Source organism: Trachurus trachurus (assembly GCF_905171665.1).
Source record: "Trachurus trachurus genome assembly, chromosome: 13".
Lineage (NCBI taxonomy): Eukaryota > Metazoa > Chordata > Actinopteri > Carangiformes > Carangidae > Trachurus > Trachurus trachurus.
Window position 1 is genome coordinate 30,818,150 of NC_139892.1, and position 144,179 is coordinate 30,962,328.

Genomic DNA, 144,179 nt, shown 5'->3' on the forward strand with positions numbered 1-144,179 from the left:
TAATCATAGCCTCCACAGTATAGTTGCTTTAGATGCGCGTTGCAGGGAATCAGGAGATCTTGAATGTCCTGGTGAAACCTGATGAATTCACCTCATGATTGTGTGCTTTATGTTTCACGTTTTGAGAACTATCCAAATGTTCTAATTGCCCTACTTAACTTATTCTGTACATTATGTCTGAGTGAGGTTGATGACTCAGGCTACATCCATCCACAATACTACTGTATGTTTTCTTTTTCAAATGCATCTCATAACTCAGTCTTACTTGATCTGAGCAAGATATTTTGAGTTGTGGCAGCAAAATTACAATATAACATTTTGAAAATATTCTTGTAAATTATTCTCTTCAGCCCTAACCTCACTTAATTCATCATTTCGGACTTTTTCTGCTGCCTGTAAGGATCCGATAGAGACAGTGGAACTTTTTAGAGAAGTGACTGTATCTGCAAATGTGTTTGAAACTGGACTTATAATGTAATACTAGTTGAAACAAGCCAAACTCACAGACATCCACTGTCTTTTCTCTCTCTTTCCCCATCTTTGAAGCAGCAGATGTGAATGGCACATGCATCGCATTGGCAGGAGGACTCGGGGCCTCAAAGTCGCTTTCATTCTCCGCACTGCTGCTCAGATGAGAATCACTTGTCATGTTCAGTGGTCATCAGCGGAGTCTGTGAACAACCCACCCAAACAGTGGATCTGTGGGGGAAAGTGAGTGAAGTGCACTGAATTACAACAGGATCCTACATGTCAGCACACTGTGTCACCTCAGGAAGTTTAATAATTGGCTGTTAAGTAATATGATGTCCTTCCATTAAGTCTTCACCTGGAGTGATTCTGCCAAAGCTTTACTTTTGGATTATTTTCACACAATATTAGCGGTAAGGCACTCTGCATATAATCTCATACATCATATAACCATTGGTTGCATTTAAAACATGTTGTTGAACCCATTTCATATGTATGTGCATATGCATGTACAGTATGTATACACTACTCACAAAAAGTTAAGGATGTTTGGCTTTCGGATTAAATTTCAGAATGCACCTAAAATGCACTATAACCTTTACAGGTGAACTTAATTTAACCTTCTCTAAACTTTTGAATGCACATGTGTCCAATTGTTATTAAAGGAACACTTTTTCATCAGAGTATAATGTAGCATCAAGTCAATTCAAGATCTGAGATGTTGATATATTGTCAGTTAAGTAACAGAGGACTTTGTTCATCAGTTTCAGCAGCTGTGATGTGCACTAGGTGCAATAATGAGACAACCCCCAAAACAGGAATGGTATTACAGACGGAGACCACTGACATTTTTTCCCTCCTCATCTTTCTTGACTGATTTTTCACTAGTTCTGCATTCAGTGTCAGCATGGTGTGGTACCTGGACCGACAGAGGTTGCACAGGTAGTCCAACTCCTCCAGGATGGCACATCAATACGTGCCGTTGCCAGAAGGTTTGCTGTGTCTCCCAGCACATGTTGTCTTAAGAGCATTGGCGGGCAGGTCTACCACTGGCGCCCCCTGTTCACAGATGAGAAAATGCAGGTTCAACCTGAGCACATGTGAGTGACAGACATGAAAGGTTCTGCAGACGCCGTGGAGAACGTTGTGCTGCCTGCAGCACCATTCAGCGTGACCGGTTTGGTGGTGGGTCAGTGATGGTCTGTGGAGGTTTATCCCAGGAAGGACGCACAGACAACAGCACCCTGATTGCTATTAGGTATCGGGATGAAATACTGCTGGGTCCCTCATTGTGTAGGACATTTCCCAGCCTCATGTGGCTAATTCAGGCAGTTCCAGTAGAGTACCATTTTGAGTTGCTGCAAACACTTTTTGGCAAAATGAACTAGCCTGCTGCAGAATTTTTTCGCTTTGATTTCCAGGGTGTCTTTGCATTCAGCCCTCTGTAGGTTGATCATTTTCATTTCCATCAAACAATGTGGCATCCTTTCATTACTAACACATCACCCAGTCCATATCAGGAAAAATATCCATGGTGTTTTCCCCCCCCATTGTTTTCAAAGTGCTCCCTTAATTGTTTTGAGCAGTGTAGTATATATACTGTACATATGGTTGCCGTGGTTTCACATAATCTCTCTACAGGTGGTTTTGTTAGTGCCAGAAATAGTCTTCCTTATTGCTTAGTGTTATTAAAATACACCCTGACATTCACAGGGTGAAAATTAAACACAAAAAAGTATCTCTCCCTCACATTTCTCTCCTGTGCATCCTGCTGCCTTCCAGCTTGCTTGTGAAATCTATTAATACCACAGTGTTAATTAAGCTGAGTTTGCTAATTCCTGACTCCTGATATGCAACATAGAGCATATATTACAGTATTTAGCTTTTTCACTGTGGGCGAAACACTGTTGACAGCATCTCTTTAGTGAGAAACAAGCCGCTGTGTTCGAGGGGAGAGAATGTTCATGAGAAAGAAAGAGGAAGAACATATTCACAGTCAGTTATTGTTTTTCAACTTGTGATGACTTTCAGGAAGTTAATCCCAGCGTGACCAAGAAACTTTCTGCAGTGCTTGGCAAAGCAAACTGATTCAGCCTGCCAGCCAGCTGATTGGTACAGTCTATTCCCAAATGATTAATACAACTGTAGCCAAGAAGGTTAGACTGTTTCTCAGTGGTGGAAAATAAATAAGTTCATTTATTCAAGTACTGCAAGTACGGCAATACATTTCAGGGGGGCTTTTTTTTTTACTTTTTAAATTGCACTACATTTATCTCGCAGCCTTTGTTACTTCACTGATAAATATTTTAATATAAACATTTGAAGACATTAAACTCAACCTGCACTCCACTGCTAGACAGCTACTAATGCTTTTATATAATGATAACAACAATTAAAACAGTACACCATATAACCACTGAATTTTCATTTAATGATAATCTACAGTTACTCAGCCAAAAAGAATAATCGTGCATGAATACAAATGTACATACATAGGACACAGTGCACTGTATGTTTAAGAAATCCAAGGTTTAGGGGCACTTGTTGTTGATGACTGCTCAACAGCCATCGGCAAAATGACTTGTTGGCACATCATCATCTTATTCTCAAGGATGACTGCTTGAAATATAATATCACTAAGCTTATTTTGTATCAAAACTAACAAAAATACAAAGAAATGTAGGCTCATTAAAAAAAACAACAACATTGTGGTGTTTGGTAAATTGGCAGTTTCATTTATTTTAATATTACTTTAATGTTGACATTAAAGCACACCAACACAGCTATTTTGCACACACCAAATATTACCAGCACAGTGTTTACTGAATATAGCTGCTACTCATGAACAGCTAACACAGGTCCTGGTGACCATCCTTGGTGTTAATTAGAGGGGCCATATAAAACACTAAACCACATGAACCATCGGTAACTTCAGTAAAGCCTCTGTATTAGGCAGTGATGTCATATAAATCAGCTAAAAACTGCTGGTTCCTGATCACTGGAAGCTCGTCTATGCAGGTAATTTAGGATCAGAATGTTTGAAAGCAAAAAATAGACTATAAATGTAAAAAAACAAAACCCATAAATGAGACAACCAGAAATGTAAACCAAGAACAAGGATGCTGAGATCAGTGACAGATCACCTCATTTACCGTTTGGTTTCTACAGATTTGATTTTACATATAGGCTACAGTTTGATATAATCATTTATGGGCTTAGTTTAACATGAATTGTTCTTCATTGTGCTTTCAGACATTCTGGCTCTAAGCAGCTGTCACAGTTATCAAGCCTATCAAACAGCACACACATCTAGCCTGACTGAAGCAGAGGAACTCAAGTGAAACTTACAGGCTGCATGTCAATAAATGACCTGTAGGGCTCCTCGGTGGTGGGTCTGAAGATCTCTCCTCCTCTCTTGTAGAAGGATGTGGGAGGCAGGGCTGGCAGGACCTTCAGAGCTCCCTCATCTTCAGCTACTAAACAATTTCAGGAGAACACAGAGTGTTGCATTAACATTTAATTTGTATGCAATACAGAACAAATGATATTTCTAAAGCTCTATTTCTCACTTTTACGTCAAGATTTTACATAGTCGGTTTGATGTTATAGGTTTGTAACAGCTGCAGAAATAAGAGTGGACAAATTAAGGAGAGAAAAACAGAGAGGGGTGAGGAAACAGCAATGACATGACCTGCAACAAGAATGGACATTGTGAATCCAGAAACTGACATAACACGGGATTGTTAGAGCTGCTTAAAGGGAAATCTAAATGCTGTTAACTACTAGTTGCTCAGTATTAAGCAAGACAGCAAACAGGATTTACCAACATACCATGTTGGAAACATTTGATATGTATAGCCTAATGATTTCTGAATGGTCTTCTTTTTAAAAGAGAGAGGGAGAGGGAGAGAGAGAGATCATGAGATGTCACTGTAAGATCTCACCTGGCACCATGCCATCCAGCACTAAGCGTAGTTTCCTTCTCACTGGACATAGTGTGTGTGGATTCTGTCAGTTTTCCCTGCTAAAGTCCTGTGATACCTGGTGTGACGTGTGAAGAAATTCTATGTGTTTGCACCAACTAACCAACCTGTTAGTTACGAGCACCAAGAGATGTCCGTATGCCCAATCAATTTTTTGAAAGATGTTTCCATTTAGTGAATTTAGACTCACAAATACAGCGGGGAAAATAAGTATTGAATGCGTCAATATTTTTCTCAGAAAATATATTTCTAATAGAGTTATTGACATGAATTTTTCACCAGATGTCGACAACAACCCAAGTAATGCACACATACGAAGAAATCCAAACATTTATGTCCATAAATTAAGTAGCCTAATGTGTAATAAAGTGAAATGGCACAGGGAATAAGTATTGAACACATGAAGAAAAGGAGGTACAAAAAGGTATGGAAAGCCAAGAAAGCAGCTGGAGTCTGTCAGTAGCCTATTTGTAGGCTGATCCTGTCCCCTATCAGTGCAAAGTAATATCAGCTGGTTTAGTCCAAATTGACGCCTATAAAAAGGTTTCTCATCACCAAGGTGTCACACAAGAGGCATTTCATGATGGGGAAAAGCAAAGAACTCTCTCAAGACCTTCAGAAACTGTTGCAGAACATACTGATGGCATCGGTTACAGACGTGTCTGAATGCACCGTTTTATCCGTTAGTGCTGTTATCTGGAACTAAAAATAACAACATTTTACCATTTTTACCATAAACTCCTCACAAGATTTCTGACAGAGTCAAAAGAAAACTAAGAAGAGTTGTCCAAGAGCCAAGGATCACTGACAAGAGAGCTTTAGAGAGACCTGCAATCAGCAGGTAGCCTACAGTTATAAAAAAACAAACAAAAAACAAACAAAACAATGAGTAATGCATTTAACCGCCATGGCCTCTATGTCTGAAAACTTATCAAACCAACACATGAGCCATTAAAAGCTGCTGTTGCTCAAACCGATCTGATACACCCCTGCACTGTTATACAAGGGAACATGCAACATAGCCTATGAATTTAACTCGAATGATCACCACTAAGTTTAGATTTATTCTGATTAATCTCAGAATGTTTTTTTTTTTTTTTTTTTTTACATACAAGGGTTATTTTGACTTGAGATATTAATGGTTAGTTTCCACCCTCATGAAAACATGCAGGATAATAGCTAGTAGGCTACATTTACAAAGTAAAAAAAAAAAATTAAAGCAGATGTAACTATGGAAACACTGTTTGTTGGCTCATTAGATGTCAGTGTCTGAGCTGTAGGCTAACTTTAAACGAATCTTTGCCATGTCGGAGGATGTCATAGACAATAATCGTATCTGTGCATTAAAACTCCAAGGCATCAAAGCTCTTAACCCCTGCAGACCAACACCTGATCCAACTGTTCTCCAGTTGTGCTGTCATAGAAAAGTACGTTGCTGTTCATATGCAGGACCGACTGAGAAATGGGGACAGGAAATGGGGAAACGATGGAAAGGATCTATCAATCATGATCCGCTATGGCACGGTAATTAACAAAACGACTCAATTAAATGCATTCATCTATTGTGAGTGATTAGATGTATGCAAACTGTTAACTCGGTTAGTTTATGTAATAGGTTATAAACTCACCGGTGACCGCGCCCCCCTTAAGGATTTTTTCTCCTTGGAGTGAATACAAAAGATGAGACAAAACAACAAACAAAAGTTAGAAATAAAGATGTCAAAAGCCACCTGCATCATGGGGGGCGCCATCTTTATGAGTCTGCGCAGAGCAGAGCAAGGGCTTCTGGGTGTTGTATTTCTTGAAGCTTCGAGGCACAGAGACAGGCTTACAACCAGATAGCTACAACTGTGACCGACAGTGACAAGGTAAAATCAATATCAATATCAATATCAATATCAATATAGGCTATACCTATATACCTATATATATATATATTTTTTTTTTTTTTTTGCAATAATGTGAAATAAATTTACAAGAAACATGGACTTACTTTTCCCCTCCTGTTAGGTTTAGCTACAGTTTCAAAAATCAGAGATGTTTGACAAAACAAAAGGTGAAAATACCATAAATGGCCAAAACAGAGACTTACAGGTCCAGAAGTTAGCAGCTCTGTTGCCACTTTTACCCTTTTTGAAAGCAGCAGCTAACGCTACCCTCACCACTTTCTTGCTAGCCTTGTGTCTTGTTAAACCAACACACCACGCTGCTAACTGCTTTTTTTTTTTATTCACCACTTCAGGAACAACAGTCTAGCTACATCTCTGGCAGCTGAAGGTAGCAAACCTATCACAGTAGGTAGCCTAGAAATCTAGACGCACCCTAGCGGCAGCAAATATATTAATGATATAGTCTGGCTGTAGACAGTAGGGCCTATGATGTTACATAGCCTATTGTATGTAGCCTATGTTAAAATGTCTGTTTTAATGTTTTACGGGGATGGACTGCATGTGAAAACAAATTTTCCTGCGGGATAGAATGAATTGGAAAATCAAAATATTATAAAGATCTTCTCATTTTAGTTTTCTATTACATTTATGAACAAACTGCAACTGTAAGAGGTCAGATCACATGCTTTACTTAGCAACTAATATTTCAGCAGTAAAAACACTTTTGATTTGTTTGAATGCAGCATGATATTTTTTCCAGTTCCAATGACTCATCTATGATTTACTTTACTATTTGGGTTTAATCTGAGCATTTCTAGTCTCTCAGCCACCCTGATGTGAAACTTTGTCCTCTCTTGCTCTGCTCTTTGCTGTTTCCTTCCGATCGTCATGTCTAGGAATTTGAGCCGTCTTCCTATCTGTACCTCAAGCTGTTTCTTAAAGTCCCATTCCTGTCCTTAGGAGCCCTGCTGACACTTTTGGCTGCAGTTTTTTAATGAAATCCAAAGCCGAATGTGTGTCAGCTTCAATCTTCAGTATGGAATCTGTTAACTCTTAAAAGCAGAGAGCAGAAATAGCATGCATATCCCGAGGAATCTTTACAGTTTTAAGTTAAAGTGTCAACATAGGCTATATCTTAAATATACTTAAATTACAGAGTTAGTGGAAGAACAATAAGTAGCAAAAAAATATTAGGAGACAAAATGTCTTTGCTTCTCAAGCATACTGATAATAGCTGCAGGAAGGGGGTTGGGAGGTCTGTGGGAATCTTCAAAGAGCAGGTTTTTGACACTCACAGAAGGTTACTTGGAGATAAGAATATCCATCAAGGAAACTGTGACAGTTATGACCAATATACAGCCATATATAGTATACATTAGCATTTCTTGAAATCACTTAAGACTTGGAGTGCCATTATCCACCCAACTTACCTTGAGTAGTAAGTGTTGAGATCACGTGTCACATTAGCTCACATCAGCATCCCCTAATATAGGCCAGATTTGTATAATACTTTGCCCTCAATCATACATCTTAAATAATGGTTATTATTGCACTGGACGCTCATGAAGCATTCGACAGAATTTAGATTTGCTTTCGGCCATCAAAAATTTTTGGATTCGGACCTTTGTTTTGTTCTTGGGTGAATGGTGTTGTACAGCTGCCATGTAGTCAGAACGAACAATGATATGTCGAAAATATTTCTCTTTATTTAGAGGGACTAGACAGGTGTGCCCCCTATCCCCTGTGCTCTTTGATGTTGCCATTGGGCCCTTGGCTGTTTCACTGAGATGCAATGGCACTTTTACAGTAATTAGCAGAAGAGGACACATACACAAACTTTTGTTGTATGCCGATGACCTTTTTTTGTCTGACCCCAGAAACTCCATCCCAACTGCTCTGCAAACCATCACCAATTTCGAATTGATTTCAGGATACAAAATATGGCAAAAAGCTTAATCTTCAACGATGAAGCTAGTCAAATATTGGAGACTTATCCATTTAAGATATTGCAAAGACAAATCACCTATTTGGGAATGTCCATGACCTGTTTAAACATAATTTCAAACCAGCTTACAGGCCAAAAGAAAAAAGACATGAAACGAAACGATGGTTAATACTTCCTCAGAATGCATAAATTCAGTATGGTAAAATAATGCCAAAATTCTTATTTCTTTTCCAAACCATTCCACTATTCATAGCAAAGTCTGGCTACTTTGTTGTATTGGAATAAGAAGATACCACATATCAGAAAGGAGTGCTTGGAAAGACGGAAGGAGGGTTGGCAATGCCAAACATGCATTACTGTACTACTGGGCAACTAGCACTTCTAAGTTGAACATTTTGATGCGGCCTCCTGAGGGGGCACAAATGCCCCTTAGGGCACTTATGGAACAGCGTTCTTACAGCCTCATAGCACTGAGCTCCTTAATCTGTGCTCCACTGCCAATGAGTAAGTACCCGTTAAGGCACATCCCGTACATGAATGAGTTTTTGGGTCTTTAGGTCTTTAGCTCCCATCTCGGCAAATGCCCTCTTCCCACCACCGTACTGTAACTCAACTCAACTTATTTTATTTTATTTATTTTCATTATTATTATTACTTTTATTGATGTGTGTGTCTGCAAAACATTGAAGTTCTTAAATGTTTTCATACTGTGTGTGTGTATGAAATATGTTAAAATCCAATAAAAACATTCAAATATAGGCTATATCTTAAATAATAGATATCAATAACGGATAATGTTTGGCCATTTTTGTAATTTTATTTTCTCAACTTGCACTGACAGTGTTATCAAATAGCCTTTATTGTCATTGCAACAGACAAGTGCAACAAAATTTGTGAATAGGTGTATAATGATGCATTATAGGTCTGCTTGTTTGTTCTTTAGAGACTGTCCTGTAAAAAACTAGCCCATGGATCATTCGTGCAGCAGGCTATTACGACCTCATGATCCAGTCGCATCGTGGCCCTTATTGTGACAGAAGCAAAGGAAAGGGTGGGTGGGTGCGGTGGCATAGACAGCAAGAGAATCCCTGTCAGGAGGAGTTTGACGTGGATTTAGTTCTCATGTTGAACAAAAAGTTAATTCTATCCATGACCATCAAACAAAAAGAACCGTGTATTATTTTAGCCATGACAATGAAGATCATCAAATGTTGAGTAAGTTATTATTTTCTATAGCAATATTTTCCTAAACCTAACCAGGAAGACAGGAAATTGGTCCATGATTAGTGGGTTGAAAACATTGAAAAAAAACAACCTATACATGATTGTATATGATGGAGGACTTGAACTTTGAACTGCTTCAAGTAAAACTCAAAATGATACCCCAGCAATTAAGATAATGACTTTTGCGTGTAACAAACTCAGGTGTGTACTAAGAGTGGAAAATGTATAGGGTATATTAAGTTTAAAATTGTATTTTGGGTTTATTTAACAAAACTTTTGTGAGTCTTTTAATGGATTTTTAAAAAAGTGTATACAAAACAGTATATAGTACTGTGTGTAAAATGAGAACAGTGTCTGAATATCCAAACTTCTTTATGAGGCTTTTGTCTGCATCTTGAACTAATAAAACCCAACAAGACTTGTTTTATAGATAATGCAATACAAAGTGTGGTAATCTCTGCATTATGTTTCTTGATATACTGTAGATGTCAACCCTCATACAAATGAATATAAAACATAAAGTTATTTTGTTTATTCAACCTGTTATAATCTTTTTTTCTCCATATAGCAGAAATGTGCAGTTTAATTTAGTTTTCATTTTTTATAATACTGGAGGCTGACGTGCTTTAATATCCTGTACTTGTTTCAACACCTTAAATAGCTTGGTTAGGTGTTAGACCCTGTCTGTCAAGCTTGCAGGAAAAGAGCTCATGAATTTGAGACTGAATAAACGAGTGGAACGAGTGGAAAACTTACACAATAGTGCATTATTCATATTGTGAAAGATACATTCACAGAGCAAATGATGCATTGAGGTAAAGATGCTTTATGTGCAACAGCCACATTCCACAGGAAATGAAGGTGCCAATAAGCAACACCTCTACTATGACTTACTGTAATGGTTTCAATAAGATTCACCTCAGTTGACTGAAGCATGATGAATATAATTATTTCCTGCATACGTGGATGGATTAAGAGACAATGGGCCCCATGGACAAGGGGCAAGACACATAGAGACACACAAGACACAAACTTAATATGATGAGCCTCTGCATTGCAGTTCTGCATGACGTTGTCTTCATTTTACGTATCTGTATTTTGCATTTCTTTGAGTCCTTATCTATTTCTTGTTGTCATTCGGATCTTTATGTATTTTGTGGGTTGTTTTCTGGTACTTCTTGTGTTTGCTCTTGCTTTGTAGTCACTTGACTGAGTTTCTGATAAGACTTTTTAACACTCACTTCAGACAAAGGCTCTTTGACCTCTTGTTGCCATTGGGCTTATGCCCAGTCAGCCTGTTCAGTAATCCTTCCATGCCTGCCCAAACCTTTTTTCAACTGTATTGCATACATATGTAATGTTCTTGAAGGCAAATCTACAAAAAATGAAACTCTTTTTCTATTATCAAGGAAGAAACATTACAAAACTACTTTCTAATTTTTCTTATTTCTTATGTCTAACAAATGTAGCAAGACTGATCATTGCAATGCAGGAATGATTGCCTAGCAACCTATGTCTCTTTTCTATGTTTTAGTGAGTGGGTTAGAGGGTTGCATTCAGAGGACAACATCAATATGGGAGTTAAGGAGTTTTTAAATGAATTCAGTTCATGTTTTCTATGATTAAGAATAGAAAGTGTGCAAAAACACTTCCTGTAACACAACAGATTTACTGAAAACCCATGAAATGAGTTATGTATATTGCATTAAAACATAATTACATAGCATACATTAACATAAGATGGTGCTGTTATCTGGATATCTGTGTTTGTCAGGTGTTATAATTTCTGGTTTTACACTGCCACCTGCTGTTTATTAGCAGGAATACAAGCAGCTGTGCACAGTAGCCAGTATAATCAAAATAATAATACAAGTGAAAAATAAATCAAGTCAGTCTCTGAAGGGTCCATTTGTTGCCAGCTGTACAGATCTGTCTACAGATGACACTGCTGTTTTCGAGCAGAATTTCGATATAGCAAATTATTCATTTAATTTTACACATTGTAGGCTACAATACTGATTTTATTGGGATTATTTATTGTAACTATTATTTTCAGTTTGTTTCTTTATTTGGCACATGATTGGGAATGAGTAGCCCGCTAGAAATAATAATAATAATAATGATAATTTAAAAAAACCACAAACGGTTGTTGACCTTATAGATCAAAAAACACAATGATGTACAGGCATTTCCTGTCTGTGAGCGGTCCATCTTCCGCCCTGATGCCCTTGTAGCGATTATTAATGCTGTTTACACCCTGATTGTTGTCTTACAGGCAACAGACAACCGTGGTTTATTTGTGAACAGTTAATCATCTGCTTTTGAAAACGACTGAATCATCTGTTGATGATATAAATGCATTAACCAAATGATGTAACGTGCTTACATCATTTGTTAGGGGTCACAAACAAAAGTCATTGGTTTAATCTTCAACGTGTGTTCTATTTTATAAGATTAGCATCTGTTCATAATATCTTATTATGCAAAGCAGAGTAGTGGAAGATCCAAAAAAGAAGTATTGAATAAATAAAAGTAGCCGAAAATATAAATAGCCTACAGTACTTATAAAGTAGGCTACAAGCACCTCAAATTTGTGATGTCACCACAGTATCTGTAGAATGTAAGTTAGTAACAATGTAATAATCATGTGTCAGTCATCATTTTTCTGAAGAATAACTATCACCTTTACCTTTTACACATAATGGGGTAATTTAAAAAAATTAACATATCAAGCAGAGATACGACTGTAAAAAATGAGCTGTTTTTAAATATTATTCCTCTGCTACTTTTTGTCATTTACTTAGAAAAATGGAAAACTAAACATACTAAATTGAACAGTAGTAGCCTATGTTCTGTTCTGTTCTGTTATGTGTGTATGCACATGCATGCCCATCAGGGTCAGTACTCACGACGGCTATGGCTATGTCTTTTCAAATTGACTATGTCGCTTTGCACATATTGATTTCTATCTATCTATCTATCTATCTGTCTGTCTGTCTGTCTGTCTGTCTGTCTGTCTGTCTGTCCGTCCGTCCGTCCGTCCGTCCGTCCGTCCGTCCGTCCGTCCGTCCATCCATCCATCCATCCATCCATCCATCCATCCATCCATCCATCCATCTATCTGCCTGCCTGCCTGCCTGCCTGCCTGCCTGCCTGCCTGTCTGTCTGTCTGTCTGTCTGTCTGACAGATATAACCACAAGAGGGTGTATGTCAACACTTTCCCACGACGACACACGCTCACTGTTGTGTGCGTGTGTTCAGTGGGAGGTCCAGCACATCTTTGGCGCCACCTCCTCCTGTCAGACAGCGCTGAGGGCCGCCCCCTCCCCCTCGTGCTGTAGCTATGGAAACTCGTCGATGGCAACATCCACCAGTCGGTTTCTGCTCTGCCCCCCATCCTCATACCTCTCTGAGGTGCTGCTGAGTGTGTGCAACTGTAGCCGATAAATGAGACGCTGCAAGATGGCGATTGCGCGACTCATGGCATGTTTTGTTCTTTACGCCAGCTTCGGTAAGTTTTTCTTTCTTTCTTTCCTTTTCACATCGCTGTCAGTCGCGGTTGCCGCTTCGTCTCTGGAGTGAAGGAGGCGCGGCTGTCGTTAAGTTGGTTAATTAAAGCTGTGACGGAGCCGTCGGTGCTGCCGTCTGACCGTACGTTAGCTTGATATTACCAGGCTGGTGCTTGTCCAGAGAGCTCAGCCGCTGTGCACTGCTTTGTAGTAGTGGGCAGCTGTTTAATGTCAGTGAGGTATTTTTCCACTAACGCTAAGGCTGCGTTGCTGCTGTTCACATATAATCTGATAATGTCGTTTATTAAGTTTACAGAGCATCCTTTACGTTTGCTCGTTCACGTGAGCGTTTGCTAAGAGCCGCTGACAATAGCAGCGTAGACAGAGCAGGCGATAAATGTCGCTTTATTTCTTCACCACAGGGACCTTGAACACGTTGCCTTGACATTATAATACGTTGATTTGTTATTGGCGAGTTATTCTGAGTAAATGTCCAAAATGAAAATAAAGCTAACGTTACACGGGGTGAGAGAAAGGGCAACCACACCAGACTGAGGGGAGACCTGGCTTTACGGTCCTGACATGAAGGGTTAAAAAAAAAAAAAAAAAAAAAATCATAGGCCAGAAAAAGCTTCTTAGATAACATGCATCCAACTTAACAGGCCCCATACATTGTAAAATACCGTGTTAATTTTGACGTACAACTTTATTAATTGGCACCGTTTAAAGGTTTTATGACCTGTAACTAATGGTTTTTTATTAGTGGTAAATAAAGCAAATGCTTTACACATGATTTACAAGCCATTAACAACAACTAATTTTTGGAAGGATGGCTCTTATTAACCTCCAGAGTAAGCATTGCTCCATCTGACCCTTAAATATCCCTGGCATTCATCAGTTCATCAATTAGATGATCAATGGGGGAAGGGTGATAATTTTCTGTTATGTGTAGTGGTAAGATGAATCTCTTTGGGACTTGGACTACATTTGTAAATTCTTCGTTTAAAGAAATTACTCACTGGAATTTCAGAAATTACATTTAATTGATGAGAAAGAATCAAAGGCTGGAATCACAGAATATTTGGCATTGTTTCACTATTTTTGCTTAAAAAACTAACAGCTATTCCATATCAAAATGAATGAACCGCATGTGCAAGACTGTTTTTCAGTTGGCTAAGTGGTTTCAGTTCATCTGGTAGAAGCAGTGAACCTGAGGCTTTTGTGATCCGTGCAGCCTTGGATGACAGGTTGTGCAAAATCTTCCTTCAGCATGACATTTTCTTTGTGGTTGAATTAATTAAGAAGACCCCTCCAAGGCGGTTACAATTAAGTGAACAGTTAGAAAATTTAGCAAGCCATTAATATAAGTTTAATGGGCATCAAAACGTTAAATGTTATTCAATTTGCAAAAGGTAGTCAGCCCACTGTAAATGTTGTAGAGTATTAGAAGTGTGTTTTCTTTTATTTTTGTCAAAGTGTTTTATGAGGTCACTGTGACCTTGACCTTTGATTACCAGAGTCTTATCAGTTCCTTCTTGTGTCCAAGTGGACGGTGTGACTGAGGTATTGTGTTCACAAGACCAAAACTGTGTTTTTTGAAGCCTTGATCTTTTTACCTTTGAGCCCTAAAATCAGTTCGTCCTTTATTTCTTGTGAATGTGTGAACCTAATTCGAAGACATTCCATCAATGTGTTACTGAGACATTTTGTCAATGAAAATGTGACATATGGACAGATGTATGGACGTGCGGTACGGACAACATAAAAACAGTATGCCTCTGGTTCATGCTGTTACAGGGGCATACAAATTGTCATTCTGGAGGAGGATTCTGAATCACAAAAGTTGTTGCCTTATATCAAGCTTTAGAAAAGGATTACTTAACCAGTAAATCCTCTGGAACTGATGCCTCACAAAGTCATATTACTTTCCTGGTTTGGGCTGCAACTAGGGATTGTTTCCATTATTGATTAATTGGCCAGCTATTGCGTTGATTTACTGAATATTTGTTTAGTCTTTTCAATACCAGAAAGTACCATAAGGTTAGTTAGATTTAAAAGTGACATATCATGCCTTGTTTTATTCACAGTCTAATATTCAAACATATTTAAAGTAAACAATATGAAATATGTCTCATTTTGGAAAAGCTGAAGTTTTACTCAAGTGATTAATCACTTATCAAATCAGTTTGGCCAATCGAAACTGATCGTTCAGTGCTACTATCAGTCATTGAACAAGATAAATCCAGTGGTGTAATTCCATTCTAGGCAGCTTGAGTCCTGACCATGTGGTGGATTTGATAAAACCGTGTCTGTTTTGACCTTTGGTGATCATGTGGTGATTGATGCTCGGTGGATGAGAGGCTATCAGTGCTGCAGGTCGAGGGCATCGGCTGAAAACCCACCCGTCACAGCGAGGTCGCGTGGCGGAGGTGACATCGTGCCTGCCCCTAAAACAGCTGGAGCTTTGGGTTGATCAATGCAGCTGATGTTGAGTGATATGTTGTATCCACCCTGGTGTGCATTAGCTGTGAGGTCACCCCGCTGCTGCTGAGGGAAAATTGGCTGTGGAGTGGGTCAGTTCCAAATGGTAGAATACATCAGGAAGTGTTGAACTTTTGACCCAGCACTTCTACAAGTGTTAATCAAATGACTAAGGCCCAATCCCGTTTCTCTTTTTTACCCCTACCCCCTTGCCCCTTGAAATGGAGCTACAAGGGGTAGGGGGTGAAAGTCAACCCCTACGAATTGGGACACCCCTCCAACAATCACATACGTCATCAGTAGTCTCCGCTGGCTTTTACGTTTAGCAAGCTTTTGCCAGAAATCAAACATGCCAGCTGTATTCGAAACCACATACTATACTGCTAGTACGTACTGATTTGGCCAAAATGCAGTATGTAGTGTACAGTATGCAAACATTAACTCAGGTGAAAGAATAACAACAGTCTCAGTACAGCGCGCTGCCGCCGGTGTGTCACCGGCTCTGTCCCTTCCTATTACAGAGGCAGTGCTGCTCTTCTGTCCAATACACACATGAAGCTTCACTTTTACTTCAAACAAAAGTAATGTGACTGTCACAGTTGTTAGATTTCATCAATGAGACCAACATTTTTCTCCTAAAAAGAATTTAACCAGCTGGCGGTAAACCTCTAAAAACCTGTGGGTAAGTTAATTAGCGATCGTTTTCTCCCCCGGGATGACGACGCAGGTTGACCGGCCGAGCACTTCAGGAGACGGGGCTATTGCCTCTGTGATGACCCGCTGGTCCAGGTCGCTGCTCACACAGGTGGAGCTTCACTTCTCCGAAAACATCGGAGCAAATTTCTAACCAGCCGTCATTTGGATAAACTAACCGCACATTGGGGATCTAAACAGTTACTTTCTCGCATGAACAAATATTGAAACTTAATAAAGTGACATAATAACAGTGCTACAGCAAGAAATAAAACAGCTTTTACAGCTACCGCTGCCGGTTGCTGCAAGGTGAATTCTGGGAAACTTGTCATACCCCTCCGTTTGAAGTGTGCCTCTGAAAAATCTAGTTTGAAGGGGTAGCCTATATAGCCCTACCACTTCCACCTACCCCTCTGTCCTGGCGGGAATTGGGACACCCCTACCCCTACACGCGGATGCGCAAAACGGAGGGGTAGGGCTAAGTGGTAGGGCCAAGGGGTGAAATGGGATTGTGGCTGACAGACATTTATTAGATTGTTGACACCTCTGTGGTTCTGAAACAGGTCTGACCTTGCAGCTAATGAGCATGGTAGCATTCGTATTTAGACTAATATTTGATATTCTAAAATTCTACCCTTAAGTTTTTTAGACTTGCCTTTAGGTTTGAATAATGAACATGAAGCAAAATTACCCTTGTTTAATTCATGCTTCATATAACTGGGACATGTCGGTGCATAAAGTGAATTAGATGATTTGAATTAAAACAAATTGAATCACTTTGCCTTCTTCCTCCAATTTTGACTGTGAAGTAAGATGGTGTTAATCCTTTTATACCTTTAATTATTATTCCAGACTGACAGTATACAGCATGTTCCTGCTGTTAATTAAAGCTGTTTATTCAACAGTGTATCTGGTTTAAAATGCTGAATGTTTTATTGCTTTAGTATTTACGTGACTTGAGAGGTACAAATATTGAGTGTTTTTGTCATTTGTTAACCTACAGATAATTTTCTTGATTAATTGATCAACATCAGAATATACTTCGAACAGTCGTGTAAAAAATGACATAGAGAGCAATTTATATTTGAGGTGTTGGCACCAGAAAAGCATTAGGAGTATTTGACTAATTGTTGCAGCTCCAGTTTACGCTGAATGAAATATTAAAATCCTCAACATCTTTTTTTTTTTATGGCTACACCATTCTATCAAATGTATATTGATGATGTTTTATGCACATCCATATATTTGGATTTTGTATCTTTGTGCAGGGCATCGATGGGAGCAAAGGAGTTAATCCTATATTGTAGCTTTTATATTATTGCTATAGCACTATTAGAAAACACAAGAGCAAAGAACAGTCACGTGTCCCTTTCTTACATTTCCCTCAAGTATTTATGACAACACGAGTGTCTTCCTCTAATCTACTGGAGTGATTAATTGTTATTACACAGTCACTCCACTGTGCTATAAATCCCAGTGGTCCTTGGTCCTCACTCTGCTCCATGTTGCTCGCAGCTCACTCTGCCTTCAGCATATTCACAGCGACAACACTGGAATGTCTGGGAAAAGGGCTTTTTATAGATGCACTGGATCAACAACTTTTTGTTGCAGGGATGGGGATGGGGATGGGTGGTTGTTTTCACATTTAGCACATAAGAGGATTGCAGAATGTGGCTATTTAAGAGCGTATTTCTCTCAGAACAGGCTATAGACCTACTTTGTCTATGCATTACAATGACAGAGGGATTAAAATGAGCCTCTGTTTGCTTTCCACGGTACACTGAGATTATTTTTATAATTCAAAAATATTGTCTTCTCAGCCTACATTGTGTCACCGAGGGACAGAGCATTGTTGTATGAATGCTTTTATTTTAAGATTGCATTAGTAATTAGTCACACATTGTTATGTTAATTGACTGTGGTTATTCTTTCCCACGGCCTACTTCTTGTTTGTTTGGACCTTTAACAAAATCATGTTACCACAGCATCCAGTTGTCCAGCTGGTATACTAATTTTGGATTTTGGTTACCCTAGTATCTGCTCAGCCTTCTGTAAGTCACAACCACAGTTTTTCACTCAGTTTTTATGTACCTACTGCCAAAAATAGAGACCGAAAAGTTTTTTGTATATTCTTTTGGACATTTTTGGCCAGAGGGATGTGGGGAGGGTGACATGCAACAAAGGTTGCCTCCAAGGACTTTTTATCAGCGTTCCAGAGCGCTTTACAAAAACAAAAGCTTTCTAAAGCATTACACATCATCATGTTGTAACCCCCCAAAAGGATGAGTTTTTAACGCATGCTTGTTGTTTTTTTCGTAAAGTGATACTTTGCAGTGTGATTGTAGCAGATTCAATTAAATGTTAAAATTTGAAAGCGCTGTAGTTTTTAATTTGTTCCTGAAAATGAGCGCTGTGGACTTTAGCTGTCAATTCCACACTGTTTTAGCCATAGACAAAGCACATCAAAACATTGAAGTCAGCAGTTCAAAGCAAAGTTTTTAAAGCTGAGGACGCAGTATGCATATGGCCAGGGAGTGTTTGTTGGATGAGCTCTCCCTGTGTCTCTCAGGATGTCCAGTCACTCACAGCTGGGGTAAAAATAGCTCTTGATGCACAGGGTGGGAAAGTCAGCAACAGAGACGGAAGCTGAGACCTGGGAGTCAGATCTCATCAGTGTTTGCAGCTGTGCTTATATGACCGGATGCTTTGGCAGAACCCATGTTTTCATCAATTACAAGGCTGAGCATCAGCTATATGCTAGCTGACCCCAAGTCACACCGTACGACTGAGACTCAGGGTGACCCGTGTGCTAGCAAGGCCGCATCGACTCAGTACTTCAGAGTTAGTCAGGATGCCACGAGGGGAAACAGGAGCCAGCGCCACGCTGCTGTGACGACTATTATTGTCTAGTTCATTTGAAACCCTTCATGATGCCCCCACAGAGAGCGAACGCCTTCATTACTCAGCATGGGTGCTGTTAGCTGCATTTGCACCCAGCAATTATAACATTTGGAAGTGGCACAGAGACAATAGTTAGAGTGTAGGGTACCAGTGGATGGTAGAAACGTGCTTATTAACCCACAGCATTTTAAATCTTCTCAGCACATCCTTGAATTACGTGTACTTATGAAATTGTAATTTTCACATTTTCCTAATTCGTTGTTGCACATCCACCCACATATGCAGTCACTCATTTTCCGTTTAAGTTGGCACTCAAATGGCCCATTTTTTATTTATTTATTCATTTTTTTTATTAAACTTGTGAATTATGCCTCTTGCCATTAAAGTCTGACATTTACAAAATAACACTAATTGCTTTAAGGAGTTCACTCAACCGAGGAACTTGAAGTAAGTCTATCTCGTGTTGTTTGTGCCAGAGGGAAACAATGACGTTGATTAAATATGTTTCAAATAAAAACACATTCCCACTGTTCTGCTATTTTTGTGCTTCTGAATGTGTTTTGTTTGGGGATTTTGATAAATTATTTATTCAGTGAACCTCAGTCTAAATTAGTGTCACAGTTTAGAAAAGAGGCTCTTGTATCTTTTAATGTTTTAAGGGTGTGGCTTCTAAGCAGTTTAATGCAAAGTCATTATTTGTAACTAAAAGTATAAAATGTGTACCCCTTAATAAACCTTTTTGGGAGCATTGACAGTACTAGCTGGGCACATCGGCCCAAATACTGAAATCATTTAGAGAAAAGAAACAAGAACACTTTGCTGTAATGGGTCACACATCACTGACCAATTTCAGCCACAGGCCTTTCATCTTCATCACCCAAACACTAGTGAGATCTAATGACCTAATGATGCAGATGCTCTATTAATGTCGAATGTGTTATTCACAAAACAATGAAGCATCTTCACCCACATTACACTGGATACATCATCCTTTCTTTTCATCTTTTGCTTTCTGTATTACCACTACTTTTTAGCCTAAGTGAGTAGTTAAGGAAACTGAAAACTCTTGTGTATGTGCATCACATCAGGTTATGCGGAACTAAAATAGCCAACACAATTAAAATGAAATCATCATGAATAAATCAGCAAATCCCTCGTTTATAAATTTACTTTGTATCATTCCTTGTGAAATGTTGCCATATGAGGCTGTACAACGGTGCTGAGCACAAAGACTCCGGTCTTATTTTAAGATAAGACTTGTTTGGTAGATTTTAAATGCTTCATAGAATCAAAATATGCACAAACAATGTGAAATACAATGCTGGTTATTTGTTTTTGTTCCTTGTGTATGTATAATTCCATGAAAAACAGATGTGATGTGCGTGTTTATTGTCTACTGAGAATTCGATGAGAAATTGATGCGACTTTGTCCTTTAAATACAGAGCTAAGAGCCAGCAGCTGGTTAGTTCACTGTATCTTAGCACAAAGAGCAGAAAATGAGTCGTCTTTTGATATTTGACCTTTTCAGGAGCTTTTTGCTTTTCTTGGTCTTCAGAAAATTGAAACAAATCGACTGTGGCGTGTAAGAAAGAAAAAAAGCGGTTGGTTTCCTTGTTTGTATGTTTATCTGTATTTGTCCTGCAGCAATGTCCTAAAACTGAAGGGACTATGTATAGAAAGCTTCCTACAGTGGCTCTTCAGTATGCATGGAAACACGGTTGAACAAAAAAGCTGAAAAGCCAAAAGTCAGCACTTTAACCTCACTTGGGGTTTCATTCTAAATGCAGTATGCTGGAGCAAAGACACAACAATACAATTCACTGTCTAAACATTTACAGATGCCACTGTATTCATATTTTTATTGCAGCATTTTAAAATTTTACAATTATTCCTTATTGAAGATACATCACCTGCCAAATTATTGTTCACCAAAACAATGTAACCAAAACCATGCTGAAAACAGACATTTCTGCTAGGAGTCAGTTTACCAACAAGCTTTAATGCACAGTGCACATGTTGATTAAAAATGTACAACTTACACACTTTGCCCTAGGTGTTAATCTTCTTAAACAGAAACAGGAATTAATTAATAAGATATGTTTACCCTAAATCAAATCCCAAGCCTCTCACACTCTCTTAGTTTCTATATTTATCTCTCTAATCCACTGTTTATTAGGCAACATGCCCAGTAGATAATGTCTGCTAATGAAAAAGCTTGTGTGTGCCATCAGGGTTACTCAGCATTTAGTGTCTTTCTTCCTTTTTTTCCCCCACAGGCCACATTCCATCATCGTTTGGAGTAACTCTTCGAACCACAGACAAGATTGTTTGGGCAAATGAGTTTGAGTGTAAGTTGCTGGAAAATCACTTTAACATATTTAGACTAAAGTAGCTTTTCTCTTTGTGATTTAAGTTCCCTTTCTCCTGCACTCACGCAATCTGTTTCCTTCACAGCGATCGAGCTGACCTGCTTAATAGAGTCCATCACAACAAACAACCCGAGGATTGAATGGAAAAAGATTAAAAACGGTGTCCCCAGTTATGTGTACTTTCAAAACAAGATATCAGGTAAACGGCTTGGAAACTCTCCCTGTTTGAAAAACCTCATCAGCCAGCACACCACAGCATTTCAAAGCAATGCCTCAGAGCTTGGAGCTTAGCTGAATGAATGGTACCTTAAAAGAAGTTGGCACCGAGTTGTGTTTTTGAACTGTGAAGTCACAATGTGTATTTGAATGGGCCATTGTAAAGGGTTTCTTTTCTCTCTGTAAAGGGGACTTGGAGCACAGAGCTCAGCTCAGAGAGCCCGCCAACATCCTGATCTTCAACACCACCCGGTCAGACACGGCAGAGTACCGCTGCGAGGTGGCCGCCATCGATGATCAAAGGGACTTTGATGAGATACTCATCAGTCTTGCAGTGAGAGGTACAGTGGATGAACATTGTTGGGATACCACACCAGTGATGACTGGCTGTAGCACATCTATTTACATTCTGTAACAGGGGGTGAGACTAATTTTTAAACACCAGGCTAGATTTTAGTATTCAATATTATATCTTATCACCTATCAAGATCTACATGACACATGTGTTCATTGTTGTGCCCAAAGAATAGCTTGAAAACTCAGCCACTCAATGTCAACTGGATGTTCCTGAAGCTCCAACATTTAATGGGTTTTTGTTTACTTCTGAGCAAAATGTAAAATACACGTAATTATTTGTTATATTCTGCTGCTGTTGTTGTTTTTGTCTGGTTTCTGTCCTTCTTTGGGGTTTTTTGTAAAGCATTTTTTACATTTTGTTTTTAAAATGTGCCATATAAGTTAACCTTAAGATGAATGGTGTCACATTTGGATATTTAATCCCCAAAAAAAAGATTAATCTATCAAAACCAAAAACAGTCAGTGGCTGTTTTGTCTTGTAAATGTGATAAATCCAAGTTGATTGAGGTGCCCGTGTGTGTGTGTGTGTCTGTCTGTGTGTGTGTGTGTGTGTGCGCGCAGTGAAACCTGTTGTGCCACGGTGCAGTGTGCCGGAGGCAGTCACAGTGGGAACTTCAACAGAGCTGCGATGTCTGGAGAACGAAGGCTTCCCTGCTCCTCTGTACCGCTGGTTCCACAACAACGAAGAGCTTCCTCAGGATCCCAAGAACAGCCTCAAGTTTGTCAACTCCACCTACACCATCAACCCTGACACTGGAAGCCTGGTAAGGAAGACAGGGACATAGTATCTTAGTATCTGCCTCAGTCAAATAGGAGGTGTACTGTATTCTCTATCCAATTAGGGCTGTTGAATTTTCCCATAACATTTAATAAAAGAAACTTCAAAACTCAAAATGAAACGCTGGAAAAGATGAATCTGAAGTAGAGTGGTCTTTATTCACTTCGATGGAGAGCAAACAAGATCAACCTGAGTCACTTACAAAACAAAAGATAAGAAAAATAAAAGTAAGGAACTTCATGCATGTTAGCGATGGACTGCAACAAACCAGAGTGACTGAATCAAACTGTTAAGGCAGGGGTTTATATAGCTAGTAAGGAGCACAAAACAGTAGAAATGAATAAACAAGTACACACTAAAAATGTCCATTACACCTGCAACACACATACATTGAAAGATAGTTAATCAAGGGCTCCCATGTTGGTGAATACGTTTTTAGCTTGTTGTTTTCCCCCAGACTGTGTTTTCCTTTGCTCCATTTGTACTTTCTTTGAGCCTCTGCAAAGTAAGCAACACCACTATAAAATTTAAGTGTATGCGCTTACCATGCTGAGGCCCCACACCCATCTAAAAGTCAGATTGACAGAAAAGGACTTTATTACTTTGAGGGGTAAGCAGGAATCCACCTGCAAGAGGCGCCGACTGCTGATGGCGTACATGCGGATTCACTCGTTTCCCCCTTATGCGGCCTTACTAAGAGAATCACCGTTTTAAAGCATTACCCCTTTAAACAAGTGAAACAAACAATACAATATTAAAGTAATGAACATCAAACAAACAATTGTACTTTGATTGTTGGAATAATAAAACAATCCACATGTGATTTTTAAAGGTGGCATAACATTCTTCTACAGGTCTAGTTGTTCTTCAACCTTTATGTCATTTCTCATAAAAAATGCCACCACAGGGGAAGTAGTGTGTTGACAGTTGTGTTAGTGGATGGAACTTAGCATGAAGAATTTAAAATGACAGCTTATCTGCTGTAAATGTAAAACAGCTTAATCTAAATGAACCCTTAACCATTACTGTATATGAGTAAAAGCAGGATTAAGCCATGCTAGCCAGTGAGGAAGCTAAACCAAAAACTGGCACACAGCGTTACAGGAGGATAATGTTACATCCAAAGCCAGGACGGTGTGTTTAAGATTTACTTTCAAAACGTAATAAATGAATGAGTTAAAGCCTTACATATGGTCAGAATTCATATAATAAAATGTTACCGATCAGTTAAAGGCAGTCAGTGATAGACATCCTTTTGTTGACAATGTAGCTGTGTGTCTCTGCACTGAACATTTTCTAAAAAAATGTCTCCTCAGAAATTTCGAAGGGTGAGGAAGGAGGACGCAGGGGAGTACTACTGCCAGGCAAAGAACGATGCGGGGCATGCACAGTGTAACGCACAAATGATGGAAGTCTGTGAGTGACATAAGTATATGTGCACAGACCTGACATATATCTGCAAAGTTATTTTCCTATTTCTATCTGGTTTCTGTAATTCAACTTTTTCTGTAACTCAAACTCAAAAGCAGGCTCAGTGAATGTCGGTGAGGTTTATATGAAGACGTGAGACTCTGAAAGTTTGGCAAATCAAATTCATCCTTTCTGGGTGCACCTTAGGCTACTCTGTTCATGGTTGTAGTGAGTGGAACTGTTTCCCAGCATTCACTGAGACAGGGCACGAGCCGTACAGGTTGATAGACTGTCACAGAGGTGCCTGGTGCCTTCAAGTGGGGTCAGGTTTATCTTGTTACAATAAAAAGAAATTCCACCGATGTCCTCTTTATGACTATGTTAAGTCAGAGACATATTTCTCTTTCTCATTCCTAAACATGAATTTGAGATACAAAACGCACAAAACCATTCAACATTTTTGAAAGGCAAACAAGGCAAGAATCCATTTTTAGAGTAACTCCCAAGGCAACATTGTTCACATGACTTAAACCACTTGAAGGCCAAGGGTATTGTGCACTCATCTTCTCATGTCAAAAATAACCTCCAGTTGAAAGGAGACGACTAATTCAACTAACCAGCATACCTTTCCAAGTAAGGTCCACACAGCCAGTCAGGCCAGTCAGAACAGATCAGAGCAACTGTGTCAGGTTATTTACTGCAATATAGTTCAGATTTGTTGATCTAAACAGATACAGTACTGTCTGTCAACAACAATATATTGAATGAAACTGCATTCAGTACAGTACATGTCATAGGAAGTCTTTTAAGTGTTGTTGTCAGACATTCCAGTCATATCATAGTATATGAAACTTTTCCATCCATCACAAGCCATTAGAGCCTCTTGTATCTACGGATGTCTTATTTGATATGGTGAGGTGAAAACAGGTATTTGTTCATGATGATTTAGAGTTTCCAAGCTTTCAGCATGTCAGCACCACATAAAATGAATGTAACAATTTAGCTTGATGGAGTTCAGTATATCTGCAAATTTCAATAGCTAGGTTTTCTTATGTATCAGACAACAAGAGGTTGTTCTTTTCATACCTTTCCATGTTTCGAACATGTGAAGGTATGAAAAGAACAACCTCTTCTTGTCTAAGAAAACCTTGCTATCGAATGTAAAAAAAAACAAAAAAAAAAAACTTAAATGTATGTCAAAATGATAGGTACCAGTGTTTCTCACTGATATTTATTAGCTCACATTACTCTGTTAATATAACATCTGCATTCTTTCACAGATGATGTTGACATACTTGGGATTTTCCTTAAGTGCTTTGGTGGAGTGATTGCATTCATCTGTTTGGCTGTTTCCATCTGTAACTGCCTTAGACGGGGATGCTTCCACAAAAAAGGCCACAATGAAAATAAGTGAGTATAAACTACACATCTAAAGAGAGGGAGAAGAAATACTACTGTTTTTCTGCACTTCTTTTCTACACTACATCATTATTACGCATTATTTTTGATTATGCATCACTTCATTTAATTCAGCTTCAACTGGCCAGCACAGAGTGATGCTGTTGACTATGGAGATGCAGATGAGGTAAATAAAAATGTGTAAAACATAAACAGCGTTTATTGTGTATCTTCTTTGCTAAATGAAATTGTTGAAGGAAGAGTGCTGTGTATACTAATTTTCTAATTATTTTTTCTCACAGGGCCATTTTCGCCACAAGTCGTCATTCGTCATTTGAATGCTGAGGCAGAGTATAAGCTGGAAATAAAACTAAATCTGTTAACTTGCAACAATGATGCTCCAGATGGTAAGGTCTGAGGTGTGAAATGGCACATTTTTCTCTGATGCACATCAAAATCTAATCAACCAACTTGCCAAAGTAATTTTAATATCATTTTATGGCACTATTTCATTGTTTTTTATACAATGTGTTTTTTTATTCTCTTCTGTTAGCATTAAAATTATGAAATGTTGGGTTTTTACACTTTAGTTTAGTTTTTTAATTTATTTTTATTTTTATCATGTCCCAACAATTTTTGTTAACATACGGTATAACCATTTCAAAGCTGTGAAAATGATATTTGGCCCACAGTGTCACTGCAAAAGCTGCTGGAAGTATGTATTCCTTCCTCTTTGTTTTTTGGACAAATCCTCTTTTATAATTCTTGAACTTTTTACTGTGTACACTGATATTCAACCTTTACGTTGTCTTTGTTCATGAGATAAACATGTTCTTATTTTGTTCCATGTGGGGAAGAGCTGAAACTTGTTTTTGTATATACTGTAGTTATACATGCAATAAGTAGCAGACTGCAAAAGGCTGTTGAGCTCAGAGTGATATGGCACAATTTATTAGCCTTTATTATATTTACAGATAATAGCAAGTATGTACAAGTACAGAATTTGAATACCATATATCCCACTATGCTGCAAAATCAATATGTACTATAAAGATGGTGAAGTATGATTTTTTAGAGTGCTGTTTCTGTGTACAAGTGACCTTCTGTACTTTACTAATTATTTTGTGAGTATTGGACATATTGTCCAGTTTTGACTCAGTATTTGATGTACATAATATACATTTTTGATCTTTTAATTTTCATACATGGCACTCCATACCTTATTGTAAATATGGCAATACAACTGTTTGTTTGAAGTAAATTTACAGTATTTACTGTTCAGTGTGTTTCTGCAGTGTTGAGCCTGTCAGTTCTAACAGTATATCATTTAAACATTAGTGTCAATGATTTGTGTAACAACTCAGGAACTGTTGTAAAATGTCCACTGTTCATTTGATATTATTGCTATATGTTCATGTTATTTTGTTACAATAAAATACAATTGACCTGTTAATGTTTGTGGAGACTCAAATATTTTTCCTGCATTGTGCTGAGGAAAAGTATTGCCAGATTTCTTCTATGTAATTTGAATTTGATAAAGGAATACTATGAAGATTGAGGCAACAAAAGAAAAAGCTTTTACATAATAGGATATACCAAGGAGTGTCTTCATTGCAGGCAGTGCACAGATTTAACTGCAACTGCTTAGTATGCCACTGTAAAAATTAGGTAATGTGTAAACTCTCTCACATTTTGCTATCAATGCATCTTACTCAGTTGATAGGTGAACTCTGATTGATGCTTGACATTCAGATCCTTTACTTAGGTTATAAATCAACAACTACAACGAAATTTAGTCATATACTTTACTTTTGATACTTAGTATGTTATTATTATTATCATTATTATCATTATTATTATTATTATTATTAGTAGTAGTAGTAGTACAAAAAATAATAACACATAAAATAAAAACATGGTATAGCATTTTTCGTAACCAAACTGATTTTTTTTTTTTTTGCCTTTGTTTCGGTATTTAATTATCTATTTCAGTATCTGTGTTTCTGTATTATTTATTCCTACTAAAATCATTTTTTGTCCTTCATTGGAAAAGTAGAAAGCATTTACTTCCGGTGTGGAACGCAAACCCTCTCGATTTTATTCTGAAAAGCTCCACCCGGAAGTAGTCGTGTCGACGCAAGTGTCGTACATCCTGGTCGTTTGACAACATTCACCGTTTCCTCTTCCAGAAAACAAACATGTAAAATTTATCCTCTCTGTCAGGATTGTGTCCGTCTGAGGTTGATTTGTAGCCGTTGCACACCGTACAGTGGTGACACTGAAGTGAACAGAAGAAAAAAAAAGAAGGGGCTAATTTGCTAATGGACGTATTATTGCGCGTTTCCCCTGTGCCATCGTTTTGCTATTTAGCTTCGGTGGAAATGAGTGTGGACATGTAGCTAATGTGGAGTTTTCTGTGAAATATCTTCGTAATTGCGTGTTGTGTGTGTGCTCCGAGCGTAAACTACAGGCCTTTCTTGTGTGTCTGTTTCTTTACTTGAGATAAAAATTAGCGCAGGGGCATCGGTTGGATCAGTTTGCTAACGAGTCAGGGAGATAAGAGCGACGTTACAATGAGTTTCTTTAGTTTTGGACAAAGTGCAGAAATCGACGTGGTCCTGAATGATGCTGAAACGAGAAAGAAGGCTGAACACAAGACTGAAGATGGAAAGAAAGACAAATACTTTCTTTTCTATGACGGCGAGACAGTCAGTGGGAAGGTGAATGTGACGCTGAAGAACCCAGGGAAGAGGCTCGAGCACCAAGGGATCAAAATTGAATTTGTTGGCCAAATAGGTATGACAGTAAACTCAAACATGTTTACATGTACACTACACTGTGTAGCTGCTGTCGTTAACTTCTCCAATGTAACAACATCCACAGGTGGAAGGAGTATTTAGTAGAAATACAGTGCCATAACATCAGAACTCCAACCACTAACGTTAGTCAATTAGTAGGAAAAGTATTAGCAGCTGTTTTGATAATCAATTAATTGATTTTGACTGATTTTATTCTTTGCTGTCAACTTCTGGAAAGTTAATCATTTCTGGTGTCTTTTGTCCTGTGTCAACTCAGGATTTATGTAATAAACAAAAAGCCCAAGATTGTTTGGACACTTGGCTTCATTTAGAGAAAAAATACCACAACTGTGACCACAGCACCAACAATTGATATAGCACTTCTTATTAGTTTAATTTCCTTTTGCAAACTAAAAGTGTATAAGTTAGTGTAATAACAATACACCACTGTGATCATTTTCAAAATTAAATTAAAAATTTGAAACTGTTGCCTAAAGTTGATTAAATTTACCTATTAAGAGTATGAGGTTCTTAAAAAAGCATTTCTTCACACAACAGAATGAAAACAAATGTGTCCAAAATGTACTGTATTTAATGAGGAGCAATCTAAAAATGAAAGCAGAACTGACTGTGGCTGCATGTTATAAAAATCTGTGTATTCTCAACTTGTCTTATTATGAGGGTTATTGTTGTACAAAAGTTAGTTTCCTGGATTTGCCTTACGTTGCTTTTGTCTGTTACATCCTTTTCCTCCAGAGCTGTATTATGACAGAGGAAACCATCATGAGTTTGTTTCCCTGGTGAAAGATCTTGCGCGACCTGGTGAAATAACTCAGTCACAGACCTTCGACTTTGAGTTCACTCACGTTGAGAAACCTTACGAGTCCTACACAGGCCAGAATGTGAAGCTACGGTGAGTTTGATGATTCACTCTTCTTTATTGGCTGTGAAATGTGTAACAGTGTCACTCGTTAACCTGCCTGGGCTAATACTTTCTTAGCACTCGATGTAGGTCGGAGCTGTTTACAGTTTCTGTTTTGTTCCAATTTCAGATATTTTCTTCGTGCCACAGTGATCAGAAGACTCAATGACATCAGTAAAGAGATGGACATTGTGGTCCACACACTGAGCACTTACCCCGAACTCAACTCCTCCATTAAAATGGAAGTTGGAATTGAGGATTGTCTCCACATCGAATTTGAGTACAACAAATCCAAGTAAGACCTGTAGAGCTGCAGCTAACCATCATTTTCCATTATCAATCAATCTATCAAATTAACTATGAAAGTTGTAAACTGATTCATACAGTAATTGCTCCAACACATAAGGCAACATCACTATTTCATCCAATAAACACACAAGTCATAAAGATTATAATGGTGCCTGTTTTTGAACTGGATGTTAATAAGTGCCTCTGAAGAGAGAAAATCATTAGATGAACAGATTAAAATGGTTGAAGTTCATTTACAGAAATGAAGTATGGTGTCTAGCAAATTAAACACAACTGCTTCAGTACTAAATAGACACTTCATGAAAAGAGACTCAGACAGCATCAGTCATGAGTTGGACTCTAAATGACAGCAAGCTCACAGAGCCCAAGGTGTCTTGTTATGTATAACAACCAAAAAAAAAAAAAAAAAGATGTTCAGTTAAAGGGATAGTTCACCCAAAATTCAAATTTCACTCATTATCTACTCACCCTCATGTCGACTAAGGGCTGGGAGAATCCTCCGTGCCTTCTCTGAGTTACAGCGGGGCTCCGTGCAGCACTGCACTGCCATATGACGGTTGCGAACGGAGCTCACTTTTCTTCGTCCAAAAAGACACACCAGAAAACATCCAAATACCTCCACACAGCTCGTCTGTAATGTCCGCCTTAGCCCCAACATGAGAAATGTTCCGAAAAAAATTAAATAAGTCTATATTTTAAGATTGTTTGTAGCGGAAGCTCCTCTTCCTGGTCCGTCCACATCTCGCACGATTTGCGCCGGCGTCAGTGCGATTAACTGACGCCAGCGCAAATCGCGCGAGATTTGGAATGAAAATACATTTTTCATCAGAACAGTGACAGATTAATAATGTCGATCTGATGAATAAAGCAGCCAGATGTTCATACGATCTAATCTTGTTCTGAATAAGAAAGAGAGCACTCACTCAGTCACTCAGCTATTTATTATTTACCTCACTCTCATTTTGTGCATGTGTTTCGAATCATTTCTTGACAGATACCATCTGAAAGATGTGATTGTGGGAAAAATCTATTTCTTGCTGGTGAGGATTAAGATAAAGCACATGGAGATCGACATCATCAAACGCGAGACAACGGGCACAGGTCCCAGTGTATACCACGAAAATGACACTATTGCTAAGTACGAGATCATGGACGGAGCTCCAGTCAGGGGTAAACAGCACTCATTCAAGTTATTTCAAGCAAAAAACTTCCTCTTCCATTAAGATGGATGTCATCCAGTATGTAACATTATTTGTCATATTTCAGGAGAATCCATTCCCATCCGGTTATTTCTTGCTGGCTATGATCTGACTCCCACCATGCGAGACATCAACAAGAAGTTCTCTGTGCGCTACTACCTGAACCTGGTGCTGATCGATGAGGAGGAGAGACGCTACTTCAAACAGCAGGTAAGATAATGATGGAAGGAAACAGGCCACTCTAATGCTCAGCGAATCTGTTAACATGACTCGTATTGATCTGAATATTCCTTATTAATGACAGTCATCTGAGTTTACACACATCCATGTGAATATACAGTAGTTTCTGGTTTCTTTAACATTGTAAATATAGATACTAATACATCTCTGTTGGAGGAATCTTGTCTCATTGGTCATGTATAATACTGGATGGGTTGAAAATTGAATTTCTGCTTGAAATACAAACAACCACTGAGGAAAAAAAAATAGCCTGGTCCACTTCTATGCTGCACACAAACTGTAACTGTCACTAATGCTGTTTTTTAAGTGGTGTTAAAGCAACACAATGTAGTTTCTCGGCCTTAAAATAGTGTTTCTAAACTCGGTGCCGGTCAGAGAGGGTTTTGTGTGTCGCCGGAGCTCTGGAGCTCTGGAGGGGAGGCTGGGTGTGTGTGGGTGAGAGGAGCAGGGAGAGCGGGATTGAGCTGCGTCCCTGGAGCTCAGTGGAAACAGGACTGCGTTGGCGCTGTGTTCCCACCTGAACAGGAAAGTGCAGTGGCAGACCACGCGACCCCGCTCAGGCTGCAGTGGCAGCACGATTCATCCTATTAACTGTTTTTGTACCACTTCAGTGAGTTTAGAAACATTATGTTAAAGTCAAAAAACTACATACTGTAGTGTTGCTTTAATATACATACTTGGAAATCTTTGAAAACACCTTTAGGTTTTTCTTTGTGAAATGTAATTGGCAGAAACGTTCAGAGCTTCACTTGTTTTGCAAACATGAATATTCTCTGTTGTTCTATCTTCATGAATTAAATGTTTTGATTTGGATTGAGCAGTAAAATGATAAGATATAATTTTGCTGCCGGGAAGAAGGTTCAGTCTGTGGGTCTTTTATCATCTTTATCAAAATGTAAAGACTTCACCTTGAATACTGCCTTATTAACAAGTACAATGAGGGAACTTTGTGTTGTGCTCCTCCACAAATTCTGTCCAGCATGCTGCTTTGATCAATACAGAAGCAGATGAGTCTGTGCTGTACGTTCAGTGTTGAATGCTGATGTCACACAGCAATGTGGTCTGATATCAACAAGTTGGTTTCTGATTACATACAGTATATACTGATTTCATAATGTACAATAAAATAAAGCAATTATTTTCCCACAAAGATTCATAAAAACAAAGCCACTGTACGTAGAGAGCAGCCACTAACAATTATATTTGTTGATTATACTGATAATTATTTTGTGGTTTGGTGTCAGGAAATTGTGAAATTGTCCATCCCAACATCCTTAAGCCCAACTTGACATCTTCAAATGTGTTCAAATCCAAAACCCAAATGTCCTCAGTTTGCTATGCTAATTAGGAAATTATTCACATCTGAGAAGCAGACACCAGAGAAATGTGTCATAATTTCCTCAAAAAATGACCAAAAAACAAACATTATTTGGCTCTTTGTTGCGCTAGTAGATAAAGTGTAATTAGGACTTCCAGTTAATCAAAAATGGCAAAAACCTAATCAGTTTTTTCTAACATATTCCTCAGCATTCATTTATTTATTCATTTTTCTTTTTCAATGCACCTAACTTGTATTTGATGGACTCAGTATTATTTTTAGAATGAGACCACTGATAAACAAATGAAGGTTACTGACATCACCTTGTTTTTTTTTTTTTTACATATCAAGATCAATATCATTAACACAACTACAGAGCAGAATTGTCGAAAAACCTCTATGCACTTTGTTTTCTCCCTCTACAGGAAATCACATTGTGGAGGAAAGGTGACGTGGTGAGGAAGAGCATGTCTCACCAGGCCGCCATCGCCTCCCAGAGGTTCGAGGGCTCGGCCGCCTCGGAGAGCGCACTGGAACAAGCTGCCAAGGAGGAGAGCGGGTAGAGCCGCCTCCCTCCAGGCTCCTCACACAAGACTCATCGGCGTGTGCGTCTGAGTGGTGGAGGCACCTGTCAACTGTACATCTGGTCAAGCAGCTGTTTTATTTGCTTGTAAAGGGAGGAAGAACGGAGACCGACATACAGTAATGCAGTATGTGACCAATGAAACAGTTTGCATGAGGCATTCATAGTGGCTTCAGGCTGCTGGTCTTGACCTTCCTCATTAACACTTTTTTTTTCTTTATGGGAATCAAACTAATCACGTGTCACAATGTCCACTGTGTAAAATCTTTCATGTGAAAATCTTGGATTTTTAAGCATTTTCCTTGTTACATTCTCACGCTTTTGGGGGGATAAATTGATTTCTAATCTTTTAATTAATGCAACAGAATTGTCATAAATGTTCAACAAAATGTATCTCCTACATTCCACCTTTAATGAATGCATTCCTAACATTGTTAGAGGGTCAAGAAATCTGAGATAACTTTGCACTGCTATATCTTGCTGAACACATTATTCTCTGTGTCTGTGTGTCTTTGCACAAAAAAATGGTGGAAGTGGAAACTGGAATCTTTTTTTTTTTTCCTTTTTGGCCTTTTAAGTATTATCCCACTTTTTTTTTAAATCTGTAAATAAGACCAGCTAAATCCTGTTCTCCTGTTTCCTGGTCCAGCTTGTGTACACCGATTATACAGTACACAGTGCCACAAAAATGACCTGTCATGTCCATTATGTTTTACCTCAGCATTCCAGTGGTGATAGGAAAGAGTGTTCAAGTGTTTGTATTAAGGTCTGATAGTATGAAGTCTTCTGTATCCTCTTTCTTAGAGACTTGAAAGTTGTGCCTAAGTGTATCAAGCAAACAAAATCCTCCTGCCTCTAACATAATTTTAGTCTTTTAACCAGAGAAAAGTTACAGTAGAACTATCTATCTTTTGCAAAATGCTAATCACTTACTCCTTGTCCCCAAAAGTCAAATAAATTGATGCCAAATGGAAAAACCTCAGATTTGTGGGAATGGATGATTTGATGTGACTAATCTGAGTCGACCAGAAAACTTAAAATGAAGCCACATATCAAAGTGACTACAACTCACTAACGCTGTACACTCATTAGTTGTGTTGTCACTAGAGCCACACAGCACGTCTTCTGAACTTTCATTTTCTATTCAAGAGGCCAAGTGGTTGATCCCTGAACTGCTCACACACCACTTACAGAACCGCAAATCCACATTGACATAATTAACAGAGAAATATAAGCAAATCATCTCAGTAGTTTTTTTTTTTTATAAGATAAAATGGCGTTATTTGATTTTGGATTAGCAACATGTGATTTTCAATTCATATCTTAATGAAGAAAACAGAAATGGAAATGAAAAGATGCAGTCTGTCTGAAAACTGCCCCAAAAAGCAGCTGTTTAAAACAAGGAAACCAAACACTTTATTCATACAACTTAACCTTAATACCACTAACTGGATGGTTTCCAGGAAAACCTGTTATTACCACTAAAGCATAATTACATTGTCACAAAACAGTAGACCAGCAGTTCTTTCTTCCTGTCATGTCACTAATAATAATATCCTCAGCTCTGGTTTAGGTGATCAGTCTGTATACAGTCAGCAATGGAAACAGGGTGGGGAAAGATTCAGTCGTGATCCTTATTTTCCACAACGACCAAAGAATGAGGCTGTTTCAAATGACGTTATACTGTAGGGTTATCACATGATTTCCCTCCCTTCAACATATATAATACATCCAGACACAGAGCTGAAAAAAAATGTAAGAGCAGAGCTAATGGTAGAAAATTACAGACAAGATATGAGTTGAACAACAGCAATAAACCAGGCCTAAAGCTATTGTGAGGGCAAAGAGCAACATTAATCAACATCACATACTGCTGCTGTGTTGTATCCAAACTACAACCATATTATAGTGCTACAGTAACACTTTGACTTTACCTACCTTTAATAGATACTTTATATCTTTATGCAGGAATATTTGTTATCTAATGCACAGTTTTTCAGCAATTATACGTTCCCCAGCAGAGATATATCATAAAGTAACAAATAAACAAATACATATTCTATCTACATTTTACTCCTGTAACTTGGATCCCTCATCTGACGGAGATGAGAAATGCATGGGAGTCATCATTTGACAAAAACATATTTAATCATCTTTATAAACAAGAAAACACGCTACAATACATTATATTGGTTACACTTTACATAAACACTGGTGTACTATAGATGACAATTAACTGATTTCACGTGCTCACAGTGGCTCTTTGTCCTCCAAACTCAAGACAAAGTCAAACTCATCTGCAGAGAGAAACAGATTGAGTCAGGACGAGTCTGTGATTGTGTAATTAAATAAAACAATAAAATAGAATTGCAGTGTGTCCTCCTTTACATACCGGCGGTGAGGAGCTGCACAGAAAGCCTGGCCCGCGTAAAAAGGGCCATATCCTTCAGAGGCCCCCCCTTGGCCCGGTGCTGCAGGTGATACTTTTTAAGCTCGGACAGAGGAAGAAAACGCTTCAACATTCTTTGATACTGGACGTCCACCTGAGGAAAAAGGCAACAAGTTTAGCACTCATGCTCGTTTCCTGCCCGTTTAACTGTACATGATGATCATATTCATGTGATTGCATTAGCTGTAGTTTTTTTTGTTTGTTTGTTTTTACCATGCTCCACTTTGGGTTGTCTGGTTTGCTGCTTGCATCATAATGGACATCTTTCTTGTCAAACTGAGTGTGGTCCACATAAGATTCCTTCACAATCTGGAAAAGGAAATACAGTTGAATATTGTGCTTAATTTGTAGTTTAAAATATTGGCAGTGGTTCAGTAGGGAGAGACGAACTTTCATGACTCCTGCTATCCCCGGGTCCTTGCAGTTGCTGTGGTAAAAGAAAGCCGTCTGTCCTTCTTTCATCTGCCTCATAAAATTGCGTGCCTGCAAATGATAGATAATTTTGAGGGACATTCCCACACAAGAAAGAAAGGTTACGCACAATTAAGTTAGTTAAGTACAAAGGCTCTTTTCTTGAGAAAAAGGATATACTCAAAGCTGGGGAGAGTACAATGACAGAAAACCTTTTCAGACTGGGGTTGTGCTGGTCCCTTATTTCAAGCAAACATCTTTTCATTACACCAGTCAGTGTTTTTGTGGCTCTACCTGATAATTGCGGACTCCATCCCAGCAGCCAGTCTGATTAGGCAAAGCCTTCAGATCCTCGATCCCAAACTGCAGAATGAACCAGAGGCATCAGAAGTGTGCGGACCACGCACTGTTTGCAACAAAAACAACTAACAACAACAGACTGTGTGCAGATGAAGCCGTCACTGTTACGTACCTTCACGTCGATCCCGTTCTCGAAGCGGCTCTCGGGCTCAGACTTCATCAGCCAGTAGCAGTGCTGTGGTGACTCGGAGCTCTCCTTGTTTCCTCCAGACTCAGCAGAAGCTCCCGCTTCCTTCTTACCACCAGCACTTGTTTTTGCAGGAGATGCTGTTTCTCCTTCATCAGCTTTTTCTGTGTTGTTGTTCCAACAATGGTCACTCATTAGAAAATTACTTAGGCTACATGTAAAGGACAATACAATTGGCTGATTTTTTATACTCACCTGAACTTGCTCTTTTCCTTTTCACCGCTCTGGTCTTTTTCTTTGGAGGCATATTTCACCGTCTATATATACAGAGATGTTATTGTGTTTTAATTGAGCTCCATAGATTCCTGAAGTGAGGTAACCTAACAGATTAATTCAAAGAATTAAATTATTTGACTGATAATGTTTAATATAGTTTACATCAGAACAAAAATGGAGTTTAACAAACTAATCAGCATCCATCTACACACAAATACACATAAAACAATAATATAAGAAGCATTCACATTTTTCATGGTCAACATAATGGGTATATATAACATATGGGATACTCAGTGTAGTAATTCTGAGGAGGTTTTGTAATGAGCTCAGCACTGAGCATCACTTGCAGGTTGCCATGCTGGTGATACTCAGTACTGTCACAGCCAGTCTGTCCAACCTAAAACTGGACACGAGTTGTATGTTGAAGGAGGATATTCTATGAGTTATGTATGACAATGTTTAGTTGTGGCTTAATTGTAGGAGTGCAGTACACATTCAAATTATCTTTAACAGTGATACCTGTGAATCATTCAAACAAAAGCACAAAAAATACAGGTGGATATGCACATAGTCTCTATTGGGGGAGTTTTTTGTTGTTGTTTTTGAGTGGGGCTTTTTCTGAAATAATATGGCTACTAGTGGGATACGTGTGTCTATCAGGCCACAGCAGCTCAGCCTGCTCAGATACAGTGTAGAGATAAAGAGGGAGGCAGGGTCAGCTCCGTCCACCTGCGGTCAGCTCTTGAACGCATCACCAGACATGGTAAATAATCTTGGTCTGTATATTAACAGCTCCACGCAACCGACACGACGATGACATGATGATGTTTACATGACGTAAACTGAACCTCATGGCGATGCACGTGGTAAAGTATCCGTAGATAACCTGTGCCTGTGCAAACACTGTGACAAAACGTACCTTTAGCTGAGTGAGGCTTCAGGTGACTTGTCAGCCATCAAAACCCGCCGAATTAAAAACGTACACGTGATGCTGATGTGCGCTTGATTTTTTCACCGGTAACTTCCGTTGGTGACGCTGTTGTCAGTTTCACGGGCGGTGAGTGTCTCCGCCTTTTAAAAATCACATTTTTTTTTTTACATGGTTTAAAGGTTTTACGAGTTTAAACAGTGTCAACGCCTTAGCTAGTATCTTTGACAACCATTTACAGTAATAACGAATAAAAAAAGGCGCCCAGTGTAGTCACCTACTGTAAATTTTCCCAAAACTTTCCCGTTGACCCACACGCTAGTCCTCTCTGATGATAAAACTACATTTCCCAGCAGCAGCAGCGGCTCTGTGACATAACATTGTGGAGGTAAACATGGCGGCGCTCGGATCTCTAGCCAGGGTAGTGAGACTGGGCTCCAGCATCTGCAGGAACCAGCGTTTCCTCCTCAACACCAGCTCACAGAGACGAGGGGTCGCCTCCTGCATCGACCGTAAGTCCCGGGAAATACGACTGTTAATTAGTTTACACATGACAACAGCTGTGTGTTGTTGTGAGGTAAAACCTGAGCGACACCGGGTCAACATCACGAACAAATGTAACGTTTTATGACTTTTTTCTTCTTCTTTGCAGGTTGTTTACACTAGGCGACTTTTAAACTAAAACCAAAAATAAGGCGCAAGTGAAAAAAAAAGAATAAGTGAAGCTAAGCTACACGTTAATTTCTTAAATATTAAATGAACCCAGCTGCCATTGGTTAGTTTTGGTCCTCCAAGTCCTCCAGTCATGAGGCAGAGGGAGCTATACACCCCTCCTTAACACCGCCCCTCTCTCAGGCTGACACACTGTGATGACTGAAGGACTCTTACCAAACCTGAGTTTCATCCTTTAATACTCTCATGTGTTTTTCCTCTGAGTCTGAAGGCTTTTTACTCACTGTTTCATACTTTACTGGTGAAGTCAACGTAGACAGCTCAGTATCACACATTTAGCCTACCTCAAGTGGCTGTATCCTTTTTCTTTATCCTTCATCCCTTTATCCATAGACCCTGATTAGTAGCCTGTTAGTTAGTTAGTTAGTTAGTTTTTTATTTTCATGGGCTTACAAGACACACCAAAATAAATAAAGAACAATAAACAAAAGAACATCTCCACATACACCAATCAGGGATCTACAGTCATCAGAAAGCACAGTCCACAATCAAACATAAAGCGCGCCCATGCGCTTTTGGTAAGCATTCAACACATACTGAGCTAAATAAAACACTTTTTCACTAAACAGATATGCTATCTACAGTCATCAGACACAGAAAACAAATCAGGACAGTCCGGGGTCATTTTAATGATGTCTACAGTCATGGTAAAAAGGACAGTAAAACAAAAAATGCATTTCATTTTCTACCTCTCTCAGGTCACACAGGTGACACTTTCTATTCTCTTCTGGGATTGAATGGAAACGTCCTGTTTAAGAGCAGAAAATATTTTCTCTTTTTTTCTCTTCCTCTTTTAAATACCCCTTTAACAGAAAAAAATAAAGAAATGTAAGCAACAGAAGAGGGGTACCTCTTCCAGGGCGTTGTACAGACTGGACCAGCATAGCAAGTTAGAGTGTACAATTAGGCAGGTATAGAGTAGGCTATGTTCATCCATCCATCCATCTACCTGTGCAGGGTCACAGGGGGCTGGAGCCAATCCCTGCTGACTAGGGTGAGAGCAGGGTAAAAAACATATAGTATATATTAGGAGCAGGAGAGAGACGGAGAGGTCAGGTAGAAGGAGAGTGGGGGGAGAAATGCACACATATGGTTTAGATGCTCATGTGTTTGAGGGACAACAAACAAACAAACAAACAGATGCAGTGGTTTTAGTAAAGTAATATGATTGGCAGGTGTTTACTATATTGTAAGAGCCAGGGTACTGTCAGGTTGAAAAAACAGGAAAACTGACATGTGTGTTTGTTTATTCCAAGAGAGGACAAACAACGACGTTCCGGTTAACTAGCCTACTTATTAAATTGGATCATCAAAGGAATCAGATACAAAAAACTCTCCTGTTCAAGAAATCGCAGTCTGCAAGCAGTTATCTGCAATCACCATCCCAAGAGAGCAAGAATTCTCTGTCATCTGCTCAAGACAAAAGCGTTACATTAATTTTTGATACTAAGCACTTTGTGTGTATAATTAATTCTTATTGTTAAAGTCAAAAACAGGTGGGGAGTGGCTGTGGTTTAGATTTTGCCCTCCCTTTGTTGGTGCGCTCAGGCTGGCACAGGTTGGTCCCATCTTCCCAGCACACGAACCTCTGGACCTGAAACACAACAAAACCTCCCTACACTGACATAAATTTTCCATCCCATGTGTCTGAGGGTCCAAGGCAGATAATACAGATCATAAAACTCTTCCTCACAATGCTTCATTCAGCAGGGCTCACAGGCCTCTCATCCTCTCCTCCCTTCGGCCTTGGAGATGTTTTGCTTTCACGGTGGCTCTGTGTGCTCTCAACTTTTTCCCTCTGAATGAACAAAAAGGTTACTGGTATTCATTGCATTATGAATTAAGCTCAACACAAATCTATATGGTTTGCTTACAAGTTTCAATTGTCTTTAAACTCAGTGGGTTAATCCAAAAAATGTAAGACTCAATAGGTTAGTTAAAACATGAGACTAAACTTTACTACTCTTCTGTCTCCATGTGTTAACCCTTCGTACCACGGGGCTAATGCTTGACTCCCTCACATTCTTGTCTTTGACAGCTTCTCATGGACTCACAGATGAACAGAGGGAGTTCCAGAAAGTGGCCTTTGACTTCGCAGCCAATGAAATGGCCCCACACATGGCAGAGTGGGACCAAAAGGTATTTTGCAGCAAATGACTTTACTCTACTTAAAAATAAAGAAAAGAAAAAGAAAATAGCAACAGACCTGGGGCTAATGACTATCGAGGGATCACGTATCAACATCTACTTCATGAATCCAGTATTGCTTGGGCTGTAATAACTGAAAAAATCTAAACCTCTCCAGGAAATCTTTCCAGTGGAGACGATGCGGAAAGCAGCACAGCTGGGGTTCGGAGGGATCTATGTTCAGCCAGATGTTGGAGGATCGGGTCTTTCTCGGCTGGACACGTCGGTCATCTTTGAGGCTTTATCCACAGGATGTGTCAGCACCACAGCCTACATCAGTATCCACAAGTATGAACCCTTCACACAGAAACATCAACATGTACCTGCAATTAGAATCTGGAGGAAAGCTTGATAGTGTATTTACTTTATAAGTCAGGAGATTGAAGCTGGTTGTGAAGTCCAGGTCTTGTCTTTTTTTTTTTGCAGCATGTGTGCCTGGATGATCGACACTTTTGGCAATAATGAGCAGAGGGAGAAGTTCTGTCCTGATCTGTGTGCGATGGAAAAGTTTGCTTCCTATTGTCTCACTGAACCAGGTCAATTTAAAACAAACAAATCCACTCCAAAAAAACAAATCTTACCAAAAATCATATTTCGTCATTGTACTGATATTCACATGTGGTTCTCTGATGTTTAACTTCAGGCAGCGGCAGTGATGCTGCTTCACTTCTGACCTCTGCACAGAGGAAAGGTGACCACTACGTCTTGAACGGCTCTAAGGTACCGGTCCAATCTTCAGAGGCTTGATGCCTGTTTGACCATAAACTGTTGCTTCAGAGTTAAAGGGATAGTAGCATTTTTAGTGGGGTTGTATGACTACAAATAGCCCCTAAGTACTTTAATTGCAGTAGAAGACTCTCTGCACTCCTCCCGTTAGCAACGCCAGCCCATAGCCCTGCCCAGAGATTTACAACATACAGTGTCGTGAACAGACTCAAAGAAACGGCCTATTTTCACGGCCGAAAAGAGGTTTTACCTGAAAAAAAATACACAGTTCCATTGTTCGCTATAATATAATTTTTTCCAGCCCTTCATAGTGCAGGAAAAACGCAGTTTTTGTTTGGACCTAACCAACTCACGTATCCCTCCGGCCCAGGGTTAGCGCCCGCCGATCAGCAGTTGGTTAGGTCCAAATAAAAACTGTGTTTTTCCTGCACTTTGAGGGGCTGGAAAAAAATATATTATAGTGAACAATGGAACTGTGTTTTTTTTTTCAGGTAAAACCTCTTTTAGGCCGCGAAAATAGGCCGTTTCTTCGGGTCTGTTCACAACACTGTATGTTGTAAATCTCTGGGCAGGGCTATGGGCTGGCGTTGCTAACGGGAGGAGTGCAGAGAGTCTTCTACTGCAATTAAAGTACTTAGGGGCTATTTGTAGATCATACAGCCCCACTTTAAAAAAAACGCTACTATCCCTTTAAAACACTGAGCAGTAAACATATCTCATCTCTCAATTATGACTTTCCAGGCCTTCATCAGTGGAGGAGGAGACACCGACGTCTATGTTGTGATGTGCAGAACAGGAGGGAAAGGGCCAAAGGGTATTTCATGTCTGGTGGTGGAGAAAGGAACTCCAGGCCTCAGCTTTGGCAAGAAAGAAAAGAAGGTAAGAGTTTGCCAGGTGTCGAGATAAAAAAAACCTTATTTTTATACGCTGTTGTATTTTGCTCTTGGTAGTTTTTACAGGTAACCACTAGATGGCAGAATTAAGTCACGGTCACTCAGTTGTTATACAATCTGTTCTTCAGGTGGGCTGGAACTCTCAGCCGACCAGGGCGGTGATACTTGAGGACTGTGAGGTGCCAGTGAGTAACCTGCTCGGTGAGGAGGGACAAGGCTTCAGCATCGCCATGAGAGGCCTGAACGGAGGCAGGATTAATATCGGTGAGGAGGAAAACACACTGTCCAAGTAGTCGCCCCTCTGTTAAAACAGCACTCTACCAAACCCAAAGTAGGTCAATTATCCCCATAGCTTTAGAGCTCATTTAAATAACAACATCTAAATATAGATTTTACACTCGTATAAGTGACTGAACTCAATTATTTTGTCGAAAATGCCTCGGCAACAGATTTGTGTATAAAACACGTGCTTATTCTTAAAATAAACTAAGGGCTGGAGGTGATGAAAACATTCTGAATGGTTTCGGGAGCTGACATTCAAGTATTACTATGACTGTGCATGGTTTTTAAAGAGCAAACAAAATATCCCCACCTTTATGAGTGAAAAACTGAATTGAATCTCAATTTTCCTCAGTTTAGTACTTGAGGTTCAACCAGAAGATTATAGAAGATGCTGGAAAGCTGTAAATATATGTAAATGTGTATTGGTGCTACTGTTAGACCCCACTGGCGCCCTACTCGTTTTTCTTTGTAACTGTCACTTGTAGTCAAAGTGTTCAGGAAAAAAAAATGCATCTGTCTCTATTTGCTTTGCTTTACACATGTCAACCACAAGCATATACTGTATGTATGAATCCTCTGCCAACAGCTTCCTGTTCTCTTGGGGCGGCGCACGCCTGTGTGCAGCTGGCGAGGGATCACCTGTTGGTACGCAAACAGTTCGGAGAGACACTTTCTAACAACCAAGTAAGTAGCTCAAACAGTCAAAAGTCTATTCACACAGCCGGAGAAAACTAAAGTACAAAGCCACCGGGGTCCTGTTGGTGATTGTAAACAAATGTGTCATCTCTCCTCCTGTCTTTTGTGTTATTTGTAGTTTCTTCAGTTCAAACTGGCAGAAATGGCCACCAAGTTGGTTGCGTCTCGCCTTCTGGTGCGCGAAGCTGCGACGGCGCTGCAGGAAGGCCGACCTGACGCCGTGTCTCTGTGCTCCATGGCCAAGCTCTTTGTAACAGATGAGTGCTTCAATGTGAGTGTTACTGAGTGGTAGACGAAGCATTAACTGACAAAAAAAAAGAAAAAGAAAATCTGTATTACATTTATCCATGCTCCCTGAACAGATCTGTAACCAGGCCCTGCAGATGCACGGTGGGTACGGTTACCTCAAAGACTACGCAGTGCAGCAGTTTGTCCGTGACATCAGAGTACATCAGATACTAGAGGGTGAGTTTTATCACAAGCAGCATCTGTTTTCATTTTGATTCCCAGAGCTGATTTTGCAATGATAACAGTTTGTGTGACTCTCTTTTTCTTCTGTTTCCCCCTAAAGGAACAAATGAGGTGATGAGGATGATTATTTCCAGAAGTCTACTGACAGAGTCGTGATAAAACTCCGCTGGACCTTTTTTGAGTGACTTCAGTACTAGTTACCATATTATTATGGTCTTCATCTCTGGTTTGTTACTGTGTGACTGTGATTCCTGATTTGCCCTCTGCACCGTAGTTTTTTCCAAAGGTGGAAAAAGTCACAGGAGATTTTGGGATAAAAACCAAACATAGGATTTTCTATTATAATTTTGTTTGTTTGTTTCATTTTTTAGCTGCACTGGTGGCTGGGCTGCAGGGACAGTGACAATGTTGACTCATGAGGCTGACATCTAACTCTGGTCCAGAGTGAAATATCTTAGTAAAAAAAAATGAATAGATTCATGGCTCATCCAGGATCAATAAAAATGACCTCTCCTGCAGCGCCACCTGTCAAAATGTCCACATGTCCAACACTAATACAGAAATGGCAACTCAATATCCAGCTGTACTTTAATATCATGTGAAAATGTTTTTGTGAAACATGTGAAAACGTTGACAAATGTGACAATGTGAAGCAGGGTCTGAGATGTTACATGGTGGGGGGGGGGGGGGGGTTTCAGTAGCGCATCATAACATTTACTGACCACCAGAATCCAGCTGTGGCAAAACTGATGTATCGTTTCCTTTTGATTTCTCTGTCTGGAAAAAAAATTCTGTTAAGCTGCTACAGTAGTACTAATATAGAGGTTTAGTCACGAAAGCTGCTCTTTACAACAGTTTGTAAAAAAATAAGTATGAACCAATATTCTCCAGTAGTAGAACATGATCTAACACCATCTGAAGTGCCAATACAATTATATGGTTGTTAAAATTCACATATACTGTAAATCACATGCAGTTTCAGTATCTCTCTCCCAAAAGTGGCTTTTTATTTATGTTCACGGTTACTGTGCTGTTACTGTATTTTACCCCACTGTGCATTCTGTTCCAGAGAAACAGGCTGCGTTTCCTACCGGCATCATATGGGTTTTGTGTATTAACATGTCACTTTTTTTTCTTTTTTTTTTGCAATTTGCTAGTCACACTCCAAATAAAATTATTTCAACTTTTCATGAAAGGAATCAGCCTTTTCATCCCCTACCTGAATGTTACATTTCATATGAGCTGTGTTATGAGTGAGTTACTAAGTGAAGTGATTTGAATTGAGTTACACTAAAGCCAAACGCCTCCAGAACATTTATTGAAAAAAACTGTCAACAATCAGAACCTCAGTAAAAGTGCTCCAGGTAGCCTGTATACATCAATAACTCACTGCCACATTATTTCCAGAGTTCAGGATAATTACAAGAAAACAAATGTATGGAGACATTATTGTAGCAACACAATTTCCAAAAGGTGAGTAGAGAGTTGTGTAACTATCTCAAACTGTGTGTTTTCAGATTTTGTTAACGTATTTGTAAAAAGAAAAAGTCAGAATCTGTATTCAGATCTGCAAATGTATTAAGCAGAGTAAATGCTTTTTTTTTTTTTTTTTACTTTAAACACTGGTTGTAAAACTATGACAGACTTTGAATTAATGTTTGCAACCTGATCACAGCACCTCAAAGACTTAGGTTTTCCTGCAGGAAAAACATCCTGTATGAAGCTTCAGTATGATGGAGCGTCACTGTTTTAGGATTTTTTTTGCCCCTACAATGAAACAAAACAATGTTTTTCTGAACTGTGCTCAACTACATTGTTTTACACTGTGAATTGTGCCAAAAAAAAATTACAAAAACAATGAGTTTAGACCCTTAACACTGTTCTGGGTGTCCTCTCTCATCCCGTCCTTTCTTTGCCTGCTCAGCTCTCATCTCATGCACGGGGAGATGAGGAAAAGCATCATGATTTCTAACAATCACTGGCATTGATTCTTGGTTCTGAGTTAAGCCTCATGTACTTGAATGAAGATTGGAAGATTAAACAGAAAACAGTGACTGATACTGTGGTTAATTACACATTCAAACTTTGGCAGAGACAAACTGGAGGAAAACATTCATTCATCTAAATGTGAGGTGACTGGAGTTTCTCTTTGTTACAGAATTAGAAAGAAAAAGGAAACGTTTCCCATATGTTACTTTGAAAAGAAAATTAACAACTGTTGTTCCACTGATTTCTTTGGTGTCATCGGCTGTTCAGTACAAGGACCTTCTGTTAGCTATGACTCACACAGCTTCTCATTAACAAAATGATCTGGTGTGTACTTATATAATACATCATGTAAAGAAGACCATAGGTTATGTCATTTAACCCATTAAGGCCCAAGGGTGCACTCTTTAGATAATGACAGAAATATGAAACAGAGCTTAAACCTTTGTCTTCGATTGCAAGTCATTGCCTGTGGAAGCTGAACATGGCTGGATAAACAAGCACAGTTTTTTTTAGTTTCTTTCAATTTCTTTTAATGTTTATTGTTTTGTTTTGTTATGCTGATGAACATGACAGTAAAGGCAATGATTTGCAATAAAAGTCAACTATATACAGTCATTCAACACGAGACTTCAAGATGCCAGTTCAAAAACCAATGTACGACATCAGGTCTGGTTGCCAGGTTGGATCCTCTTGCACATTTGCAGATCTGCCACAGCAGACATTTGGCTTAAGTCACGTATAAAAAGACAATTTGAAAGGTCTGCACGAGTAACTGATGATTTGTCTGCACTTCCAGGTCTTGGAGAAAAAATACTTGTTATTAACACCTATATACACATTTACACATTTGTCTACACATGAGCAAATCTCAGTACACTGGCAAATCTGAATAAAAATTTTAATATTTACAGATTTACACAACTCTCTACTAACACTTGTAAGTAGTTTTGCTACAATAGTAGTTCCACACAAATGAGCATCAGCAGGAAGACTGGTCAAATATTCTTAACCATGTGTCTCAACTAATGGCATCGAACGTTTACAGCAATTACATCAAGTTATAACCAAGCAAGAGTTTTTCAACTTCAACAATGTTATACTCACTATTTTGGTTACATTCCATCTACCATAACAGGCAAAAAACAAAAAAGTCGTACAGTATGTTCTTTCAGTAGACATCAGTGTCAAGAAATCATATCGACATGGTTACAGTAGGTTAAATAAACAACCCTCCAGTGAACACGAGCAAATGTGGGTCTAAGAATGCAAGAGATTCTCCAGAGAACAATTTGTAATACCTGAATTGTGGTTTTGCTGGGTTTTTGCTTCGAACTAGTGCAGTTAGCCTGAGAAAAGGAACTGAAAGTGATCATCAAACGGTCCGGTACAATGAAATAAAAATGAAATTGTAAAAAATAAGTCATATTTAATCTTTTCATACCTTATAGAAATGTAGCCAAAACCTTATATTTTGCAAGAACTCCAAAACTCAACCATTCCGTGTGGTTTACAATATCCTGATAGATTTTTATCAAATTAACACAAGTCTCTTGAAATAATTGGCAATTGAACGCTATGGGAGACCTTTGTGAGGATCTCTTAGTGTGTCCAAAGTGAGCCAGAACGCAGCGTACGAAAACAAACTGAAATGAACAACAATGCACTCACTTTTATGAACCAACTGAAGGGAGAGTTTGTGCAAATGCTGCACAAACCACCTGTGAGACATTTCTGTCTCTCACAACCTTTCAGGTCTTCGTGGAGAAAGTGCTTTCCATTTCAAGGCATACTTTCTCTCCGTCCATCCATCCCGTCCCCGCCTTTTATTCCCCACCAGAGACGCTTCTGCCGGCTACACCAGTGAGCCGGCTTGGCTTTGAGCAGGCACCATGACAGCGACGGCTCCCATGCGTGTCAGAGTGGAGGAGCTGATTTGTGGGGACACAGTGAGTGGCGGTGGCACCTGAGGCTGCGCCCCCTCAGTCCTTTTGGGGATGGCGACCACAGGGCTCCTGAGGAGCTGCGGAGGGGCCCCGTTTGCGTTGGGAGGCCGCTTGTGTTTGCGTGAAGGCGTGCCTCCGTTGTTGTAGCCAGGAAGTCCCTGTAAGGTGCTGGCCTCTCCTGGACGCAGCTGGTAGGCGTTAATCACAGAGCCCGTGTCTGACGCCGAGGTGGGGGAGTACGGGTAGAGGAAGTTGGGCTGATGAGGGTCTCGTGGTCGAGGACTGGTGGCTATGGAGGACAGCGTGCCGTTCTTGGACACGATGTCGGAGCCTGTGTTGCTCTTTGCCCATGACACTCGCTTCGGTGCCTGAGCGTCCTCCCTGTGGCGAAGAGGAGAGAGGGGAGAGTGAGCGGGAGGCAGAGAAAGCACAAACTCATCACTTATTCAAGTGACTGAAATGAAAAATGACACAAAAAGGAGCTCGATGAAATCTTTTCTTGTGTCCATGAGGTAAAAACACACGTTTTTGCTCTTGAGATGAGAAACACCTTTGACACACATTCAGCTTCAGTGGAAAGGAAAAGTGCTTGTACAAAGAAAATAGTCACATACTTTAAACAAGTGGGGATACCACCATGTAAGTACTACTCAGAATCAATCAATAATAATAATTTAGATCAGAGGTCTTCAACAGGGGGTCCGATTATACAATTTTGTACATTTTTTTGTTTCCACATTTAGCTTAAAATAAGAACGTCAATTTGAATAGCTTGTATGCATGATTATCATGCAATTGACAGAAATTGTTGATAAAACAAGGTACTGTATGTTTATAAATGACAGTGGCATGTACCTTTAAAATAAAAACATGAATATATGAACCTATGTATTGTTTGAACAGCTTAGTATTAAATCCAGGGTATACTAGGCCAACACACAATTTTATAAATATTTAAAGTAAGGGGTTCCTGCTTCATGTCTCCATTAGTTTGGGGGTCCTTGGCCTGAAAAACATTTAAGACCCCCGATTTAGATGTTCTCACTGAGGCCTAACCATGTAATCCCCATTGAGTTGTTTTAACTGGTCATGGTGGAGCTACCTCTATAAATACCAGAGATTGTGGGGTCATTTAATCTACAATGATACGTTTTATTTCACTAAATAATCATATGTTTTGTTATGTGAGATCAGAATCTCTCAGTTACTGAGATCTACAGCTGTCACATCAAATACTCTAGTTGTGTAAAATGACATTATTTCCCTCTGACATTTGGTCAAGTACAAGTATTAAATACTTGTGAATTCATTTCATTTTCTTTTTAAAATAATATTCAATCTTTTAAACTGAAAGCCAAGATATTACTCCAACCATGTCCTGTTTTTTGTAACTGAAAAAGGTTTTTGCATTGAGGTTGTATTGTATTCAGAGGGGTTTCTGACATTCTGCTCCCCTTGTTTGGCAAAAAAAATGAGCAACATCTCTCAACATGACGTAGAGCAGAAGCTCTAACTGACTATCAAACTCTCACTTGATCTCATTGGCTATCTCCTCCTCAGTGTCCCGTCGCCTTCTCAGGAAGAATATGAGGAACAGCACCATGGCCATGAGTCCCACCACTGACCCCAGTGTGGCTGCTGCAATCATTCCTGCATTGGAGGCTGGGAAACAGATCATATTCAGTATCGACCCTCTGTGAGTTATTTTAAAAAACACACTGTTGAATACACGTGCGTGTGTGTGTGTGTGTGTGTGTGTGTGTGTGTGTGTGTGTGTGTGTGTGTGTGTGTGTGTGTGTGTGTGTGTGTGTGTGTGTGTGTGTGTGTGTGTGTGTGGTGGAGTAAAAATAGAGTTTAGAGTGTGTACGCACAGGTGATAACCTCCAGGTTAATGGAGCAGCTGTCGGAGCCGGCCGTGTTGCTGGCTCTGCAGACGTACTTCCCTGACATGCTTTTAGTGAGGTTGCTCAGCCTGAGGGTGCCGTGTCTCTCATCTGCAAGACATCCACACAGTCATACACTCTGCACAATCATATATTTATGGGATCAGAGCAGGAAGGCTCCGTAGAAATAGATACACACACTACATAGGTTGAATTCAAGTACTAACCCACAAAACTAACACAGAGTTACTGTACAATGTACTAGATGGATTTTTTTCTTCTTTTTTTTTAACATATACAGTAATCATCACAACACACATCATTATTTGACACAAAAGTTTGAGGGGGAAAAAATCAATGTGAGCTTTTCCTGCCACATTTCTGCAGCAGTGAATTTGCATTATTTCTGTAAACAAATAAATGACACTGAATTACAAGAGGCAGATAAGACACAGTAATTCTAGTTAATTTAATTGGTAATTTTAGAGGTATGATTTCCTTTATATATACACAGTTAAAATGATTTCTGATATTACTGGGTGAAGCAAATCATAGCAGGGTTGCATCATTAGTAAATGATTCTCACCCTGGATCCAGAATATAATCCACTATTGGCTTGTCTCCAGTGCCTACTGTACAGAGCCTGGCACCAGTGCAGGGCCACAGCAGACAGCTCTGCATATGATGCTGCTGCTGGTCAGCAATTTTTGTTTTTCTATTTTAATGACACAGCAGTAACAGTGTAGAGAGTAAGTGTACGTGCGCGTGCGCATCCATCTCAGTGCTTTCACTACTGGTTATTTCCATTCAAGACAATCTGTTCTTGGCACATCTGGATTGAAAATGCTGTGTTGTTGTTACAAACACAGACTGAGGGAAAAATAAACAAGCTTTATGTGGGACTTATCACAACAAATCCTTTCAAATCCAATCTTAGACGTCACATCGCAGCATGTCTTCATCTGATGTGTTTTTGCTTTCGTGGGGACGTAAGAAAAATAAAAAGCGGGTGTTACGTCGGTTTTGTGGAATCGACCTCGTGAAGTGTTGTTCACATGGGGTGGGTGTGTCGCGCTCGTCACGCACCACGTCAATCCCCACAGAGAGAAAAGTAATGCAACTGAGGGACTCATCCAAATCATCCCTGATGAAAAGCCAAGGTTCACATGGTGCCAGCGAGCAACATATTAATGCAAGAGACCAGAAAATCCTTAACAATGATTGTATCACAGCTGTCTTCATCCCAAAGTTTGGGAGAGTGAAGGGTGGGCTGAGATTTGTTTTGTCTCTGCACCATCTGCTCTTGCACCAACCAGCAGGGGTGACCCTAATGTAAGTGGGTGCACACAGACCACAGTCAAAAGTAAAGCTACAGTCAATCTGTTTTATAATCACACTAAAACAAGTGGAACTGAGTGGAGAAAAATTCAAAAACTGTGACTTGCTACCGACATGAATTACCTGTCTGTGTGAGCACACATAGGAATAGATAGCATTTATGAACAGCTGGAATGTTTCATTGTTAACCTTTGACCAAATATTAAAACCATCCTTCAGATATAAAAACAAACACAGCTGCCAAATCAAACTGTGGTGCGACGTGCACCTGTTCCTCTGATTATTTAATCCCTGGTCTCGAAAAACCAGCTGTGAAGAACCAAACCCAATTGTGACAGATTAGCAGCACATCAGCTGACTCCGAGCTTGGACCAAGTTCAAGCCCGTGCAGTGATCAGATTCCAGCTGTGGCAGAGCTGGGAGGGATCTGACGTTACAGTAGGTGCTGCTTAGTATCAAGACAGGAGCATTACTCATATTACGCTGCCATCACTGCAAGGTCAATGAGCAGCATTTGTTAAAGCCCCGACACATGACACATGATTAATGGAAATCAGCAGCGTTTCTACATGGAGCTCATGGTATAGTCAGATACCTCACATGTCAGTTTTCAATATGAATGTAAAAGAAATACACATTCACGTGTCAAGTGCATGTTACACCAGATAATGGCATTTACTCATTAATATCAATTTCCATACTGCAGGGATAATGGAGATATTTAAAAAAAAAAAGAAAAAAGAAAAAAAAAGACGACATTTCTATTAAAATCTGCATTCTGGTTAATGCAAAGAAAACAACTGAACAAGGACACATCAGTCTAATCATTCACTATTACACTTGGCGTTCATTCATTTCCTCCATTTATATGCTGTTAACTCTTTGACTGCCAGCCATTCTCACAGCAGCTTCCTCCAGCTTGCCAGGCATTTTCCAGCTTTTTGACTGATTTCCGTAGACCCACCATATATTATGTACTGTTACTACATACACATTCAACCCATCAAAGGAAAGATTAGGGTCTCTACTTTCCAGCAAAAAAACCTGTTTGTTTCTATCTTGTTCCAGTCTTGTGAAATTGGTGGTTGAATATAAGTTACTTTAGCCCCAAATGCCATTTTGTCACCAAAATCTTGAGAAAAAGAGGTTTTTGTGTCGGCCGTCATTTTCAGGTGGACCAGTACAATTTGCTCCATTATATTTTGCCTTAGTGATGCCTCAACATCTGTACAGTTGTTCTCTTGTAAACAACAACTAAATCAACACTGACAAATGACTTTTGATGACAAAAGACAAAACATTTATCTACTGACACACACTACTCCAGCCTTTTTTCTTTCTTTTCTTTGAGTTACAACTTTTTCTTTCCTTTTTTTTTAGTGTGTGTGCGCGTACGTGACGTGTGCGTGCGTGTGCATGTAGGCCTACGTGTGCGTGTGTGTGTGCGTGCGTGCGTGTGTGACTGTGTGTGTGCGTGCGCGGATCAGTTCGACAGGTTTTTGTAGCCGAAAACACGGCGCATTAGATCAGATCCAGCTTCCTCTGGTCAGCAGGCAGCGGTCTCACTCACTCTCTCTGTCTCTCACACACACATCTACACACACACATCTACACACACATCTACACACACATCTACACACAGCCTACAGCTCTGGCTGACGCCCCCTGAACCCACAGCCACAGACAGTCTGCTCACAACAGACCCTCCCACCATCTTTAGCTCCGTTTAGCTCTCCTCACGTTCGCCGCGGCGCCGTCTGCTCCTCATCCACACTAGATCGCGGGATTTTCAAGCTGCTATCCGAGTGATTTCTCGCAAAATCTGGCGACTTTCCAAACGCTCTTGACGACTAACGACGAGCGATCAACGGGGTTGTTGTTACTAACGTTTGTGCTTTGTATCACGGAGCTGCACGGAGCTTCGACGAGCTGCCGAGCCGCCATGAGCCCCGCCGCCGCCCCCGAAGCTCTCACCGGCGGCCAGAGTCACGGAGCGGCGCCGCTGCAGTCAGACACCCGCTCCGCTCCGTGAGGGGGGAGAAATACGCCATATTTTTTATATCTCTCAATCCAAATGTGTTTTTCTGCACTTTATTTTGATGATACAAGTCTGATCTTCACAGAGGAGTAGGGCAAGACATTCAACATGGCGTTGCAATTAAAAAAACGCTAAGACGAGTTATCTCGTCTTTGGCAGACTACGCTTGGATTCGCTAAGACGAGATAACTCGTCTTTGGCAGTGAAAGAGTTAATTGTAAACAAAAAATAGATGCTATGAAATGACTTGTTTTATCTGTTAACATAAAGATCCTCTAATTCTAATTAAAAATCAGCTAATAATTATAGCCCTATGGAAAAGAAATAAATGGGCCTTGTGATGACGTCTGTTGGTTGAGAACGACACACAAGCCGTGAACACTGAGAACATACAGCCTCACTGTAAGGCTAAAGATAGCACACAATGACAAAGATGAACGAGTAAACCGGGGTGACTGCTATAAGCTAACACAACACATTCATTACAACTTTAAAGGAAAAATTCAACCCTTGTCACTCAAATATTAAGATATGCAAGGAAGATATCGCAAAGTGAAGCTGGTGTTCCTTCCTCTATATCAGATGATACAACTGAAATACCACCTGCTAGTCCTCCAGAGTTTAACATGATGATTTTGTCCATGAATGTGCAATGAGAATGTGAATCTTTTAGGGCTGAATGGGATTATCATTTGTATTGATACCAACTGCTTTTTTTTTGTAGTAGATTGTAATCATGTCTGATCCTATAAGCATACTCACAAATTGGGTTGATTTCTTGCCTTTAAAGCTTTTCTACAGCTTATGTCTGTGGTTGGAGAAGTTGAGTCCAGAAACCGTGACTTCCCAAGGAGTCACGGTTTGCAGGGAGGGTGGGATGGAGTTAGGGAAACAAGTGGAAAATGAATGAGTGAAAATCCTTACCCATGAACCCAAGTACAAGCACGGGCTGCGGGCAGGTTCTCCATTCTGTTTTTTTTTTTTTTTTTTTTTTTAAAGATGGCAGAGAAAGAGTGAGCATGAATGAAGGGGGTAGAAGAGGAGTGGTACTGTATGGACTGATGGGGAGAGGATGGAAGAGTGAGATGCGACACACTCTCAGTCCCAAATCCAACTGATGCCTCTTAGAGGGGTTGATAAAGTAATGACATGGGACTTGTTAGATTAGGCACCAAGGTCAACAGGAAATGAGGAGTGCCGAGAGAGGATCAGCAGAGAGAGAAAACAGAAAGAGAGAGAGAGAGAGAAGAGACTGCTGGAAGAGATAAACACTGATGGCAGAGTAAAGTTCATGTGTCACAGAGAACGAGACCATCGGCACAGATGAGCACAAGTGTCAATGGCAACTTCCAGGAGTGCGGACACAACATACAAAACCCCGGGTCAATGCACAATCAGAGGGAGTAGTTTTCATTTTATGAGTCAGAAGACTTTTCTGCTGTGGGCAAGAGTTCAAAGCAGTCAGGTCATTACTCAATCAATCAGACTAAGTCCCGTTGTTGAAACAGATGGTGGTCCCTCTGCAGCAAACATCTATAAAATAATGCAACAATACAAGCATGTGCATAACTCTGCTTCTGAGGGGCAGCGCTGTGAGAGGAGTGTGCCGTGTGCGTCAATCTGTAAAGAGGATTTCACGCTACATGTTATGACTTGGTCGAGGATCTTCTTCTGAGGTGCATTTGGAACATCTATTAGCAAAGTAAAACCCCTAGGCTGCATCTGGGACTTATGATCACGTACGTGACCTGAGGACATGAGCTCTGCTCCATCTGCATGTAAGCATTTACACCTCCACACAAACAGGCTTTAAAAGATCTTTTATCCAATACTACTGCTTCTTGTTTGACAACTACCAGCCTTTTACCGGCTGGTGAGCATCACTGACTATAAATGGTCTTTAATTTAACAAGTTTAAAATAAGATGATGTGATACTTGCAGATAATTTAGTTACAGAAATGGTGTGAATGAAAATATCATAACTCACTTGCAATAAGTAACGAAATAAAAAATAACTGCAATTCTGCATGATTTGCATTTAATCTAGGAAACTAATTATGACAAAATATCCTACAGTGCCTTCCATACTAATGGTAGATGGTAATGGTAAACAGATATGTTATGTATGTATAAATTTGCAATACTTTGACCTGATGACTTAAAATCATGTCTCTGTAATCGAATATACTATAAATATGTGATTTAAAAAACAAACAAACATGGTAACACTTTACTTGACGCATATCTCTATAACACATTATAACCATACTTATAATGAGGTATAATGCAGTTATAGCACTGTATAATTATAATTATAAACACTCATAAATGATCATAATGCTTTACAACAATAAGCATAACACGCTATAAAGAGTTTTATCATGACTTATAAGGTCAGGTATTATAATACATTATAATTGTTAGTAACTCACTGACGATGACCACATTGATAATGCATTATTATTGGCTTATAAACAACATTATAATGGCTTATAAGGTCTTAGTATTATAATAGAGTTAAAATGCTCTATAATGTGTTATGCTTATTGTTATAAAGTCTTATGTGATTTATGACTGTTTATAATGATAGTTATACACGTTTATAAGCCAATTATAACACACATTATAACTATATTTATAATGCATCATCAATGTGGGCATTGTCAGCCAGTTACGAACAACTATAACGTATTATAATAACTGACCTTATAAGTCATTATAAAATGTGTTATAGCGTGTTATGATTATTGTTATAAAGCATTATGATCATTTATGAGTGTTTATAACTATAGTTATACAGTGTTATAACTGCATTATACCTCATTATAAGCAAGGTTATAATGTGTTATAGAGATAGGCGTCAAGTAAAGTGTTACCAAAAACATTTTATGAAAATATATATATAGCATTTGTTATTATTTAATCTTAAAAGCATGTTTAGAAGCTGAAAGTAGTTTTGTCAGTATTTCTGTGCACTCTCAGGTTGAACACAACCCCAAAAACCTCCATCTATGAGATCAGGGAGACCTGTCTGTAACCTGAGGCAAAACCCAGAGCAAAGACATACAGACAGCACTTGGCCAAACCACTGCTTGTTGGGATTTAATTGCCACGAGCGTGCGGTCTTTAGTTTGCTGGTCAAATTATTTTTTTTAAATATCATCAGTTCCTCTTTTCTCTCATTAGGAATTTGATCCCAGAGTACATTTTTGAGAGAGATTTTTTATACAAGTACATACAAATTGAAATGGTGATTGGGGGGGGGTATATTCTAAATCTACAGAGAAAGTGACATCCTTGGTTGTTGTGTACAGTATCAGTACACCTGTTTCAGTGAAATGAATGTGATAAGAGAAACAGCGTCTACTTTAATCCACAGGAATGTGTGCCAGAATATGTCTTTGATAAAACATAACACAATGTGTTAAATCATATTTTTTTCAATGGTGATGACAGCATAAATCTAAAGGCCTGGAGCAATAAATTAAAATCATCCATGTGGATAGATGCTCCTCAAGGTACAATAAGTATGAATTGTATTTATTTATCATTTAGATGAACCCACCATTTATGTATAAGATTTCCACCCTCACGTGCTCATGTACTCACTCTGCATTGGTGAGAAGTAGATCTCAGACACGGGCGCGGTCTTGGTCCATTTGTACTGAGGGACTGGTTTTCCATGACTGGACTTGCAGCTCAGTGTCACATTGCCCTTCATCACAGGGTTTCCTGTCATGGTGCATACTGGAGGAGAGGGAGGGACTGGGGAGAGAGGGTCAGACAGACTGGGTGTTATTAACTTAAAACACATGTAGGATAAGAATACATGATCAGCGACCCCTTATTGAACTTGTACGTTAGCTTTAATCCACCGTCAGAGACATGGAGATTTCTCAGGGCAGTAGCCATGCAAAAAAAAAAAAAAAAAAAAACTTCCATCTGCTGCTGGAGGATGACATAATGACCTCTGAGGCCAGCGAATCCCTAAACAGCAGATGAGTTTTATTTGTCCTGTGCTTATACTCACATAAATGTATGATTCCAAAAATCCTTCAAAATATGTTCAGCATTTTACTCCGGCTGGATTTTCCCAAATCCAAGGAAACGTGTGAGCTGCGCTGCCGACTGTTCTGATTAAATCTGACCTTTCGAAACTCCTCTGACGTTGTGTGGCTTTACCTTTGACATTAAGGTGCACCTCTCCGGTAAGGCCAGGCTCTCCAGGGATGATGACGTTGCAGATGTAGCGTCCAGAGTCAGACTCCTGGGTGTTGTTGATGTAGATGGAGAGGTTGGCTGAGGGCATGGCCACACTGAAGCCCACTCTTTTGCTGTAGTCACGCTGGCCGTGGCCGACCTCACCCGAGCTAAAGTTTATCACCTACACAGAGCAAACACAGTGACAAACACACTTGAATAGTACCACTGCATTGTCAATTCCTAATTATTACGGTGAATATTTGTGTAATGAAAAATCTTTGTTAGAAAATACAACACATTCTAAAATGAAGGCATTACTTTATTCAAATAGAAGATTGTTTTTCTTACTTTATTTGCTGCAGGCATATTAAGATATGCAGATTAACAATATAACAGAAATCAGCGTCCTTCATAAAGATTATCCCGACATGTACAGATGGTGGATGTTGAATTTTAGGCTGATTTTCTGTTTGAGATAAGCTCACAGCCATCAGACACAGACACTGTTTAGATTATATTAATCATGCAAAGACCCTACACACACTCTGACACACACACACACACACAGAGCATGTGTATTTCACCCAGCGGTTCGTGCCACATATAGAAGGTGCAGTAAAAAGTGGAGATAAATCGTCATTAGTGGCATCCTTTCATTAACACTCATCCATCCTTCTTTCCGCTGTATATCAGACGTCAGCAGTGGTGTTGCCAATAATCCTAATCTCTGCAGATCATCTTTTTTCACCTTACATATCACTGGATGGGTTTCTCAGGATACAGCTATGTCATGCAACACAACAAACTCTCTTTTCCTCTTGCATAATGCAGCGATCATCTACGCTCACAACATACAAACAACTTTTGAGGTGATTTTCATTTGGTTTTCTATTCTTTGTATCTGTAAATTACAATCATAATTTTTTAAAGTTAATCACCCTTTTATAAAAGGGCAGAAAAAGGAAAGTTGCTGTTTCTCAAAGCCCTTGTTGGAGTCTTTCTTTGTGTTGCTAGAAGACAACCTAAAATATGAATTAAACAGTTACCATTCATTGTTTCAGCTCAAATATTTCGGTTTGTAGATGTGACTCTTGTACCACATTAACACGTGGCTCAGCAAACACACTGTAACTAACTCTACTCCCTTTAAAGAGGTTCACCTTCCTCTACTCCACTAGAGGTCAGAGCAGATTTACCTATACAGCAGGTTTAGGAGTGGACCCCCCCCCCCCTCACCTGTGTGGACTTGTTCCCCATGAAGTTCCAAACCACAGAGTTTCTGGAGATGTCGGAGCTGGGGCTGTACCAGGCGTGTAACACCACCATCTGACCTTTGATAGCCTCCAGTTCTCCTCTGGGGATCTCCACCTTCTGGGTGTCACCTGGAACAACAACAACACAGACCGGTGCGGGAATGGTTAATCACATCTGTTAATACAGCACACACTTTTCATTTCATTGCCAACATGATCTCAGGTAAGCCAGTTGGATTTCACTTGATTCCTTGATTAGCCTGTCCCAATACAAACTTAGCCACTTTCCATCCCTCACAGGAAATATTACTAAATATAATCATAATAAGTCTTTCATGTTGGATAACCTCGGAAAAAACAAAAACAAGATGTTCAGATCTCATGAACAACTCTTTCATGGTGACTACTAGTATTGAATAGAATAGAATAGAATAGAATAGAATAGAATAGAATTAAACTTTATTGATCCCCCGAGGGGGAAATCCACAGTGTCACACAAAAAAAGATAATATACCAATGTTCTGTGTGCAACAACAGTAATAAATATAGCAATACTGTAACATTTTTTTTTTTAAAACCCATGTGTGTGCACGTGCGCACGTTCCATTTCATTCAGGCACTATTGAACAGTCTGGTGGCTGTGGGGAGAAAGGAGCGCCTGAACCGCTCCGTTCTGCACCTGGGGAGAGTAAGTCGCTATTCAATGTTCATGTGTTCCATTCACATGACACTGGTCTTAATTGTAAAGTCATACTGTCAATTTCCAGCTGAATACAAGCAAAGGTCAACACGTACGTACACCAGCATGTCTAATTGTCTAAGTGCATCTAAGAGAAAAGAGAAGCAAAAAAAAAAACTCTCTAAGCTTCATAGTTCAAAGCAGATACGCTGTGAGGATTATCTGAGTAACGCCACTTCCAATCAGTTCAGGCATTTCTGTAACATGACGATGGATTCATGCTCACAAATGTTAAGAAAATACAAAGCAACTGTGTCGCCCTGTCCCCTCGTTTCTTGTTCTGACTTACAAATATGAATAAAAAGGCATTAAAACGCCCAAACCTGTAGAACACAGGCAAATACAAAGATGCCAAGGGACGCTTATATACAGAAAACAAGAACAGTGGTTATGATGATGGTGGTGATGTGAAGGAAGCACAGACATAGGAACCAATAACAAACAAAGGGATGATTTAAAAAAAGGAGGAGGAGGATGTCCTACTCACATGGTGCAAAGTCACCTGAGCCAGACAGTTGAAGCTGGATCAACTGATCCCAGCAGCCGGTTTCTGTCTGTGTATCCAGTTTGAAGATTAGTTAAATAAACAAAAAATAAAAAATAAAAATATATACACACACACACGCGGCTAAATCCTTCAACAGCACGAAATACTGCAACTGTGAAAAATATCCTGCATATACTCAAATGGATAAACAGGGTGGACAGTTAGGAAGAGAGGGATACAGAGAGAGAGAGGGAGAGAGGGAGAGAGGGAGTGTGATGATCCATGGACGGGCAGCTGAGATCTCCACATCTGTTCAGCCAGGCACGCCTTCCTTCTTTCCCAGACTGAAAGCGTGTAGAAGCAGGAGAATTAGGCAATTGGTGGTGGGGGGTGAGCAGTAGGGTGTACAGATGAGGGGAAGGAAAATGTATATGTTTGTGTATGAAAGAGGGAGGGACGATGGAGACAGAGAGGAAGAGAGGGAAAGAAGTGTGTGGATGGGACAGAAAGCAGAGGAAGAATAGATGGAAGTTGCTTTTAACTTATGGACGGGGAGCTTTCTTATTCCTCCTGGGACAATGTGGCCCTGCTCCTGTAATTTCTGAATCTCTGAATCTGGTAAATCCTGCTGACTAATCCCCAAACAATCCCAGGCTCAATCCTCTCACCTCACGTGAGCAAAAGAGCTCAGCTGGACATGGATACGATGTAACACATGGTCACTTCACCCACCAAAGCTGCTGCCTCTGCCATCGTCATCGTCGCTGCAACAGCATTCATATTCTCTAAATTACGATTAGCAGATTGCTTTGCTTTACATTTAATCAGTCATGCGATCTCTGCTGAGCCTGTTTGTGGATCCCATGTGTTGAGGGTTTAAATGTGGCTCCTGGCGTGCCATAGAATTAAAAATATACAAATCAAAATCATGATTTATTTTTTTGTTGTTGAAATGATTCTACACTCAGAACCAGATAAGAATTCAGGTTCAGGTTCAGGGTCCTTTTTTGTCTCTGGCTTCCGTAAAAAGAGTAAGACGCTCCACTGTTTGTGTAGAGTGTTCAGAAACTGGCAACAAGCTGTGTCATGACTCTTGTCTTGTACCAAACACAAGAGACATGACACACACTCCATCATGATTGGCTGAACGTTGTCAACAGTGGACTGGTACTAAAAAAAACACATTCTTGACTTGGTCAGTTGCTGTCTTCATAATAATAATGTTCACTTACTTATTGTAAGTTTTATGTCTTATGAAGTGTCCTGTGTAGTAGTTATTTATGGTACCTGCCTTACTGTAGGACTGTGGATGTAATTTAGCAATTGCGCTAATTCTAGCATATTTACATTGACGCTTATGTCTGATATGTTCATTATGTGCATTGTGCTAACTCAATAAACTCAATTATTCATATTGATGGGTCTAATGTTTTCTACACTAACCATATTAGCGTAGCAGGTACGCACACTGACATTTGATGAGTAGCAGTGAACACAGACTTAGACCTGAGGCTGGTGCTAATGTCATTACCAAACCAATCACCAAATTGAAATGTTGACACGACGGCCTCATGGTGACACTAAAGCAGAGGTCAAGGGCTCATTAAAGACATTAGGATCCATTGTGTGGGAAACGTGAAGGTCTGTGCGAAATTTCACTGCAGTACATCCACATGTTGAGGACTTTCCACTTTGGGCTGACAGACGTTACGGTCCGTATCCATGACGCTGGCACAGCTTAAAACCTACTGATGGGTCATCTGCCCACAGCAGAGTCCATCACAGTGATTCAATCGTCAATGCATGAGGAGATGTCAAAACTCTGATGTATATTGTTCGACACAATTGCAAAAATCCTCCTCCATCTAATCATAAAGCATGTCCCCGTCCTATCCGTCCTTCGCTCACGTCACTGGTGTCGAGCGGTAAAGCCATGTATCGGCCATACATGCATGAGATTCGCATCTTTATCACCCTCATCACCCCTGCAGCTGTCATCATACCGGCCTGGTTTTGATTCATAATGTACAGCAGCAGAGAGTACAGAGGAATTGCCTGTTTTTTTTTTTTCACTTAACAGATTTGAAATGCAGTTTTTCTCCTTAGAAATCCTGTTTGTTCTCTGAGTTCATTTCCACCAGCTATTGTCGAATGAATCCAATGAACCCATGTGTCTGCCTGTAACAATTATGCAACAGTGCTGGAAGAAGGTCTCATCTGGAATACCACTATGCCTACATGTACAGTGAATGCCTGGAATCATTTTCCTGGTATAATGCTATAAAGTGCTATACATGTTGATTAATATACATTGTGTACCGGGGAGAGCACAATCAGAAGGGATCAGGTTTTGTGTAGGTTGATGAGACTAGGCCGCTCCTCGATGTGAATGAATACCAGCTGTGGGGAGCATGCAGACAGCAATTCTGAATGATGCACAGATACATTCTATGATGAAGTAGGATAATGCCTTGTGGTCTACTCACTCCAGACTGTTCTTGTGCTTCTTTGAACAGGTTTATCCTCAGAACTGTGTCATTCAATTGTTTATTAAATGAAGGAAAATCTTCACTAATCCGTGGCCGTCTCCATCTGGGATGTGTGTGTTTGTATGGCTGCAGTCACAGATAGAGACAATATCAAGATGTGTATATGGAGTCAAATCCATCACAAGAGGGAAATATCTGGAAAAGCTGCCAATAAATGGGATGCAGATATGATACTATGTAGTCTCACTAAACTCTGTCCTAATTATATTTTGCCAAAGGCTATCGCTCTGCCTGGCCACGCTTTATATCAGCTAATTGGATTCTTCTCTTTAGAATAAATAATGTTGTGTTTTTTTTTTTGTTTTTTTTCCTGCAGGGCAACCTGGCAATGAGATACTGGCAGAGACTCGGCTATAACAACAGCAATTAAGACGGCGGAGACGCTGGACTCACAAACCTGCACAGAATAATCAAAGCAAAGTCGACCCTGTCATGCATGTCGGCGCTGTGGCACAATTAAGGGATCAAATGCGCATCTGCTGTAGTGTCTTGACTCGTCCGTAGGGGGCAGCACATTCATATGGAAAAAAGAATATCATCTGATTATGAGATAAAACCACAGTGGAAATCATATCACCAGAATAGATAAATCTCTAAATATTAAAATCATTAAATGAGCTGGGAGTAAACTGAAGAAACAGTTTGCGCAGAGGAGGTTTGGAAAATCAGGGTTGAGCAGGTGGGTCTAAAAATAAACATAGGTGGCTCATTTATTACTGAAATACATGTAATTTGCATGTTTAACAAGGCGTCCCAACCCCAATCCTGCTGCGTGTTGTTGTGATCTAGTGAAGGATAAAAAGTCAGTCCCTCTCTTGCAGCCCTAGGGGAGCTGTGTCGGCCTGTGAAGATAAACTGATCCTCTTTAACCAGCCCCACTCTATCTCCCTGAGTAATCTCTGCTTCCACCCATGTCTTTCTCTCATGTGAGTCCCTCTCTCGAGCTAAAGCTTTAGCTGACGCTCTCTATTTAGTATTTACACATCTCCCGCGCTTTTTCCCCCCATCGGTACAACAGGGGTGGGCTGGCTGCCTGAAAAATGAACTGAAGCAAGTGAAAGCAGTAACAGAGGTTAAATGTCTTAAGGGACAGACAGTAGTTTTAAGTAGACATTTCTAAAATGCTTGGAAAACACACAGCATGGTTCATATTTACAGACCATTATGTAATTTTCACTCACCCGTCATCCCCAGAACCGTCACATCCTATGACGTTAAGTCTTAACAGGTTTATCATCAAATCCATATGTTACATTAGCGAAAGGCAGAGGTAACCTGTACAGTAAAGTTGAAGCTGATGTTTGTTTTTTCCTAATGAATGACGTTGACTTTTTTTTTTAAATTAATCTACTGATCATTAGATCTATAAAAGAAAAGGACAGTCTCTCAGAGCAAATTGTCACTTCATCTAAGCCTGTTTTTTCAGCTTTGCAAGCTTTTCAGCTTGTATAAACACTTCAAATTAATTAATTGCAACAATTACTGAAGTTTGAAAGATATCACTGTAAAATAACTAAATTTTTTAGATCAACAGGATTTTGGTAGCCTGACAAACCAGACTATATCAATAAAATGTATAGTCTGGCAACGACCGGTAGACCTCCCAGGGGCGGGATGAAGGCTGTCTTTCAAACTATCTCTGCACGCAATAGGGTAGCGCTACGACTAATCAGAGCAAAGAGCAGGATGTCGTTAGCCTGACAAGCCAATTAAAATGTATGTTGTCATCGTGTTAAGCCCACCCAACGACTCTCTAAACAGATAGAGCGCTGTGATTGGTGAACACAAACGGTGTTCGAGACTCAAAAAGTTCCTATGGCTTGTTTCTAGACCCACCTACGGAGCAAAGCTAGGGTGCGTCTAGATTTCTAGGCTAGGATTTTGGACCATTGGCCAAAAAAATGATCATCTTTTTTTTTCAAATGATAATGAAGATCTCTCAAGCACAACTTGGAAAGTAAAAATGAACAGCTTTCGCAGCCATGCTAAAGGCTTTGTGAGGCTGAGCTACATGCTAACGTCTCCACGCTACATGCTCACAATGACAATATAAACATGAGGGTGTTAAAGAGGAACTATGCAAGACTTTACACCTTAGTTAAGCAGTTTTGGAGTAATTGTGATGGTTAAATGACTTGTTACAGGGATAATGGAGGCTCCACAGAAATGCAACAGTAACATAATGCCACGTAGACCAGGCACAGTATATTTTTTAACCTCATGCCCAACTCTGTCTACTAAAAAAATACTGTTGAGTGATTGATGAGTGACAGTGGTTTTTATTGCAATTTCCGTGCCAACCAATGAATCCCCAGTAACGAGAAGCAATAACACATGAAGACAAACAACACTTGAGCGTGCCATCTTGAGCTGTACCATCACACGAAAGCTTTTAAGCTAATCATATCCATAGCTTCCCACAAACATATGAACACGACAAGCAGAATTGGCCGTTTGTCCTGTTTGTCGCACCGAGTTGTCACGAGTTGCCACACAAGTTTACCAGAGTAAGGAAAACAAATTTGATTGGTCATTATCGAGGGGGCGGGATATTCAAAGCTTAGGGAGAGGCCGAGCTCCGTGTGTGTGTGTGTGTCTCAGACGTTTGACGATTGACGGATCCAATATCAGTGGCTGATGAATCGTGAGCAGGCTGACGTATAATTTGTGCGCCTACATTATCCAATGTGGAAAAAAATACCACACTTTCATCCCGGATTTAATCAAAAATAGAATTTTGCACAAAGTTTGGCCTACATCGTCTGATAGATGTGTTATTACACTAATTTTATGACCCAGAGTGGGCTCAAATTCAATTTTCTTTTCTGTACAGCTTTAAAAACATTTAGCTTAAAACTAAGAGATACAACTTCATGAGATCATAACATGAAAATCAGAGGATGACCATATAGGGTTGATCCTCTGGAGGCCAGGAACATCTGTGCTACATTTCAGAGCATTTCATGGTTTTTAAGATTAGACATTCTGTCTAACCCTAACAAAAGCAGCGCACTGAACGACTAACTCTACCATACTGTTCACATGGATGATTATCAAATATCATCCCTGATGGTTAAGACAAGGTTTTGTCATATCTAATGCTCAATGAGGGGTGGGAAAGTATTAGTAAAATCTTCAGACTTTCTTTAATGATGCGTGTAATTTCATGCTGGTTTACAGATGTTACTGGTTCAAATTTGCGGGGTTTGTCCTGCACTGCAGGATCGCGTGATCGCGTGACTTTTCACCACAACTGTTTTCCTCTAGGTGGCAGCACCGTACTAAATACTGCTCAGACGTTTTGGGGACAATGCTGACAGCCTGATAGCCGCGATTAGGAGTGGCGCTGTTCATGATACAGAATACAAGAGGATGAAAGGAGAACTAGCTGCAGACAGTAAATAATATAGTAGCCTAGTTTTTCAATGACAAAATGTAACGACGGCAGCTACAGTAGACTATAGCCCACGTCTCACTCTCTTTTTTCGGTCATCTGTCTCGTCATCTCCAAAATGTGTTTTTAAAATGAGCCAACTACAGTACTGTGCAGTAGTGCCGCAGATTTCTCACTCCGCACCTTGTTTGAGAGTGCAGCTGGATGATTTCTTGTGAATGAACGGGTCTGTGTCACTTTGGGGCTGGGCGATAAAACATAGGATAAATAACTTTCCCTCGATAGAAGACGCGGCCGATACAAAGTGACACCGTCAGCCATGCAGCCGGCCTGGACTTTTTATTTTTAATTATGAAGGATCATCTGCGCAAGGCAAAGATGATAGCATCAACAAAACACGGCGTAACACACGCGGCTGTATGGGACAGGCTTTTATTTAATTCAGAACAAACCGCTTAGCAAAAATGGAAAATATAGTCTATAATAATTAATTGATCTGTTGTTTGGCCACTGTTTGAAAATAACCCGAATTATGAGCAAATAATCTGATCCAGAACAGCAGTCATAATCAGACTTCTTCTAAATAAACCTAAACATTAAATAACTGGGTCAGGTCGGACCATGGGGTTATTTTTTCTCTTCTTCTTCACAGGAAAAGAGGAGGCTATGTGCAAAGTACCACATTAACATCTCTATTCATATAACGCCCATCGAAACAGCTGATTTACATGTCGGCCGTTAAGGCAAGGCAAGGCAAGGCAATTTTATTTGTATAGCCCGTTTTTACAAACAGTTTGTCTCAAAGGGCTTCACATGGCATCGTAGCAACATCCTCTGTCCTTAGACCCTCACATCGACTGAGGAAAAACTCCATGGAAACCCTTTTAACAGGGAAAAACAGGAGAAACCTCAGGGTGAGCAACAGAGGAGGGATCCCTCACCCAGGACGGACAGACGTGCAATAGATGTTGTTACAGACAAGAAAACAGTTTACAGTTTGTCACAGAATGTGCGGAATATGGAAATGTTAACACATGGCGATTGGCCATTCACGCGGCTTTGTTCTTGGTTTCGGCCAATCAGCTTATAAGCACATGGCTAATTATCAGCTTTCAACCAATCGCACTGTTTTAATGTGTGTGTGTGTGAAAGTTATTTTCTTTAGTTCATTTTCGTTTCTTTTGGATTTTTTTTTTACAACAATGTATCAATATAATATTGTTTTCGTTTCATTTCGTTATAAAAATCAATCCCTTTTCTTTGAAACAATGAGATTGAGCAGCTAAAACTCAATAAACTCAACCATGGCTTGTCTTATTGTTAATCTGAACGCACATGTATAAAGGGCAGAGTCAAGGCAGCAGATAAATCACAAAACATCAACGCGTCCGTGAGCGCAGCGCACCTCCTCTTCTCCTGTGAAGAAGAAGAGAAAAAATAACCCCATGGTCCGACCTGACCCAGTTATTTAATGTTTAGGTTTATTTAGAAGAAGTCTGATTATGACTGCTGTTCTGGATCAGATTATTTGCTCATAATTCGGGTTATTTTCAAACAGTGGCCAAACAACAGATCAATTAATTATTATAGACTATATTTTCCATTTTTGCTAAGCGGTTTGTTCTGAATTAAATAAAAGCATGTCCCATACAGCCGCGTGTGTTACGCCGTGTTTTGTTGATGCTATCATCTTTGCCTTGCGCATATGATCCTTCATAATTAAAAATAAAAAGTCCAGGCCGGCTGCATGGCTGACGGTGTCACTTTGTATCGGCCGCGTCTTCTATCGAGGGAAAGTTATTTATCCTATGTTTTATCGCCCAGCCCCAAAGTGACACAGACCCGTTCATTCACAAGAAATCATCCAGCTGCACTCTCAAACAAGGTGCGGAGTGAGAAATCTGCGGCACTACTGCACAGTACTGTAGTTGGCTCATTTTAAAAACACATTTTGGAGATGACGAGACAGATGACCGAAAAAAGAGAGTGAGACGTGGGCTATAGTCTACTGTAGCTGCCGTCGTTACATTTTGTCATTGAAAAACTAGGCTACTATATTATTTACTGTCTGCAGCTAGTTCTCCTTTCATCCTCTTGTATTCTGTATCATGAACAGCGCCACTCCTAATCGCGGCGATATGTGATACATAATCATCAAGTCATAAAGCAAGACAGGCTTTATCATATTACAATAGTTTCTGTGATTTAGGCAGTGTATACAGTAGTTAGTTCTAGTTTAATAGCCTAGAGTTTAAGCTGTGGATTACTGCACAGATCACTGAGTCATCCGCCTGTCGTCCTCCTTTCTCACAGATGCCACCTGGCGGTTGTTTTGGCACATTGAGGCTTTTCATTAAAACCTCTTGTCTCGCCAAAGAAAAAAAATGCATGAGTCTTGTGCCGTCTCGCGTGGACCACGCGTGAAGTCCGCAAATTTGAACCAGTAACATCTGTACAATCTGTCATGATATATTCTAATCTATCAATTTTTTTTGAAACATTTCAGAAATATTTCAATTGCCAGTTGCTGTTTTTTTGTTGTCGTTTTTTTTTTTTGTAATATCTGGCAGCTGACAAATGTCTATTGTCTCACACAACGTATAGTGATATCCTGTGCTACATTATTAATGGAAGAAGATCACAGTTTTCCGCTCAGACAAACACTGTGCATGAAACCATGCTTGTCTGAGCTGGGATCTGTGTCAGAGCAACAACAAAGTCTTCAAATGACCCCATAAACGCCTAGCCACGCAAGAACAGACAATATAATAATCAATTATTTAAGCATCAGGAGCCATATTACAGAAACATCCTCACTTGCAGATCCCGTCTTAACTTAAGACCGTAGATAGGAAGTTTGTAATACAGCCCCAGATTTATTTTCCATTCCTCATTATTATATTTCATTTGTGTGGCTGGTAAAGAAATCTGAATGATGTTGAGGTTTACTTTGCCATCAGTTTCTTTCTTTTTTTTTTTTTTTTTAAATGTGTAAAACTCATTTCTGAGATTTGTTGATGTCAAACGAGGACAAACATGAACAACGCTTGTGACTGAGCCAGAGGAAATGGGGTTATTCTCTGACTTTTTGACAGAGAGGAATGTAGGACAACAAAATAGCCTTGTTGGTGTAAAACTGCACATTGGACTGACCCTACAGGCTTCAAACAGATGGTGCTTCAATAATAAATATTTGGGGAAGGCTCCTTTAAATTGGATTACATTAGTGTAATCTCTGCAGCTATTTTAAACCATTTTGAGTGTGCTATCTCATCACAGTAGCTTTAATCCCTCTTAACTTTTGATTGTGTTTAAATTGATTCTCCTCGCACACATGGCTCCAAACTCCCACAACCTCCCTCTGGTTCTGACTCCAAACTCACTGCTTTTCACTCTGACATGCACAAACGTGCACACATGAAGTTGTGCAGACAAGGGGGTGAAAAAAAAAAAACACGCAACACAACTGAACACATACTTAAATATTTGTTTTTACAGGATCACCTTGAGGACTCGGGGCAGATGTACCAGCCCACTCATGGCAGAGAAATGGCAGCTTAAATCAGAAGTGGAACCAGCTCACTGCACTGTACTACGAGTGGAAGGATTACAAAAACAGCTGATTTAAAAAACTAAATTCAGTTCGAGTCTGTGAAAACATCTTGATGCAAGCTGCAAATGAACAATTTCGAAAGAGTAGAAAACTGTAAGTGAACAAAAGATCTCATTACTTGTTAGTACTTTTGAAGGGCATTGCTATAACCTTTTGAACTTTGTCAATTTCCTGCAAGAACACGAAAGCACCAGAGAAAACCAGATACTCAACGACAAAATGATGCTAATCTACTTCACATGGCTTCTATAGCAACATACTATAACCGTCTGGATTTACAACCGGTCATATGATCCATTAATATACAAGTTATGATCATGGTAAATGTGACACTTATTCTCCGATTACTGTAGGAGGACTGGTGATGACAACAAGACACACAATGCAAGCCTTCTGACTCTTCATTTCCTTTCGATGGCCACATCATTCACTCTGCCATTCTCCCTGCTGCCCACACACTGGTGGATTTATAACCATTAATTCAGGAACATTTAATGATCAGAGGCACAATGACCTCTGATAGTCATTGTTTCAGAACCAACACAACACAAGGTGCTTTGAAAACTGAAGCAGCCGCCTTGAATAACTGTGTGTATTTTCCCCTCATGCCTACACGACCTCACCACAGTTCAACAACCGTTTGCACCTTTTCAGACGCTTGCAGTTTGTCCTCCGACTCTCCTTACTACATTTATTTCACTTGCACAATTATACAGTACACTTGCTGCCACGGAGGCATGCATGCTTGTGTGTTTATGCCGAATGCCTTTCATGTCTTCTTATAGCTCTGACATCCAACACATTTAACCACAACGCACAACACGAGACCGACAAACGGGAAATGGAGAAACAGGTTTCTATAGTCAGCGAGGGAAGGAGGGAGCAGTGGGCTGCAGCTTTGATCACATGCAAATACCACGCTCACAGGGGATATAGGTATTTATGTATGAAAACAAAGACTTCTGTTGTAGACCAACTTTGGTGAAATATGCAAGTTGGTGCAACGATTTACGTCGTCATGTTTGCTAGTGGGTCGTTTGAGCTTTAAAGGGACAACGAGGAGTTTTGGAAAAGCGAAGCGTTTTCACACTACATTTATGAGCCTCCGCGCGCACCGTGAAATTCTTTGACCGGCGCACGTCAGAGGTTCAAAGACGATCACATACCGTCGTAGTCCCGACCATAAACGGCGATTCGGCGGCGTTATTCTCATGACTCGCCAAGAAACCGAAAGTAAAGAAACGCTGGTCGGCTCGACCAGCATTTCCGCCACCACTAATAATAACAAAATAACGATAGAGACAAAACGATATATTTATCGAAAATGGGCCCATTAACAAGTGTGGGTAGCGTAGATTCATCCACATTAACGTGAGACTTTTTTATAACCAAATAGAAACTCCTCGTTGTCCCTTTAAAACCCAATAAGTCTGGGTCAAGCCTCGGAACAGGAGTTGATATCTTCTTGTGGTTGTGGTGTGTTGGTCACTCTGACTCAGAGAAAGTGGATGCCAGTGGACTTTTCATCCCAGCTGTCCATCACAAGTCCCACAGCAGCCCATCCACACCCCCCCTCCAGCCAACTCTTGGGTCCTCGTGGCAGGGAATGAAAGGCAAACGCAGAGCTTAAATGGGTCTGCAATGTTACACCACAACAGAGCCCCACAACCGCCCTGCCACCCCTCACACCGTCTCCAGCCTTTGAAGAAGATATTTATAAACCATTAGTGTGGCAGCGGGGCAAGGGGTTGGCTGTTTTATCTCCCAGATCTGTCATGGGCTACCATGCACGAGGCGAACTGTGCTGACAGAGTGACAGAGTGAGGGCTGTTAGGGCCACTGCTGCACAAGTCCAGGGTCGAAACGTGACGGCTGAAGCCCCCTCACCGCCTCGCCACTTCACTGCCTGTGGGACATGCATGCACCGAGACTGTAATTAAGAAGTTGAGTGATCTGATTTCAGACTTCATTCAACTGAGCTCACATCAGAGAGGAATTATAGGATGAGACTAATAATCCGCACACAGCATCAGATACTGAAATGCCTCCCAAGTCCATCACGAGAGAGGCGCATGGTGGGAAATGTGGATGCATCTGGGGAGTCAAACTGTTCTCAGCTGTTTTCACTGCCTGTTAGTCTTGGAAACATTTACTATATGTATGTTAAATGTAAAGCATGAGCCAGCAGCCAGTTAGCTTATTTTAAAGTCTAGAAACAGCTCTCAGGGCTCTGTCAAATCATAACTTCAACAACACTCTGAAGTGTGATAACAACAATATACTGGCCAATGGTGACATTAATTTCTAATACATGATGACTGACTCAGAAGATTTCTGTAGATTTGTTGTTTTTTTAAAGAGTGTGACAAAGATGCAGACTACAGGGGCATTTTACAGCTTCTGGAGAAACGGTGTCAGAGTTGATTGTTGATACTCAATGGTTGAGATACACATCAGCACTGATATATCAGTTCATCACCCTGGTTTATTGGTGCAAACTAAAAACAACAAATCACTATTTGACGATTGGTCTATAGACCATTTGTTGGTATACCGTACAGTCTCAGCTGGTTACCTGCCAATTGCTCAGAGCCACAAAACTGTCCAAATGAAATGTAATGTTTTAAATACTGAACTTTAGAGCTGCTGGTTGGCAGATTGTGTTAGCTTTGAACTGTCTGACTAGTGCTCTTCATTCTTAATGCTGAAGCCATCTTGTTTCTGTAGCATCATATTTATTAAATAGTCATGTTTGGACAGGAAAAGAGAAGGTCTGACCATCTGCTTTCTCCAAGTGCTCGACTCGAATATTGGTCCATGTGCCCACGTATAAATTCAAAGCGCTGTGAGAATCATCAGTTTCCACAGTCACAGGTATCCCACAAGACCATGCATAGATTTTTTATAGTGAAGGGAAATCCAATCCATGGAACTGACTTTCAGGTCACAAATCAATATGATTCAGTAGAGTTTTTCCTGGACTTAACCATTCATTTTGTGGAAATCATTTAATCTATATTGTAATCAAACTACAAGTGTAATTTTACCACTTCAAACCTGAAATTGCCATTTATGGCCAAGTACCGGTAATAGCAGCACAAACGTGTTTCTTCACAGAGCACAACAGCAAACAGCTGACCAAAGTGCTGTACAATGTGAAGAAAAAGAATACACAATCATCACAGAAGTTCAGACATGGTGGCCCTGCATCCGGCCTTCATAATGGGGGGACCGCCAATCACCTCAGCTGCTGGACTCGCCGGGCAAAGCGGCACAGAGCCAGCATGTATGGAGGGGAGCCAGGAAAGGGTGGCTGCAGGGGCCAAGAACAACTGTGACAGCAGGAAGAAGGATGGTCGGGCCTCATACAGCAAGACCAGAGGAGAGGACCGTAGATGAGTCGCTGCTATGGAAATGAAGCTTTCAAGCAGCTGTTCATTTGAGCTCTGACTTATTGTAGCCTACTGATGTTTAGAGTCCACACACACACACACACACACAGCCCCTATAGCCGAGATCAATCCAGGATAATGCTCAGAACAACAGAAACTACCAAGCCAATTCCATTACAACTGACCGACAACCACCAATCTCGTTTCACGTGTTGCTGAGCCACTGTATACTGTACTGTTACATTCATTAAAATGGAAAACAATCTCATGATCACTGGCATTTCCCAGACATGTGATCCTCACACACGTGTCCTTTAAACAAGTAAAATCTGACCATTCAACTAAAACTAATTAATAAATTAAAGTAATCCAGTTAAAAGATATGGTTAAAACAACAAAGATCTAGTGTATCAAAGAGAGAGACAGTTTAAGCTGGATAGAAACTGACTGTTACGTCAAGTCAGAGCATCCGACCGTGAGATTTAGACGCCGGCACTGGTCTTCAACAAACTCCTTAAGGACACATCTGGCTTTTTAGTAGCTAAATGTGCAGAAATATTTGGGCTTCTGATTTGGAAAAATACAGAGGTGTAAAAACGTCTATATTCTGGAAGCACAAGCTCACCTCACCTTACATCTCAACCTCCATCTTTACCTTAACCACAGAAATGAGGTGATTAATAATTAACATCACCTGCTGCACAAGCCATTACATAGGCTAAATCAATATTTCAAAAAAGTCCTAATTATAGTTCCATTTTAACATGGGAGGCATAATTCACCTCATATTACACCAAGCGTACAAGCTGCAGTCCCCGTGTGTGTGTGTTGAGTTTTTAGGAATTCTAGTCTTTTTTAATGCTAGTTTCTTCGCTCTTCCTGCCTGCCGTTACTTACTCTGCTGGCCGTGAGGAGCAAAGGTAACACAGGCATACCTCATCCCATTCCCCTTGAGGTGAGGCGGAAGTACCGTGGATGTAGAGCCGGAGGTAAAAACTGGGCTAACGAACAAGAAACGGCAGCGGTACAGGCCATCTATACCTTCAGTAGCGCTAATGGGAAAACCTAAACTCTCTGCTAAACAAAGCGGACAAACTGCCGGCTCTGGTTAAGAACAAGCAGGTGTATCGAGAGACCAGTTGGTTTTTCTTCATGACCTTTTATGTAATTTTTAAAGTGCCTCAGAATATAAAAGTTAGGCTATAAAAGAATCCTTAAAGTGGCTAAGTGCTGCTACATATCTATCTTGTATTCTTCGGTTATCTATGTATGTCTTTTTTGTCTTTTAGTATTTTTACAGAGTGTATGGAGCAGCTGACAGATGAATTTCCTTCAGAATTAATAAAGTATCCAAGTATCCATCCATCCATCCATCTTATCCTAAAAGAGCAGGAACAGGTGTGGGCAGAGTGAAAAAATCACTACCCTTGTAAAACACAGTGCCTCTGTAAAGTAAGAAACGCTGTGGAGTATAAATCTTTCAACAGACAGACGTACACTGGAGCTGGGCTCAGATGGTCACAGTGATGGTCAGAGCCCTGCTGATCCTCTTCTCCACTGTACATTATATCACAGAGACTGACCCCTTCATGCAAGCACTCATGTGTCCACCTACAGTGTATCCGAGGGGCCTGGCCGAAGGTGAGAGTGACAACTGGGAGCCTATAGAGACCACAGGAAATAGCTTGACCCATCATCTCTCCCACCTGAGTCCTGGCTGCTGATCCGTCTCCTCTTTATTATGAGCACACATTAAAAACATCAGGCTGAAAACAGCTCACTGACACGACAGGCGGCTCACCTGCATTTTTCTTCATGATCCACAGTGTGTGGGTGGGAGAGATAGCACACACGTCCTGCTGCTGTAGTAAAGTGGACAGTTGACTAACTGATAATGATAATTATCACGCAATATGTTGCACGGACGGTGTATGTGACTTATCTGACAACAGCATACTGTATAAACATATATGAACGAGCTGGGTGGTCTTTCCTGGAACCTGTAAATACCATTAAACCATGAACTGCTGCTGTCGAGTCTGCGCATCTACAAAAGATGATAGATGGTGAACTTGTTTTAACTCACATAAAACATTGTAATTCTTTGAACCACAACACATGAGACATTGTTACATTCCACATAAAACCAGTGGCTTAGCCCATCAGCTCTGCAGAGTCAAGCAGCAGCAGCTTTTACTGTCCAGTGCAGTTACAGCCTGCAGTGTTCATGTGTGACATTTTACTGCTGAGTAAAATGGCTTGTAGTCATCTGTTTGGCACACTTGCAAATCACAGGCGTGATTAATGTGGCGCAGTGATTTGTACAGGTAATTTCACTCTTGCTTTAACTTCCTCACTGTGCATTACTGTGTTAATGTGACACACTTTATTGATCCCTGTAGGGAAATTTTCTTTTCACAGCAAGGTCTAAGTGCAGGGTCAGTAACAGGAGAGTGGCCCTGCAGCTGGTAAAGATTCAGTGTCGTGTTGAAGGATGTTTGCTGTCACAGGGGCTTAAACTCGTGGCCTGTGGTTGAAGGGCGGTCACCAAATTCAATATGCTGCCAAAAGCTGCCCACTGTTACAATAGCAGCATTATTTCCAAAGAAGCAAAAGCAGATGTATGGTACAGTGGTTTCACTGGATATAGTAAAAGTAAACATACATGCTATGAACTACACAACATGCTGCTTTACAGAAATCTGAGCCATATGCAATTCAAGGGAATATTCACATAGCATAGGTACTATACACTTATTGACCCAACTCATGGTGGTCTGGTGACGCAGCAGCACCGGGAAAGCACCGGAAAGCACCAGGAGTGGGGGACAAAATCAAAATTCACGAATTAAAGTTATTACTAAAGAATACTAGAGTATTCTGTCATCTTATTAGATAAAACAGATGTTCACAAAGTTTTCCTTTTGGGACATAATTCACAGGTGAAAAAAATTGCAATTCTTGCAATACTCAGGATATTGCAAAATATATTACTGTGACGTAAGTATTAGAATAGAATGCCTTTATTGTCCCATAAGGGAAATTCATCTTCACACTCTGTCACTGATCAACATAACAACATAAGTATTGTAATAAATTGTATCGTGCAGGTAGGGCTGTCGCGGTAACCGCAAAAATAAATCACAGCGGTATAAGAAGCCCACCGCCGCTCATGGTGGGACACCATCAACACCGCACGTAACCAGCCTGAAGCCACGGACAACCACCTCTGCAACTACACCAACGAGTTTGAGCCGACATCGAACTCATGTGTGCATTTAGTGCAGTGACAGACTAGACTGGCCTTAGGCAACGTGGGCAAATGCCACTCGGCCGCCCGCAAATGAATAAATAAATAAAGCGGATGATCACAACACCACAGTGCCTATTATCAACACAGCAGTGACACACAGTCATGCGCCCTCACAGTCCTGCTCATGCCACGTATCTGACCCACAGGTGCTGAAGCCCGTATCCAACACAGCTCGACCGGGAGAGAGGAACCCCCACCTCGCTGTTGGCCGAGCCGGGCCGAATAAAAATCCACCGCTGCTTTTTATTCCCAGTCTTTCCCTGATTTAGAGCAACAAGCGCACCATCTACCCCTCTCCGATCCTCTCTGAAACCACATGAGGTGAATATGTTGGTTTTCCATGTGCTCAATAAGGACATAGCCTGAATCATAGGCTATTTTCTTTATAGGCTCAAGGAATTTTTTTTTTGTGTGTAAACGTGAAATTGTCTAGTGCCTCGTACGTCTCATTTTTGTAATGTCTTTAAAAAAACGACAAATTGCAATGAGATTAGTAATTTAGTAATTAACAAACAAGTTTGCTATATAGATAAAAAATTAAAGGGGGTGGTGCGATAATACCGCATACCACGGTATAGAGCCACCTGACCCACCGCAGAGGGGAATTCCAAACCGCGACAGCCCGAATCATGGAGCCTCTGGTGATTCCAAATCCCGAGAAGAAAGTAAATGTTTAAGTGATGATATTTCAGTAAAATCTCCAACAGGACGAGGATCACAGGCTGTCAAATGATGAGACAAGATGTACACAACCGCTAACAGACTCCCTGCAAACAACAAACAGATTACAGAGAGAAACTAGTGCGCTGTGATGGATCACATCATTCTGCTATTTTTTCCTGTCGTCTTGAAAACTGCATTTCAAAGCAAATGAAATGAAATGGTTCCCAGTGTACACGCCGTCAAAGAGAAAGAGATGCTACACAGCAGAGAGACTTAGTCAATGCATGCTTGTATTCTTCACAATTAAGAGCAGCAGTAATTTAAGAGAGGTGAGAGAACTGTAATCATCATGGATTATATCAGAGTGTAAAAGGATTCGATAGCTCCCACACCCTGACATGACAGATTAAGTGAGAGAGGCTTTTAAGGCCTCTCGAGGGCCCGCTTGTGGATGCATTATAAACCGTGCTTTTGTCAGAGTGCTCCCCCTCAGTGTTGGGATTAGATGGAGAACAGTTGCTCCCTTGAGACTGACCGCGTGGTGTCTCTGTGTTAACGGTTGAACACATACGAAGGGAGACGTATTTTGGTGTTTGTGTAATCCCCTTGAGCTACTTTACTTTTCTCTACCACAGTAAGTTGATAGATAAAAAGCTGCCGCCTTAATGAGGGGAGATTCGCCAAGTGGAATTGACCCCAAGATGCAGGCCAGTGTAAAATAAGTACATTCTTCAATCTAGGGCTGCAGCGAATTATCATTTTCATTATCAATAAATCTGATGACTATTTTCTTGATATCATTTTGCAAAATTGTAAAGTGTTTAGGTCTGTATTGTAGTCTGGGAATAACACAAAACTGGAAAACCATCTTACTCTGCCCAACAGTTCATGTCTCACTGCATTTCATTATTGACAACAAATTTCACTGAAATCATGTTTTATTTGTAGAGTTAAGGCAAGTTTCCAATTTGCATACAGACCACATGCAAACAAAAAATATCAAAGCTGAAAGCTCAGGATGAGAAGCTGCTATCACACTGAACCTGAGTCAGTGGAAGAGAGTGATGTTACTGTAAGTAATGAGTTAACATCATGGCCTAACAACTCTCAAGAAGGCCAGGAAGCTCTAATATATTTTAGAAACAAAAAACATTAAAACAATTTCTTTAACCCAACAATACTAGTTTATCTATTGTGTAAATAAAGTAGAATGTCAAAATTGATATAAAAAAACAAACAGGCCGCTCTTACATTGGGACACTGGGTATTTACTTTATTCTCCACTCGACTATGCCTTATGTATACATGGAAACGTAAAGAAACTATCTGTATCAGAGCAGCTTAAAATAAAACAACAATAAAAAAAATATGTAATTGTTTCAGAGTTTAAACCTCGAGAGTGCAGCGTTCACAGTATGTTCATGTTGTTAACTGTGCCTCACACTCCACAATAGAGTGCCTTCTCTAAATCTCTGCTCCTGTTAAGATCTTTGTCGACAGTTTGCAGGAGAGGGGTTAAGCTTTTAATTCTGCCACAGTTCAACAGAGCATTGATTAGTGTGGATGGATGGGACCACTGATGGAGGCGAAAGTTGTGTTTGTTGTGGAGGAGGTGATTATGGATGGTAAACAGAGCATCTGGATGCACAGAAAACAATTTTGTGCTCTTGATGTCACTTGTTTGTGAGATGTTTCTGGATATAAACATAGATACTCTAAGTGTCGTCTGCCCTGGCAATTGAAGCCAGACTCACAGTGATATTATGGACACATTTGTGCAGTGGCTGAATGTCGTCCGTTGCCCTTTAACCCCAGCAGCCTCACACCCACTCTCTGCTTTGAGACCCCTTTACGTCTATCCGCAGCAGCATCGCAGATAAACGATCACTGTTTCTTAGGCCAGGTCTCTAAGCTGCCTCTCTAATCTTATTATCAGCCCAAGCTGGCTTTAGCAGGGAGGGAGATGGGATAGACAAAAGTCGTACACAAGAAGACATCATAACATGACCGTTGTCCTTTGACTCTGGAGACAATCGCATTATAGTAGAAAGACGAACCTGCTAGTGAGCATGGAGAGGCTGCGCCAGGACGTGAAGCGGGCAAATAAAGATTTTCAATGACGATTCACTGAGGCTATGCAGTACACAGAATCTCCTTTGGAGAAAAAGTAAATTGCATATTACATTTTTCCACTATAACACTGGATCATGTTCATGTACCTAATTAGTTTTTACACAAAACCTTGAGCAGCATTTATATGAGTGGAAAGACACTATCAGACCCCAACATTTAACTAGAACTGACTTCAGATCACACAGTCACTAATTTGATATGATATGAACCTGTAAAAATGTGAATTTTTTTCAAATCAGAATCATCTGTGATTTACATTTCAGCCAATGACCCATTAATCCTGGGCACAAGAACATTTTCTGACCACAAACACTTTGGTGTTACATTAGATGTGACGCATGAAGCAGTTTTCATTCTTGGGCTTTGTGTCATGAAACACTAACCTGGTTAGGAGCCTTCCTAACCTTTGTTTTAAAAGCCTTTCAGAGAAAACTTCAAGGAAGGAGGGCCGGGTCCTGAGGGCGCACACCACTGTCCAGACTGTTCAGCTAAACCAATTAGGTCTAAGTGCTGCAGCTGTCCACTCACACAACTCTCGCAAAGGAAGAACAAAGACACCTGTGACTGGGTAGAGGTGTTTAGATTTGACTTGTGAGGAGAGGTGTGTTACTGCTGCTTGAGCATTTTAGACAACATGAATAAAAATTGTAGTGAATAAAGTTGTAAATAAAAACACTCTTCTTAAGCCAGGCAAAATTGCGTGTCCTTTTAAATTGCAACTCTATTTTTCTGACTGTGGCAGCAACACTAACCCTCTCATTTCAAATCAGTGAGGACATACGAGCGCACTGATCAGAGGATCTAAATGCATGGCGGTCATCACCAGTGCAGGATTTTTAACTGAAGACTCCAGCAGGGACTCTGTCAATACTTTGTTCTTCTTCTGGGCAATTAGTTTCAGTGTGAGAGAGAACAGATGAATAATGAAATAAAGACCAAAATGCGACAAAACCAGAAAATGTTTTAGTTTGAATCACTGACTGATCACAAACTGCATGACTTGCTGCAACATGAAAGTAGAGCACTGTTATTTTTAAGGATATAGAAAGCTATTTTTCACCTTAACACTGAAGATTAAAGCATCTCTGTGATCAAGTTCATGCGGAGCAATTTTATTCTTACATGCTTTTAAAAGCAGCTGTTAATCCCTGCTTTGTTTTTTTTTCAAATAATAAAGTAAATCTGAGGGTGATTCCTCTAACAGTTCAAAGCCAAAGATTTAAAAATACTGAATGAAAAAGTCACATTTTTATTTTCCATAGGCTGCAGGAATCTGTCACAGAGTGTATAAAACTCAAATACATGCCACACTGTGGGATTGCAATGGTGGCTAAATGAGAGGATGGCTCAATTATAGCCAGTTGATATGAAACCTAATAGAATTTGTTAAAGACAAATTTGGTTTTATTTATCTCATGCTTCCCTAAATTGGATACATTTCTAAATTCATACTTCCAAGTTTAACAGGCAGTTACTATTCCCTTTTAACACATAAAAACTAGACACGCGTGCTGAGAGGAGTCACATGTTGGAAAATGGAAATAGAAAATATCTTGCGTGCAGAGTGTGCAGGCCCACACATCTGGAGTCTGATGAAATGACAGAGTGAATATACAAGTCTATAGCACATCATACTGTAGCTGCTGTACACAGAAAACCATTTCGCCTATGTCTCACCTGTGTCACACAAATTCTTCATTTCAGTGGCAGACTTCATACCAGAGAAAGTTGATGACTTCACCTTCCTGAAGTCTGAAATGAGGCATATTTGATGTCTGAGCTTTGCCAGTAAAGGTGCCACGGCTGGTGTGCTTATCAGGTCTGAGCAGGTTTCTCTGAAGCAGCAGATCAATTTAGAGGACCAACCAACCTCAGGTAGGAAATAGAAATAAGAAATTTCTCCTACTAAAAAAAACTCACTCACTCTATACAGACTAATATATGTAACTTAATGCATGACTGCCTGCTGCCACTTTGCTGACTGAGATACAGGAAAAGGACTCAATAGAGCAGTTCATTCTTTTTGGAAACATGTGAGCTAATTTAATTTCAGCTGAGCTAAATATTACTTTCTTAAAAAAAAAAAGAAAAAAGAGAGAGGCTATTTTCAACAAACGGCTTTGCTACTCAGTTACTGTGCTGCTGTACAGAAAATGAAAATACCATCATGTGAAATTAATCTCACCTGGAAAGGCTTACAGTGGTGCAGAGGGCTAACATTAGTGATGATGCCGAGGAGAAATTTCTCTTATCAAACCTCCCTGGTCATACTAATGACATGTGGAGCGGCTTACAGACAGGAGTGCCACCTCAAGTGATGGTGAGGTCATTACTCTGCCCGCCATCAATTCTCAGTCATCCCAAAGAGCCAATTATTCCAGGGTTTGACAGATCACTGAGATTATAAAATACTGTTTGGTCTTGTATTCTGCTTGGTAGGTTTTTTTCTATTTTGACCGTAAATGCCCCAGGGTATTAATTCTAATGGCAATTGCCTCGCCACCACCACAGGCTCCAAACAGAATGAAAATTTGATCCACAAACCAAATTGATGTTACAGCTGCAATAAACACTTGAGGGCTCGAAAACTAAGCGAGGGGATTTATGAAAACAACAAAGGCCACTTCAGGAGGATTATTACATATACAGCACATACGGTAAAACACAGAAAACTGTGACCTTAGCATCTGACTTGTGTCAAAAATTTGTAAGCCATGTCGCTAACTTCTTTGATGGATTATTTTGTTTGTAGCAATAATGGCCACAACGTTTGAAACACACAAAACCAAAGAACCACAAAACCAAATCAAAGAGTGACTGAAGCTATAAATCCTATGTGGTTCTAAATGCAAAGTCCAATCAGTGGTCGGTGTAATCACAGGCAGACCAGTCACCTCTATACCATCACCTCACTGAACTGCAACAGAACAAAAAATCAATGTTGCTCAGTATTAAAACAGATATTTAGCCAAACAATCAAGTAACAATGTATATAGAATGATATAACAGAGGTCGCACATAGAAATTAATTACATTTACGACCTAAATCTGCAGATTTATCACAACTTTGGGCTCATTATTTACAATCTGGTTCAACTCTCGCTGCTCTCATTGGGGTTGTTTACGCATGCATAAGCAGCTGCTTTCATCAGAAATATACTCAAAAACCCACTGCTCACGGCCTACTCATCACCAAAACACAAAATACACAGGTGGCCACATTTTACTGAAAACATTATTTATGACACTGGTACAAGTCATTTCTCGTCTTGTCCCTCAGCTTCTTTCCAACTTTGGATACCTGGCTGGAGTGAGTATCTGTTAGTGGTGGGGGGGGGGGGGCATATAATAATAATAATAATAATAATAATAATAATAATAATGATACTGTCTAAAAGGTATACACACAAGGACACACACACAAACTGGACTGCCTGGCTGTACTTTTGGGCTCCCAAGCATGGACCCCTGTGGACTTAGATTTGAGTTCTAAACAGGCCCGACCAACCCGACCGGACATGCTGGTTCAGGCTGGAAATATATATAAATCACTTGGGTCAGGTTGGTCCCTAGGCTTTTTTTTTTTTTGGCCAGGTTTGTCCCGTCTGTCCAGATTATCATATTTAGATAATCGAATATTCGCGGACATAAACACGACATATTCGCGATCAAAACTGAAGCTTCAACAGCCGCGGGGGGGGGGGGGGGGGGGGGGTGCGATCGTAATGGAACTAATGAATGTATGGTAAACAAACACTGCATGTCTCCAAAATCAGGCAGGTTTCCAGGATGCCAAGTAGCCTACTCATTTCAATGTAACAATTGCCAATGAGAACCAGTGTCAAAAAGGAAAAAAAAAAAAAAAAAATCAATCACAGACTTCATGATCGATTACCATGGCAACGAACGAAGCTTCGAAACTTGGAGGGTCAGCCCTATCAAATACACAATCCAACAACTCCAAAACGCTCTGGTGGACAAGTTGTGACCTCCACATTCACCACGCTATGAGATAATAACAGAACGTTACGAGACAGAGTTGTATTCGAGGCAAATGCAGAGACTGCTTGCCGAAAAATTGCCCCCGACGGGAACGCATCAGCAGTTTTGCATGAATTTACCTTGAAAACAACTCGCCTCGTAACGTTCCATAGCGTGGTGAATTTGATGAGGGAAACCAAGAAATTCCTTTAGCCTCCGTATAGCGTAGCTCTGTGCAGCTTGCGACTCGGCTCCACCGTTCTAAAAATAGCTTGCACCGACAATTAAAGGAAACAAATCTACTCCTAACACTACAGGGATTATGGCAACGGGCCTATTTGCCAAAATGTTGAATTATCCCTTTAACAACGCTCTGGATGAAAAGTGGGGATTCAAGTTTACTGGATTGTATCCAGTTCCGGTGCAACTTCAGGTGCTAACGAAGTTATTAGGTTTCATCCTCTGGTCCCCATGAACATCGGTATGGGATACATAATCATCCATTTATAGCTGTTCAGATTCTTTCTGGACCAAAGCAGTGACTTAACCAACGATGCCCGACTGCCGTAGAGCCAAGCCACTGACATGGATAAAAACATGAAGGATTTCAAGTTGTGTAATGTATTTAGGAGTAATACATTGTACATCAGATCAGCTATATAAGACGTGTAGAATTGTAAAGTATCTAAATACGATTCAGATCGCAGATGAAACCTTATGATTCCAATGTAAATATGGAGAAGGATTTTCACTAAAGAAAAATAAAAAGGCAAGATTTCCTTGGAGAGTGCATTACTACATCCCCACAGAGGGAATAACATTACAGAGGCACGGTGTAATGCACTTTTAATCTGTGAGGAGGAATAACTGCAGCCTGTGTGGTTGAGTTGCCTCGCCACTGCAGGATTGACCTGAGGGACCTTCTTTAGCCTCACATAACCACGCCTGAAGCCCGTGAGGCCAGGTTACACCTCAAACCAGATGACAGCATTAATCTGGCCACAACAACCCTCCCCTCCATCTGGCGAGACAGTCGAGCAACAGGAGAAAGGAGCAAGGATGCCTCTCACTCCTCAATGAATACTAATCTCTCATCTCCACTCGGGCAGAAGCCATCGTGCCTCCATACACACCAATTCTGTCCTTTTACACATAAACATTCAACACTTTCAGAGGGCTATCATCTACAATTTTCAGACTAACCAATTACCAGTGCAGCTTTTGACATAAAACCCATCCAACCCTGTGACACACCAGAGTAAAAAAAAAATCTCATCTCCCTTTGCTTTACTATAACTGCCAAACAGGACCATAATCTTATAGCGTCTTAGTGCAGAACTCATCTGCTGGGACCAGACAGCCCATTTCCTACCTGCACAACAAAGTCAAAAGAAATATTGAAGGTATCTTTTCTGTTTTTACAGAATTGCAGTTTTCACACCTTTTAAACATGAAAATCAATCCTTTGGAGAAAAGCAAACATTTTGCATTTCAAAATGCTGATGAAACAAGTTTTTGTTCTTTCTTTCTTTTCTTTTTTGCAGTCACATCGTGTTAAAAAAAAAGAGCCTCTGTCGCAGTGTAACAGCATTTTACAATTACTGTACTTGTGCTGCTTTCCAGAAGGAACTGAGTATTTGTGATGAACTGCAGAATCTGCTGAAAATTAATTTCAGCAGGTTAGCAGGTTCTTGAGCACTAATAGGATTTCTCCGTTTCAAATCTCACCATAAATGCTTCTTGGCAAATCAAATCTCTCTGCAGACATTAGTTAGTTAGTTAGCTTTGCCTTGTGCAAGTGTGTGTTTGCATGCCTGGTCTCTGAAGTTCACACTGGTTTCTAACCAGAGCAAAGGTCTCTTTTAGAGAGGGAATGGACCTCATTAGTGTGTGCCATTTTCTCCGGGTGCACCTGGTGTAAATCATCACGACCCTCGCCTACGCCCGGGGTGTAAATGACACACTCCTCCGAGATGCATCATTTATGGGCTGCGATCAGCAGGGAAACCAGCGGCTTGCACTAACTCAACACACCTCGTCTGGATGCGTTTCCCTTTGTGAGACATCTGTGATTCAGATGCTGAGAAGATGGTGTCGCCAAGGTGAGACTACAGAGCAAAGTGACCACCTGACTGGCAGAGTGGGAAGACTGCGCTGTCCTTCAGTCTCCTGTGGCCAAACCAGGCTGGTCAGCACATCATTAGTCTCATGAAGATGGAACATGGATGAAAAGGTGACAGAGGGGGCAACACACCTGTCAGGGTGCACCACCACCTGGGTTTCATTTTGATCCACTGCACTGAATATTAAAGTTTAATGATATTACACCCTGCATTTGACTCACTCACAACCAGTGGGGATATATACAGATGTATTTAATTAACTAACCAAACTGAATACACAGCGACTGCATTTCAACAAAGCTTTAGTGATCGTCTGTCGGTGAGCAGTGGGAGTAAATGAGCTGACAGGCTGATGGTTATTGAGGTAGCTGTGGTTGCAGCTAACCTGGCCTCAGCCTTATTGATTCAGCATGAGTGGGTGCATCGCCTGTGACGACATGTTGCCTTTAAACTGTGAGACTAAAAGTGAAAAAATCTTTTTCTTAAATGAGATAAGCATAATTTCTAATTATGCCTCTATTAAATATACTATTTTTAACACATTAAATTGTAAACCATGTGCTGTTTAACTTGTCTAATTCCCTCCTGCTTCCTCCTTTGTTCTGTGTTAATTTGAGTTCCACACGCCACTTGTTTTCAAATTGAAAAGCAGCAAAAATATAGAAAACTGTGGCATTGTCATTATGGCAGAGGTCACATTTTGTGGGGGGTTTCTATTTTTACTTGCACATCTTTGCTGGCCATTGTAGCACTGGTCACGTGACCATGAGAAATAGGTGGGTATGGGTAAAGTGGGATAGGAAACAATCAAGTGAGATGACTATTAAATCTTATTAGTTAAGATGTTAGTTGAAATCAAATGGTGAAAGGCGATACAAACAAGTCACACAAACATTTTGACTTTAAAGTTAAAACAATATTTACCTTTTCTTCTTTGTTCTCTTTTGGGGTTCTGGACACTTATTGTTCAACTGTCATAGACTGAATGACAAATGTAATCAATAACGTATTTTTCCTTTGTCACCACATTTCAATTTGTATTTTGGATGCGACAGATACTGCATATTGTGAGCTGCGCTTTCTTCAAGTAATTTTAATAATTCAGGTGCACCGTACGAGGGCTGGATTAGTACAATACACACAGGGATAAAAAACTAACTTTTATAAATGATTTCAGTTCCTCTGTTGGCTTCAGATGATGTGTACAAGTCGTGGCATCCTATAGAGAAGCGTCCTCGCTAAGCAAGACAACCCAACGTGACCCCTCCACGTTGGTTCTGGTGAGCCTCTCATCTGAGCTGAGCAGGAGGATTAAGGGTGAGAACTGGGGCAAAACATTAAGATGTTCATTTTGTGACCATCATGTTTTATTTGGGGGTTTAGTTGTGCAGAGAGCAATTGACTCCTCTTTCCCATGATCTTCCATGAACTCTGGGGAGAGTTTATTATGGAAATGCAACAATGCGTTTTTTTTGCCTCCAGTCACCAAAGCTCTTCAGGTGTGTGGCACCATTTTCTTTTAGTATAATTACACAGACGTTCCAAGCACCTCATTAGCAAACAGCTTGCTTGTTTATCTGTCACTCATTCTCAACATCTGTGTCCAAATGAAATATCACTGCAGAGCATTAGACACATATTCAGAACAAAAAAGTTGATGCAAATGTTGATGCAGTAAGTTTTTCTAATAAACCTCGATAGGTAAAAATATTCGTACAGAGTTCACATGTAGTTTTCTCAGGTGTACACAGAGATACTGTAGTAACCCCCAGGACATGAGCAGAAGAAACTTCAGGCATCATGGCTCTTGATTTAAATACATTTCAGAGAATTAATGGGTTAAAACTCAATTAAAACATATTGAGAAGCACATTATTGACAATTGGTAAGACTGGGTTTTGGACTAACTTGTCAACTCCTCATTGCGTTTCAATTCTGATTAAAATAGCTTTTCCAGTCATGGCTTAGAGATGTTTGCTGCAGATGCAAGCGCATGACGCCTGTTCCTATGCAGTACGTAGCCTAACATTTTCTTCAGTCACAGTTTAAGTTATTGCTAAATCGGCTCCGAGTCTTTCCTCACTGAGCAGCATAATGATGAGTGTTACTGGACTGTTAAAGTGTGCTGTGGATAGAAAATCACTAATGCACTCAGTGTACCTAACATCAAAGCGAGTCATCCAGCAAGAAAAATGCTGATTAGTTTGTGAGTATAATGGTTAACATTGTGTGTGCCATATTTTTCTTTCTAATGCAGGAGAAACACAGGGCCGTTCATTTAATGTGCATCAGCTAAAATTGCGCACGGTTGAAATATAATGATATTCCCTTTGTTACAGCAGAGCAAGCACAACTTGCAAACCCATAACAAACCACTGGAAAAACTTACAAGTGCGATGGTAGCCTGCTATATGCTATATATAAATATAAACAGTCATCACCACCACCCACTGTTTAAGACACTTTTAATATTATTATCACTGTCATTTGATTAAGACCGATGCAAAACACACAAAACCTACTGTAGCTGCACAAAACAATAATTACGTCTAGATTACTCAGTTAATGTGTCCTGGAGCCATAGTGAATGGGGCCCCTGTCCTCTCAGCTCGTTGGCCAAGAGGACAAAGAACCTCTGAATGAAGTGATTTGAAAGTCACATAGTTCAAGCTGTAAAGACAGGCAGGGGGTCAGTATCTCATAATCCATCCATGCCAGGACCCAGAGAGGTGGGGGGAAATTGATGGATGGATTAAACAATTAAAAAATAAATAATTCACTTTTTAATTTAAGTTTGACATACCACTCTCTCCTCACAGCTAAAGGGCATTTATTGCTGTATATGGCAGACAAGAAAGTAAAAGAATAAAGACCATTGTAAATGAAATTTTAGTTTTTAAAATTACATTTTATCCAATATTTTGGATTTTTAATCCTTTCTAATTTGTCTAACAAAACCAAACCTACAGACGCACTCATGATCTATTTTTTTTTTTTTTTTTACTGGTGAAGGGAAATACAGGAGGAGGAAAGGCTGTCCCATCAATCTCCAAGCTTAATTCCAAGTGAAAATATGCACAATTTATCTGTCCAAATGCCATTTGAATGACAATTCTGACGCATTGTCATTGCCGATATCAGCTACATCAAAACAAGCGCTCATGTTTTCTCCCTCCAAAAAAATGACAACATAGCTTTAGACCATGTGATTCGAGAAACGGAAATAGGGGTTAAGATAAGATGAGGAACCTAACCAGCCCCATGGCGCTGAGAAAGCACTCAGTCTAACAAGCAGATGAAAGTCAAAATCACCTACATCGCGAGCAGTGTTTACAGTTCTGCAGCGCAACACTACAAATTTATACAATCACCTTAAACGTAACCGCAAACTGCAATATGACGAAGCTATAAAGGTCAAGCAGAAAATCCCTGCTGCCCGACCAAATATACACCAGTAACCTGCATGACTGTCACCACGCACATCAAACTCCCATAGGCACGAGGAAGACATTGTATAAGTAACATAAGACAAATGACTGTGGTTTGTTTTCATCCTCACCATCAGATTCATGAAGCTGCTGCATCTAAGGAGCGATCCCTATATGATGTCCAAAATTGATGGGGAAAAACAGAAAAATAAACATATTGAAAAATATCGTAATCTCAATTCTAACTGGAAATTGTGAATCCCATTTTACAGAGAATCGTGCAGACTTGCTGATGGATTTTTGTAAAAATGTTTTGACCACCTGCCTCAAACTCACATTAGCTCAATGAGCCGACACGCAAAGCTCCAATCGACACCTGTCAACTTCCTCTGCTGTGAAGTGTCAGTGGGAGAAATCAACTCAGATCACTTGATGTGATGCAGCAGCGTCAGTATGGAGTCAAACACACAGCAGCTGTTGTGTGTAGAAACATACAAAACCCGAGCACCACTGTCCTCTTTATTGTGTGGCGAGCATGAGCCAATTAATTTGACCTAGTTTTACATGATAGAATCCTTTAGGTAGCTTTGGCCCTTTCTTCCTCCCAATCAGAGTCACAGTCTCTACGGGGGTCCTCAGAGGGTTCATGGTACACAGAGTGGACTGTGGGCAATTAGGAACACCCACACTAAGGTATGTGTCAGCCTAACAAATACAACCATATATGTGAAACTGGTGGCAATTTACCAGTTTGAGCCAGAGTTGACAAGATGCAGCTCCATGAGGTGACTCAGAAGACTTACAGCAGCGGACTGTACTCCGACTAGGAAGACTGATGACTAACACATCTGTTTTAAGTGCTTTTACCTTATTATGCTGCTGGGGCGGCTTTGCGAGCTTTTCCACCTTGCAACTGTTTACCTGGTTCACAAATTTCTTTTCACTTCCTGTTCATGTCCAAGGCGTTTGTACAGTCCAGAGAATGTACAGTAGACAACACAAAAACTACATGTACATAGTACATACAACAAAACTAGTTAAGCTCATACAGATGAACATAGTTCATTTAACAGTATAAACACTCCCAAATAAATGACCTTGAAATACAGACACAGAAAGCTGCTAAGCTTATCAGGCAGGAAGCTGCACCACTATTCCTTGCTACCGATCTCTCAATGACAGGCAGTTATTCAGTTAATACAATAGGCATTGGGAAGTAACCAGAAGGACACATTCAACAGCTCAATTTGCTTGCAATGACTAGGATTATTAAAGTTTTAGACATACTAATTGGACTGCATTTAAGCTTGATATCCACTGGGCATTCTGCTATTTTATTAACCACAGTACCAACTCTAGTAGCCAGAAATACTCTGACTTTCACTTCCAGAAATCTCCCCGATCTCTGCGGCTCTTTATTACCGTTTTTCGACTTTGCGTGCATGCGGGCGCCCTGCTGGGAACGCTGTTTGTTCCAACACTGGACCCGAACAGTTTAATTTCTTGTTTAGTTAATCATGCGATACATAATCAGAATTACCCTAAGCTCTGCGAGTTATTCTGTGAAAAGGGATGCAGCTGGCTCACAAGCATCATCTTACACCAGAGCCAAGTGGCTCCCGTCTCATTATGATCCAGCCGTCACTGAACACAAGCAACGAAGGACACGACAATATTTTAATAGCCGGGCCAAAGTGAAAGGCATTTTTACGCTAGCAGGGGGATTGAAGCTGGCACTCGAACTTGACTCTACTTTCAGACTAGAGGCTGCCAAGTCACCTTGCCACTGTCCTCGGGCCAATTTGGGCAATGTGTTGGACAGCGGCAATGTGTTACAGCTTGGACATACTGCATAGGACTGTATCAGTAGAATGTGATTTACTGCCATCAGTGGTAATAAAAAGTTTGTTCAGCATCTGTCTCAGATCAGCGGAAATGAAAGGATCCTGGAAGCAGATGAGTATTAAGAGATTTATTTTAACATTTGGTAGCCAATTAGCTCCAGTATGGGCCCACTCATTTAAAGCCAATGAGCTGCTGTGTTTCATCAATACAAGCTGAGTGTTCTTGACTCATTTCAAGTCGCGCTGGACAGACGGGCACTACGGTTTAGCGCTGCCGTTTCTTCAACCACTAATTCTGAGGTTTCTGACAGGCAGGCTCGGCTTTTGACAGGCTGCTTAGTGGCTGTCAGAAATAAAAAAAGGGAAATCCATCATGCAAATTAAGAAATCCATCCGATCATTGGAACAGGAAGCGGCTGTAGCTGCTCGTCAGTGAGCGGCAAACCAAGTTTGTTCATTTGTTTCATTCCATTTACATGTAGCAGTTACAACAAATCAAAAGGATGGCAGATGTAATGTCATGCCACAGTGGTTCCCATGGAGAAACCAGAGGAAACAACTGATTTTCACTCATTTGTCCTCTGTATTGTTGTACAAAGACATACATATGTTTTCTAGGGTAGTTTCCCAAACTTTTCAGACCGCTATGTTCAAAAGCAAATTTCATTGGTAAGATACCTCATCAATGTATGGACACCTCCAATTATTGCGGCTACAGCTACTACCAGTACTACTACAACTACTAGGCCTACTACTACAACTACAACAACAACAACAACTACTACTACTACTACTAAGGCCCAGTCCCAGGATTAATTATTTGAAGAAATAATTAAATAAATAAGATTTAACCTTATATGGCCTCAGAAAGGATGAATAAAAACAGCATGAGGCTACTTTTCAAAAATCCAAAAACATATTTATCAGTGACTGCATGGACAAACATCACCCTGAAAACACCTCTCTCTCTCTCTTTGTCTATTAGCCTATCAGTTATCCTAATAACTCCTCCATATGTGAAGTTCAACAATGAGGGAAACGTTACAACCATTTACAAACATGCAAAGCAAGTAGGCTAAGAAACCAAACTAAGCGATGTGTTCTGTCTTTGTCTGTTCTCTTTCACACAACAAACATCATGCAAGCTACTTTTTTCCATAGATACTGTACTACAGTGTATAGACCCATTGTGTAACCAGTCCCACTACTCCTCCTACTACTGCTAAAAGTACCACCAGTTAAACAGGTGGAGCTGCACATACGCCCAAACCACGCTCTCACGTAATTTCAGCATCCAAAACTACGCATACATTGTTTGTCCATTTTTTTGTCTTCTCAGTGAAACACGAGTTTGAACTAAACAAATTCTGACATCAAAGATACAAGCTATAACAATCTCTGACTTCCACACTGGATGAAATCCAACATCTGGTTCAAAAAAAAAAAAAAAAAAAAAGATGCAGCAGCACGACTGACAGCAACAAGATTGGCCAAGTCGGCATAGCCTGAGGGGCTTTTTGGAGCACAGAAGAAGAAGAGAAGAGAGGAAAATTGATTGTATTTAACACATCTTTTCAATATTTGTGTGTATGTGATTATGTAAAGTAATAGCATCCGGCTGGAAAAACCCTCTCTTGGTTTTGGCTCCGAATAAAATGCTTACAGTCCACACATATAATTAGCAAACAAATGTGACAAAAACTCTTTTTCAATCCAATTACCATTCAGCTGAAGTCTACACAAAATATTTACATTACAATGCTGTATTACGACACTTCAGATTTTTAGCTTATTTCATATAATATTTAGCCAATGTGGGAATTTATCCCTTTTTTTTTATTTTATTTTTTTTTACTAAATTCATTGCCAACTACATGCATACAGGCTGTACCAGTAGAAGAAAAACAATAAGATGGAGGGCTTTGAAACTGTCTCACCATCATGTATCCCAAGTGACTCTAATCCTAAATGTGACAGGCCTGATTTCTTGTCCAGAATCTTTAAAATGACAACCTGCACTTTCAGGTGGGCTTATGCTTTTATGTTATTTTTAACCTGACACGGGACAATAACCATCAAAAGATGGCAAATGAAACATCTGACTTCCTTGAAACTCATTTCAAAGCATTCAACCATGCAACAACATTATGCCCTCTTAAGATGAAGAGTACTCTGCTGTGTGCTTAAAAGGAGACCTCTAGTAAAAACACAGGCAGCAGCAGCCACTGTGGAATTCACAGCAATAAAAATTACATATTTCATGAATTGTCTGTGAGCTTGCTCCTGCATGAATTCAAAATCTTGCTGGAGGATGGAAGAAAACAGAAAGGGGGTGAGGGGTTCAAGACATGTCTCTGGCCTCTGACAGGCTAATAGCTTCTCATACCTGCTGTTCGGTGGTCTGGGACTGAACCTGACTGATGCATGTCAATGTAGCCTATACACCCCTGCTCAGGATTTAAAGCAGAGCATCAAAATCTAGTGTTAATGCAACCTGTGTCAAAGGTCATGCAGGGAGAGGATATACAGTCTCTTTACTGTGTTTTTATTCGACTTTACTGACTTAAATTATTACAATTAACCGTTAAAACATGTTAATTTATTTATTTTTTACTATTAAAATAAAAATTAGTGCTGTTTTTTTTCCCTCTTCGACTTAATAGTTGTATTAGTGGAGTTTCATGACAAAAAAAAAGGTTTAAGGAGAAATGCTTTGTCTTAACTTTCTGGACAGAGCAGACACGTCTCTTCTAACAAGGTCGTTTAAATTAGTTTCGCTCGCGTGCGCGCTGACAAACTACAGCACCACCGGCACCGGGCTCTGGTTTCACTCGCACGCGGCCACTCACGGCAGCTTAACGAGCGTCGCGTGAATTAATTAGCTTACCTTGAACAATCCATATTAATATCAGCACAGCTCGAAGTCTCCTCTTTATCTCCATGGCGCAACATCCACCAGCTTCTCCGGTAAAAAACAGGAGCTTCTTCTCGAAAGTTGCAACCGAAGCGCTCGCTAGTCGCTTCACTTCCCAAACTGCCGCTCAATTGTCTTCAGGTAGCAATTAACAGAAAGCAGGAGGGCAGCGTGCACAGACAGAGCCCCCCCTCTCCGTGCCATCCCGCCTACTGACAGCGGCTCATACCGCGGCGGCTCCGCTGCTCTTCACCTCACACACCGGGGGACGGTAGGAAGCAGGCAGCTCCTCTCCGTCTCTCATTGCATCTCCAGCCTGCTTTACTTCTGCCGCCTCGGTGCGCGCTTGTGCTGCTCCTTCATGTCCTCTACACACAGTAAACTGGAGGAGGTTATTCACCTGCTGCCTGGCTGAGCTGCTCGGTGACGCCCCCTGGCAACCAAACCTCAACTGCAGCTCGTCAATGAGCAAATAGCTACCTGTCGGTTACTGTCCAGGTGAGCTGCAGGTAATTTATTCAAGTGGAAAATGTCCAATGCCTAGTTATAAAAGAACTCATTTAACCATTCGATTAATATCAATCACGTAATTATCTGTAAACAGCATTTTACAGTTTAGTCATAGTTTTTTTTTTTTTTTTTTAACAATTATGCACATTTCTACAGCTAGTCGATATTTTCATTATGGATTCATCCCCCAATTAGCCTATTCTGATCAGCTGATGTTTGGTTTGTTGATTTCTGTCACAGTTCTCCCGGAGCTCAAAGAAGTAAACACTCACTGTTCAGTCCATGCCATATTAAAAATTAATTAGGAAAGTAAGTGTTGAGAAGCTGTAACCATGGAAAATGACTCTAACACAGATCATAAATTGCCAATTAATTCCACTAATTATTAGTTTCAAGCATAGCCTACTTGTGAAGCATCACAAGATTATTCATATGTTTTCTATGCAAAAAATCTTTCTATGTATTTGTACCTAAAGTTGTCAAGTAATTGCAGTAGAGTAAAGAGTAGGCTACCGTATATCCCACTGAGATGTAGTCAAGTACTTGACATTGTATACTTTGTAACGGGGCTTGAGTAAAAGTAGGCTAGTTACTTTCTGTCACTGTTATGAGCAGTGACAAAGGGAGTGGATAAGCCAAAAATGCTTTTAGGTAATTTCTCTCTTATTTCTTTGAAGTATCTAGGCACGTGTTTTTCTTGGCATGTGGTATAGCAGAGCATGAGACCCCTCTTCCATTTTTTTAAATTCTTTTTTTTCCAAAAACTAGCACAAACTCTTCACTTGTGTTGTATTTATCATTCACCTGGGACAGATCAGATGTGGTCTTGACTTCCTCCCTTTGAAGTTCACAATTGCTGTGTTGGTTACGAATTATACTGACTCATGTCCCAATTGCTTTTGCATTGCATAAAGCAGCTGTGTGCAACAACAACAAAAAAAAGTGTCTGCACATGACTGAGAATATTCTGAGTTTTTATGTTTTTATGATCATTAATTGTCAATACTGTGTCAATACTGTGCCAGTGGCTGTGAACTAAATGTTCATATGGAGTTAGTCAGCGGGTAATAGATTGATGAACATATGTTCAATGTTCACTCTGCTCACTGCTACATGCTTTACTTTGTTCAGCAGCTTACTTGATAACACTGTCTGACTGCTGTGTAACTATGGTGCACAGTGGGTTTGCAGAGCCTTTTTTTCTACAGCTGCCTGCTGTGGTGGGAGTGAACCAAAACAGTAAAGTTGTGTCCCAGAAAATGAGGAAGAGCTGAAAAATGCTGGAAACAGCATCACTGGGTGATAATTCTTTGTGGATTTGACCCCTTTAACATGAACACAAATCATTTTTCGCTGTCAATATAAACCAAAAATGACTGGAGAAGCTTTGCAATGAACTCTTACTGTATAACACAGAATAATGGCAGGAAGTCACATTTCTTATTTACCAGTTCTGGACCCTTGGATCCCTCACACCAGGTCTGCTGGAGCAGTTTCTGTAAAAATAGCCTGCTTGTTACTCAGAAGCCAGTCATTTTTGTTTTAGAAAAAAAACAACCTCAAACTTAATGGTGCTTTTTATTTCATCTGGAAACATTAAAATGATCAAAAACTCCCCATTGACAACACTCAAATACACTTAGGCCCAAATAGGTTTAATGTCAACTCAATTACCTCACAGTACTTGATGTATTACAAAGTCTAATTCAGAGCAGAAATGACTGTCGCAGGTAAGGGTCTCGCAGGAAAACACTGCGAAACCTTATGCAGCCACTTATGCAGCAGAACAGGAGCTGCTGTGGGATTTGACATTGTAATGTAAGTCTGAGGTCCTGGCTCAGCTCACAATAAATGGTTCATCAGGTGAAATATTAATGCAGATGGGGCCATGTGTTGTATTTTTAATGCAACATAATGGGTTTATTACATGATATTTAGCTTCACATGTTTTCTGAGGCCTGAGAGTCACGATTAAACACGTAGGAAGCCACCAAACTTCATTCAAACACATGGAGATACCTACCATGTGTACAGTATGTTGTTGTGTTTTTATCTGCTTCAATAGAGTTACTGTCTGACAGGCAGTTACACTACTGACTTATTTATGTTGTTCTGGTATTGTGGAACCTGCTGTCCCCTGTCTTCTTCTGTTGTCTTCGGATTTTAAGGTTAGACCTGGAGTTTTATGTTGAAAAAAAAAGTGAAAGTGTTGTTTTATTCTGACAGATGTCAAAAAGGACTCACAATGCACAATTTATTAGGGCTAACTACATTCCAGCACTGTATCAATAAAATACAGATGTGGAAGATCAAGGAAAGAAGCTTAAAATTAATTATCAAGGGAAGTGTTGTATGGGTAATTGGGTATATGCATGTGTAAGCTGTTCTTTTTGGGGGAGGAGAACATAAAAAGGGGGAAAAACAAGATGTTAATGAATAACAGAGCAACAACTTGATACATATTTTACATTCATGGGTTACAGTAATTTTATTGGTGGATAACAGGACAGAAAAATGGGTTAAGAATTGTTGGTATTGACATAAAATGAGTGACTTATTTTAAAACTGGGATTGCAAAAGAAAGTCTCTTGGGGAATTGCAGTGTAGGATGTTTTTTAAATCATCTTATCATTTTTTAAATTGCTAATTTCTTAGGAAATCCTGTCTTCATTAGGGTTATAATGTTTTTTCTTCTTAGAGAGGTGTTGATTCAAGCTTATAAATCACAGTGCTGTGGTGCTGTGCTGTTGAATGGTTTTGTGTTATACTTATTTTATCTATGCCAAAAAAACAGAAACAGAAAAAACCTCTCTGTACAACGCAGTAAACCACAGTGACATTGCATTGCATACTGAAGACTATAACCTACAGGTCTGTTGAATTAGACTGCATCGGTTTGAGGCAGTATGTTTACAATACACTTCATGCTATCAACATTTCATCATGCCATGTAGGAAAACTGGACATTTAAATTGAAAATAAAGGCATGTAATGATTCCCTTACTCCAATAACATATAATAACAAAAGTAAACAAAATGAATGCTTTAAATGTGGATGTAAATTAGCAACTTTTTAACCTGAGGACACTTTTTTTCTACGCAGTAATCTGTGTAGATTGGCCTGATCTGACATTAGATTTCTGGCTTGAATTAGTATCCCAGTCCAACCCCAGGTGCTCTGTCTGTACCCTCTAATTATTTAATATCTACTGGGTAAGTGAAAAAGTTCACTTTCAGTGTTAAACGTATATCTCAGTCCCCCATCAGGCATTATCATTCCGGACAAGTATCTCGGTTGAAATGTCACTTTTACATTTATATTTTTGTGTGTCTGTGTCTGAGTATGTGTGTGTGTGTGCGTGTGTGAAAAACGTGTAAATCTTGGACACTTGAACATTAGAAACTTGATGTCAGTGCTACGTGTGAATAATTGATTGCTTGAGCGTGAAAGAAGCACCGATATGAAACTGCACAGCTTGCATGTTTGGGCCTCTCCATCCCCTTTCCCCTTCAATAAGCTACATTTTCTGTAGGTCAGGTACATTTTTAGAAATGAATTCAGCAAAAAAAAAAAAAAAAAAAAGTTAAAGACTACCTGTGCTTTCATGCGCACAAATGATGAATTGCTGCACAAAAGACTACACTGAAATGACAGAATCTAATCTAAGCTGGCATTTAGTTGGAAAAATGTTTCTGTGGTAGATTTCTGCAGTATCGCTCTGATTTGTGTCACTTTCAGCAGCTATCTATATGAGGAAAAACTCTCCCCGCTGTCTTCTTGAATACATCCATTGTTAAAGCCGGCAGAGTCGCTGTTATCTTGCTGCCACATGGTGGAAGATCAGCCTTGATAGTCTACTCCTAGATAGTATGACAGGACTTCTTTGTGGAGACCATTCCCTCTTGTTGCACTTTGTTCCACGATATCATTACTCCTCTGTGCAGAAAACCGGCCTGTTGGGACTGATATATACTGTTATACATTATTAGATGGTTAATATTGGTGCATCAGTGTGAAGGTAATCTTTTACTGTTGTAAGTGGTCAAGGTGGACCTGACTACATGCAGATTAATTTAGTTCAGTCGTCCCCAATTTAAAGTCACAAAATAAATCTGGGGGCAGCTGGATTTACAGGGTCAATTTATTTATTTATTTATTTATTTTTTAACGTCATTGGGCTTTAAATGAAATGAAACCACCATGTTTGATAAAGGTTTGCAACTAAAGACCCAGATGTTTTGTAAGGTGTTACAAGCCAAGAGGTTGTTATACTGTATGTATTTTATAAGATTATCATGTGCTTTAGCTACAGCTGTTAAATGCATGTATAGCAGGCAAAAGTATACAGCCTTTTCCTCTGAAATGTGGTGAGGGAGAAAGTAGCAGAGCATAGTAGATGAGCACAGTATTGGATTAAATGTACTTAGTAACCCTCCAATACTGTGAATTTCACAGAGTCTGACAGTACCATGTAGATGGATTGCTGGTATTTTTACCAAATGCAATGAGTTCAGACTTGTCTGTTCTTTTGTGCCACCTAGTGGTGCACCTCTGAAGCACCGAAGCAGCCTCTGTGCCTTCACTCATCACCCCTACCTGCTTTTTACTTAAATTTTTTATTTTATGGGCTGGTAGGGGTGTTTGGTCGGCTGCAGGAGGAAATTGTGGACAGGTCAGCAGTCCCTCACAGGGCTAATACAGACTGACAGACCATCATTCACACTCATGCTTGTGTGTCTGCTGGCATTTTTTTCTGACCTGCATGATCTGGACAGAGGGAGGAAACACCCAGGAGAGCATGGTGAGAAAATGCAATGCCTTCTGAGAAAAACAGACAGAAGGGAATCAAACCCCTGGTTTATTAATGTAAAAAAATGTCAGTTTATATAAACTTTTACCAAATGAAAGATCAGTACTGAGTGGGAATTGATTGAATTAATTTAAACAGGACAATAGTTATTTTATAGTTTAGCTCCATCTTTGGTGGCTGTATCTTTGTCTTATATTTTTATTTGACCTTTATTTCATTGAGATTTAACAATCTCTTTTTCAAGGATGTCCTGTTGTGCAGCCAGTCAGTGAGAAAACAGCAAAAACTTAAAATTATTATGGGGACTCTATACTGTTTCTATGAAATACTGAAGAAATAAAACTGTTTAACCACTCCCTCAATCACCTGACAAGCCTATACTAAATATCCAAAAAACCGCCGGAGACAGAACCCCCATCCTGAGTCTCCCACTAAGACCATCACAAGATCGTCCAACGCACACATTCATTCATCTCTGATTTCATTAAAACATGTGTTGCATCACACGGAACATTTAGGAGGGGGTAGTTATGAGTTATGATTTTAAAAAATGTTAAGAATTGGATTTATTCCTCCTTTACTCTGGCTGAGTCTATAAATTATCCACTACTGGATTATAAATTTCCTGTCATTTAAAACATTTTCACTAGGCTAAAGTAAAATGTGAATGTAACCACAGAAAAAAGAGTTGAAGGACAAAGTGTTTCCTCAGATCCTGAAAACGTTTTAAACTGGTATTGGTAAGAGGTTTGGTTTAAACCACTATTGGTTTAAAAGGTCTCCCAAACTGTGTCCCTGAATTATGCCATTATAGTGATAGTGAGATCAACATTTCAGAAATATTGTTGTGTTACCATGCCACCTGGATATCAAATTCTGCATTACATTGGCTGTTACTGGACAGTAAAGGCTAGTTTCTCACAAAATGTAATTTAATGGAGTTAGGGCCACCATCTTCCTCTCGATATTTTTTTCTTAAAATCTCTTCGCAAGGAGTGAGTTCACCTTTGTTAATTGACGATTCACTTAGAAATTTACTGTTCAGCAAGTCCAAACAAAAAACGAGGCAAAGAAAAAGAAGGATAGAAGAGAACAGGGTGGGGCGGTGCGTGGCCCAGTGGTTAAAGCGGCCGCCCCATGTAGAGGCTACAGTCCTCAACGCAGGCGTCCCCGGTTTGAATCCTGCGTCGGGCAGACCTTTCCTGCATGTCATTCCCCTCTCTCTGCCTCCCCCTTTCCTGTCTACCTCACTATGTGCTATCAAAGGCAAAAATGCCGAAAAAATACTTTAAAAAAAGAGAGAAGAGAACAGGGTGCGTTTACTGCTCTACCGACGACTTTAGATGACTATTTTTTACTCACCTTGTTACAAATTCATCGAATGCTAGCAACGTTTACGACATACAGCCGGAAGCTAATGTCAGCTGGATTAACTATAGTTTCCTGGAGCGTACCTATGTTCCCCAGGGACCCTTTTTTAGTTCCCCATTGTTCCCCCATTTTTCCCCAAAAGGATCCTATGTTCCCCGGGCACAACACTGGGGAACAAAAGGGTCCTATGTTCCCCGGGCACAACACTGGGGAACAAAAGGGTCCTATGTTCCCCGCTGGTCGATGGACTCTCTCTGCTGTATCTGGTCTAGCCTCTACCTGGTCTTATAAGCTTAACCAACTCCTTTCTTCATTGCCTAAACCCAACCAATGGGACCATTCCACTTCTCTCATCACAACTCAACTTCTCACTCAAAAAAATCTGCAAAGTCCCAACTCCAGGAATGGGACCAAAAATTGCATATTCCCCGGTGCCTTTTGGGGAACATGGGGATGACCCCTATAGTTTCCATGTCTGTCTTTTGTTCAGGTCAAAGGCATCTCGTCTAGGCAATTGAATCAAATCAACTGGACTTAGTTTTTTGTCCAGAACTAAGTCCAGCTGACTTGATCCAATTACCTAGAGTTACATGGAGGTCAGGAAGTTGGACTTATGCGATAATGTTAAAGACATCGATGAACTTCTCTTATGGGTGAGTACAGGTTGAGTTAAACCTGTTGTGATAAATGTTCATGATAACATTGGGCCACAAGAAAATACAGTATTTGCTCCAGTGGTAGGGACAACGTTGAAATTTTACAGGAAAACTCGGACGCTCAGCGCAGGAGGCAGTAGAGGGAGTGTCAGAATATATCTGAATATTGTGAGCATCATGAAATGTAATGAAAATACTGTATGTAACAGACCCAAAAATAGACCTACCAAATGTATCAGGGTGAATATAGGGAATATTGTATAAAATGCAATGATGTGACAGTGCAGCTGCAGTCTGAATAAAACACTGTCTTAGCTTTGAACATTTCACATTGTTAGCATTCCGTCAGCAGCCTCAGCAGAAGTTCCTGCAATGGAAACGCGCCTAATAAAGTGCTGGAACAGGCAGATACAGAACATTTTGTTTGTGATACTCATACACAGAACAGAAAATGTGTCTTAATGTGAAATTCAAGGGGAGTCTAATTAAAGTTTCTTTAACATTCTTTATGCTCCATGTTAACACAGGACCTCAAAACCCCATGACCAATTCACAGCAAATATGGCAACAGAAATGCTATTCTGAGGCCATGCAGAATCAAATTTACAATTTAGTGCTATCATAGATATCCACTTTTACCATCGTAATGTTGTTGACTTGCTCTATTATGCTGTGCCAAATTCCTCTTACACTACCGTGTGATTGTATTGATAAATACTGTGTACTTTTATGTATAACAGTTTGACCCAGTTTAAGTTGAGAGAAGTTTTTTTTAATAGATAGGTGGTTTTCTGACAAACTCCCCTGAAGGTCTGCCATTTCACAGGTAAACGAATAAAGGCAGTAATTAGTGTTGTTTTGAAGGATGTGAAAAATTGTGACGGTTGACTTTTAGATGAGTGACATTAAAATCCACGCACACCAAATCTCAGCAAACATAAAGGCAACAGTTAATTCCCTGACCTTGTCGATCAATCACGTTCCGTGGTGAATACAGCTGCTCATCATCCTGCATGAGAAAACTAACCAAAATATCAGAAAGAAAACCTAACATGCAAATGTTGGGGACGTTTTGAGCTAAATTAGAGATATGCGTAAACTTGCAAAAATGCCAAGCAGACAAAAGAATGAATCACCCTTTCCCCTGAGTGAAATGAAAATGAAACATGCATAATCATAATTGAATTCTTTTAAAAGAATTCCTCTGTGTTATAAAAGCCATCTTTTCTTGCAAAGAATGTGCTGGAAACGCCAATGTTTAAAGTTGACAGGAGTTTGAGGAATTTTCACTTTGAAATTGGTGCTATTAGTTTGCTGTGGACTCTGACTGCTTTCTTCCTACATTTCCATTAAAAATGTAGGAGTCACACTGACACGCTCACACTGTGCTGGAGAGTGCTGTGACAGTCGGTCCTGATGATCTCCATGGCTGTTTGTGTGTGTGAGGCTGGACCACTGCCACATGTTTGGCAGTATGAGCCCTCTTTGTAATGGGCCTTCCTGTCATTTATCAGTCTTTACCGTCATTACAAAGGAGATTAGATTTGGACGAGCATAAGGGATATGAAAATGACCTCGTCTCAGCCTGAGACATGCATTGAAGATTTATTTTTTCAGGAAGAGATAATACAATTCTGCTTGTGCAGCACAATAATACCTACTCCCAACCACTGTGTATGCGTCTCAATCTGCGTATTTACATCATGAAATTCCTTTTTTTAGTCAGAAAACAGTGTTCCTCAGAGGCTGCTGTAATGTGAGTCAGCAAGATCATGCTGAGAGTCAGCCCCATCTTCCTGTTTCTCTCTGAAGGCTTAAAACAGTTGTGATTCTGGTTTAATCCTAATTGCCAATTTGCTTCACACTAGCATTGCATCTGTTTCATGCGCTCCCCGTGATACTATACGAGACAATTGTTTAGTAGCTCAGCACGACAAACAGACAGCCTGGAACAAAGCACTGTTTTCTGAAGATTTGTCAAAAACTGAACCCAAGTCGGCATAGGAGCAAAATATTTTCTTTCAGGACAAGACAAACTAGATTTTACAGACAACAAAAACAGAACATTAAAAAATGTTCAAAATGCGTGAGAAATCACAGCTGAGCCATGGCAAGGTCATTGTGCACTTCAGATAAGACTCTTTCTTCCGTCTTTTTAAAAATGAATAACAGCAGCCTGGAGAGGGTGCTCTGATGCGCCCTCTCATGATGAATTTCTTTCAAAAGAAGAGAACAGAAAGCTGAGAGAGATAATGAAACACTGTTGCATATGTACAAAAAGATGTTTGTTGTTCATGATGGTATAATCCTGGATAATATGATGCAGCGATACAGCAGAGATGTTGCTCCAGTGATTTGTTTGCTGAAAACACAGCTTCATCCTCAGCTGCTGTTTTAGCATTTGATGGTCAGACTGATAAACAGTGGATGGCCACATGAAAGATATGTCATCAGTAGATGCAGAGAATACTAAACAGAATGTGCTTTAAGTGCTTAAGGTAAACAATTAGGTCTGCGTCAACCAACCACAACAAAAAGTGTGAAAGTGCAGGCTGATGGAGTGAAAGATAACACCAAGCTGTCATGGATAGCTAACAATAGAAAGACTCACTAATGCCTTACTGCCATCAGTAATCTGAACATGATTCAAAACAAGAACTGGGAACATATTATTACCGCTGCCTAACATAATACAGTATATCAAGTAATGAGAAGCTGAAACCAGAGAATGTCTTTAATAGAAAGTACACACAACTGTTTAAAATGTTGAAGAAATATTTGGTACAGTATGTTGTTGAACATTTGGCAATTTATTGACTGATTATTGTAGCCCTGCTGTTTTTCTATTGATCCTGGCATTGTGGTATTTGGTGCAGATCCTCAGAAAGATATATAAAAAAAATCTTCACATCTGTGTATATGATATTCCTCCTCAACCAACCAGCCTGTGAGCCAGACAGAACTAGTGTTGTCAAAGATTACTTTGATTTGAAAAGTCAATTAATCATTTGCAAAAAGCCAAAAATCTGCTGCCCCCAGCTTCCCAAATATGAATATTTGATGGTTTAGTTTAACATTATTCCCATAATATCTAGTTGCCACCTTTTGTTTTCTCCTGAAGGTGCTTTAAGGTTGTTGAACTCCTCTCATACGACACTGAGACATTGTGAATTCTGTATCAGCTTGTTCCAACTTTTCATTGAAGCGTTGTGATTATTGCACATTGTGAAATATTCAAACCCAGATCTCCATTTTTCAGCCTTAAAGATTGTATGACTTTGGATGACATGAGAACTTTTGAAGATGACAATTTTGCTGTGCAGCACAAATGTATACTTGGTCAGTGAGGCTTAAAGGGATATTCCGTCGTAAATTTAACCCATGGTCCAACGCACCTTGACACCGAGTTAGACCCCCCCTCGAGAGATGAAGTCTGCTGACGCCGCTAGCTTCTCGCAACTTTAGCAAGTCTATTTTCTCCACGCGCAAACTGCGATCAAAAAGCCTCTCATAGCCACAAATACTGCTCAGACCAACACCAACACAACACAAACAGGGTCCCAGCACATAATACGAGGCATCAAACATGTTAGCTTAGCCTGGTTTCTATTGAAAAGAGACGAAAACAACTCACCCACTCTCCTCCAGGTGTATGTTATATAGCAACCCAGCATACATCCAGGCACGGACAAAACACGTCCAAGTCCGACTGGCAGCCCTGACAAAATACGTCCGAGTCCTCCTGGCAGCACAAACATTCAGTTTCAGCAGCCATTGGCAGGCAGTGACCACACATGACCACTCGAACCCCCTAGGCCCAGCACCTAGACTACACCGGCAGCTCTCCCTCTTTCAGTTTTCTCCTTCATTTCCTTGAGCTCGTCTTCGGTAAACTCGGTCTCAAACTGATAGGGGTGCCCATCGAAATGAAACCAGTCGTCGTTGTTCTCAAACTGCATAAACTCAGCCGTGTCCCTTCTGTGATGTCTGCTTGTTACTGCCATGGTTACAGGTAGTTAATATTATTACTCCATGCAATGCAGTCAAAGTTGAAGTTCCTATGTATCTTGCCTATCAGTTTATAAAAGTTATAATCGAGTGTTCACAGGGAAATGAACGGAAATGGGCAAAGGGCGCACTCACACTAGGTGTTTCGTACCGCGCCCAAGCACGTTTGTGGCTAGTGTGAGTGCAAGTGTGCCGTGCTTGAGTACGGTCAGAGAATTTCTAATATTGAGGAGAAATGCCGCTCTCGTTCAACTTCCGGTTCTTGGAACACGTCCATGTGGGGGCGCTTGCAGGCGGGTGCAGAATGAATGGGAGTCAATGGGGATACACCCCTAAAAATCCACTTTTCTCTGGAAATAATTTTTTGTCAAGTAATTTGAATATTATTTTCAAAAGGGGGGAGCAATAAAATGCACTTGGCTGAATATTGGATTTTTTAAGTTCACTTATCTGTTTTAAAAAGCTGTTCAAAAAAACTTGATGACGTCACAGACAAGAGGTGCTGCTTTACGGTAATTTCTGAGTCACCTCAGAGCACGATGACAGCCCGCCCAGCCCGTCTACGGAACCGCGGACCGTAACCATGTTATATAACATAATAAAAAAACAAACATTTAATGCAGACCATCGGTTCATTGTAAAACATTTATTTATTTATGTAAATGTGGTGAACGTAGGCTACAGAGCCCCCAGGCAGCAGTGCTCTTCTGTCCAATACCCAGATCTCCATATTTCAGCCTTAAAGATTGTATGACTTTGGATGACATGAGAACTTTTGAAGATGACAATTTTGCTGTGCAGCACAAATGTTCTATAATACACACATGAAGCTTCACTTTTCATTCAAACAAACTAGTTGGCCATAACTTTAGATATTTGTGGGAGAAAATCACGTAAACAAGCGCGAGATTAGACGTGACGTCACACGCGAGATCAGAACGGAGTTTGTTGCCGGAAGAGACTGCCTGTGAAGCAGACATCACAGAACACGGCTGAGTTTAAGTTTGAGAACAACAACAACTGGTTTCATTACGATGGGTGCCACTATCAGTTTGAGACCGAGTTCACCTTAGATGAGCTGAAGGAAATGGAGGAGAAAAGTGAAAGAAGGACAGCTGCCGGTGCTGGGGGAAATCAAGCGGTCATGTGTGGTCACTGCCTGCCAATGGCTGCTGAAACCGAATGTTTGTGCTGCCAGTTGGACTCGGACGTGTTTTGTCAGTGCCTGGATGCCACTGTGCGTTGGACCATGGGTTCAATTTACGCTGGAATATCATTTTAAAAGCTGAATACCTGTAGTTTGACTTTCTGAAAACAAAGACAAGTGATTTGAATACAGCTTAGTGAAATTGTGATAACAATGTTTTTTCACTATTGTACAAATAAAGGTCAAACTGATTACTTGCATCCATAATGAAAATAGCAGCCCTGTTGTTGAACACTGTATTTAGACTGGTGCTTTTGTGTGTAGTGTTGTCTTCTGGAGGGCTGTCACAATCATGAAGTTTTAGTTGACGGTTAATTGACAAACAAATAATGTAATGATAGTTTAACAGTGCACATACACCTTCAACTGAATCCATTATGCTTATGTCAATAGATGCTCATCGAAATGCGCTTGTCAGATATTAGAAATGAAGCCCCTCAAGACAACAGTTTGTGGCACTCCACTTATGTGTCATTAAACCATAAGGAAGAAGGGGGTGCAACGTGATGGTGTCATTAAAGGAGGACCAGAAAAACCTCAAACGGTGGAAAACGATGTGGAAATGGTGATGGAAATATGATGTTTCTGTTAGTTTCATCCAGCTGTTTTTATACAGATGAATGGAAACAATTTTAACTCTTATGCTAAATGACTGCGGTCAGCTCAAATGATTGTGATCAGGCGATTATGTAGCTAATGATTGTGACAGGCTTAGTCTTCTGTAATGATTGTTCCTAGACTTCTTGTGTTTTAGAGCCACTGCACATTTCCTAATATTACAGTAGATGTGTTTTTTGGATACAATGTTTGATCTCTGTGGTGAGGTGGCAAGATTCAATTTACTGTAAAACATGCATCAGTGCTGGCACCAATGACATCTCCTAGGACAGATGTAGTTGTAGCTTTAAGCCAGCAGAGGGCTCCTCTGAGCTGTGGCTGCAATCAACTACTGGTCCCACCACTGACTTCAATCTGAAATGATCCTTCCTCCTCTGGATTTCAGTCTTTCTGGCCATTGTTGGATAATATATATATGGTCATTACAGATGTTAACGTGCTATGACACATGCTACATGTTGCACAGATGTAAATGTACCACGATCCATAACATCTCTCTGTACACATACACAACCTCAGCTAATGAGGTCTGCCTCAACTCTGTTTTAGCTGTGGCAGATGCCGAACATATCGTATTTGATATCATCATCACAGACGCATAGAAAAAAGGCAAGACTTCAGGCCTGTGACGTAATCTGGTTGAATAGATAAATGGGCTCTCAAGCATAAGTGGCAATTACATGAGAGGTCTATTCGTACCCAGCAATCAGTGGCTGAAGATGTGGAAACTGAGAAGTCTTTTTTTTCTCCCTCATTTCTGCAAATATCAGAATCAAGAAGTGTTGTTGTTGAGTGGAGTTCATTTCGTCGAAATTCACTGTTTTACAATCCCACAAAACAAGTTCCATTTTAATTGCCATTCGATTTTTTTTTCTTTTACAAGACAACACACAACTCACCAAACAAAGTTCTGTATTCTCTAAACACAGCAAACACAGCTGCATGAATCCACATACACTATCATTATATAAATTACAAAGCCACATACACACATGGTGGGATGCTGATAGATCGCTAAAACTTGGCAGGACGGAATGAATGAATGATGAATTCAGTCATTTTAAAGTTGCAACTGTGAATCCATCCATGACGAAAATTATGATGCACTGCTTTTGTTGCTTTCTGCATCAACACAAGCCTTCCAAAAAGTATTTAGATGACTTTACTAAACTGTGGGAACACATTTCTGGCTGAAGTAAAGGGACTGTGAGTCAAACACAATCAACAATTTTAAAATTTCACAATTGAATATTTTATAATTTGACTTTCTGCCTCATATTTATGTCTTATAATTTTGGCACACTTTGATTTAGACTTTAATTTTTGACTTCTTAATAATTTTTTCATAATAATGACTTCTTTTTTTTCACTTTCTATGAGCATTATTATATATTTATGTCCAACTATTCATTTATGATTTCGGTCTTTTCCTGGCGGTAATTTGCTTTCATAATTTACAAATGTAGAGTGCAGTAAACTACTAAAACCTTTCTTCCGCACTAGTAACTGTCTTGAGAGCATGTACCATCATTTGAGAGAGAAGTACATGTGAAATGAGTAGAGAGGAACTGTAATATTTATCACACAGTGTACTGTACTGTAAGCACCCTCATACAGGCTCATTATATCGGTTTATCAGATGCAGCAGGAGTCGGGGCTCCTCCGGGGCTCTTCCAGCTCTGTGCACAGCTCAGTACAAACAACTCTTAGACAATGTGACACTGGCATTTAAGAGCACGACAAAAGAAGAGCTGCGTTGCCATCTATTGCTCCCTCTGCTGGCAAAGGTCCTGGAACCTTTAAAAAAAAAGAAAAAGAAAGAGCTGAGGCTTGAAGCCAAATGTTGCAGCGATCGTAGCTGCTTACCTTTGCGTTCTGGTGCATTGGATGTAAATGCCTTGCTGCTGCCGGCCTGTGTGTCACTGTGACACTGAGCCTATAAATAAACTCTGGAGTCCTCCTGGCCATCTGAAGGTCCTTTGCACTTGCTTATACACACACATACACACACTCACCACAGGGAAACAAAAGCCCTGCCCCTATGACTAATGAAATCTGCTGACAAGGTATCTTAGCAGGTCAACAGCTCAGACCCTCGACCATGTAAAGAGAGATAACAAGAGCTCAATTAGTGATGGCAGACAAGTCCTGAGAGGTTTTCAGCTTTTATCAGTGCCGAGAGGTCTTCCTTTGTGAAACATGTGGGAGTATTTTCTTCAGTAATTGTTGCAGTTAGTAAAGCAATATGGAGTTCGTCGTCATGAGATGGAGCCACAGGGTGATCAGACACCTAAGGTCACAGCCAGGGGGGTGAGATGCCAACAGCTGAATCTCACATTCTTCACCCTAGTCAGACAGACTGGCACACAGCACCATCTGTACCTCCCTGTACTGTCAACAACACAGTCGCACACTCACTCACACACACACTCTAACCTACCTACAGCAAGCAGAAAAAAAAAAGACCAAATGTCACCTTAAATCCTGTAAAACTCTAAGACACACCGTCACACACAAAAGAGAAAAAGACTCAAAAATGAACAAAGAGCTTGTTAAAAGCTGCAAACATTTTCCTAAATTGTTGTGGTTCGATGTTTTGAGTTTGTTTCTTGCCGATTGTTAAATGAGAAGAAACTGCTTTCAGACTTCAGCAGGGCACCGTTCCCAGAGAAATAGAGAAAATAAAAAGATTCACATATTCCCTCATAAAATGACAACCATGTTATTTTTACACCTTGGTTTTTGTACAATGTAAAACAAATAAGATGTCACATGTTACAGTAATTAGTGAACTACAGTATAGAGAAGAGATTTCACAGAGAGGTTTTTAAGGCTTGTTTAAGTTGGAAAAGTTCATAAACTCATTAAAGCAAAATTCAGCAAAGTGCAGTGGAAAGAGCCTTGGTGAACAAATAATGGCATAAATGTAACTTGACTTAAAAGAAATGTTTCTCCTCAGATAAGACACCAAGTATAGTAACAGACAAGAACATCACATCTGTGTAGAGACTATAATTCAAATGAACACAGGAAATGTTTTGTATTTTTTGTTTTGTCCACCAGCTGCTGATCTCAATGAACTGCCTGTATTTGCATAATGGTTGTAGATGGAAATGCACATCAATACTTATTTTCTTTTGGAAATTCAGTTCAATTTGCACCACATTTGGATGGAACCCTCGCTAATGTTGAACATCCTCCAACATGTTTTTCACCGCATTATTAGTCAGAAAGACTAGGTCTTTCTATGCATAATAGGCCCAATGCTAAATTCTGATTGACTGACAACATCTGCCCCTGCCTGTCCAAATGAGACTAAATCTCATGGCTGGAAGACCTCGACTGAATGTTTAATGGCACCATGTCCACTTGTAATGCACCGGTTGAAGTCGGACAAAAGGCTGGTTCTTAAAAATGCTTTCAGTTTGACACAATACATAGAGTCGAAATTGCACAATCACAAGAGTAAGAAATGGGTGCCCATCCTAAAACAATTGGAGGTAAAATGACTTTGCTGATGTTTTTGCATGTCTAAAAAAGAGACACAATATTTACATCGAAGCAGAGCTACTAGACACTTCCTACTGATGATTTGTTTTAGGATAAGTTGAAAATACGACCACAGTTCCCATCTGACACCTCCAAGACTCGAGCCGCTCTCCAGTTGAGATGCCTTTATTTTATGCCCTGTTCAGCCTTTGTGGCCCTTAATAATGTCCACACTTCCACTGAAACTCAGATTGAAGCCATTGTGGGCCCCCCTTTGTGTCACGCCTTACTACAGACATCTGGACTCTTCAGTTACCCAATTTCCAGTCCTATTCAAGGGGGACAAAGGAGGGCAGGCGTCTGACCGTCCAGGAGTCACTCTCTATCATGTTGGGGTCTCACAGCCTGACATGGAGACAATAGAGCGGAGAGAGAAGCCCGTACGGCACCGTAGAACCGGTCTGGTTTGCGTTGGAGGAGGGGGAGTAGAGTGAAACGGAGCTTGTAACCCTCCTGGGACCTGTGTGTGTCCACAACTCCCTGAGAGGAAGAGTAAAACCCGAGCACCAGAGGCTTCGGTGGAGCCAGATTGTGGAGGAGTGGGTTGTGAAACAGCAGCTGCTTAATAAATCACCACAGAATCAGATGGTGGATGCTAAATAGCAGGACTACAATGATGTGGAGTGGTGAGGATGCAGGGGCAATGCTCTCCATCAGCAGCAGTAGCAGCACGGGGGATGATGGCAACAGTAATGGAACTGAGAAAGTGATGCTGATGTGTTGAAGGGTTGATATTGCTTTGCAGTGCCGGTTTCAACAAAGTTTATTCATGCAGTGCACAATGAGAGAAAACGTCTCAGAAGGCCTCGCAGTTCTCGAATGTGACATTCTTGATTCTTAGAAGGAAATTCTTCCCTCATGTAGGCGAACACCAATCATTTGTTTCGTGCTGTTTCAAGAGTCATGCAGCAAACTGTGGGTCACTCTGCTTTGGAAGACTTGAATACCCAAGAGATTTTTTTTTCAGTCCAACTTTAACAATGATAACATCCCACTGGCTTTGTCTGGTTTTGCTCAGACAGAAGATGTTAGGCTTGAACCATGTCTTAAAATAGATGTTTGTGTGTGTGTGTGTGTGTGTGTGTGTGTGTGTGGGGGGGGGGGGGGGGGGGGGGGGGGGGCGGGGGTCATAATAAATGGAACAAGTTAGTAATTTGCCATTCATCCGGCACTTTAAGTGTGATTTGATTCAGTCATTACAGTCTCTGGAGGGAAATTTTCCAACCCAAAAAACGTGTCCTCCAAATTAAAAGCTGAACCCCAGAAACACCTCTAACAGCCCTAACTCTAGTGTGTAATGAAAAGTAACTCTGGATGTGTTGCCTCAACCCACTGTCACACACACACACACACACACACACACACACACACACACACACACACACACACACACACACACACACACACACACACACACACACACACACACACACACACACACACACAGGGCGCAGATGTCGTCTGTCTCTTTAAAACACTGGCTCCTGGAGGTTGGCTGGGATTTGTTGCGGATAGCAGGGGAGTGCGCAGCTCGGCTCGGCTCGGCTCGGCATGTGCAGCGCTTCACATTCGTTCAAACTGACGCCGTAACCTGCAACTGTCCGGATCAGAGCACGGAGAGGAAACCCATTTCATTTATAATCTGGTGAAACCTCTTTTATTTTCAGCAGCAGCAGCAGGGCATCCCAGAAACAAGTCTCTGTGTGTGTGTGCGCGCGCGCGTGTGTCTGGGAGTGACATCAAAGTTTTTTCGGTGTGATTTTACTCGCTCGAAATATTCCAGCTGAGGTTCAGGCTCCAGATCGGAGGAGTTTACCTGCTCTCCCGTCAGACCCGAGCGCTTTTTTGATGAACGAAGGTCTGATTGTTATTGATGACTTGACACTGAGTGGACCACTGGACCAGAGAGAGGCTGCAGACCGCGGAAGATTGGGCACCGGGAGTGTGTAGAGATGAACTTTGGAGTACTACTTGTTATGGTCTCATTCATCACCGTGGCTTCAGGTAAATAAATGATGGATCGAAATAAGCAGAAATGTATTTCAAAGGCGTCTCTCTCTCTCTCCATCTCTCTCCATCTCTCTCTCTCTCACACACACACACACACACTCATGGGGCATATGGCGTGACTGCCTCACTGTCTTTTCGGGTTTTCTGTCCCTCCAGATGGATGTAAATGTTGCATTTAGCTGGATCATCCGACACATTTCCTTCACAGCTGTGGGAAGTGAACGCATCCTCTAACAACAAACAAACAAACCAACCAAAAATGATAATAGGAAAATGTCAGGCGCGTTCAGTTGTGATGTTCAAGTACAACCGGTGAATGCCAAGAGGATGCACGTTTTCACAGTCAGTCCCAAAGGTGGTCACACATTAGGCAGCAGAGGAGGTCAAATGAGGCCCCACTGTGGCAAAAGTGAAACTATTTCACTCAATTAAAGCCCAGAAAGTGTCAGGGACAGTCGGTCTGACCACCCCCTTTAAAATGTTGCTGGAAATGCACACACTGATAGAAATGCTTTTGCTCATTGTTGATACATTTGAGAGCAGGATTACACATAAATTACAACTGTTGCTCTAATGGTTTTAGTATCAAAACCTTAATCCAAAACCGAAATAAAAGTAGGCCTCAGAAAAACTTCTTATGGAGTGCATATAATTTCCTTATTTATTCATTTATTTTGCATCATCAGATTAACTAACTCAAGTTTAATTTGAGAAAAAGGAAAGCACATTGATTCATTGAAAGTCAGAATGATTTGTTCAACACAGCACAAGGGACGAACATGCAGTACAGATTTAATCTGAAAACAATGTATTATCTGACATAAATTCAAAACACGTACACATTTTGGGTTAAGATTACCCTGTAAATACTTCTTTCTTTGTTTGTATAGGACATGTGCATGAGTGTATGGTTGTGTGACTCAACCAGTGGCTCCACTCAGCTACCACTGATTGAGAGTTGGTAGGATAAACATGAAACAAAGGCGATAAAGAAGATGATGACTAGCATGTAAACACAATGTTTGTTACAAAATACCTGGCTGTCTGCACATTCAGCGAACCATTAGCATTCATCTGGAGCCATAATTCTGTCTATGGGGCAAAAGTAGGTTAAACCCAAATATCAAGTCTGTTTTTGTTTTGTTTTTAGGTCTCCGCTGACTCTTGGGTGAAATATCTGACTCTGTAGCTGCTAAATGCTTTTCTGTGTTCATGACTGACATGCTGACGTGTTTGGCCGCTAAGCGTAGAGCAGTTTTTTTGGATCAGTGATACCAAAACATTAAAACCAAAATAAGTTTAAAGTTTGTTAAAATGCCTGGTTAAGCTGAGGAGTCCTTTATCTCTTTCACTGTTGAGCTGAACGTTTAGTTGTAAAAAACAAAACAAAAAGAATCTTATCTTTCACATTTCTACACTGCACACTTTGTCAGCTAGCATGGACTAATACCAATGTATCAGCAGTAAACTAATATCAACTGATATAGTAGGCTACTGTAGGTCCAGCCAAGCTACGGTCCTCTGCTTCACTGATCAACTGCAATTTCACTATAAATCTTGAGCTCTGTTAAACCAGACCATATTATAATTTGAATTGTGTACTGAAAACTGGAGTGAAATGGACAATTACATTTGATTCCAGGGATGAAATTAATTATTTTAATGTGTTTTGTTAAGTTTTACTGAACAGTAGAGTGAAAAAGGGCCGTGATATAAGTGTTGATGAGTAAAAAGCATTATTTTCGTGTATTGTGATTATGTTTGTGTAGCAGTGTGAAGCAGACCGTATCATGGTATGAAACGTGTGGAGTCTTGTCTTGTCCCTCTGTGTTCTATAGTCCTCGTCCTGTTTATCTTATACGTAATCCTGTGTTATGTTGTGCTGCTGGCACTGTCGCTATTTGTAGTCTGTTTTTCAGGACCCCAGTAAGAGTAGCTGCTACAGATATGTGGCTAATAATAAATTAGACTAAACTGAACCTCTTGATGGTAAAGGTACTTTTTAACACCCACACCATCTGCCTACACCTGTTTATCTGGAGTGAGCACTTACTCTCATTCCCACACTTGATTTTATGCAGCTCAGTCCCGGAGGATGGTGTGCCTTTTCATAAAAATACTTGAGAGAAGAGGATTCAAATGGGCATCATGACCTCTGTTGGAGCTCTATTTGGACAAATGCACACTTGTAGATTGGTCGGATTCAGTCGTTTTTTATTCATATGGGAGAAAATGTGTCGTGGTGAGACATGTTTTGTTTGTGGCTGTGTTAAACCTCCGTGTCATGATAGGGGAAAACAACAGTCACCTTCAAAAGCTGCAGTCGATTTGACATACTCGCCCCCTCGCACACAATTAATACGCCTTCAGTCTACACCCTAATATATCTCAATGAATTTTCAGTTATCTTGAGCTGCATTCAGCTGTGGAACTAATTGATGCTAAACAACCCTTAGCTGGTGATTTGTGTCCACTCTGTCCTCCTGCTCATTACTTGGTGACAAAATGTGGCTGAAGGCTGACTAAAGCCTCTTGCAGTTCCTCTTGATGAAATGACTAAAGATGATGATGAAACCGCCGCAGAACCTGGTTAGTTGTCTGATGTGACCACGGGCTCGAGTCATGTCGCTGGGATGTTGATGATGTCCCACTTCTGGTACAGTCCGTGTCGTGATGACATCATCTAGAGATTAGACAACAGGCGAGGAGGACGGTTGGCAAACAAAGGCTGGAGAAGCTCGGCCTGACGCCAGAGGAAATTAACCTGACTTCTCTCTGCTTTGAAATTTAGCTTGCTGTGGCATGTTATCGCCCGCCCGCAGAGATTACTTGGCAATGTCAGAAGAGCTCCTTGGATCTTTTTGGCCTTTTTAAGTATGTAAATGAGTTGAAATCAGAAAAGACACGAGTAAATCTCAGCAAACAGCCCAACAGACGAGCTGCCAGCCTGCTGCTGCCGTCTCACTTGTAAAGTAGAGAGCATGAAAAAACGAGTTGGTCTCCGTCGAGCTTTTCTCTGAGTAGGCAGATAGTTGTGTTCCTCGGCAGACGTCAAGCTGCGAGAGCAGACAGGTCAAGGTATGAGGCTGGCTGTCGCTAAAAGGCGCTGGGATCTGAAGAAAAACAGGACGTCCCTCTGTGGCTTTGTTGTTTTCACACATTAGCTTGACAGCAGTACTCTTCTGCCCCGGGGGGAGGATGCAGGGTTAATATTTGTAAATACTAATTAATGAAAGCGGCCCCTGTCATGGAATGCAGCAGCTAGGAGCCAAGAAAGGACAAATATAGCCTGATTCAACAGGGTCTTTCAAGACGTGACTGTGATCACCCCCTCAGTTTTTACCCTGCTAAACTCTGCGTGTTAGATGAGGCAGAAACGTAGGAGATGCCATGAGCAAGCATGTGGGGGCGTGTGTCACTTTGCAATTAAGACCAATGCAATAACTTGTCTATCAGAGCTGCATGTGGCACTAATGGGCTTTTATTTGACTATGGTTGCTTGCTTTCTCCAGATTTTTTTCCCCCTCATTCGCTTTCTGAGTAAATGGAAAAATTCTCACAGATCAGATGCAATCATGACAATTACCGCATCTAATCGACCATACACACATGATCAGATCATAATGAGTCTGCAGCTCTAATAATGTTAATGCCACGGAAAAGAAAAACAAAGGATCCCATGCACTGACTGTTCATCACTGACTATATTGACAATGTTGCGGTTCTCAGACCTTCATGATGAAGTGCATGTAGGTGGTGTATACCGCCGTACATACGTTGAAATATAATGAACCAGAGGCTGCCAATCAAAAAGACACCAGCACCACTACCTGGCCTGCATACAGATTACAACAGCTGTAATTGGTTTTTATCATAGCAATGTGTCAAATGACAATGTGAAAATAATATGGCAACATGAAAAGGGCTGCTTGTAGTGATGAACCTTCAGAGAATTACCTCTTGAATCTGTATCTGCCCTTGTTGTCACTACCTGCTAAGAACCAAACAGCAAACAGACACAATTGGCATCCACCTGATGGCTATAATGAATCATTTTCCAGCCAAGTCAGATATTTCCCTTGGGAGATGGTGGAGACCAAAAATAGAACTAAAATTGAGTGAGTATTGGACTTTGATTCTCAAATGTTTGTCATATCAATTCATTCAGCTAATGTCAATACAAATTAATAACCAGTCTAATAATCACAATGCTCTAAAATCATTCAAAATTATCGATGTAAACAATAGGTAATTAGTAGTCTTAGAAAAAAAAAGAATGATCCACAAATGCTGAAAGGGGAAAACAGTAGATTAATGCCACTGATTAATAGAGAGAAATGAGAGATACAGTAATGTACATCAAATGAGTAGAGCTGCTTGAATTTACTATACAGTATTTCTCTCTACAAAGCATCTCATCCTCTCATTTGTGCTATTCCACAGCCATGATAACCTCGCATGAGGTCAGCACGCTCCCACTCACAAAGTCCCCTGTATATTGGGTGACAGCTCAAGGTTGACTGCCATTCACGTCTTATGGATTATCTGAGCTCTGTTTTGTCCCTCGCGTTGAAAGTCTGTGAGCTTTCTAAAAGATGTGTTTAAAAGGATTTACCTTTTTTGTCAGCTTCGGCACAAACATCACGCATAGTTTGTAACAAACAATGATTTGTTGTAACATTCAATATGTGTGTTGCATTGGACAATTTGCTGACTGTTGTGTTTAATAATCGATTTAACAGGGCAGTGCTGGTACTGTTAAACATTCAGATGTTAATCTCTTATTCTGAAGTCTCCATATCAATAGTTTCATAATGCTGGATGTAAAGAAAGTTGAAGACATACTTTTAGTTCAAAATGCTATAAACTGCTGTGACATATGGAAAAACGCTGTAAAAACCGAAACCACGGCTTAAATCAACTGACACACTAGTTTGTGAAGCATTCTGTGTTTATGTAATTTGTTCTGAAACTCTCTTACAGAGAGAGACATCAGTAGCCGGTGTCCTCCAATGCTTGTTCATCCCTTGTAAATGTGAAAGTCATTTCACACCAGAATACCCCAGTTTAATAATTTTCATAGAAATCAAAGTCAAATCAAATACTCTAAATTCCTAAGCGTAGTTGGATATCTCTGAGGAGCCACCCTGGGCTCTAATGGGCTGTGTTTAAGATCTGACTAAAAACATACTTTCACGGAGGTCCCCATTACGGCCCGTGATGTTTATTTTCTCCATGTGACAAACAGGGGTTGACAGAGTTTCTCTTTTCTGAAAGGTGCTTTCAACCGTCGCACCACAATCTTCCTGTCATGGAGCAAACATTACTGTGAAAATGTTCCTTCTCACAAGGAAAATGTGTTGCTGTCGTGCTCAAGGTGGCTAAGACTTTTTACTGATTGCACACTTGTCACAGGAGCAGGTTGTTGCTTGTCACTTTGGCCACCTGAAGCTGTTTGCTTTTCTTTTTTTTTTTCCTGACAAGACTATTTTCTCTGTGATACAACAACATGGCACTGCATCGATTCTCCTGCATGATAGCTGAAGCTGTAGGAAGTGCTCATTAGCTTTTGTTAATAATCCTCAGTGACCAAAACCGTTTTGCTTTCAATCAGTTTCTCAGCTGTATTTGCATAGCGTATGTCATTATGATTACACTTAGTATTTTCCAAAGTCTCTCTCACACTGAACATATTAAGTTAATTTAAAGGAATTTGATATGGAGACATCTGACTTGGTGCTACAACCACATATTACAATTTTACACACACAACACAAGGATAGCTGGATTTCATTTACTCTGGAAAGGGAACGTTACGCAACAAAGAGCCTCTACAAATGTGTACAACAACAGGATTTATATAAATCTTTATGAATTGTTGATGTCAAAACAAGTCCTTCACATGACATTTTTTCTTTCCATTTACCACAGAAATCAATAACTATGAAACAACGACCTGTTTTAAACAATGTGAAATTCACATGTGTGACCCCTAATGTGAATGGTTTAAAATTGCTGTCTCAGAGAACTAGCTGAATATATCATGGATTATACAATAAAATACACAGTTCTGCAACTGCTTGTACACTACATTAGTTACAATTTATTTATTCACCAGAGTCCATGGCCTGTACTTATCAAACTGTTAGGCTATCATTTTTTAGACTTGAAACATAAAAAAGTATCCTTAACATTTACTCCTATAGACATACAATTAGAATGAATAACTCATTAGCTGAAGTAGTGTGATTAAGAAGAGGGTAGTTTGAGCTCATATTTACATTTGAACTTTTGTCAGGATGATTTTTTCATTTTTCTTATTTTGTAATTTATCACGGCTACGAGCAACATAATTCTGGCATTGGTTTTATCTGTAGTCACTGTCTGAACATTGTCAGAGGCCCAGCAGGATGTTTTGCAGCAGGATTTTGTTTCCATCTGCCACATAAGATGCTACAGTACATGTAAACTGTTAAAAATCCCAGTTGAATAAATTTCATCTGTGTCAAAATGTGATAACTCTACGGTAAAGGTTTGGTTGTGTTCCGTCATTCAGAGTAATGAGGCGTTGAGGTGTTGTCATTACACACTTACAAACCATCCTGCCACTGCCATTACACCAGACTAGAAACTTAAAGTCAGGACATTAAAGCCTCTATCTCATCAATTATGACTATTTTTTTTTTAGTAAGTCTCATAAATCTCCCATTTATAGGTAAATACACAACACTGTATGACAGCCATGGGGTAGTTCTTTGGGTTCTATTAGTGTTTGTTTTTGTGGTAAAATCCAGTTATGATTGAAGGGGATGGGCGCTCACTGTGATGTAACAGCATTACATGAGTTGGGATTTGAATCTGCCCGTGAATCTTTTTGCGTGCATTAAAAACATGGTTCACCACCAGGACATCACAGTAGGCTGTAGGGACTCTCCTGCAAAATGAAAAAATAGTTTTCATGCGAACAAACCGTTGAACGTGTCAACATGTACTCGCAACAGATTCGATGAAATGTAATCTAAAGGAAAGTACATCATGTTGTCTAAAAGGATCAGCATACAGGCACATGAATTGATTAACAGTACATTCGCTCTCTGTAAACAAAGTAGGTGTTGTACGTCAAGACTAACCAGAGGTGCCGTGGCACATTTGAACAGCCCGATTAGTATTCATCCACATCCTGCATTAGTGTTTTGAGCTGTCCTCGCCTGTGACCCTTGGGTGTTAGCTCGGAGCACTCATATTGCTCTTTAGATATTTATTTCAGGTTTATGTCCTGATGGCGACTGGGCCCAGGGATCAAATCAGTTCATGAAAAGACATAAATCTGCTTACAGCTGAAAAGTGAGGGGTTTATCCTGATGCCTCAGATTTAAGTATAATGTAACGGCGACATGTGGAACAACATGTGTGTCATTAGGTTACTGCTGACTGCTCCTCTCCAATGATAATGGAGGACTTTCATGAAGTCTAGATTATGAGCTGAAAATAATGCCTCAGACAGAGCAGCATAATAATCAGTGGCACAGTGACCATTTCATTTCCTTTACTGTTTTTTTTTTTTTTTTTTTTGAGAGCGGGAGAGACACCATCTGTTCCTCAGAACCAAACTAAAAGCCATGGCATTTTGAATAATTCATTTTTCTAACTGTAACACATTGTTAGAAGCATTTGGTCTTGCTCTAAAAGCTTACCTTAGGTCTTGAAGCAGTGTGCCTTTCCCTCACAGCCAAGGGAAGATAGTAATGGATCCCCAGAGAGAAGGATATGGGAGTTATCTATATCTCTCTGCCTTACTCCCTCTCTCAGCTTGGGTCTCTCTTCCTTTAAATGCACAGGTCTGCCTGTCTCATTCCCACCTTTCCACCAGCTATCGTCTCTGCCTCTGCAACAGTCCTGATTGACACAGAGATTGGCCATTACCCCATCACATGGGTGATTGCATCCTTGGTACAGGTGGTGTCTTTTGTGAAGATGCACGGCTCTGTAGCCGGTATTCTTTAGCAGAAAGCAACAGCAACCACCATGTTTTGATTTGTTCATGATATCCAAGGAACAAACGGGTATTACAGGTTGTTATTGAAATATGCGATGTTGCGCGGTAACTTCAGAGTCGACCTTCAAAGACAGATTGCCCACGATTTGCTGCTTCGCTACACACAAATGTTTCCAAAACACTCTCCAAAGAAAGATATCCTTGCCTTTCGAATAGGTTTGTTGATGTCTGCACTGTTGCAAAGAGATCGTCTGTTAAAGCAGAAGTAAGCGGAATGTTTGTGTTAATATGAGTCTTAAATAGTTATATCTTCCGACAGCAATCACTTATATAGAGTGTTTGGACCGAAACACGGGTCTGTCAGTCACTCTGCTCTGCTGTAAGCCGAGGAGAAAACTTCTTGTATACTTCCTTGTATCCTACAACCTTTATCCAATGAGGAGAGAGAACGGCATAAAGGGGCGGTCCTCTCTGTGTGTGCAGCCAAGGGATGTGCGTGAATGTGGTGACGTAGGGACGAGGACCAATAGATCCATGACGAGGGCGGGGACTGCTAACTCCATCGGCTGACAAGAAGTTAGCCAAAACGACCGGATCACTTACTTCTGCTTTAATGAATAGTAGGTGGTAACCCTCATGGATAACATCTGACCACATCTCCTCCTACAGGGGCACGGGTGGAGGCAGGTCCGCCTCAAATATTGGAGGAACCCGCTGATCTAGTTGTCGCCCCGAGGGACCCTGCCATCCTGGAATGCAGGACAGTGGGCGTACCCAGGCCCATCGTCGAGTGGTATAGAAATGGCGAGCGCGTGGAGACCGACAACGAAGACCCCCGTTCCCACCGCATGCTCCTGCCCAGTGGCGCCCTCTTCATCCTGAGAGTCTCACCCGGACGACGGAACAAACCAGACGCAGGCGTCTACAGCTGTGTGGCCCGCAACTCTCTGGGAGAGACCCGTAGTCGTAATGCTTCGCTGGAAGTTGCAAGTAAGGCTCTAATGTAATTGATTACTGGCCTAAAAGTGTGTGTGTGTGTTCATGAGTAAGTGTTCTCTTGCACTACACATGCCTGTGTGTGTGTGTACAGTATACAGATGCTTACTTGTGTGTCCCAGATCTTTTCTCAACTGTCTGGCAGTTTCATGGAGGACCACTAGAGAGTTGGCCGTGCTTAAGACTAATGACATGGAACAACCAAACTGCAGGAAGCCGCCCCAAAAGCAGATGGTGGTGAAGGTGGAGATAAATGCAGTAGTGAGTGCTGGCCTGTGGATTTTTCCCTAATTACAGGTTACTGCAACAATAAATGAATGGATTGGTCCTGCAGTCCTTTATCTTTTTGTATTAGATTAATTCCAGCTTTGCAGGAGTCAACTTAATCAACATAAACAACTTTTTAGGGACCGTAAAGGTCAAATGACTATAGTAATGATATATGTTTAGTGTTGGTCTCATGTGAAACAAATACAGAAGGATGTGGCCCCTGGGAGGTCACCTGAAGATCGTATTGTAACTCAGAGTGAGCTGTTCCACAGTTGCCATATTGGCGTTTTTCACCTGTCACTCACAAATAGCACACTATTATACATTATGTATAACTTTAATTAGCCTAAATCACATTTAAACAAGGGATTAAAGTCCACCTCCTGTTGTATATTTGCAGTTTTGCGTAGCAGTTGTATGTTAACATGTATTATTTCAACATGAGAGTCAACATGGACTGACTCATATAAAGGGACGGCATCAAGTTTTGTTTTGCTGTTTGTGTAGATGACAGTTTTTGGTTCTTCATCTTTCAGTCCTGGAGTTTGCTGAAATGACTCTCCCTGTGGTTTTCCTCTTTAACCTTTGTTGACTCTCACTCCCTAATTTCCTGTCACATTTCTACTTAATTCAATAGGGAAAAATGATGATAATACTGATATTAATACAATAAAGGGAAGTTTTCTGTCCAGCACACGTATCGGTCATCATCGAAGGGGAACGGGTATCTGCAATTGTTGTGATAAAATTAAATATTCCTTCTAACAATAATAACCATTATGTTGTCAGCACCACATCTTGCCTGACTGCTTGTTGCCACAAATTTGTTATGTTTTTTTTTTTTTTAACTCTACTAGTCTATGGAGCATCAACAATAGACTAGTGTGTTGAATCAGATTTTGTTTTCCAAAACATCAATTCAACTGAACAGAATAAATTTGAACAACTTTGGTGACATAGTGAATTCACTGTGCTTTGCACTTCACTCCCACAGCTGTACACAGCTTTTCTGTGTTTTCTTTTAGCCAGACTCAGAAACAAGGGAGTGCTTGAGATGATTTCTGTTAAACTCAAGTGTTTTGGAAAGCTGTAGAAGGCTTTTGCTTCTCGTCCTAATCACTACCTTTGCTGCCAAAGTCTTGAGTCTTGTCAGATCTTCACAATGGAGATGGTGAATGCGAGTGTTTTCATGATTAATGGAGAAGAACAAGAGAACAACATTAAAGCTTCTACCTGCATGACATTTCATGTCAACAACATATAATATGAAGAAATGTTCTTGTTTATCAGGATTATTTACGAAAAAACAACACGAACGTCTCTCAGCCATAGTCACTGATGTTCATGCCTGGATTTAGACAACATGATAAAATAATACTTCAAGTATGGTATAGTTCGATCTTAAATTTAACTTCTCTAGACTCTATTTTAGTGTACAGTATTAAAGTATGGCAAATGACAATGGAGCATGTCTTTGTACAAAACATATGAATAGTTTATATAATATGATACAAATGAATAATCAATTAACTGGGAAAGAGAATGATAATTATGTAATATTTAATGTTCACATTGCTTTTCCTTCAACCTTCAACTTTGATGTCAGGGTAATTGTAACAGCATTTGTTGCTGTTTTCTCTCTCTCTTTTTTTTTCACCAACTAAACAATCAATCAAACCTTAATTAAAATAACCTTTGATTGTTGTTGTTTTTACAAATGATGGATTATTTTTTTTCCAGTTTGGTGTTATTTATTTCAATCTTAAAGTAGGTCTTTCACCACTGGTAGGGACAGCCATCTTGGATGTTTCTAAGGACAGCACAGACACCACTACACCTCTCTGTGTGTACCATGCGTGTGAGCGTAGCATGCCATGTACAGTAGTGTTTCTTTGTGAAAGACATGATGCCGCAGAGTACAGTGGGGGGATTATGTGCTTTCTCATATCTTGATGAGCGCACTGAGGTAAAATGCTCCCACTAGGAGCCAGATCTATTATTTTCCCTCCTTTCGTCCAGAACACGTGCCATTGTCTTCCTTCGCTCCTAATTGTACCAGTGTGGTTCGGCCCAGGGCTGAACTGCAGCTCTCTCTTTGGCATGAGGAAATGGATTAGTCAGTGGGTTGATTAGGAGAAGAAGCATAACAGATTAGCAAGGTCGAATTGTCCTCGTTAGAAAAAAGAAAAAGAAAACACGTAACAGCAATTTGAGCCCAGTCTTATCTTCCACCACACTGAGACTTCCTTTCTGACAGTGTGCAAGTGCTCATGGCTGTCTGACCTCATCTGTAGCTCGTGTCCAAAAATAGGGACAGCCTCCTTAGACATACCGTATATTGGGAAACCATAAGTAGCTGCGACTAATGCAAATATCCGAGCTGAGACAAGATACTGTCACAATGCCTCTTTTAAATGGTTGATAATGAAATTTTGCTTTCTGTGGCGTTGCAGATTACAGTACAGTCATATCGGTGAAGGGATGACTCACCTGCAGGCACTGGGTGACTAACTGTATTAATAAGTGGCTGTTTTGTTCTAATCTCGCTGCCTGCGGCCAGCGAGGGCATATGCTAAGACAGCATGGTGGTGGTCTTAGACTTCCCCTCCCCTCTGTGTGAGGTTGTGCTGACTGTGGGGTAAAGAGTGACCCAATTAGCTCTGGCAGGGAGGTGGCGGGGTGGGGGTGTGTGGGGTGTGTGGGGGGGTATGCAGTGTTAATGAGGGGCCAGTTTTAAGCTGGTGGTCTTGCAGAAATGCGTGTGAGAGTGTTAGCGGCGGCTGTGTGTGAGGCAGGAGTCCGAGGGACAACAGGTGGGAGGAGGAAGAGCTTAAAGCCCCCACTGAGCTGTAATTAATACCAATGCATCTGTTGGACGGTTAGTACAGCTCTGAGTACAACGAAGGCACTAACCTGTTTTTAACCACATTAATTACTCATTAATTGTCAGCGAATGATGCATAATGTATTGTGCTGCATGACTAAGAGTTTTCTCGCACAGATTTACTCCTCACTCAGTCTCTCTATCCACGTTGGGCTGGAATTGCCTCTTTGGAGATACGCATCTTTCCAGACCTATGTGGTCCGTGAGTCACATCGCTCTCGCAGCTTTACAGCACTTCTCACAGTCAGAGGTGAAACATGTCGAATATCAGATGCGCAAATGAATGGTATTGCTGACTGTTGTAATAAATACAATTTTTCAAGTCAGAGTACAAAAACTGTTTAGGTTGCAAGTATAAATATGATTTGGACTTAACGTATACAAGCGTTTATTGAGTAGTAGAGTTAGTTTTGATGATTAGCCTTAGCGGTCCGCAGACTTACATAAGTATGATTAACATACGTGATTCACACCATTGGTGTCATGAGTGAGTCAGTGTTGTGCAGCCAAATGTTCACTAAGTGTGTACCAACTCCCCAAGTTACCGTGGTGTTATTTCATTGCTTTTACTTTGACCGATAAACTGTGTTTTAGGTATTTAGACTGTGTAAAATGTAGGAATTTAAGGCAGTAAGGTGGCAGATACAGTATAACCCTGTCCGCCCCCCTTGGAGAATTAATCAGGTAGGATACAAAGCTAAGTTTATTACCCAGCCGGAAAAGACTAGGTAACAGGAATAGCTTAACTTCTGGAAGCAGCTCTATATCTTATGTTAAGGTGATTCCAGGCCTGTTCACAGACAAGAGCGATAGCAGACCTAAAGCTTCACAGGGAACCGCTGTAAATGTGAAATTGAATTGCACCAGTCTGCACCCAGTGTTTCATTCTGAGCCTGCACGATATGCAGAGGAGGCAATCTGCACACCGCCCAAATCTCAATATTTTGTGGACCTGGGTGGTTGATCCAACATCCAGTTGGGAACTTTTCTCAATTTCTGTATTTCATAGTTTGTGTGTACCCACACAACCTTTACTTGGAGCTCTGTTGGGAAATGAATGCCATGGAAAAACAAAGCAGAACACCTTATTAGTGTGTCCGTAGTAATAAGGTTGGACATGTGTGGTTAACACACATGTACAGTATCTAAAAGCAGACATAGAGTCAGAAGGTCTGTTATTATGGTAGCCAGTGTTAACTTAACAATATCTCTCTATTATTGTTTATTTCTGAGATACCATTGACTAAGCCAACATTTAATTCTCTATCAGTGCGTTTACCAACTTTAATATTCAGTCACAAGAACAACTGCAGTCCTTCAGATGTGAATGAGATGTGAATCTGGAAATAGGCACAAGGCATAAGCATTTTTGATCAGCTCTACAGAAAATGAACTGATATAATTGGCCAATTATTTGAGATAACTGTATTGAAAATATGTAACAAAGCCACTGTTTACTGATCTGTACAGGACAATGAATTTAATGTTGGCTGTTGTCCTTTCTTGGTGCTACCTGAGTCTATTTCCCTCTGTAGCAGAAGGTGAAGGTATATCATTTTATCCCATTGAAACTGGGACAGGTTGTGATTCCTTATATTTTTCCAAAAAGCTCTTAGAACAATGAAGACACCATATACCCACTGGCAGTGAAATAAACAGTGACACATACAGTATAATTCATCCACGGTATTTTATAGGGCTAAGATGTGCGCTGCTGCTTTCTTTGCCAGGCAACCACTGTAAAAGAGAATTTGATCTCAGTGGGTTTCACCTGGTTAAATGAAGGTTATAAAAAGAATAAGGTGGATATGCATTTGAAGGAAAAAAAAAAAGAAGGAAATATATCTGAGGCAAATGCTGACCTAACTTCTGAGTCATAGAGGTTTGTGTCAAAATCGAAGCAGCATTCACAAACTTCAGTTCAGTAACACCAGCCTTTTCAATGCACATTTGCTGTAAGACTTTTGTTTTCTTTTATGCTTAATTGCGATGTTATGTTATGTTTTTTGTATAGCCTCCTTTCAGACTTCCTCATGGTAAGGAGCTAGCTTAATTTTTTCCTTTTTCTCTCCATTCTTTTTCTTTTTTTGTTACTCCAGGCTGCCAGTGATCGGCTGAATGGCCTGGCTGTTGGAAAACCAGAATAATGAGACAGTGGGAGTGGAGTGAAATCTCTTCCTCCATTCTTCCAAATAGCGTTTTATGCTTTGCTTTTAAAGCAAATTAAAACGGGGAGAAAAAAAAAACAGCTTCTTTCACAAATTTATGAATGTCTGTCTGTCTCAGTGAGAAGACAGTCACATGGTGTGGTGGGATTAAAATAAAGTAGGACAAATACAAAATAAAACTTGCTTAAAAGGCTTTAGAGCCAGATGTTCCTCTTACTCCTGATGAGGGATTACGAAGGAATCAAAGTTCTGGTTGCAGCTTGTTTTCTTGTCTTCCTCTGCTCTGCGTTCCCTTTTCACTGGAGACAGTGCAGATACACATCGTCCCTGATGAACACGCTTTGGCGTAGTTTGTTTCTCAGGCGCATTTAAAATTGTCCGCCTAAATTTCATCCTGCAGCTGTGCAAGGCATTACAGCTACGGTTTAAATGAGCCCTGTCAAACCTCTGCAATGTCCGTTAATGTCTGTAATTGAAACATCATTACATTTTCGGAAAGTGGTGGAATTTATGTCCAAAAGTTTGTCATAAAGACCATTTGCCCTGGAGTCACTTCTCATCCTCCATCAACACAATCAGACAATGGATGGATTAAAGCAATCTCTCTTCTCTGTAGGCAAAGCCTCCATTAGCTGTGACAGGGCAGTATCATGGCAATGGGATTAGACCACCTCCCTAACGGGTTTACTGCTCTCTGAAATAAAAGAACAATAGGAGCCAGACACTGGATTGTGTCAGGCTCTTAAACATGAGCACATCGTCTGTCCTTTAACCTCTGGTCCCAGCCTCCTACCTGTCTGCTGTGACAGTACTGAGCATGGTAACTATTCACACATCTGTCTGGCCCACGCTATCTGCTCTCCGCTCTCCGCTCTCACTGTCACCTCGAGTTCGGCAAAAAAGCTTTTTTCTCCTCCTCTATCCTGTCAGTCACGCTCACCCGTCATGTTTCCTTCAACTTGCTGTAAATGGTCTGTGAACTGTTAAGTAATTTGCCCATTGGCGGCTTAATGTTCAGCAAAGTCACAATCAATTAACAGAGAAAACACCATCCACGCCGTTAAAATCAGCCTTTATACACACGCAATACAAAGTGTAAATGCAGTACAATTTTCTGGTGAGTAATCACTCTTCCTCCCTCTGTTCATTTTTCCAAAAACACTAACAGATGGCCTTTCTGCTGCTCCTCTCTACTAAACACCAGAGATAAATGTCACTTAAAAATCAAGTGATGAGTATTCTCGGGGAGATTAAATCTCCTAATCTGTATATCCCTGTAATATTAAAGTTATGAAAATGAATGGGCACGCTCGGAATTGCGCCCACAGAAATAATGATGAAACCGCCAAAAGTCATTTATCCCTGCGTTGTCGTTATTTAAGCTCACAGGAAGTGCCTTGGGGACTGTGAGGATTTGTCTCTGCAGAGACAGGGCCAAACATCAGCTGCCCTGAAGTAACCATGCACCCAGTCTGAGCCCAGCGTGGACGGGCGGAAGCGAGAGCGTGGAGCCTGGTCTAGGAGATTACTTGGCAGACCTAGTCGTGTTATGTCTGAGAAGTAAAGCTAGGGACAGCGGCCCCTCGGAGGGAGGGGGTTGGGGTTTCTGAGGGAGATTGGTTGATCATCATCACATAAAAAACATCCGTGGGAAACTCTGTTTGGCATGGCGGACTTTAAAGCCGGAGCAAGGAAGGATCACATTAACTTGAACACAGCTTCAAAGAAAAATTTGGAGCTCGTGTTGTGCAGTGTTTGGGGATATATTCTGCTCTCTGGCATGTGTTTCAACCCTCAAATGTCCCACTTTCTGAGAGTCTGTGCCTGGGGAGACTCTGGGTTTCAAATGCTAAAGGTGTGTGTGTGCATGTGTGTGTATGTCTATGGGTATCTGTGGGTGTATGTGTGTGCATTTCAGGGATTAGCTCTCTGCCCATAACTTTTTCACTTCAGTCACCATGGCAGTGAAACAAAGATCTCTGTGCGCACATCTAACCAGGCCTTACAGATGGAGGTCTAAAAATAATGCAGTGCTTTCAATTAGCCCTTCAGCTCTGCAAAGCATTTTGAAACGGGCAGCCAAGTGAACAGGGTCGGTGTTATTTGGTGAACAGACCTTTGAGAGCAGGGCGAGTGGCTTCACTGGTTTTTGTCCACCCATGTCTTTGCCGTAGCTCCTGCGAAGGTTCCTAATTGTCCTGGATCTATAGAGCATTTTACGTCTCTGTAGGAGATGTCCACACTGTGCCTACAAGCACCCCCCCACCCCCACCCCCAACCTCAGGTCAGCTCCTCCGATGTCACATATTCACTTAATATGAGACATATTTCAGTATGAGTAATAATTAAACTATCACTGCTGTAATGAGATGTTTAATAAGGTCAGAGAGTTTGGAAATTCAAAATTGGTTCATTTGATTAAGACTTCTAACGTCTCTTTTGCCTGTAAATGTCAGTGAAAAAAAGGGCGGTGGGAGGTTCCCTCGCCCATGTGGTTAGGCGGAAACTTCCACTTCATGTCAATAAAGTTTAAAGACAAGGGCAAGTGACGTATGGATTTACTGATGTCCAATGCAGACCTGAAGGAAATCTGTCTGCCACCTCACTATGTTTTATAATATTCATGGCCATTTACCCAAGATAATAACGGCTGTCAAAGGAGAGCGAGGAATGTGGTTTCCTCTTTGAACGGCTGTGATAAAGTCACTTTAGATGAGGTTTCATCAGGCCTTGTGGGTGTGAATATATTGTATTAAAGGCCAGGCCTGCCATGTTGACATAGACCTGTCTCAGCGAACTGGTGGATAATTAATGTGGCATAGATTTAGTTATATGTACTCAGAGTAATTGGCTTAGAAGTAAGTGCTTAGTTAAATTGATTTAAGGTGGATTACAGTAATGTCACAAATCCTAATGACACTAACTAGATTACACCACTGTTTGCTGGAACTCTTTACGCCTGTCAAGGCTTTGTGTTTTATCACAGAGCACCTGCAGTCCATAATGGTCATGTTTGAAATGTGCAGTTGTTTTTCTAAACAATGGGTTGATGATTTAACAAGAAAAAACAAAAATAATTATTGGAAATTAATCACAGCAGCTTTTTTCCCTGGCTAAAATGGGAACTGCTACAAACAAATTAAATTAAAATGTAATTTTCTGCAGCACACTGTCGCACACTAATGCGTGGTGGTGGATCTTGTGCTGCCTCCTGTACTGATGCCATCTCCATTTCATCTCTTCAAAACTAGCACATTAGTAAGCTCAACAGGTAGTTTATTAGGAGCTGCCATTTTCCACACCGACACATAGGACAATTGCAGCATATTGAGCCCTAAACAGTATTTTATACTTAAGAAAGTATAGGTTTGTGTGATTATTTGTATTTTAGAACACAACAAAATAAAATGATTTCTGGATGAATATTTGGTAAGTCTGGCAAATAACTGTATCTAAGTGTAGACGTTATCATCTGTAACCTCACCAAATAAATAATATATGGCTCCTTTCCCTTTAATGCTATAAGCTACTGTAGGAGGTAGAGAGTAGAGCAAACACAAACTTGTTTTGGAAAAGTATATATATAAAAAAAACACTACCCTCCAAACTCTTGACTGCCTGCCTTGCCCATAATGAAAGGATAATTGCTTTTTTGGGTTTGGGATTTGGTGATCATTCGACTGACCATTGAGCCGTATGTAAAAATTAAGCTTTAATGTTCAGTCTGTTGCTGTGGACTGTAGAGTGACAGAAAAACAGGTGATCTTTCATCTCTGTGTCTGTGAAAGTTCACTAAAATATTAATGGGAGTGTAAAACGAGATTGCATTGATTGATTATACACTTTGGTTGTGGAAAAAAAAAAAAAAACGATGCAGGATGTGGTCCAACATGGGGACTGAAACTCTTTGAGTGTATACGTGTGTTTGAAAATGCGAGCCTGTCAGCATCCGAGCGTCAGTCTCCATTGTGCATGAGGTCTCATGAGAAAGCTGCAGTTCACAGTTCACGCTAAGGCTTTCATCTGTCAATCACAGCGAAAGATTAGAAGATATCAAAGGTCGCCCGTGTCAAACTTCTCATCCTGTAGTCATCCACAGGGTGGCAGGAGTGCAAGTCAGGGTTGACGCAGGACAGGCACAGACTTTGCAGTGGGAGCTGTGCTGCACATTTGTAGGATAGTGTTTGAAATCAAAGACACAATCCTTTCATCAATGCAGAGGCCATTTTCCCTCTCACACTTCAGCTAAATTATGAATGCACTGTTATTTGTTTACTCCGTGTTGGATCGAGAGGTGTGCATTATTCATCTGCTCTGACAGGAGAGACAGCAGAGTAGGACACAGGCCTGAGACCACATTTAAAAAGAGCAAAGAAGAGGTTTCACACAAAAAAAGAAAATAAAAGAAAAAAGCCTGAATGATTTCCTAGACAAACTGGTGTTCTTTTTGATGATAACTGGCCATCTGTCTGTGCTGCTGCTCACTGACCTGTGGGTCCGATTTCCAGGTTTTATTTTAAATACATCAGGCTGACAGGGAATCTGAAGCTAATAAGATTAATTTGTGTTTTCCTCTTAGCCCTGAAAAAAGATTTCCGGCAGGCCCCGAGTGATGTGGTGGTGGCTCTTGGTGAACCTGCTGTGTTCGAGTGTGTGCCTCCAGAAGGATTCCCAGAACCCACCGTGTACTGGAGACACAACGGCTATCGAATCGGCACCGAGGACAGGGGCATCTCTGTGAGTTGAACTAAAGGTTTAAAGGCTAATTTTTCCTTAGTATAGTAGTGCCAGTGCCAGTCGAGAGCTTGGTTTGTGGTGTTTTCTTATATAACTCTGTATCTAGGCAACATTTGGGGTCAGTCTTGATATGAAGCACAGAACTACTACAGTGTTTTATACCACTGAAACTTTTAATTAGTGAATCATATACTGTAGCTTCTGTGACTGTGAAGAGCAACATTTAATGCAGTGGGCCTGGTGTTATTTTTCTCATTAATAATAAATTCCATGAAAAGACCAAAGCTACAGTAACAATAAACTGAACCTATAGCAGTGATATTATCTGTGTAGCTAACAAAGCTTGAGCTTATTTCACTGGGCTTTGCACAGAAGCTATTAAAATTTCATCAGTGAATTATACTGAAAGCATTGAAGGACAGACTGAAGCATTGTTGGTTTTGAGCTTTTCATGGGATTTGTTGACAGTAATAAAAAAAGAATGTCCCCATCATTATCTGTGAAGACTGTAATAGCTTAGCCTTTAATTTTCACTACATTAACTATAATCCTAAAGCATCAATAACAAGTGTCCTTCTCCTTTAACCTTTTTACCAATACCCTGCAGTCCAACAGAAAGACAGTCACATATCCACAATGTAAATCTTTTAAAGTGTTTCAATAGCCCATAATCCAATGCAATTTGTTTCCTCTAGACTGGAAAATGTCTGCTTTTGTTGTCACTTTTATTCTCTCCTCTCATGTGTAAAATCAATAAATGTGCACGATCTCTGGTTGTTTTGAACAAACATTTTTCCTATTATTGAACACTACACTACACTACACAAATACTCCATTTAGTACTGCATTGGAATTGAATTACCAAAAAGCACTTGGTGTCAGTGTCACAACACTGAATATCACATAGCAGATTCATTGTCACTAATGCTTTCAATAGCATATTACTATTATGCTTGGTCAAGGTGGAACTAAATTTATCATTCTGACATAGTTAATTTAATTTCAAATCACATATCATATTCTATAAAATAATCTTATTTTATAGAATATTTAATAATCTTATTACAGCTCTGAAATCAAAGTTAAAACTGGAATATTTTCCTTCTCTACTGTAGTGGAGTTGAAGGAGGTTATTAATTGAACTGAAGTTAAGCATATCAAGTACCTTGATACAGAAGTAATTGTAGGCTGCTTGCATTCTACCACTTTACAAAAACATATTCCAATAACAGTGCAAATTGTTTCCAGATGGGGATGGGTTCTCCATTTAAACCTGGTGTAATAACACTGGTGTATTCATTAGGGTCACCAAGAAAACTGAAGCTGTCACTGTGTTGTTTTTCAGATGGATGGGGGCAAACTCATCATCTCTAACACCAAAAAGAGGGACGCTGGCATGTACACTTGCTCGGGCACAAATTTGGCTGGCGAAAGAGAGAGTGATCCTGCAGAGCTGGTGGTGTACGGTGAGTTCCTGGTTTTCTTGCAGAAGCAAATCTATGTGCATCTGTATGACGTCTTTTACTGTAAAAGGCATAAGCTGGACATGTCTGAAGCTTTTTCTCCTGCCTCAGAGCGCCCCGTGTTGGTACGAAGGCCGGTGAACCAGTTGGTCATGGAGGAAGAGACAGTTGACTTCCTCTGTGAGGTCCATGGAAATCCCGCTCCCACTGTGCGGTGGCAGAGAGAAGAAGGAGAGCTTCCCCGTGGGAGGTGAGAGTCACGGACATGAGCACAGACGAACAGAGAGTCAGACTGGTGATGCACATGCAGAGGCTGAAGAAGAAACAGTTCTACCATAGAGGAGTTGTGCGATGGATTATCAGCACATGTGACCCAGAAAACATGTGGAGTAATTGTTCATTAATTCATGTCATTCCATCAGCCTGCTAATATAAATTCATAAATGGAGGCAGCCAAAGAGGATTCATTAGTTTTCAGAATTCTCCTGTGACCAGTTTCATTGTTTTTTCTACCTCACCTCAATACAATGTATATTTAGCTAAGCCTATTAAGTAATTACATTTTTTAAACTTTGCAACATTACATGAAAACCTATATCTTACTTAAAAAACCTCTGGATCACATAGAACAAATCACTTATACATCATAGCCAGTGACTTAATCATGTTTGTGGTATAGAAAATGCTGTGCTACATTTTGTCAAACTAAAGTTTAATCTTTCATTTTTTATTATAATAATGCATATATCTGGGTTGGGTCTTTGAGTATTATGCCTCGTGACAGTAGATTCAATGCCTCCAAGAATATTTTGGTAGTAATTAAATGTAACAAGGATGGCTTTAGTTCTGAATCAGTGGTAATTCTTCTAAAATAATAGCTTTGATTTGAAGCTACAGCCAGCAGCTTGTTAGCCTAGCTTAGCTTAGCCATCTCCAGCTCCAGCTCTGTCAAAAAGGGAACACAATCTGCCTACAAGCACCTCTAAAGCTGACTAATGAGCATGTTAAATCTGATTTGTTTAATCTGTGCCAAAACCACACCATAAAAAAGTCATTTTCCTCATAGTGCTCCAGACTTCTGGCTATTAATTAACCTCTAATTGTTTAAATGATATTTATTTAATGTTATATACAGCTGAGAGTTATGGACACAAATGTGATGTGTAATAATAGCTCAAATGGCCCAGTAATAAATACTGGAGGTCTTTCTGGATTTTATGTGCTGTTATCAGGATCTTGAAAAGTCTGGGAAGACTTCATACAGACGAAGATGTTTATCATTGTGGCAACACAGTAAAGTGTGACTGTGCCCACGTATCAGGCTGTAGTTAGATGTATAGAACCTGCCCAAGGCACAGATACAACAGAGTCACAGTGAGTTTGTTTATCCACTTTAGTAACAGCTAATTTACTTGCTGAAAATTTCATGCAATTGTTTTTCATGTTTGTCAAAGCAAAATCATGTTCTGTCTTTTATCTTTTTCCTGTCTTTGATACTTTTATCTTTTGTGTATGAATCTGATACTTTTATCTTTTGTGTATAAATCTGATACTTTTATCTTTTGTGTATGAATCTGAGAGATAAGGATAATTGATTCATTTTATGCCTTTCATGGACAGAGACAGTTGAGTTAACTCTTTGTACTCTGGTTTTCCTCAGTAATTTAAATAATTCTTATTTGAATAAGTCAATTCATCTAATCTAAAAAACTCACCAATGGGTTAAGATAGTTTTACTTGTTTCAAATTAATTTTACTGTTTCAAGATTTTTTTTCCTGGAACCAGTGGCAATGTCTGAAGCAGACAGGGCACAATGTTCTACCTGTTTCAAGATAATGTCACCTGAGTAGGGAAAAAAAATCTTTGCAACAGGCTGATTGACAAGGAAAGAAATGATATTATCTTATACCATTGGCAGATTTTCTCACTTTCTGTCGATTAGCATGGCCATTTATTTTTTTGTTACCTGGCTCCTTTGTTAGATCTTTCATTATCTCTCTTTTTCTCATTCCAAGGTTTGAAATTCGAAATGGTAATACCCTCCGTTTGTTCCGCGTGAAGCAGCAGGATGAAGGGACTTACACCTGCACATCTGAGAACAGTGTGGGCAAGACAGAGGCCTCAGCCACGTTGCAGGTCCATGGTAAGAAACACATCATGCATACTGCATGTGAACACACACACACAGACACAGACACACACACCCACACACTCACATTTAGGCATGCATAAAAAAGCTCTCATACATAGGATAACGTACAGTCACATGGCAACAGTCTCATACCAAAATCCCTTCCCCATTTGTCATCCAATGCTCTGCGTTATTCTATCAGTGTGTCTTTGTGAGTCCCTGTCCAGTGGTGCTGCCAGGAGCTTATGCTAACCCGTATGGATTACGCCATTTGACAGATGTTTGGGAGATGTGTGCTTTAACTCACTGCCAGAGAGCAGTCCCAGTATTAATAAGACATGACTCTCTCCCTTTCTCTTCCTGCCGCTTTGTCTCTCTCCTCTTCGCCGCCTCGCTCTCCCTGCCCTTCTTTCCCTTTCACTGTGTGTGTCGTGGTTTAAATTGTCTCAGATGACTTCATGAAATCCAAACCGAGCAGTTTTTCATACACTCGGCTTCTTATTCTTGTTTTTTTTTCTTCTCTCTTTTCCATTTTTCATGCCATCACCAGTTTTGTTTTGTAGCTCGGCATTTCATCCATCTCATTAACTTTCCATCTCTCTCCACCATGTTTCAAACCCTATCACCATTCCAGTCGGCCCGTTCCGTAAGTTCATTTTCCGTCTAATTCTTCTGTAGCAAAAAAACAAACAAACATTTGTGTTATGGTTGGTTATTCTGAGAAGAAGTGCTCTTCTCTGTATGGTATTCTTAATGGCTTTTAAACAAACAATCAATGCCTAATGGTGTAAATAAGTTTTTCCATTAGGGACTGACATGTTGACAACATGCCTGTTGCTGCAGTCAAGCATTAACTAAGCCTCAGACAGTGACTTAATGTACACCAGATTAAGGACTCCTATCTAACACACATCTGCTGCGTGGAGAGGAGTGTGTCAGGATATTGTGACACCCTGTAAATCCCCCTCTCATTTGCAGCTACAGTAGTTTAAAGTGCAGCTGAATGACTTTTAATCACCACTCAGTGGAAGTCTTTGTCTGCACTTTTAAATAAGGACACGGTTTGACCTCAGGTTACACTGCTATCACGTTGTTAGTGTTGTTATTGTTATTGTTAAAGAAGCACTGAATCCAATCAATATCAGAAACTAAATATGGTCAAAACTGAGGCAGCAAAAGTTCAAATATTCTGACTATACTGGGTAAATCTCCAAAAACATTATACCATCAGATTAATACTCCTCATAGATATTCTAAACTGCATGTATACAATTTGTGTAATGCCCCCTTAGGTAATAGTAGTCATAGTAGTAGTAATGGTAATAATAGTAGTAGTTGTTGTAGTATCTCTTGTGTAAATTTTAATGTTATGATAATTTTAAAGGTTTTTGTCCGTCATTGGATATTTTGTATTCTATTCAACCTTTATGTTAAAAGCAAAAACCTCTTCAGGTTAAAAAAACCTAATTGCCAGAATATGGTTGCCATATTCAAAAAACAAACAAACATGACGTTATTTCAGTTAAATCTGGTGTCTTTTACTGTATTATGAAATACAGAAATGAAGATGAGTGAGGGACCTGTGTGTGAGATAGCTTTGTCTTATAGCTATAGTGTGTAATGAAGCAAATAATGATCACAGCAAAACCCTCACACATTAATTGCAGTGCACTGAGAAAAGATGCTGAATATGCAGAGATTATGCATAAATTGTTTTATGAAACACTTTGTTGTAATTGACAATAACCACCAAAGTTGCTTGATCTTACTTGTTTTGGTTATTTATGTGGTGGCAAAAGTATATTCATATGTATCATTACTTATATCACAATACTCATAATATGATATACCCCCATTAAGTGCTTGATTTACTAAGATCCCAAATAATGAGTACTAAGTTCAATGTTTGTGGTGAGTTGTGTTTGGTTGGTGTGCGTTTTGCGTGTGATCTACTTTATTAGAGTAATTTCATAAATGTCAACAGGTGCAAACAGCAGTATATAAATGATGGTTTTGTGTGTTGTAATTGTTTCCACCATGGGGAGTTTGGATGGAAAAGGAGATGGCTGCAAGTGCAAAATGAAATTTGATCTGACTGAGTGGAGATATTAGGTTGAGGTATGGAAGAGGTAAATAAACATGTTGTTGAACTATATAGCAAAGAAGAAATACCACGTGTGTGGTTATCTGTGAGAAAGTAAATGCAATTGGTAAAACAAGAACAGCAGATGAAGTAAAGACAATACAAAAGAAATACAGAATAAAACAAATGTGGGGGAGAACCTGAAACCTATTTCATCATCCATCAAGGATTTGGGACAACACACCTGAAAACTTCTTTGGGTTACCCAGCAACAGAACCAGTGGAAACAGCTACAGTTAGCTGGAATGACCTAGATGTGAGAAAATGGAGAGATGCAAGAACTTTTGGCTTAGCAGATATTGCCTAACTCTTTGTTGTGACTGGCTTTAAAACAGTTCATCCAAAAGCTCCAAAATAACTTGGCTGGAAAGGCGATGTGTCTGAATTATTTTTACTTCCTTCATTCCAAAAATGAAAACACGTGTGAGACAAACTGAGTGAGTATGTGATGAAGTTGGATAGAGAAGCATTATATCCTTTTACCTAACTGGCTATAGCTTCCAAGACTCCACAGGAGGAGGACACATGGCTCCATGGCAAATGGTGTGGAGAGAAGGGCAAGCGTGTCAGACAGTTTCATAAAAATATAAAGAAGAGTCTGATGAAGGCTGAAGGAATTGAAGATGGTGAGGAAGTGGAGAAGGAAAAAGCTACTGAACAACCTAAGGAGCAAGCTCTATCAAATAAGAACAATGAAACAGTGAAAGAGGAAGTAATGGTGAATGGAGAGTTCACATTAATGCTACGTGGCCACATTAAGTGAGCTTGAAGACTCCATGTACCCCCTGCTGTGGAAAGTCCCAGATTAACAATAAATTCTCTGGCCTCCCATGCATCTACAATGGAGATGGAAAGTGGATAGCTATGCCAAAAACTTTGGCAGGGGTTGACCACAGAGCTATTTAGGGAAAATTCTAGGGGAATTTACTGTGCTGTGTAGTGTGTACACCTGTGCGGGTCTCGCTTCTTTTGCACACCTCCCTAGGTCAGGACAATTATGGATGTCTGGATTTTTGGATTCTCAGGGATTAAAAAACTGATGCCTACATCTGATCCAGAGACGCGATGTGTAAATTAAGATGTGCCATTTTTTGCTCTCCATTGTGTATTGGCTGGGAAACCTTGACAGTACTGTACATCAATGGGCCCATCCAATGAGTAGATGTCTACCAGCTGCATCACCCCCAACATTCCAGTGGAATTTCACTTTTCAATATTTGTGTGAAGCACACCCTGAGCAGTGGATTGACGAACAGCCAGGGTTCAAATACGGGCATGCTCCATTGTATTGGAAAAACAGGGAACAGCCATGTTAGTGGAGAGGTGTTCATATTTGGAAAAGAGTTTGACATTAACCATTGTCTCCCACATGTCACATTGAAGCTACATCCGGGCTATGAGCCTAAACATCTTGGATGTATGGTCCTGCAGGAGAACGAGGCATGGTATGTGCCCACTGAGAACAAAAGAATATGGATAAGTGAGGACACAAACATGACACTGCTCACATTAAGGTTTGACCCAATCTGTAAATTTAAAGGTGAAACGAGGTTGTCGACCCCCCTGAAAACCACAAAATCCAATTAAACCTGATGTAGGGGCTGGTGTTGGAGGCTGATAAGCTAGTGACCAAACCTCGTCCCTGCAGCAACCAATCCGGCCAGTGACAAGACTAATATTGGCTCATGCATGATTTACAAGATCTAAATGAAGTAATAGAGGATTATCACTCTGATGAACCAGTCCCTGCACTCTGTTGTCAAACTTTCCAGCCGATGCTAAATTGTTCAGAGGGATTCATTTGTGTTGGCCATTTTTCAGCATGCTGAAAAGTCCAACCAGTAGGCACCTGTAGTATCATAAGGACTCCATGACTTTGCTGACCATGCTGGCTTAAAGGGATCACAAGGCTTCGCTGAAGAAGCTGCAATACTGCTGGGATCAGGTTGAGTATCTGGGCAGGTTAATCAAAGAGGCATCACGGTCAGTTTTGCCCACTCAATTGTTGGTATTGGCGCAGGCTCCCAAGCCAACCACAGAAAAGGAAATTATTACCTTTTGGGGGATGACGGGATACAGTGCTAACTGGGTTGAAGGATGTTCTTTGATTGTGCAGCCCATCTTATCAATGATTACAACAGAGGGGTGCCCGGAGGGTTGAGCCGTTAGCTCATGTAATTATCTGCCTCAAAGGCTGTGTATATTCTCATTTGTCCAGGTCATAGATATCTCAAGGAAATTTAAGTCAAACACAACTGGACTTGGTCAAAGTAGTCGATCGCTGGTTTGAATCCTGACAGAGTCAATACTGCATGTCATTCCCACAGTCTCCCTTCACTGTCCTATCCACTAAAGGCAAACACTTTACCACCATCACCACCAACTCCCTAGCCTTGACTCTCCTCGACTACAAGAAACCATTTCAGTTGTTTGTGTCATGTTACCAAAACCACACTAACAGAGTCCCTAGCTGGGCTTGGCCCGCCGTGATGTTGCCACTTTGCTGCATTTCATTTGCAATGGGTTATTCTATTGACATTCTGATGCAGCACAAGCTGGTCAACCTGAAAAAGCTAAGTTTGTGTAAACGGCACAATGGTTGACTATACTACCTATAGAGTACCCAGATGCAATATTCCACATTCAAAATAAAAAAAATCCTGCTGGCTCCATGTGAAGGACAGCCACATTCAGAGAGATCTGCTAAGATATGATCTGACTTGAGTGCAATCCCTGTGGAGTCCACAGTGATGACTCAGTTTATGGCTCCTGATGGGCAGGCTCTGATGGCTGGATGCACTGTGGTGGGGATTTTAAACAAAATATAGGGAAAATGGAAGCTATGCAGGCTCAAAGATGTCTACAACCATGCTCTGCACAGTTAGCAAAATTAAAGTATCTGACTCATGGGTGTGAACTTGCTGAAGGCAAGAGTGTGAGTGTGTGAATGTGTGTACACAGATTCAGCACATGTGGTGTGTACAATTTGATCATGGCAATGCTGCGTGTACCGAACAAATGACAAAGTTGTTGATGGGCACGATGACACCAAAAGCTCCGGCCATCATGATACGTGCAGCACACCACAGAGAGACAACTCATGGATCACGAGGGGCAGTGCAGTTGCGGATCAGGAAGCAAAACAAGCAACCTTAGTCAGCTCTGAAGCCATCATGGTGACTCATATGGAGGAGTAAATGATGCACAAAGATTTGCTGTTGTCACAGAAGGAGGCCTCAGAGGCTGAGCATTAATTGTGGGTACAGAGAGGAGCTTGTAAGGATGAGAAAAGGATTACGGAGAGACCATGATGGTTTGTTGGTGGTGCTCAGTGGATTGCTGCCTCTATTGATCAATGAGGCTCATGGGCTTGGCCAGTAGTCACGTGGTGAGATCCAAGAGAGTGGATTTTTTCAGCGTTAAAATGCAGCAGCATGTTGACAGTGTGTTAAGTCGGTGTCATACATGCTTAAAGAGTAACATTCGGAAGGCAGCAGAACATATTCCAGTGCCCAAAGGTCCATTTGGATTTTGTTAAAATGATAAGACCAATCCAGGGGAAGAGGTACATGGTGGATATAGACGGGTTAAAGCTACTCCTGCTAAACATAAAATTGCTGACACAGTGGCAATGACAGTTTCCGTGTAGAGAGGTAATCCTGTGTTTTGGATAAGCGCAGACAACGGAAAAGATTTTATTGGTGAGACACAACAGTGAAATGTGTCTTGCAAAAACTATGAATCAAGCAGAGTTTAGGATGGGTGTATCACTTACAAAGTCAGGGCATGGTGGAAAGAGCAAATGACATTTTGAAAAACCAATTCACATGAGCAGCTTTGCCACTTGCCAAGTGCTGATGGCTTGAAACTAACACTGCACAAAGCACTAACCAGCTGGCTGACACCATTTCCTGAATATATGAAGTAGATAAGGGTTGATTACAGGAATATCTCTGCTGGTATTGTTCCTCTGCAGGTCGTGATGGATCGGCAGGAGGCTCCACCGACAGCAAAACGGAGGCCATTCAAAATATGGATGAGCTTAGTGAAGGGGTGAAATAGCACCTTCCTCCAACAGGCCAACAAAGTGGTGTAGCATCTGTATCACTCAGGAGTGGTTAATGATGACACACATACTCTTCAGAGGCTGAGAGATTGAGTGAAATTTCTTTATGCCTTGTCAATACATCTATCTCTATGCATGTAATTGATGATTATACACACAATGCAAGTGCACGGACAAGGGTTCTGCAACAGCTTACAGTCAAGTGTGATACTTATGCAGCAGTGGTTCTGATTCATGCATTCATTAGCATATTGCATTTCAGCCAGGGCTATTTAGTCAAAAAAAATCAATTTATTCCAGTAATTCAAAATACATTATACTTTCATCAAAGAGGGTATTTTTTTTAACCTGTTATACCAACTTCAGTGAGGGTTACTTTTGGAGTTCCAGTGGGGGTACGGCTGGCAACGAATGGCAGCAGATAGGGTTCACTTTTGAATCGTCCAAAACACACACTATGAAACATCCAAATACCCCCATAAAAGTTGTTGGGGAAAAAAATAATTTGATCTCTGTTTTTAGCCTTGTTGTAGCAGTAGCTCCCAGTGGCTCTGTTGATGGTTGTGCGCATGCGCGAGATTTGCTGCGAGATTTTCTTCTGTGTTTACATCATACATCCAATGGTTTACAACGACCAACGGACATCTCACAGCAAATCTCGCACATGCGCACAACCATCAACAGAGCCACTGGGAGCTACTGCTACAATGTATTCGTGATGTATTCATAAAATATATTCACATGCATCATTATAAATGAAGTCTTACAATGTGGAAAACAGCTGAAATGTTAGCAACTTATCATGAAGACAGAGCTGAGTGTTACTCCTGCCATTGTTTAAGGATTATGAGAAAACAGTTACGGGAATAAGAGGACTTTTGGCAGATTGTTTATGAGACATAGCCCACTACAACTCTGGTCATATTGTATGTGCAGGGCACTTATAAGATAGAAGTTGTTTACACTTGTCTATAGAGGGTAGGAATCTGGGAGTTCAGCATCTGCTGTTACACTTGCAAATTCCCTGAAAGTACGATATAAATATCAATTTAGCCCAACTGTCTCAAAGAAATCCTTTCTGGTTTTATATCTGTTAAAGGTTGATTGAGTTCATCAATGCTGTGTATGTTCATTGACACTGACTTAGGTGAAAAGAGAACTGCTCATCTTACAGGAGGGTGTTGAACAATCTGAACAGCTAGTGTTCAAAAACAGGAGATAAGCATTACATCAGATACAAAGTCCATGGAGTATGATAATCCTTCCCACTGAAGAGGCCAATTTTAATCACAGTTATGGGGAAAGAAATCCATGACACCCGTATTCAATAGAAAATACAGCTTTTTTACATACCAGCTGAATATCAACATGATATTTCACCTGCTGAAAAACAAATTCTGAAATCAAAAATAACGTTGCCAACATTAGTTTGATATGAAAGAGGTTCCTTAAAAACCGAGAGCTGTCTGTATAATGCTAAAAGACAATAAGTGAACAAGACAAACACAACAGATTTGTTTAGTGACATTTCTACATCTCAAAATAAACAAAATTCACAAAAAATCCCTCTGATGGTGATTAAGGTGTGAGACATTTTCAGTGTGAGAACATCACAGATATCACAGATGACTCATTGTTCTTATGTATTGAGCCAAGTGTGTTTATGAGTGTCTGTATGCCTGTGAATATTCTCATTTGTCTAGGAAGACGTTTCACCGCTTATTCCAAGAGAATGAGAGGTGAAACATCTTCCTAGACAAATAACCAAGTCCAGTTGCTTTCGATTGAAAATTCCTTGTCTGTATGTTTGTGTGTCTGTGTGTGTGTGTATGCAGTGATTTGTAGAGCATGAATCCTGGCTGGGGTTGGTCTTCATCTGATGGGAAGTGTGCGCCTGCTATTCAGAGGCGAGTTAGAGGGCAGTGGTCAGTGTAAATCCACAGACGTGATGTGATGATGCAGATAACGCAGTGAGCTGAAAATTGGCAGCTCTATCCAGACCTTTCCCAAAATAACTGAGTAAATGTCATCAGGATGGCGCAGCCCTGTGCTGTGATGATTAGTTCTTTCAGAGGAAACAAAGGTGACATCCCTCATTAACGATGAGAGGGTAATGAGAGTGTCGTGACGGATCTAAAGCCTAAAAGGTTAAAGAGACGACTCTTAAATCTCGCTTGTTAAGAGCTAATGAGTGTTTTGTTGACCCAGCTGAGTGGTGGAAAGTAACTAATCATTTACTCAAGTATTGTACTTTCATGTTTCAGGAACATGTTCTTTATTTAGTACCTCTGACTGCATCATTTTGAGTCAAAATAGGTTTTTGTTACTTTTTTTTTGTTCACTTTTGATGTTAAGGCCTTAAGATATTAAGGCTTAGATAGATAGACATATTATTCCCACAGAACTCAATGTAAAATTTCAGATGTCTTTGATTTTTTTCACCTCTTTATACAACATACAGGTGCATCTCAATAAATCAGAATATTATGGAAAAGTCCATTTTCAGTAGTTCAAGTCAAATAGCCCCAAGTGCATATAGATGGGCATACTTTTCAGAAGGCCAACATTTCCATATTAAAATGACTTTTTTAATTGGTCTTTTGTAATATTAAATTTTTTTGAGATACAAATTTTAGGTCTTCATTAAAGCTACAGTTGGTAAGTTGATGAAAGTGAAAATAAACTCCGCGACTTGGTCGGAAATTTCAAGACAATACAACGTCAGGTCCCTTTATGGACCTCTGCCAAGCACCCCCCATACACACATAGCCATAAACGCACCCACAGAAGACGTACCATATCCATAGCAACCGGAGACTCCAAAACGATCTCACGTCTCTTTCACCATTAAACACACTCTTCTTGTGTGTGTCTGCGTGTGTGAAAAGAGGGAGCTGAAGGTGTATCGTCTTGTACGATGTGTACGAGCTGTGATTGGCTGCTCCTCCTGCTCCCTCTACCTGAATCTTCGGTCATGGTGGATTTTGTCAAATACGATTACAGGCTGTAGGTGGAGCCAGAGGAGTTGGATTTTGTCCTAAATTACCCATTTAATGTCCAACTATCAGAATATACTGTAGTGACAGTTCCAGCAAATATGACTGAATAATTGTTACCAACTGAAGCTTTAAATGTGAGCCATAATCATTAGAGAAATTAAATAATAAAGACATGAAATGTTTAATTCTCTGTGTAATGGATCTCTAGTTTCACTTTCTGAATACAATTACTGACATAAACTTTTCCATTATATTCTAATTTATTGAAATGCACCTGTACATGGTTTACTTAAAGCAGATATCAGCTTCACGGCCGTTTCGGCTAATGCTGCGTTCAAGGCAGGCTTTTGAAACCGTAAGTTACAGCTTCAAGTCACAACTACGACTTGGTAGCGTTCCAGGTAACCCGTAGCTCGTGTTTTTACCATCCTGTTGTCTGTGAAAGTTCCCTATAACGGCCACTCGTAACTTCCGACCCGTGAACTCGTACCAGATCGAACTGGTATGACTTCACAGGAAGGAAAAACACAAAGTACGAGTTTCTTTGAACGCACCATGAGTTAGCAGCCCCCGCCCTTGTCAGGCATCAATTGGTCCTCGTGCTACGTCACCACATTCACGCGCATCCCTTGGCTGCACACACAGCCCTTCATGCCGTTCTCTCTCCTCATTGGATAACACTTGTATCCCACAAGGAAAATTTTCTCCTCGGGTTACAGCAGAGCAGAGTGACGGAGAGACTCGTGTTTATGTAAGTGATTGCTGACGGAAAATAGGACTATTTAGGACTTATATTAACAAAAACATTCCACTGATATCTGCTTTAAGATG

The 144,179-nt window shown here is 40.3% G+C and overlaps 6 protein-coding genes across 8 annotated transcripts in view; 4 read left to right on the forward strand and 2 right to left on the reverse strand.

The window, feature by feature from the left end:
• Positions 1–12,891: 12,891 nt before the first annotated feature.
• On the forward strand, positions 12,892–25,961 carry jam3a (junctional adhesion molecule 3a; the record flags this gene model as incomplete). Its single annotated transcript, XM_083984587.1, has 9 exons — positions 12,892–13,021; positions 21,372–21,443; positions 21,550–21,663; positions 21,869–22,021; positions 22,599–22,801; positions 24,132–24,231; positions 25,506–25,635; positions 25,759–25,810; positions 25,926–25,961. The coding sequence occupies exons 1-9, from the start codon at positions 12,958–12,960 to the stop codon at positions 25,959–25,961; spliced, it is 924 nt and encodes a 307-aa protein (XP_083840713.1). The 5' UTR covers positions 12,892–12,957.
• A 1,818-nt stretch (positions 25,962–27,779) lies between these two features.
• On the forward strand, positions 27,780–33,963 carry LOC310995400 (vacuolar protein sorting-associated protein 26B-like). Its single transcript, XM_083984451.1, has 6 exons — positions 27,780–28,419; positions 29,178–29,334; positions 29,474–29,638; positions 30,647–30,822; positions 30,919–31,061; positions 32,835–33,963. Exons 1-6 carry the CDS (start codon positions 28,197–28,199, stop codon positions 32,970–32,972), a joined length of 1,002 nt encoding a protein of 333 aa, XP_083840577.1. The 5' UTR covers positions 27,780–28,196; the 3' UTR covers positions 32,973–33,963.
• Positions 33,964–34,390: 427 nt separating this feature from the next.
• thyn1 (thymocyte nuclear protein 1) lies at positions 34,391–37,954 on the reverse strand. 3 transcript variants are annotated; one of them, XM_083985093.1, is made up of 9 exons: positions 37,828–37,954; positions 37,538–37,689; positions 36,595–36,656; positions 36,325–36,503; positions 36,147–36,215; positions 35,832–35,924; positions 35,655–35,750; positions 35,385–35,535; positions 34,391–35,289 (listed from the first exon to the last, which is right to left on the reverse strand). In XM_083985093.1, the coding sequence occupies exons 3-9, from the start codon at positions 36,644–36,646 to the stop codon at positions 35,243–35,245; spliced, it is 687 nt and encodes a 228-aa protein (XP_083841219.1). In that variant the 5' UTR covers positions 36,647–36,656; positions 37,538–37,689; positions 37,828–37,954; the 3' UTR covers positions 34,391–35,242. The 3 variants fall into 3 exon arrangements, with proteins under 3 accessions (XP_083841219.1, XP_083841221.1, XP_083841220.1); XM_083985095.1 differs by having other exon boundaries at positions 36,595–36,719; XM_083985094.1 differs by having other exon boundaries at positions 37,824–37,918.
• On the forward strand, positions 37,928–44,134 carry acad8 (acyl-CoA dehydrogenase family, member 8). The gene is made up of 11 exons (XM_083985091.1): positions 37,928–38,058; positions 40,317–40,417; positions 40,584–40,753; positions 40,892–41,001; positions 41,109–41,185; positions 41,933–42,070; positions 42,213–42,348; positions 42,953–43,050; positions 43,181–43,333; positions 43,425–43,527; positions 43,634–44,134. Exons 1-11 carry the CDS (start codon positions 37,941–37,943, stop codon positions 43,687–43,689), a joined length of 1,260 nt encoding a protein of 419 aa, XP_083841217.1. The 5' UTR covers positions 37,928–37,940; the 3' UTR covers positions 43,690–44,134.
• A 3,240-nt stretch (positions 44,135–47,374) lies between these two features.
• On the reverse strand, positions 47,375–92,782 carry esamb (endothelial cell adhesion molecule b; the record flags this gene model as incomplete). The annotated part of the gene is made up of 7 exons (XM_083985092.1): positions 47,375–47,846; positions 48,998–49,127; positions 49,337–49,459; positions 56,335–56,490; positions 56,908–57,109; positions 58,165–58,310; positions 92,728–92,782. The coding sequence occupies 7 exons, from the start codon at positions 92,780–92,782 to the stop codon at positions 47,375–47,377; spliced, it is 1,284 nt and encodes a 427-aa protein (XP_083841218.1).
• Positions 92,783–118,385: 25,603 nt separating this feature from the next.
• Positions 118,386–144,179, forward strand: part of LOC310996333 (roundabout homolog 2) — a gene marked incomplete at both ends in the record, with an annotated part of 50,206 nt that continues 24,412 nt past the window's right edge. Inside the window, 7 exons of the mRNA XM_083985709.1 lie at positions 118,386–118,416; positions 119,365–119,487; positions 120,160–120,480; positions 130,388–130,545; positions 131,891–132,011; positions 132,120–132,258; positions 134,025–134,152. Of these exons, the coding sequence (XP_083841835.1) occupies positions 118,386–118,416; positions 119,365–119,487; positions 120,160–120,480; positions 130,388–130,545; positions 131,891–132,011; positions 132,120–132,258; positions 134,025–134,152 (1,021 nt within the window). The remainder of the gene's footprint in view (positions 118,417–119,364; positions 119,488–120,159; positions 120,481–130,387; positions 130,546–131,890; positions 132,012–132,119; positions 132,259–134,024; positions 134,153–144,179) is intronic.

Coding starts and splice junctions, on each gene's coding strand:
- LOC310995400 (XM_083984451.1), top strand. CDS start 28,197: ATGAGTTTCTTTAGTTTTGGACAAAGTGCAGAAATCGACGTGGTCCTG. Junction 29,335..29,473: donor GGCCAGAATGTGAAGCTACG/GTGAGTTTGATG, acceptor TTCCAATTTCAG/ATATTTTCTTCGTGCCACAG. Junction 30,823..30,918: donor GGACGGAGCTCCAGTCAGGG/GTAAACAGCACT, acceptor GTCATATTTCAG/GAGAATCCATTCCCATCCGG.
- thyn1 (XM_083985093.1), bottom strand. CDS start 36,646: ATGCCTCCAAAGAAAAAGACCAGAGCGGTGAAAAGGAAAAGAGCAAGT. Junction 36,504..36,594: donor AAGGAAAAGAGCAAGTTCAG/GTGAGTATAAAA, acceptor ACAACAACACAG/AAAAAGCTGATGAAGGAGAA. Junction 35,290..35,384: donor TGTGCAGCTCCTCACCGCCG/GTATGTAAAGGA, acceptor TTCTCTCTGCAG/ATGAGTTTGACTTTGTCTTG.
- acad8 (XM_083985091.1), top strand. CDS start 37,941: ATGGCGGCGCTCGGATCTCTAGCCAGGGTAGTGAGACTGGGCTCCAGC. Junction 42,071..42,212: donor TTGGCAAGAAAGAAAAGAAG/GTAAGAGTTTGC, acceptor TCTGTTCTTCAG/GTGGGCTGGAACTCTCAGCC. Junction 43,528..43,633: donor AGTACATCAGATACTAGAGG/GTGAGTTTTATC, acceptor TTCCCCCTAAAG/GAACAAATGAGGTGATGAGG.